General features: G+C 37.0%; 1 protein-coding gene across 1 annotated transcript; it reads right to left on the reverse strand.

Annotated features, from left to right (window-relative positions):
- Nucleotides 1-44,765: 44,765 nt before the first annotated feature.
- Nucleotides 44,766-121,315, reverse strand: Fgf10 (fibroblast growth factor 10). The gene is made up of 3 exons (XM_041646703.1): nucleotides 120,370-121,315; nucleotides 52,376-52,479; nucleotides 44,766-47,705 (listed from the first exon to the last, which is right to left on the reverse strand). The coding sequence occupies exons 1-3, from the start codon at nucleotides 120,719-120,721 to the stop codon at nucleotides 47,508-47,510; spliced, it is 654 nt and encodes a 217-aa protein (XP_041502637.1). The 5' UTR covers nucleotides 120,722-121,315; the 3' UTR covers nucleotides 44,766-47,507.
- Nucleotides 121,316-128,759: the final 7,444 nt, after the last annotated feature.

Genomic DNA, 128,759 nt, shown 5'->3' on the forward strand with positions numbered 1-128,759 from the left:
AATAAACCTTTTAAAAGAAAAAGACACAAATCCAGGACACAGTTATTTTTGCTGATAGTTAGTTAGGTAATCTAGAACACGTTATTTACACTGTTTGAAAGTCAGTTTCCTTAACTATGATTCTAAGGATGTCTGTCTCATGGTTTGTTACAATAATCTACAAAATTATTATTATTAAATTATTATTACCAAGAAATAAGAAACAGCTAGATGATAACACTCTTGTGTTGAACACAGACATAAACTATGTCAGTGTGAGCATCCTACTACTTTGTATTAAAGGGATTGGCATGTGTGTATCCGAAACTATTTATTGTTATTTTATTTTTCTGAATAACAGTGGGGATGTGTGTGGCTCAGAGGCAGAGGACCTTCACAATAATTCAAATCTAAAATAAGAGTAATCTCTAGGAGTTAAATGAAATAGCACAGAGAGACATGGATACATATGAAATACTTCCCTGAATATGTCATGTTTTCTAGGATGTTTTGGGGTTACTTAACTTTGCATAGTTAGGAAATAAAATTTTATTCTTGAAAGCATAACATAATTCGTTGACTTTTATATCAAACTTTTATGTAACTAAACAGATCAGAGTGATTTCATTAATCATGAAAACATATATTCACTGCATGTATCTAGTTGAATGTACTAAAAACAAAAGGATGCAATATACTTAAATTATTTTCAGCAATGTTATATTCATGGATGTTATTTTTAACAATGAATTTTTTTAGTAACAAGCCTAAAGTAATACTTTTCCAACTTTATGAAGGTATGATTCAGAAAGTCCGATGGATTGAAATGTACAATGTTATGAAGTGAAATACAAATTCATGTGAAATAATTGCCACAATCAGGACAGTAAACACTTGGACTGTTTTGTATAATTGATGTTTTATTTTGCTTCATTGTTTTGTGCAGTGTTAGAGATTGGTCTCTACATGCACACACACACACACACACACACACACACACACATACACACACACACACCTGAATTAGGAAATTAATTAGGAAAGATATCAATTCAAATAAAAATTGGGGAATATCTATTTTGCCTAGTATACACCCTGCCCTATGGACTGGGGAGTACTGTGTAAATCACACCTAGGGTAAGCCTAAGGAGATATAGCATTCTTGCCAGACATCTCTACAAGGTGATTTCAACCCTCATACTCTAGCTAAATATTTTATTAAGTGGTGAAAATTCTAGACTCTACCTCACTTGACTTAGTAACTGTGGATTACAGGACATGATGTTTATGAGGAGTTAAGGCTTGAGAAAAGCACACATCAGTGTCTGAAAATGCCCAGAAATGCCTAATTATTGCCTTTCTCTTATTTGAATAGGAGCTCTTTGAGGACAGGGACCAGGTGTTGTGTATCAGAGTTCTGTGTTCTCTGGGTATGTATGAATTGAATATGTACTTCCATTTGTTATTTCAAAAGGCATGATTTTGCTTCAAGAAATCATACAGTGCTTGTGGAAGAATTACACACAGAACTCCGGGAAGCCTGGGTCCTACCAATTGTGTCTCTTCTTCCTATCTGAATTCTGCTGGGAAAACACATTTTTTACTCATACTTGAGACTTTGGTAAAGGGTTTCTGTTGTGCTTACAAGGAGATTTAAATTAAAGGAAATTTAAGGGACTATTTTCCGAGAAGTGTAATAAGATAAAGAAAGAGAATTGCACTAAATATATCCCTGTAATTCTCAAGATAGGATTGTCCTTCTGTCTGAGCAATATTGAAAAAATGAGCAAACCACCGGGAGCATGTCATAGTGGTCTTTACTGACTTCTTAAATGTTTTATTTTAGATGTAAGGCAGGGTTTTCTTAAGAAATAAAATCTCAGACATTACCTGAGATTTATTATTTGTTTTCTGAGCTGTATTATGATCGATACTGTCTCATTATTTCCATTATAAATCCCTTCTACTCAAGAAGCTGTAACTGCCCCAATAAAAAGAATGGCTTCGGGCAAACACTAGAAGCAGTTGCTCGGAGCTTACGGGGATTTTTGTTTTTCCACCCCTTGAAAATAAAAATCTATTAAATTCTCTCAAAATTATAGGAGTGCCGAAGTGCAGCTTGAGAGAGAGACCTGCATGAATTACTGCTTTCATATGTGTTTTCTCACCTGAATTCTGATTTTTAAAGCAATTTTGTGGGCCTCTCTGCTCAATTAGCATCTACTGTAGTATCTGGATTAATTTAGCATTGCTCATCTCATGTATTTTATATTTTAGAGAGTCTTTTGGATATTTTGTACTCTGAAGGAGACTGGATATTTTAAAGAGAATGAACTTTTAAAGTGTTGAAATTTTTAAAGACTGTGGGACGTTTAGAACTTGGAATATTTGATTGTATTCTGGATATGAGATTTGGGGGATGAACAAGAAAGGAAAGGTTATGGTTTACCAGTGTTGTGATTTTGTGTCAGGTTAGCAAGGAGTTACTCGCCAGTTTTACATCAATTTGACACAAAGTAGAGTCATTTTGGAAAAGGAAACATCTGCTACAAAATGCCCCACTAGATTGTCCTGGAGGTAAAATTGTGGCATATTTTCTTGGTTTAATAATGGTGTGGAAGGGCCCAGACACTGTGGGTAGTGCCACCCATGGGCTGGTGGTCTTGGGTTCTTTAAGAAGGCTGGCTGAGCAAACCAGTAAGCAGTATTTCTCTGTGGCTTCTATGTCAGGTCCTGCTGCCATGTTTCTACCTTTCCTGACTTCCCTTGATGACGAACTATAATCTGGAATGTGATATAAGCCCTTTCCTCCTTTAGCTGCTTTTGTTTATGGTATTTGAACACAGCAATAGAAACACCCACTATGACATTATAAATATGACAGAATATTAATATCCAGAACATATATAAAAAAACTTAACAAACATAGAACAAATAAACAACGAGTCAAGGAAACAAATGACCAATTAAAAATTGGGCTAGTGGGGTTATGAATGGAAGAAATTAAAAACGGCTAAGCAATATCTCAAACAGTGTTCATTATTATCCCCCCTCATTTTTTAAAGGCCATTTAGAAATTAAAAAGCTTTCTTTTTATTTATTCTGTGTGTCTTTCACATCATACATCTCAATCCCGTTCACCTCTCTGTCCCTTCATATCTGCCCTCTGCCCTTGTAACTGCCCCGCTTCCACCCAGTAAAATAAAATTTAAGAGAAAAGAAGAACAAAGAGAGGAAAAAAAGAAAGAAAAATCTGTTGTAGAAGCTGTCGTGTGACACAATGAGTCACATAGTATACCTGTCAGTACATATCGCCATATTGCAAGTGTTCAGTGCAAAAACTCTGGTTTCTCTTACACTATAGATGCTGGGCCCTCACTGGGACTCTTCTGGGGTATCCAGTTCCTCCCCTGTGTTGTGGAGATCCTGCAGCTTTGGTTCTGCAGGACCTGTCCTTTTTACATGCTTCAGAAGACGACCGGCAGAGTGGATATTGGAGTGAGCCAACTCATAACCTGGGTTCTAGGCATGGGTCATTGTAGGGTTGGTCAGCCCGCCAACTCTCATCCTCACCACCAGAGTGAGCTCTTCATCATCGTCCTGGCTAGTCCTCTCTATGCTTTAAGGAGCAGGGCTGGGACCTGTTCTTCAGCTTTTATGCCCTCAGAACCTGCTCACCTGAACCTACTCTACCACGGCCCGCTCTACTGTGATGTCTAGGTGAATTGCAAAGGCCGCTTTCCCAAGTCCTCAAATGAGGGACAGGGCCAGCTCTCCCAGGTGCCACAGGTGGGGAGGGGTGAGGGTGAAGACATAGATCCCTTGCCCACACTACCATAAGGCAGATGAGAGGCAGTAACAGCTTTCCCACGCTCACTTTCTGGAGACCGGTTAACCCACACTCCAGTCAATAGAGTCAGCTCAATGTGCTGCCCAGGTGAGGTGCAGGACCCCCTATAGCTGGAAAGAGGGATGATCAGCTCCCTTGCCCCCTGCAGGTGGCAGAGAATAGTGGCTGAGGTGGGGGCACCTTTCACTAATCCTCACCACCACAGGCAGATGAGTGAAGCAGGGCCAGCTATCAAATTCTCATGCCCAGAGATTCCACAACTGCCCCTTGCTTCTGACCACCTGCGGCACAGCAGGGAGCTGACCTTCCTCTTCACCATCAATAGCACTCCGGAAAGTGGGCACTGCACCTCACCTCAGTAGGGGCAGGGACACAAGTGAGCAGGCCTTGATGGCATGAGAGTATTCATCGTTTGTAACAAGTAAGGGAATTCAAATTAAAGCAACTTTGAGATTTCATCATACGCCGGTCAAAATATCTAAGATAATGGCTACTGATAATGAAGGCTGCGGAGACTGCGGGAAAGAAGGCCCCTCATTCACTATTAGTGGGCGTGAACAGCAGCACAGTCACTCTGGAGATAAGCATGCAGAATCCTCAAAAAACTAAAAACAAACAAACAAACAAAAAAACCCAAAAAACCATATGACTCAGCTATGACACATTTTAATATGTGCCAAAACACTCCACAACCTAGTTCATAGATACTTACTCAGCAATGTTCACTGTGTTCTAGTCACACTAACCAGGAAATGCGAAAAGAAATCCAAATATCCTTCTACAGATGATTGCATAGTGAAAAATTGATACTTAATACAAAATGAAATACAATCCAGCTCTAAAGGAATTTTATGAAAAAATGGATGGACTTGGAAAAGATTATACTAAGTAAGGTCACCCAGATCCAGAAAGACAAAGGGAACATACTCTGTCTCATCTCTGGTTGCTAGCTCCAAATTGTCAGATATGAGTATATGCATGAAATAACCAGAGATACCAGGAAAGCAGAAAGGGGCTGTGGTAGGCACGGGGTAGGGGACTTGAGAGGGAAATAGGGAAGTCATGGGATAAGGGCGATACAAAGCAAAAAATAAAAAATCAGCGAGGAGAAATACAGATGGAGAAAGAGAAGAAGGGAGGAGAGATAAGTAACATGTGAGAGATAAGCCTCAAGGAATTATATTGCTTTATATTTACTTAAAATTATAAATGATACAAATAACTCTCTCTCTGTGTGTGTGTGTGAGTGTATCATAAAGAACTTTATGACACTTTTGCTGAGAGTAATCCTTACAAGAACAATAGGCTATGTATGTCCTCATTGTTCTCTAAGCTCTCTGGGATTGTGATTTGTGGGCTGGTTTTCTTTGCTTTATGTTTAAAACAATGAGGACCCTAAGAAAGACATGCATAGATCTAATCTACATGGGAATTAGAAAAAGACAAGATCTCCTGAGTAAATTGGGAGCATGGGGACTTTGGGGGAGGTTTGGAGGGGAGGGGAGAGGCAGGGAGGGGAGCAGAGAAAAATGTAGAGCTCAATAAAAATCAATTTTAAAAAAGGAAAAAAGAACAATGGGCTAACAGAAAACCCAGTAGCAGGCACAATTACGGTCCTTTGCAGTGGTTGGTCATAGCTCAAGTGACTCCCTAAATAATATAGATTATTGCTGCTGCCATTAATTGCCTGTCAGAGGTCAAAGGTAAATAAGCCTCCATTGCTGAAGACACTGCACATTTAGGACACAGGACTTGAATTATTCTGTCCACGATCTAACCTGACTGACTACCTCTTTCTTTGTGGTCTAGCTTCCACGATGCCAGAAAATGCTGTGTAAACTGCCAAGGTGAGGTAACATTTAAGAGTGCTGTCCAACTTCAACACCCATGAATGGTAACAATGACCATCATGGCAGGATAGCTGTAAAAGTACAATAAGTGCTCCTCACAAGCCGGTGGTGGCCAACAGTCCTGGATGAGGAAAATCATGCCTGGCACTAGCAATCTAGCTAACTTACTAGAACTAGTGAGGCCATGGATCTTTGGAGATGACCTAATACTATCACTTTCCTAGACCACCACAATTCTAACTCCATTCTAAACCTTGTCCTTAGAACCGGAAAGAAGTGTAGCTGCCACACCTCACTTAAGAAGTTTCTCTTTACAGACAATAAAGATCATCCAAAAAACCATAACTAGATAAAACACAAAAATCACTGGATCCCAGTCATAAAAGATACATCTATACGACAGTTCCTTTATCCATGGCTTAGGAAACACCACTGAAGAGGGGTGGAATGATCAAAAAATAAAAAAATAAAAAATAAAAACAGAATACCAGGAATATGTTTTGAAATGGTCTCTTCTATAAATAATGCCTAAACAAAACCTGAACAGTGACAATATTAGTAGGCATGTTACTCTCTGGCAGGGAGAAAACACAAAAGGTCACACCACTAGATAAAGAACTATAGGCAGCTAGTGACTACTGAAAGAGGGAGAAATCACTTCTTCGAAGGATGATACCCTTAATTATTTAATACATAGGTAGTCAGCTCTGAAACCGTACACACACAAACAACTAAAACAGACTTCACAGGTTGTGTTCATGCATTTGTACCTGCTTATACATGCATACGTATATATGCGTGTGTTATAACAATCCTAGTGAAAGAGATACTATCATTCTGAGAGTGTGGGAGTGGGGACACAGAGTTAGAGAGAGAGAACTTATACTGGAGAAATGAAAGGTAAGGGGAAAATGATGTGATTATATTTTAATTAAAAGGTGCAAAAGTAATAGAAATAGCTAAAAGGTATTAAGAAAAAATATCAAACAAAGAAACACAAAGCTTCAGGGTTGAAGGAGATATGGCTCAGTGGGTGTGGTGGTTTGAAGATTTCTGGGTTTGTTGGCCACTGTACCTAACTCTAGGTACAGTAAGAGACCCTGTCTCAAATGAGTAAGTTGGAGAGATATAAATCTGGACAACAGGATACCTGAGCTTTCCCTAGCCTCCCTGTGCACATATATCTATATGCACATGATAGAAACACACACACACACACACACACACACACACACACACACACACACAAAGTCTGATGTCTCAGAAGGCACCATTGTCGGACTGAACTGAGGATATCAGTTGATCTGCATCCTCTCTAGCAGTTATTCATTAATTCATCTCATGTGTTTTGAAATTTCCCATATGCCAGGCACTGTGCCAACACTGGGAAAGCATGATGAAAAGGTTTCAATCGTGCTCCTCTCCAAACATGTAATAGTCAATAGGTCAGACTAAGAAGTAAAAAGGCAATCATGATGCAATGTATGGCATATTATGGTAATTCATTTAATTAATACTCTCCATCATGACTCAAATTATATACAGAAATGACATTGACTATATTCCACCAGATAAAGTCAGCAGCTCAGAAAGTGAAACCTAAATGTTTTAATTTAGATTACCCAAATCCAACATATGTTATACAATATAATATTATAATATATGTAAACTTATAAACTTACAAGATTTTGCTTTACTATTTGGAATAGCAATTCTCAAACCATAATTGCCTAATTCTCTCCTGTCATACACATGCATCCTCCTTGCAACCAGAGATAATTATCCCCGAGTGCATGAACCTAAAATTTGGATTATGCTGGTCTAAAACCACTGTGGAAGTGCTGAAACCACAAAACAAGAAGAAATGAGCAGAGTGACAGTGTGGGCAGTTTAACATAAACATCCAGGTCCAAACAGAAACGGCAGAATCAGTAGTTCTCTCCAAGATCTGCCGTAGCTTTCCTAGAAATAGTCAAGCCTGTTAATCCTTTCAGTGTTCAAAAGAACAGTTTGAAGTTTCTATCTCTAAAGCTAGGCATCGGCAATGGAGAATAAAAGAGACATGTTATGTTTAATCTCCAGGAAGCTTGTTATCTGAGCCTGTAGCTATTTCTATGCCTACCATCTGCTTCACCAAAAACACATACAAGCTCAATTTAAAAGTAAAGGACAGCTTGAAACATTAGGTTGTCCACAATGGCTCTCAGGGATCATTATGAGAGCCGAGCAGGTTTTATTTAGAAATATATATATATATATATATATATATATATATATATATATATACTCTATGTGTATATATGTATAACAATAATTAATGTAAAAGAAGCCATGAAGTTTAAAGAGAGCAAGGAGCAGTTATACATGAGAGTTTGGAGGAAGGAAAGAGAAGTATAAAATGACATTAGTATATTATTAAGCTCAAGAATTAATAAGAAAAAATAGAAATTATCCATCCATTATTGGCTTCAGAAATGAAGCACAGTGCACCATTTGTAGAAAATACTATGAAGATGTATTAAGATATGTCTGAAAGTATGATTTTCCTACAATGTTGAATTTCAAAGCTTCATTGAGTAATAGAATTCCTTCTGTAAGTAAAATGTCACAAAGAAGCAAAACAGAGATTGTACAAGGGTATTCCAGTCGAAATCCTTAGACTGTCCTCAGACCTTTATTTGTTATGTCTATTCCCTGCTTTTTAGAACTATAGGCTCTAAGTGTTCCTTAGGGTGTCTTGCAAGTTGTCTTCTCACAGGGCTTCTCTTGTAGTTATTGCATGGAAAACCCACCCGATTCTGCCCACCCTGCCTCCTGGACGCTTCTGAAGTTCTCTTTTTAGCCCTAATGAAGATCTGTCTTTCAAGGTTTCTTGTTATCATAGGGCCCTAGCTCCTCTCCGTTTGCACACTGGCCAAGTGGGTACTCTGGCTTCCTCTGGTTTCGGTTTTTAGAGCTGCTGCAGCCATGCTAGAGTGTTCTTTCGAACTCTTCTTTACTACAGATGACTTTCTATATCAAATTTCTCACACTGTACTTCTCTTCTTGATTTTATTTTTATGCCTTGGCCCTGATTGATACTAAGCTGTGAATGACCTACAGCCATGCCTCTGATCCCCAAACTTCTTGGCATGCTATCATTACCCAGCTCTTCCAAGCCAAGACAGCACACTCCTTGCTCATAATGATACCTCCAAGATCTGCCATAGCTTTCCTAGAAATAGTCAAGCCTGTTAATCCTTTCAGTGTTTAAAAGAGCAGTTTGAAGGTTTTTTTTTTTTTTTTTTTTTTTTTTTTTTTTTTTTTTTTTGGTTTTTAGAGACAGTGTTTCTCTTCTGTGGCTTTGGAACCTGTCCTGGAACTAGCTCTGTAGACCAGGCTGGTCTCGAACTCACAGAGATCCGCCTGCCTCTGCCTCCCGAGTGCTGGGATTAAAGGCGTGCGCCACCACCGCCCGGCCATGGACCTCCCATTTATATGGAGCATGGTTTTTATGGTAAAGACTAAAACTATTTAAGAACAAGAAATAGGTATCAGAGTCTCATTCATTTACAATTTAGAGCATTGCTGTGCTCAACAGGCAGGAAGTTGTGGGGCTGTAAGTACATAAAATGAGTTGGAAATAGGCACCTAATGAGTACAACTGTTAGGTAATTCTTTCTAGTCCAGAAGACATTTTGAAAAAAGTTTCTATGACTCTAAGAACATCATCTACAGTTTTCTGTTGTGAGGATACTGACTGAGTGTTCCTTATTAAAGCAAAGTAGAAAGATGAGAAAGGCTTGCTGTGTAGGATTCAGGGTGAGCCAAAGTTAGTTTATTTACTCCAGTGTCGCTTATGGCCACATTATTTTCAGTGAAAAGTGTGGCTGTTGCTAACGTTCTCTGGGAAAAAGAAAAGTGTGGGCATCATTACTACTCTTAACCTGCCGTTCAGATCAGGAAGTGGAAAACCCAGTAGATAATTTGCTGGATTATCAAATCCCCACAAACCACTGCGAAATCAGCATGGCCCACTATCCCCAACACCTTTCTGTCGGGGAGGTTATCTCAGCCCTCCTCATGCATTCACTGGGCTGTTCACCTCTGCCATGGTGCTGCGGTCTACTTAACTGTCATTCTGGTGTTCTGAGTGTTTGTCTTCTTTCAAAGACTAACTCTTGAAACAATTTCTATATCTTGAACACTTCCCCTTATCTCTGTGTAGATGTTCCAAAGGTGTCTGTTAAGGGAAACTACACCTGACAATATATTCTTTAAGAAACGCAGATATCTAGAAAGATCAAAGACAACAGAGACTGAAGTTTGTGAGTGATGTTATTTTAAACAAATATGGGTGCAGCTGAGATCCCGTGACATTATGGAGTGTTACGTGTGATATTTTATACTTCAGGAATGACAGAAGAAAAAGTCTGAAAATCAAAGGATGAAGGACAGAAGTCTGAAAAAAATTTTAGTATTGTTTAATCGGTTCTCTTGTTGTAAGTTAGGGTGGAGTTAGAGTCGGAGCAACTTCAATGAAAAAACTCACATTTCGAAAACGTGCAATTTAAGTACGATAGCTTCTTAAAAGGCAAAACTGCATGGCTGTAGCTTTAAAATTAACACCTGAAGCTAAAGTCATAATCCAACTCATTTTAACCAAAATCACTCATAGAATTTTAAAATTAAAACTTCAGTTGTATATGAAGGACCATGTATTCTAGGGTGCTTAAATCCGTGTTTAAAAAAAAAAATCTGTGTACAGTTATTGACTTGGGATATTATAGAATTGGAACTTTAAGGGCTAGTTCCCTGGGAAGAGCACTTGCTGTGTAATCTTGAAAGCCTGTGTTCTTTTCCACGACACCCATGTATTTTAAAAAAAGCTGGGCATGGACACATGTGCATGTATTTGTCATGTTAACACCAAGTACGCTACGTGCACTTGTAGCATTAACACTAAGAGGCAAGGGAGACAGGAGGATTTTAAGGGATTTCTGGCCAGCCAGCTTAGTTAGTTTATGAACTCCAGGTTCAGGGAGAGGTATTTTCTCAACTAAATAAAGTGTAGAGTGACAGAGGGTAGCACCCAGAGACAACCTCTGACCTCCGCATGAATACACAAGGACATCCATACACATAAAAATGAAAATGACAAAAAAGGATTATATGTAATCTGCTTAAGAAATCATAAGCCAGGAACACTAAGATTGTTGGAAAGGCAGATGCTCACAGCCCTTGATGGGTCACAGCAGCCTGTATATAAAGTTCATGAGTATTCTGAGTAACTGGCAAGTTTCAAGAGCACAGTGGTCTCGGAGAGACAGATGCCCATTTGGAGACAAGCCATATCTCTGCTATCTTTCTGGTATTCCCACAAGTCTTGTGTCTTTGAGTCTGTTTCTCTGGAGAAATAGATACCGTACCCATCCAACTTATTTCAGGACAACTGCTTCAGGAGTAGAAGATGGATTGTGGGAAATATGTGGAAGTATTTTGAAAGATGAAAAGTGCCTGTTTATGTAAGCTGCCCTTCTAATGTGGTCACCACAACCACAGATTTGAAGAGCTGCTTGCCTCTCAGCTTATTCCACCTCTGCATTTGAACCACATCCTTGATTGCTGCTATTAACCCCTCACACATTCACGATCATTTACCTTCTGCCACGTATGCCCAGAGGTAGCACCAAGCTACTTTTTTTCTCTTGTAACTTTTAAGTTTCAGGAAAGTAAGACATAATAGTAAATTGGCAACTTAGAATATAAAGAGTACCTAGTAATAGACTACACATGCTAATATAACTTCTTATTTGGGTCTTTTAGGGTTTTAATAGTCATGACCTCATGGATCCCATATTGTCTGTCGTCTTGGCTTGTTAATATGCAGTTCGTGTTTTCTCAGTGAGCCAGTTTTCTGATGCTGAATGGGTCCGTGCTGCTAAGGTGAATTTAGTAACAGAGCTTTGCCATTAAGATGTGAAACACAAGTAAACTTGCAAGGTTATAATCTTTATAACTCATCTGCATTGTCTTCTTCCATGGTCTCAACTCCGTAGCTAACACTTGATGTTATTTGTTACTTCCTGTGTTACCTTTTATCTTCTACTCCCGTTAGAACTACCAAATTCTCCAGTGCTTGCCAAATCCCTTTCTGGAGAAGGATCATTCATCCTGATGAAATTCAGGATTCACTTTAGGCTCCATCGCCCACTTTTGACTCCTAGGCCAGCTGTAACCTCAAGAGTCTTTCTCCGTCCCTTCTGTGATGTCCAGGGTGTGGAGTGGAGTATGTCTCTTGCATTTAGTACTCTGTCACATGCTGCTCGGGTTTCTGCTACACTGAGCAGAATTGGAACGTAACTCTTTTCTGTTCTTTTGTTTCTTCTCCTATACTTTTGATCTTCTTTGCTTTCCTCTCACCTACAGTGTAATACATTTATTACTTTTTGCATTCATGCTGCATTTTCTTTCACCTTCCTTTGCTTCTCTTTTCAGCCTCTTATTTGTTTTTCAGTTTGTAACCTGGGTGGCTTAAATTCATTGTGTCTCCTTAAATCAAGTCTGTAACTTAAGACTCTGTATTCCTGGCTATCTAAGGATAGACCTTAGAAAAATAAAATATTTGGCCTCACTATTTCTTATATATTCTTATCTTTATGTCCTAGAGTTTGTAGAATATTGTTTAATTCAGTGAATAGCCATTCATAGGTTAGGTAGTCAGTGTGTGGGGGTGATTGACCATGTCTCTGCCTACTGTGTGCTGGGATTCTAGGTTGCTAGCCACACATGACATTTATGTCTGTTCTAGGGATTCAAGCCCAGATCCAGATCCTCACAAGTGTGGTGAGCCCTTTACTCGCTGAGCTGACATTCTGGACTTTTGGTCATTTTTTTTCTGAAAAAGAAGTCCTAAATAAATAATTCAATCATTTAGTAGGACTTAGAGAAACTACAAAGTCACCTTTTGCTTATAGGTCTTTATCATCTCTGTTACATGTAATGTGTATATTTGGTACCCATGGAAGAGGTTTCATTTCTATATAACTAAACTCAAATTATAGATTATCATTCTACCCCATTAAAAACCTACAGGTGAATAGCAACCAATGTTGGCTTAGAGTTTAAATGAAAGGAAATTATCATTTGTGCCACTTCACCTCTTTGTGTATTTAATGTGCATACATGTACATGCAAGTTTGCATACATGTGAGAGTGCACATATACAGGCATCCGCAAGTCTGTACATGTATGTTAAGGCCCAGAGTTCATATCAGGTATATATATTGGTTGCACTTCTACTGACTTATTGTGTTAGGGTCTCTCACTGGATGTAGAACTGGTCAGTTCTAGCTAGGTTAGGTAGTCAGTGTGTGGGGGTGGTTGACCATGTCTCTGCCTACTGTGTGCTGGGATTCTAGGTTGCTAGCCACACATGACATTTATGTCTGTTCTAGGGATTCAAGCCCAGATCCAGATCCTCACAAGTGTGGTGAGCCCTTTACTCGCTGAGCTGTCTCCTCTGCTCCAGTTTCGTTTTAATTTTTAGATGAGTTTGTGTGTGTGTGTGTGTGTGTGTGTGTGTGCGCGCACACACACATTGGCCAACAACTTTGGGTGTTTTCCCTCAGGTGCTATTCATCTTTTTCTTGAGAAATGACTTTTCACTGCTCTGGAGCTCATTGGTTGCTCTAGGCTGGCTGATAGTCAGAGAAATCTATTGACCTCTACTCTCCAGACTCGGGATTGTAAGCATCTGCCACTACATTCAGCTCCATCTGAGTACTGAGGCTCAAAATCAAGTCCTGATGCTTGTGCTAGAAATATTTATTCTTGTGTAGTGGTACACACCTTTAATCCCAACACTTGGGAGGCAGGCAGATCTCTGTGAGTTCGAGGCCAGCCTGGTCTACAAGAGCTAGTTCCAGGACTGACTACACCATAACCCCATCATCCATTTTCATCTGAAATCTGTGACAAAATTCCAGAAGGCTCATTTCACAGATTGTGTATTTGTCCTGTTTACAAGGAAACTTAATAATCAATGACGATAGAGGATCTATTATTGAAAGGTATCCAAGAAATTAACTGTAATAAAATACATGCAGAAGAGTAGATGTCCTTGTATCTCACTTAAATATGGTCATTTGCTTTGGGGCTGATTTGTGAAGTAAGAGGAGAGTATTATTTTTTTCAGCTGTGAGTTTGTATGACTTGATTTTAGAAGTGTCAGTCCATCAGGGAAGAGGGACATGACAGAGAAGGGGTCATTTCATGACAGGCAGGAAGCCTGGACAAAGTAAGTTACAAGACTAAACCAGCATGAAGGCCCCAAAGGTGTTCCTGAAGTGATCCATTTCTTCCAACTAGGTCTTACCTCTTCATAATACCCTTGTTCTCAAGCCATTAAAGGACTAATCCATTCAGCAGATGGATCTTTTAGGCTCTGGTGGCAGATACCACAGAGGTGTGGTTTTTCAATATTTTTAGCATTCTTTGACTCATTCAAGGTGACAAATTGTGTTTGACTAGTCTAAGCAATATTTCCCGAGAATATTTCAGTAGGAACAGAAATATGACTAGTCATACTCTATAATTCTTATTGTGCATGACCCTGCAGTGTCTTTCACAATCATTTGAATTCTTTCTGTCCTCATGTGCTATCCTTTTCAAGCTTAGACTGGATTATTGTAGATCATCTCAGTAGTCTCTTTCCTGATACATATTTACTTTGTCGTAGTTCTCTCGCATTCAGAAAGAGTGTGAGTGTGTGTGACCTATAGAACATTGTGGAAACCATGGAATGTAGCTTCAGGAACTGGGTGATTAAAATCACTGCAGCTTTCTTTCATTTTCTTAGATCACTGGGCTTAGGGGAAGCCAATCTTCACTGTGAAGACAATCAAAAAGCTGGGTAGAGAAATGTGTGTGGCAAGGGCTTCCTGAGAGGTAGGGACTGAAGTCTTGAGGTGAGGGGTGAGAGTTCTGGGGCCAGAACTGGTAGCCTAGACTAAAACAAACAAAACAAAACAAAACAAAACAAACAAACAAAAACCAAAAAGCCTACATCTCTATATGCCTTCTTGAAGTGCAGCCTGCAAGTGGACTTCAGCTAGAATTGTTGAGCAAGGTTCCCCACAGACTCTTGTCCCATAGAAACTGAGATGATATTTCTGTTTTCCGCAGCAGCTAGGTAAGGCTGTTTATGTATAGTTAATGCACTGGTGCACTCTAGCACCCACGGGCAGCTCTTGGATCTGAAACATATTAAACAAATAAAACTCCTAAATCAAACTACTAAGAAAATTAGGTTTACCCATGCTTAAGTTATTTTGTATTTATCTCAGATAAAAATCACTTTTCCTTTATTTTGCATTGGAAAACAGCTAGAGTTAAATATTTTAAAGGTAATTATATAAATGGAAGAGAAGAAGGAATTTCAATCATAGTTCACAAGTTATTATTTGAAGATCTTTAATACAGAAATTGCTATTTTTACTTCTCAACAACTATGTCCAATAATCATCCTCTCTAATCAGGTTGACAATTTCCAAGTTATTAGGAAAGAAACTAGGATCACACAATTATCAATGCTGCTTGTTGATATTTTCCAGTTCCGTATAAACTTAACTGAATGCATAAAACATATTTTCTCCTGCTGTTGATTTTTTATTGTTCTGAGGCTGTAGTAAACATGAGGCTGCTGTGCTTAAGGCTATAATTTTGTGCAGGAAACCACAGTTTGGTCTGGGAATAATTGCCACAAGGACTACGATTGAAAGATAAAGTTAGCAAAAATCTTGTGACATTCCTATTAAATTCTGTCCTCTGTAAGAAAAAATTCTAATTACTTCTTCAGCAATGAGCCCAGAATTGGAGAAAATGTTATAGATTTTATTTCTCTAACCAAACAGCATTCTTACCATTGTTTCTTTTCTCACTTTAGGTGAAAAATTAAAATAGCTTTAGTTCTTTTATTTGAGTTAAGCTATTTGACTTAAGAACAAAGTAGTTCTATCAACAATAGAGAAATTCTTTAAAAAAAAACTGCTTTGCTTTGGCTTTAACCATCTCTATCATGTTCACTATACCCACCTACAATATCCATCATTTTATCAACTGTCACTCCATTTTGATTTATGATATTATAAAAAGTAAAATAAACTTGGGACAGATTATGTGCTTTATTATTACAGAAATAGTCTAGTAGTTCCCTTGGATACCATATAGAAACTCTGAAAGTATGTTTGGGATGGTTTATCTCATCTTTTGCGCTGCAAATTGGAGTTCTTAAATTACTGTTGTTTAAAAGCTGTACTCAAAAGTGCTCCTTAGTCATCCACTTTAATATGTGCACCTTGTCTCCCATCTCTGCATCTTCACCCAGAGCTAATCCGGAGCTGAAGTGGAGGGATGCGCTTTGCATCTGTTTCTGAGAGCTTGTCTCTTTCTCATCAGGTGTTAAACATGGCTTTGCAACTGTTCACAACACCATAGGTACCTGGGGATATTAGTGAAGCGAGCTCACACAATTTAGACTCAGAAAAGACTCCAGTAGTAACCACTGCCCTGCCGAGACTTCTCCTGAGTATAGCAAAACTTACTGCTGGGGAAAAAAAATGGGCATGGAATCTTTGACTTCTCCCAAATGTTTATTGTGACATGGACATGTAGCTCATCCACATTCAGTGAAGATGCTTTCAAGGTTTATTTTAGTTTTTATTTATTCACTTTTTATTTTATTTTTATAGTGCACTTGGAAGAGTGTTCCATGTAGTTCAGTCATTGTCTTGTATCCTTTAGGAAGCTGAGAATGGCTTTGGATTTCTTGTCTTCTTAATTTCATCTTCTGAGTCCTGGAATCACATACAAACATTTCCAAGTCAGTTTTTATGGGGTCCTGTGAATCAAATTCATATACATAATACATACATATATATACAATTTCTAGAAGGCTATTATGCTATTAATAGTCAAATTCAATGACAAATCTCCAAATTGAGAGAATGTGTTAATTTATGCTAACTCCAGCATATGAATTCTTAGTTATTTGAATGTGACTGCAACTAAATGCTGATTTGTCCAGCCTTTTAAAAGTGTGCTTTCTTGTTCGGCATTTGTGTATAAAAACATTGGTATTAAACAGTAACTTCAATTGGTCCAAGTCCAAAGCTCTGTTTTCCACAGACACATAAAATTAGTTACGAATAGCCAGTATTCTAGCCTGTGGTGAGGTCTGGGTGTGCTTCCTCAGTCTCCATTACTACCTCCTGTCTGCAAACCAGGTGCACTCAAAGTTGCAAGGAAGTAAGGTCTAGTTACCAATAATTAATGGGGCTGTTTTAGTGAATGAAAGCCAAAGCAATGGCAATATATTCTCCTGGAGAGTGTTAGCCAAGGTTTCCTGAAGCTAAACAAGGACTTGCAAAAGGAAGCTTATAATTCTAGTCAACAAGGATATGTTTTACACTCATTAAACCTCAACGTCTAACCGTCAACCCCGACATAAAGAAATGAGGGAAACAATTTTTACAGAGTGAATAAAATGTTCCTTATTAAAAAAAAAAAAAAAAAAAAAAACAAGGCCAAGCTCGCCATGCTGATGAGCTGTGAAAATAATGACCCACTAAACATCTTCCTGTACTTCAGTGCTAAACCTAAGGCCACAACACAGTTTTACTCACTGAATGTACGTCCTATGAATAAGTTTGATGTATTGTATGATTGGTGATAGAATTTATATTTTCTACTCCGAGGTATTTGAAATAATTTTGTCTGAAAATAACTATGATTGAATGACATTTAAGGATAAATATGTAAACATTTATTTAGCATGGACAGAAATCTTTGAACCAGTACTTATTAAATTACCTGGTACATAAATTGAACTACTATGATTCAGTCATTTAACTGTCATTAAAAGGATTATATTAAAAACCAGCTATTGTTTAAAAGACTGTATACCCTTCCCATGTACCCTTTATCCCCCATGTCCCTGTTCTCTCACATTGGTAATCTCTTTCTCTTTATTATCTTTACACATACGCCCCCATACACATTTATATACAAGATTTTTAAAAGAATCATTTGGGCAACTTTTAAATGAAGATGGCTGGGCTAGAATACCAGAACTTTTGCAAAAAAAGAGTTTCAGATTTTTTTTTGTTCTGGACGGAGTTATCACAAAATGGTGAAATATCTATGTGAACTACCCAAGTCTTTCTTCAGTGTGGGGAGTTGTTGTAAGAGGCTGCTTGTTTGTTCCTGGCTGTTCAGCCTGGAAATAATCACACAGAAAATGTATTATTTGCAATACCATTTGGCCAATAGCTTAAGCATATTTCTGGCTAACTTACATCTTAAATTAACCCATCTCCATTAATCTATGTACCTCCGCAAGGCAGTGGCTTACCGGGTAAATTTCCAGCATCTGTCTCCAGCAGGGCTAAATGACTTTTCACTGACTCTGCCTTCTTTTTCCCAGCATTAGTTTTCCCTGCCTAGCTAAGTTCTGCCTTGCTATCGGCCAAAGCAGTTCCTTTATTCATTAATCAATAAAAGCAACACATAGACAGAAAAACCTCCCACACCAGGGAATAAGATGGTTTCTCTTCCAAAAGAGTTAATAAAATTATGAAGATACAGTAGCAATAACTGATAATAAATTTTCTTCTAACTCCAGATGGCTCCCTGGTTTTTCATATTAGAACCATAAACTAGCCATTAACATTCATTTAAACAAGTGTCACACGGCTTGGTAAGCCACTTTTTTAATTTCAATTTTTTATTAAAATTCTTAAGTTTATTTTATATACCAACCAGAGTTTCCCCTAACTCCTCTTCTCCCATTTCCTCCCAACACCTCCCTTCTACCTCCACCCACCATCCACTCCTCCTCCATCTCCATTCAGAAAGGGTAAGGTCTCCTAGGAGAATCAGCAGAGCATGGTATATCAAGCTGAGTCAGGACCAAACTCCTCCCCCTTGCATCAAGGCTGATTGAGGCATCCCACCATAGGGAATAAGTTCCAAAACACGGCTCATGCATCAGGGATGTGTTCTGGTGCAACTGATAGGGGCCCCACAAACAGACCAAACTACACAACTGTCACCCACATGCAGAGGGTCTAGGTCAGTCCCATGCACGCTCTCTACCTGTTGGTTTAGCTTCTAGCAGCTGTGTCAACTACTTTTCCCATAATGATCTTGACTTCCCCCTTGTTCATTTAATCCTTCCTCCATATCTTCAGCTGGACTTCTGAAGTTTGGCCCAGTGCTTGGCTGTGGGTATCTACATCTGCTTCCATTAGTTACCGACTGAAAGTTCTATGATAACAATTAGGGTATTCACAAATCTGATTACCTGAGAAGGCTAGTTCAGGTACCCTCTCCACTAATGCTAGGAGTCTTCTCTGGGGTCATCCTTGTGAATTCCTGGACATTTCCCTGGCACCAGGCTTCTCCCTAACCCCATAATGACTCTTTCTTTATATCAAGATATCTCTTTCATTGGTCCTCCTATCATCCCTCCCTCAACTCCACCATCCTACTCCCTCATTTTCCTATTCTCCATCATTTCCTTCTACACTTTCCCATCCCCAGTTTACCTGGGAGATCTCATCTCTATTTCCCTTTTCCAGGGTGATCCACGTGTCCCTCTTAAGGTTCTCCTTGTTACCTAGCCTCTCGGGGGCTGAGTATTATTGTCTGGTTATCCTTTTTTTACATCTAATATCCACTCGTGAGTGAGTATGTACCATGTTTGTCTTTCTGGGTCTGGGTTACCACACTCAGAATGATTTTTTTTAGTTCTAGTATTTAATATGTTATGGCAACAATCAGGAAAATTTAACATGAGAAAGGCTGGTTCACTGTTCAAAAATTAGTGTAATTCAAGAAGTCAGTAAAAGAGAAAATCTTTATTCTATCACTTCTAGACTCAAATATTTACTTGACAGAATTCAGTATTGATTCATGAATGTAAAAATAAGTATTTAAAAAAGCTTGACAAACAAGAAACAAGAAGAAACTTTTGGATGCAGAAAACTAAAAAAACAACACAAATAAACATACAAAAACCAGCCAGTATTTTAAAAGTAATTAGCATAATACATAATTGTGAAAAATCTGAATTATCTTCTCCTAAGAGCGGAAAAGAAGGATCACTTTTACCACCACCATTGACATTAAATTAAGGGTCCTATTCAGAGCAACACACTGAATAAAAATGTGGTGATTTTATTAATTCACATAGATTAATAAAAAGGGAGTCAGTAATCTCTAGAAATAAGTATAATTCCTAAACAATTATGAGGAATCTACAAATAAAGATTTTACAACTCCGAATTGAATTTAGTATAATCACAAAAACTATATAAAATATCAAAGCAGTTGTATTGTTGTATCCTAAGAACCTGCAAAGGAATGTAAGTATATACTGTCTACTCATTAATTCAATTAATTTAGTTTTTACTGAATGGGATATGATTAAGAAACTTGCTCAGAGTGTCACTTGGCTTTTCAATGATATTTAAAGAATATCACTTATTTATTAATATAATATATATAAAGATATTTAATAGTTTATATAGTAGGGCTTTTATTGAATTAGTTCATCCTCTTTCAATATCAATTCAGAGCTCACAATGCAGCCACCACAGTTCCCCAGTTACTGTATGCTACACTTTCAACAATGGGCTGAAAGAGCTTTGTTGTACTTAATAAAATAATTTATGGACAGAGAATGTATTTGATTTGCATCATAATATCTCATTACTCAATAACACATAGCTAATGGGTTACAAGGAAGACAAAGAATATCAAGGATGTTCGTAATAGTACTGTTGAGTGTGACAGTAAAGAAGACCTTCAGATTACTTAGCACCTAAAATGTCAACATTCATTTGACAGAAATACCTGTCTTCCTACATTATTTGTAAGGTATACTTATGAATAGATAATAACTTACAAGCCAAGTATTCAGTGGTCTGGATGTGATTCAACTTTTTTTTTTAGTTTTAACTAAAATATATATTTTAAACTATCAACTTGAAATATGGTAGATTGTCTCTTTAATATGTATGTATATTAATACAATATGATATTTATAATTCTTTATGAGTTCAGGCTATATTTTGCAAGGTGTTTTGGTATGACCACCCTTATTCATAAACTGCCAAGGTGTTTTCCACAAGATACCTTCATGGTAAATGTATCTCTCTCTATATCTCATATCTCTCTATCTCTCCTCCTCATCATCTTTGTTAGAACAATGAGACATTGAAATCATTTCTAGGCCCAAGTACTAAAGGATCTCAAAACAAGGAAGTAATTATTTTCAAATCACCACAGGGAGCTAAGTAAAAACATCCTCTACTTATGTACCCATTGTTATAGGAAAAAAAAAAACCCAATCACATTACAGACTATCTAGATGTTGTTAAATGGTCATTTTAATGGGACCATTATATAGTTTACAATGATATATCTAATTTTTTATAATTTTCCCTATATACATACATTATGCTATTAATCTCCTCAAATACATGTAGCTCTTTTTTTATTTCAAGCAGTGAACCAAGATAAGTATACAATTAGGAAGGAAAGTACTTGGCAATTGCAAAGAAATTTCTTCTAAGAAGTAGTCAACGTAGAAGAAAGTAAAGATTCAAAGCCATAGGTGATGAAGTACTTAGAATTCTCAGATTCATTTCTTGAATCTCCAATGAAGTTTACCTTATCTTTCTGCTATCTGCTGGAGATACAGTGGAAAACCACGTGCTACATGGCCCAAGATTATTGCAGTTCTATCATACAGGTTTGAATTTCATGCCCGATTTTATTTCTTCTTGATTCTAGAGGAAAATGACAAATCAAATTAATAAAACACTTGAAATATAAAATAGAACTAAGTAGATAAGAGGTAAAAAAAAGAACCTTTCTGTTCATTTTGTCAAAATAGCTTGAAATGATATGACTGAGGTGGAAGAGTTTGGCCTTGTACATTTCATGAGACTGTTCTATTGTGTTTTTTCCCCCCTAGAGAAGTTTCAGCTCAGACACAAAGAGAAAGGGGATTCAGTAGGCAAACTCTGAGAAGTTGTCAGCAATGGTTGGCATTCATGTCCTGGAATTCTGTTTACTCAAAGGAAATACAAGGTCAAATAACTCTGAAACCTTTCTTGGGCAGCTTGTGTAGTTCGCCAGCAGTTTATTTGCTGTGGTGGCTGCTCTTTTTAAGTAAAATCTCCTGTTTTTCCAGCCACAGTAGCCACACCATTGTTCAAGGAGTCTACTCTCAGTTTTACAATATTAATAAATAAAGGGTGAATGGTTACCACAAATGTTGAAAAGGGAAGAAAAAAAACAAAACAAACACATTTCTTTTATATGAATGATGCCATTGGAAAAAGAGTTTTACAGAATTCGGGGCAGGACAGTCCACATAAATGGCATCTATTAGGTTTTACAAGGTTGTTTTGAATTCACAGTTTACGCTTTGGGATCCTGTTAGCAGAGGACATTGTTGAAGGCCTGCAATCCAACCCAATGATCTCAATTCACATAAAGCAAAAAGAAATACATGTGAATTAATATGATTTTGGATATCTAAACTGTCCTGCTGTATGTGAAGAATGAAAGATCTCTTTAATGTTGTTAGGCAATAGTGAAGGCTCTTATGTGACCCACAAAGGGAGGTGTATTTAAACTCCAAGAAATCTTTCCTAGCCAGTAGAAAGACTATTTGAATTAGTTTGAGTTGTGTCCTAAACCTCTCACAATGCAAAAGGCATTCTTTATTTGTTAAAACACATGAGATCACAATATCAAATTGAAAATTTGACTGAATATAAGAAGAAATTTTGAGGATCTTAGAAAAATAATAAAAAACATCCCTGTGTATTATGCATTTCTGATTCCCAGAACTTGGAGGCAGAGGGAGCAAAATTGGCACTGACCGACTAGGTAGCACCTTCTGGTGCAATAGGACTAGTGGAGCTTGAGTTAAAAAACACATGATGCAATATAAGGTAATCAAACAATGAAGTGTGGCTTACAGCAGTACAAGTTCTTGCTCTAAGAAGATATACTGCCTCTATAAACACAGAATGATTACGTTTAAGGTGCTTATGAAATATACCATGCAAGATATGAAGAACAGTACCATATCACTTGATCCTCAGCTTGGGTTGCAGTAGGTCCCAGATATGATTTGTATAATGAAGTGTGGGTTCCAAAGGTTAACACACTGAAAGATTCATTTGTTGGTTTCTCAACTTTGTTGGAGAAAGGTCAGTAGCAGGGGAGTGGAGGAAGTTGGTCCTTCCTTGGATACACAGTATCCTTGCCACCCTTTCTTTCTGTCTCTGTTCTCTCTCTTCCCTCTCTATCTCTCTTTCTCTCTTCTCCATTTGCTTTCTGATATAAGTAGAATTTTCATTGATACAGCCTTCCGCGGCCATTGTGTTCTTCCTAAATGCCTTTCCCCAAAAATCTATGGCCTGAACCCTCTGAAAATGTAAACTCAAATAAACTCTTAAGTTTTCCATATCAACCACTTTGTTCACAGTGATAAAAAGTAAAAAGTAGCAACAATTTTCACAAAAGCATGCCCTTTATTTATTGCTTATCATGCAGTTATATTTCTGGCATCGAGAACTTTGCAGTCTTTGAAAAGTAAACTGATTTATTCATATTTATATTTCCAGCTCCTACCACATGACACATGATAATTGAGCTCAAATTAGTAAATGAGATTACCAGTATTGTTGGTGTATAGGAAGATTGTGATGAGAAATATTTCTTACCAATAAATATGCTGAAATCTTTTTAAACATAAGTAGCATTATTGCTATGCTAATGTTACTTCTGATTCTCTGTGAGATCGAACTAGGCCTTCTATATGTGAGAGACAGTAGTGAATCTGAATCTTGGACTATCTGAGGGGCCCTAGCAGTAGGACCAGGATCTATCCCTGGTGCATGAGCTAACTTGTTGAAGCCCACTCCCTGTGGTAGGATGCTATCCTTAGCCGAAATGCATGGGAGCCCTTAGCCATTGAGAGGAATGGATGGGGGGTGGGCTGATGGGGAGGTAAGGGAGGGCAGGAAGAGGGGTGGAAGAGAAAACTGTGATTGGAAAGTAAAATTAAATTAAAAAATAAATAAATAAAAATTAAAAAGAGTTAAAAGCACCAAAAAATTAAATTATAGATAAAGGAATATATACATAGAGGTAAATATTTTATTGATTGACAATTGATTTTGTTTTAGTGATGTACTTTCATGTTAAAAAAAAAACCCTAAAACTTTTTCAAATGTATTCTTTAAAGAAACAGCCTGAGTCTGTTTTCACAAGAGATGTACAAAACGTACTTAATTACCTAGATGTTAAAAAAAAGCACAAACATAAGCAGGATGGTATTATTTCAACAATATTTTACAATTTTGGTCTCTAAGTAAGCCACTATCATCTTTTAAATGAGGTTTTGATTTTGATAAAAATTTCTAGAAGTCCTTGTAAAAGTTGCATCACATTTAAAACTTTGAACTTGTTGAAAAAAGTAGTCTGAAGTCTCTGCATGGCTCAGGCCAAATTCTGCCCCAATGGCCCTGCAACTTGTTTCTTCCACAACGGAGAAAATGGCAAGTGAATTATCTTTCTGAGGAGCTGAGACACTGGCTGAGAGAGTAAGAGCACTGTGTGAGCAGGGGACTTAAACCCAAAGCCCCAGCAAACACCACTAAGAAGCTGCATGCCTGTAACTCCAGTACAGTGAGAGGCAGAGGTTTGCCCCAATATGGAGGAAAGTGGTGGCCAAGGACTCCCTCTTGCCTTTCTAATTGCCTCAAACTCACTTGCACACAAATACTGATCCCCATACAGAAACCACACAAACACCTCACACAGATGCACAGAGAAAAAATTTCTGAAGCAGGGTCTCACCGTGTAACCCTGGCTAGCATGAAACTCATGTAGAACAAGCTGGCCTCAAACTTCTAGGGACTTACCTGCCTCTGCTTCCTGAATGCTGAGATTGAGCGTCACCACTGTATATGCTGGAACCATAGAAGTATGTAATTTTATCTTTAACAATGAACTTTTAGATAAATTCACAGTTGATTCCTAATGACAAAAGAAAAGAAAAGAAAAGAAAAAGAATCAGAATTTAATATGAACTGAAGATTTGAGAGCCAGTAGTATTGTTGGGCAGAAAACTTTTTATACATAACAAAAATTCATTAGTTTCAGAAACTCTGAAAGAATCAATATTATGCTGCATGTTTGAGTCCTGCTTGTTCCTGGAAGTCCTCCTGATCTCTTACTGCCAAATGAGTGGTCTTTTTTAAATTGCTGTCATATGTACAATACATGTAATTACTGTCGTAAGTGAATGTCCAGTAGAAACAGATATTGTCACTATAATGCTTGAAGCTCTCTCCTAGCTGCGGGGGGGGGGGGCGGGGCTGGGAGGAGCAGAACAAGACAAACTCGGTCTCAATTTCTGTGGAACTTTGATTTTAGCTGAGAATTTAATTCTACTATGGAATCTGGTTGATACCTAGTTCTGTAGTGGTGTAGGAGGTCTTTCTGTCTATGTGTTGCATTCATTAATGAATAAAGAAACTGCTTTGGCCTGTTGATAGGGCAGACTTAGGTAGGTGGGAAGACAGAACTGAATGCTGGGAGAAGGAAATAGAGTCAGGGAGACACCATGGTTCCACCGCCGGAGATAGATGTGCTTTGCAGGTAAGCCACTGCCACATGACGATACATAGATTAATAGAAATGGGTTAAATTAAGATGTAAGAGTTAGCCAATAAGAAGCTAGAGCTAATGGGCCAAGCAGTTATTTAATTAATAAATCTTTGAGCGATTATTTCGGTTCTGGGCAACTGGGATGAACAAGAAAGCGGCTCTGAAACACTGTAACTTTCATATATAAATCTTGTCTTTGTGATTTCTCATCACACCAAGACAAATGGTTACACTGAAAAACAAAAAAATCCGGTTAGGAGACAGTTCAGTAGGTAAGGGCACTTACAATGAAAATAAAAAGACCTGAGGTAAAACCTCCAGCATGAATGTAAAAGCTGGGCATGGCCTTGTGTGCCCATCTCCCCACCATTGGGAAGACTGGTGAAGACAGGTGGGTCCTCAGCAGCTCCCTCACTTTCCAGCCTGAACCAAAAAGCTGAGTTTTATGTTCAGGGAGAGACCCTATAACAAAAAAGGTAGAGAGAGTGATACAGGTAGACTCCTGATGTGTGCAATAACCACAGAGAGACAGAGACAGACACACAGAGAGAAAATTATGTATTTCTTTCATGCAATTATCCCTTCTTAATATTTATAAAAATGAAAATAAAATAAATAAAACTGGTACCTGGGATAAAAATGTAGATTTTTCAGTTCATTATTTCAGCCTTAACACATTCCTGTTGGGCTACTCACACTGAGTTCAGGAAGCAGAAGTAGACCAGGTAACTATATTCATCCATAGGCGTGGCTGGGGAAGCTCTCAAGGGAGAAGTTGGCTAATAATAAGAATAAAATACAATATCACATACCCATAGCTTATTTCACATTTATATCCATCAAAATAGTGAGTTTGCTTAATTTTTTGATCATACTTGTCTCCACATACCATAATGTAAGAAAAAGGACACCACTGAACTGTAACTAGCCAATGGGATGGGTACAGAGAAACTTTAATACAAGTGTCCCTCATTATAACATTAGCTAATGAGAGGTAATTAAATTCTTTACCCTCAGATTCACTGGTTAACGTTATGATTATCTGATTCATAGTTGAAAGATTTTACATCCCCTGACCAGGCTATCAGTGCACAATAATTGATCCAAAATACATCTGATAATTGGAAAAGTTAGTTGGTGACCTAACAAAATAAAATTTGTAAAATTCCTTAACAGTATATAAAAACAAAATAAAATATGACAAAATAGTAAAACTCCAAGAAATAATTAAAACCCTTTATGAGTAAAACATATTAAAAAGAAATCATATTATTTAATATGAAGAAGATTAGGCTTTTTCTAAACAACAGTATTGATAAACAGTGATTTATATAAAGATCAAATGATCAGATAATATAACATATTTCCTAGTATCTTGTACTAATAGAATTATGACAAAATGATAAAATTCTTCAATAATTTTATCTGTAATTTAAAAAAGCAATATCAAGTAAAAAATTATGTGTCCAGTATTAATTAGCAGTGTTATGTCATTGTAAACAAACAGTGAACTTTAAAAATTGTAAATAGTGTCTTTAAATAAAGCATGCTAAGATTAGATCGAAACTATTGCTTCACTAAAATAAACCTGAAGCCAATTTCTGAGCACCATTTTTTTTCAGAATAGAAACTGGTTACCTTACATAATCTATCATCAAATTTCAGATTAAAGAGTTGTGTTTCTACTGAGTTTTATGGAGAGGAAGGGCTCAATTCCTGAGAAGATTTCTTTGGCTTCTGAAGGGACAATTCATTTGTTTGTGAAGACTGATGTAATCATAATTGGACTAGTAAAAATATTTAATTTGGTGTTGTAGAATTGTATTGACTTTATTTTTAAGTTCTTTTCTTGGAGTTGCTGTTTTCTTATACTACCTGCATTGAAACAGGACAGTAAAACCTAGTCTTCTCTTTAATATAAAAGAAACATATGTAGTATTATATAAAATTTCAGTAAAGTGAGCTTCCTTTAAAATAACAAAGATGTCCTGGCAAGAATATAACTCTTCTCAAATGTTAAAGGTGTCAAGAACAAACAAAAGATTTGAATGACTCCACTATTGGCTTGATTATAAAATGTCTTTAATTAGAAAACTATCCACTGATGTCCCAGACTTTGTAATAATGTTAAAATATGAAGATCATGTTTAAAATCGTAGTTTCAAAATGTAGTTTTGTATGAATTTAGTCTACCATAAGAATAATTAGGATCAGATGACAAAATAAAGTATGTTTTGGGGGAAAGGAAAGGGGATATCATTGTAATAGTCTACCTCTGTTTTTTAAAATCTATCTTGAAGTCTTGATATGTAGTGTTCACAAAAATCACAAGTCAAAACTATCTGGAAATTTGCATATTTAAAGAATTGCAGACAGCAAATGCACACTCAGAAACCTGGAAAAAATAAAATATGGTTGGTATGCAGATTTGACTTAATAAGACATTCATCATACTTTTCGAATGGATATAGAGTAGATAATTACAGCATACATGGTATAATTGTGAATATTCATGTGAATATATACCCCACCTTGATGATTAGTAAATTTAATGATAGTTTGCTTATTGAATAGTTTTTTAAAATTTAAAAGCAAGTCAATAATATTTTAGAGTTAGTCTAACTGAAAGCAAATATTTTTATAAATTCAGTTCAACTGATAAGAGTAAGATACCGTGCAAGCATTTTGTTTTAACTAAACTGATTGCCTCTAAATTTTTTTAACACCATCTTTTTCCTTATAAATTTGGTTTCCAAATATTTTTATGGTGATTTTATGAGAAATGATCGCCATAGGTTCATGTGTTTGAACATTTGGGCTCCAGTTGGCACTATTTGAAGAGATGATGGAATCTTTATGAGGTAGAACCTGGCTGGAAGAAGTACCTCAGTAGGGGCAGGTTTTGAGGTTTTCTGGATCAGTTCCTCTTCATGTTCTCTGTCTCCGGCTCCTGTATGTAGATGAAAATGAACTCAGCTATTTCCATGTCTCCCCACTCTCACACATTCTATCTTTCTAGAACCATAGGACAAAAAGAACTCTTTCCTCTCTAAGTTGGTTTTTGCCAGGGTGTTTTATAACAACAACAAAAAATAAAGCAGAAGATAAATTGGTACCAGGAGTGAGATACTCACGTGATAAAGTGACCATGTGTCCTTTATGTCCTTGGAGTATTTTGTGGAAAATTTTGGAAGTGTGAGTGGAAAAGCTATTGAATGTTGGAAACAGATTAATGGGCTTCTCTAATGGGAACTTGGAAGATAAGAAAACAGAGAGAAATGCAACAGTAGATGCGCAGCTCATGAAGTGTCAGAGGGGAGTAAGAACTTCAACTAGACTAGAATATTTTGATAAAGAATTTGACTGTATTCTGGTATTGTCCTTGAAATTTTAATGAAGTTAAATTTAAAAGTAATGAATAATTTCTTTGCTGGAAAAAATTGAGACAGTTAAATATTGAATTTATGGAATGCTTATTATTGATTACTCTAATGCATTGAAAAATAACAATAAATGAGACAGATTGAAATTTCAAAATGTGAAGTTTGAAAAGGAGTAGAACATTTATTTATTTATTTATTTATTTATTTATTTATTTATTTATTGGTTTTTTTGAGACAGGGTTTCCCTGTAGCTTTGGAGCCTGGCCTGGAACTAGCTCTTGTAGACCAGGCTGGTTTCGAACTCACAGAGATCTGCCTACCTCTGCCTCCCAAGTGCAAAAGCAGAACATTTAAAAAGCTGAAGACTGTTGGTAAGTCATATACTGAAAGGAGTATAGAGTTGCTAAAGATAATAGTATCAAATAGAAGCTTCTTATTGGTATTGGGAAAGGAAGAAATGTGTTCTGAGGGCAAAGGTTTACACTCTTGAAAATCCAATTCAAAAAAGGTTTAATAAATACTATTCTCCTAGAGAATAGAACATATTTTCATCAGTATCAGTATGCAGAAACTGCTGTAGGGTTAGTTCCTGGAGACAAACTTCATCCCAAGCTGACAGTTGAATTGTGTGGTGTTATCCACAAAATACTAGTTTTAGAGACATGAAATATGTAAGATTGAAAGGTCAGGATTTAGTCCTCTATATTTTCAGAAAACCAACAAGGGCAGGAAATATGTGGCAGTGTTGGGATTCTTGCAAGGAGGCCTTAAAAGGGCCCTTATGGGAGGCTATGATGGTGAAGCTTGGATTGTTTGGGGTCCACAAGATGTTGGAGAACCCAGAGCTGTGAGACATCTACCAATAAACTCTGCATAAACTGAGCAGAATCATCCTAAAAGACAGATGTATACTGTAGGCAGCAATGATGGAGGTATGGAGCCATTGTAGCCTCTTGAAACGAAAACCCAGGCAAAGGATATCAAGTTATAGGATTTGGTGGTTGCCTATTGGTAGTTCAATATTTCTTCACTATAGTTTCAAGTCTTCCTTTTTGAATAAGAGAGTATATTCTATGTCATTATATGATGGAGAAATGTGATTTGTTTATTGATGTTACATGAAGTCACAGTTAAGAAATTGCCTCGAGTTTTCAAATGATGGATTTTTGAACACTTTTGAGACTAATACTATGATGACTTTTAAAGTTTATTAAATGTGTTTTTTTATTTTGAAATGGTCATAAGTCTCTGATGTGAGGTAGAGAATATACTAGTTTGAATGAGAAGTATCACCTGAAGTTCATGTAATAGGAATACTTTACTTTGATGCAAATAATAATAGAATTTAATTGAATGGGCATCAGTGGAAAGATAACTGAGGATCCAGAATTTAAGACTACCAAACAATAGGATTTCTCCACATTAAGATAACCCATTTCTGTGATCTATTCATTTAACTCCATTTCTCCACCCTCCACTTTTTATGGCATGAAATAATTTTTTTTAGAATCCACAGATTTTAGTTATCATCTCACACACCGATGAATTATGTGAACAGAGACAAGAATTAGAAATTGTTTTGATGGACTTTTGATACAATAAGCAAATCATAATTAATATGTCAAACTAGATTTGAGTTTTTATGAAGTGATCTGTTTCATTGTTTCTAAAGTGAGTCTTTTGATCTAGTTGACCTCTGGGACCCCTTCCAATCTGACCATCATACAATGTATATATTTCTGGACATTTAAGGGGACATGTTAATTTTTCATTTAATGCAGAATCTGGTTTTTTTATAGCCTTTCAGATATGTCCTCTTAGTACAAGTTGCTTTGCATTTATCAGTCATTTTCTATATGCCTAGAATAGTGATGGATATAGTATGTACATGTTTCAGAGGTTTACAGAACCCTTTAAGAACAAATAATAATTATTTGTAATTAATTATTGTAAAATTATTATTATTAAATAAGAAGAATTTTACCATGTCAACTGAACTTCAACTTAGTTGTGAGATGACTGAGCTAGATTTGAATGCAGAAATACGGCCCCAATGTCTATATTTTCTTCATGACAAGATGACTTCTAATAGGCCTGTGAAATAAATTATGGAAATGTGTTGTATAACTTTAACTAGGGTACAGGACAATTATTCTAAAAGATAAATGAGGGCCACATGGCAAGTAACACCTAAAACATTTCCTATAAGTCTTTGACATTTTATTTGGGGGGGGTATTTAAAAACCTTTCTCTGTGTGTGTGTGTGTGTTTGTGTGTACACCATCATGTATATTTACTCTCAAGCCTGTCATTCTATCTAGGTGGCAATAAACATGTTACATATTTCATGCTCAATTAAAAAGAAATCTTACAAGATTCCCATGTATTATGGAAAGATCGCCATCTGTCCCCCTCTGTAATTAGGACCATCCTGATTATGTTAAACGTGTCCTGGCTCCCGTTAAAATTCTCTAAATACACATGAAGGAGAAATTGTTAAAAGTGAGTTGTCAGCAAGAAACAGGAGAGATTTAAACAAAGAAACCCCTAAAGAAAGTAAAACAAAGAAACTAGCTCAAACCTTGAGGCTTAGGTTGAATTGAGCAATAACCCTTCCCCTTCGCTTCTCATGACTAATCCATACCAAGACGCAAATGCAACTTGAAACGAATCATTCTGGAAGCTTCGGGACTTTGGTTAATTTTTCCTTCCTGTTCCTTTTTTGCTTGGAACACCTTTAGGCCTTGGGATCTGATTGGAGCCAGGAGGGGGAAATGCCGAAATCCTATAGGGAAAGCTTGCTCTTGAGGTAATTTAGACCTGATTTGGGGGGAACAAAATGTTTCTGTATGTTTTATGTTACAAGATTTCTGCTTGTGAAATTATGGCTGGGTTGAAAAGATAGAAGAATCTCAGATAACAAAGCAAGATCGAGATTGCTGTGGAGAAGCAGGCAATTGTGGAAACCTTTGCGGTGAAGGTACACAGTCAGCCTGGGGTCTCACCTTTATTTTGCGCTAAGCTATGTGGTTATTTTCAAATGTTCTTTCTGGACCTTTCTGTGTTAAAATGTATCACAGCTAGGTCTAGCTATGTCCAATCACTAGGGAAATGCAATCGTTTCATTATTATTTTTTCTTTCATCTACTCAGCTCATCCACTCAACAAATACTTGCTTGACAACAACCGTGCCAGGATATGTTCTGACCATAACAGTCAGCAAAGCATACCTGACTTTATGGATCTTATGTTTCAGGTGTAAACACAGACTGTGTTAGATTGTAAGTTATGAGCAGAAAAGTGAATCCATGTGAGAATTTGAAGTAAACTCATGACTGGCTTGCCTAAGATTAATATTTAGGATGTCCAGGGGACAGTGGCACAAGGCAGGATCAGGAGCTCCTGAAATGCCTTTCTGGTGAGAAAAGCCATGGACACTGTGTGACTGCTGGGAAATCAGCATGGACATGGCTTAAAACACACGTACAGGAGATGAGCAGGGACCAAACACCATTCCCAAACTTCTAACTTATGTCCATGTGTGAAGAAAATAGTACGAGCAAGTTCCCCCAAAGAACTGCCTTCTACCACAGTTGAAAAGTACAAACCACAAGGCCTGAGTTTACAATTTATTCTTCCCTTAATTCGTCAAGGCAATTGTTAGATATAACTTTAGAAACATACAATCCATGCATACAAGAAAAAGTTAAAGAGCTTATTTAAATGAAAGGAGATAATTTGAAAGAATTAACTCTTTAACTAATCTATGCATTTCAAACAAATCAATTAAAATCTCAAAAGGAGAATTCCTATGCCTTATTTCTACTTTCCTCATCTTGCCATGATCCCCCCCATTTTTTTTAATTGTTTTCCTTTCTTTCTTAACCCTTTTTCCTTTCTTTGTTTTATTCTCTTCTCCCTATAGGTTATATGCTGTACGATTTTATTTGCATAATATTTCTGAAATGACAAGACCATACAAGTAGATAAGAAATTAGCAGTTTCCAAGTGTAATGGGATGAGTTGGGCAGAAGTTCAGTTGGCTATGGCGTCAACATAAGGGATTTTTGTGACTATGAAGACATTTTATATCATGGTGATATTCTTACGTTCTTGGATGCCATAGCATAGCTTTTTAAGATGAGATAAATGGGACAAATCAGTTTAGGATACACAAGACCTCTCTGTTTTTTAAAACAGTATATAAATTTCAAAGTACATTAGAATAAGTGTTTGTTTTAAAATATTAAGTTGTCTTTGAGGATATAATTAAAAATCTGACCCCTTCTCTCTCAACCCACTTTAACTGTCCTCTCTCATCGATTAGGCATTTTTTACACCAAAAATTCTCGTACGTCTATTTGTATTCTAATTAAGCAATATTAACAACAATGTAACCTCACTGGTTTTCTCTTAAACAAGCAAACTCTGATGCTTTGATGAATGACCTTGGTGTTGTGAAGCTGATGAGTGTAGCCAGTTGAGAGTAAAGACCCAGGTGAACAGAAACAGTTTTCAGAGAGAAAAGATAAACTGAGCTCAAAACAAGTACATGATCATATCTGGAGGAAAGAAAAGGAAGAAGGAAAGTTGTATAATTCTATTTTAATTGAGATGTACTAAAATAAAAAGCTTATATAAGCGGGATCCTTTAGGATGCTTTTGGTGCTGAGGATGTGAAGTCGACCATAATTTAATAGTATTGTTTGTCAGTGTAATTGGAATCTGGAATAGACAATGGTACATGCCTCTAAGCAGGGCTGGGAAAATGATTCTTGGAAGGATTAACTGAAGGAGACATATCCTTCCCCTACAGGGGCTGGTGCCTTCTGGTCAGCCATGAGGAGATCTAAAAAGAGACAAGTGCTGCTTGCCATATGCCCGCCTTACTCTTGCTTTCAATTGTATCTATGCCGCTGCCGCTCCCATCCCTCACTGACATGGAAGATTTAATGGAAGAGACAAGAACATCAAAACACTGTTCTAAATGCACACATATTATGATTTAGGAAAAAACCCACTTGGTCCTCAGTTCCTGGGACAGTTCCTATTGCTTAAGAACAACTATTAACAATGTGTCCATTCAACATCAAAGGATTTGGGTTTGGTTGAAGAAATTCACATGTTATTTTATACATGGATGAAACAACATAGGAACACACGGGAATATCATCTTTTATATATACTCCAAGGAATAAAAATCAGTTCTATACTCTGCACCATGAAAAAATAAGTAAATTCTTTAGGAGTAGAAAATCTAAACGTGAAAATACCTTACAACAATAGTATGTGATTTTTTTTTTAACTTTTATTGGTTCTTTGTGGACTTCACATCATGCAGCCCATTCCCACTTAAGATGCAAACTTTTTATAATGACGTAATAACAGAAAGCATGGTAAAGATTAATATTTCTATTTTGAATGCACTTTGAAAATAAGTTTGATAACACAGAGAATATTTTAAGAGTTCAAATTCCAAAATTTATATTTAGTTGGACACTTAGTAGAGATTTTTACTTTGTTTCCCATGGCACTTGTGTAAGCTCTTTGTTTACCTTAGCACTCATACAATACTTAGGAACAGCCTTTATACATATCAGTCTGAGGGAGGAGAAGCAAATCTGTAACATTTTCATAAAATGTCATGTGTTAATTAATTAAATGAACCTTAAATAAAGTTGATACAGTCATAGGGAGGCAGACCTTTGCTGTTTTTTCTTCAATGTGACTTGTGGTCTGTTTTCTATGTTTTGTATACCAAAGGTGCTGAAGGCATATTCACATCTAATAAAAAATCTGGGGAGTGGAAAGGGGAGAAGCATAGATATTTTTATATTTTAAGGTATCTTGCCAAATTCAGAATTAAAAATAATATATTCTGTGCAATGACTTGAATCTGAAATGCCCCATGTAGGCTCAGGTGTTTAAACACATGTTCCCCAGCTGGCTGAACTGTTTGGGAATAATGGTTAATCCTTAAGAGATGGAGCCTTATGGGTCGATGATGGTCACCAGAGGCTGGCTGTGACAGCTTAAACCCATCTCCTTTCTGGTTCTGTACTTAGCTTCCTGGTGACTGTCATGATGTGGCAGTTGCTTCATGCTCTCTCCTCTCTGCCTTTCTTGACTGATGTCCCCTGAAATTGTCATCTAAAATATGTGCCTCAACATAAATTGCTACTATCAGCTATTTTACCACCACAAGGAAAGCATCTAATCTGTCCAGCTAGGATGCTGTATATTGTCATATCTTGAGCACTGAGTGTAGTCAGAGAAGAAAAACCCAAACATACTTTAGAATTTAAAACATTTGTAGTTGTCATTTTATTTATTCTACATTAAACCTATCCATGGTGCTTCACAAATTTACAAGTTTCCAGGAGCATGAAAACTTCTAGAAAAGAAAGATTACGCTTGTAATGGGGAAATGAAATATATTATTTTTAGTTTGCTGGGGTCAAACTATTACATACATTCCACAACCATCTCTAACACTTGTTTTATTCTGAATTTTCTTTTATTTCCAAAGAATATTTGCATTTTTGCTTCTATTTATGGGTTTCAGCTGCTGAAATACTTTCTCTGAATCATTAAACTAATAACTACCTTTATCTCAATGAAGCTAAGACATCTGCATTGAGCTTGAAAAATATTTCTGCTTTTCATCTTTTGTTTCATTCCTGGTCAGAACTTTACCATAGTGGTAAAGTGGATATTAAAAATGAAGGATGGATGCCTATCTGTTGGGATAAATGAGTCCTGACCTTCAGCTGCTCTTCCCTCCTAGAACCTTGTAATTGAAGTTACTAGAAGATGTGCCTAGTTAGAGGATCAGAGGATGGGATTATCACCTGTTGACCATTGACTGCAGTGTATTTAAGTCTACATGGTATTAATAAAGAGGGGATTTTTGGTTTCAGTGTCAAAAGGTCTGCGTGTCGGTCTGTCTCTGCGTCTGTATTCTCAACCTTCAGCCCCTTGCCCGAAGCTCACGAACTGGGTTCTAGCGCACAGAGCACAGACACAGGGGTGCCGTGCGTGGCATCTATCTTCTGATTCATTATTGACTCTCTCCAATTGGCTTTGTGATTTTGATGCTGAGGAATCCATTCATGAACTAAGACTCAGATCTGTGTCATAGACTCAGTAGGTTATATACATGTGTATGCATATATTGTTACATGTACATAAGTGTTATAATAATAATTTTAAAAGATATGGATTTGGGAAGAGGGTCAGAAGAACATGAGTGGGGAGAAACTTCTGGAAAAGATATAGATACAGTGTTCATGTATGAAATTCTCCAAACTAAAATTAAATTTAAAAACCAACAAACATAAAGCAAACCATATGTATCCATAGTTCTGAAGATGGTTGCCACTCTAGTTCCTTACTCTGTTTCTCTTTGGTTCTTTGAGTTGAACCTCCCTCATATTTCTGAGTTCTCCTCTTTGGTGTCCATTTGTCCATTCAACAGCTGGAAAAGTGGGTACTATGCAAGGAAGGATAGAACTGTGATACAAAAGGACTAAGACGTCCTCATTCTTTCTAGTTCATATTTTAATGAGGAGCTGGGTTTCATCGTGGATATAAGTTACCTCAGTGAGATCTTCTTATAATTTATTTATTATGCATTTGGTGGGTATCTGGCTATGTTTTAGTGACAGGACATTATCTTAGCTTATCCGAGGTTTTGGGTTCCATCCCCAAACTCTAAAAACTATTATGTTTGAAAGAAGCAATAGTATTTAACAATTTAGTCTTGGTTTCTCCAGAGGCGTTCAGGCTGTGTTCATTAGAACGGAAACTGGCAAATATTAACATACAAAATAACAACATGGAGTGCCACTTGAACCGTGAGATGTGCGGCACTTCATTTGTTTGACCGAGTTCTGCTGTGTGGTGACTGCTAGGGAGGCATCTGGTTAATGTCACATACTTTAGTATCCGATCTCATTGCATGACATTTTGTTCTGTAACATTTAGTTCCCACTTGGGACTTGGAGTTGGAAACCTAAAACTAAGTTCCATTCCTGGCTTCATAATAGGGGATTGTCTTCAATAATGATGTTTGGGGTTCTTGGTAAGACATTTCAACACAGCACATTGGAAAAAATAATAGGACATTGTTATCAGTGACTTTTGTTACAAAAATTGTGAGTACACAGACAAGCCTCAGCAACTATTTGGGGGATAAAAGGAGACTTTGGTCAGTTTGGGTAAAGCTACTCTTTGTGTTTCGTTTTTCTCATATGGAAGCTTATGCATCTCCTGCAGACCTCTCATTGTCCTTTTGTAGCACATATGTGTCTTGTAAGGCTATGCTGGAGAATGTGGTTTTTAAGAATGTTTGAGCATATATTTGGAAACTGGAGGTTTCTCCAACTCAACTGGGCTCATGACAGGTACTCTCTGACAGTTCCTCAATAAAATAAGGAAGCAAGGAACTTGGAGGACCCTTATTTTTCCTTTCCCTAATGTCAGCACATAAGCTCCAATACCCAGATGTCTCTAGTTCACTCCTGAAGCTAGCCTGGCAAGTCTGTTCACTCTTTATTCTTCTCTTGCTGCCTATTTCCAAATTAATCCTAAAAACTATCTGCCTTATCATTTGGCTCCAAGAAGGCATTGCATAGCTCCAGTAGACTTTATGTAAGTGAAAATGGAGAATGTCATTCAGATGAGAAGGTAACTAGTTTTTTTGCAATAATTATCTCTAACAGTCTTTGGTATAGTTTAAAATTTTCTATCTTAAATTCGTGTGTGAGAAATTTAATCCCCATCCCAACATTACTGTGAGGTTAGGTCGGATAAAAAGCATTTGTATCATGCAGGGTCTGCTTTCATTAAAAAATAAATAAAAAACTTAATTAAAATTATAATTAGTCTTGAGGTTGTGAGTTAAAACTCTTACTCTCTGATAGTCTCCTTTCTGCCTTTCATCAAGGAATGACAGAATAAGAAGGCTCTCACCTGGTACATGCCCTTGGCCTTGACCTTCCTACTCTCCTGAACAACACAATTGTTTTCTTTTCTCACAAATGACCTAGCTTTAGGTATGTTCTTGTAACTGCATGAAACAGGCTCATTCTCCATCTTAAAAACAAATAAACATTTCTTATAGGATGTCTCAGGGCTTTTTCCACAGGAAACTAATCGTGACAAAGCAGCACATATAGGAGCCCTGTGAGGAGTGCCCTTAAGAATGTGTGCTGAGAAGTATGGAAAGCTAATAATATGATATCAAGTGTCAGGAACTGTCTCAGCTGGTAACCCTGCTGAGTTATTCTCAGGTTTGCACACTTCAGAGGGAGCCTTCATTGGATGTGGCTGCTGTAGTGAATTCAAGATGTATTCAGCAGATTTGGGTGAATGGTCAGCCTTCTGGCAAGGGAACACACACATGTTTTCGCCAGATCCATTCATTGTTGCTCTGCATAGCCTTCACTTAAGGAAAAATTTAGGGGAGGATTCCTTTATTACTTTACCACGTCAGGAAAATTTTCATGAATGTTCTTACTTCAGATAAGGTGGTATCACACTCATCAGGGACTTTGGCTTAAGAAACCAAGACTATGGTGAGCTGCAGCATGTACTGGCCATCTACTGTGGGCCAGCTTTATACAAAACTCTTAGCAAATATATTATTTCATCCTATTACTGATCCAAGTCTTAGAAATTTTGCATTTGTAGGTATTCATGTATGTGAAGTTCCTTTCCCAAATGTACTGCTAGAAACAGCCAGAAGAGATATATATATATATATATATATATATATATATATATATATATATATACGTTTCTTTAATTCAAAAGCACATGTCATTGCTTACAAAACAGTGCCAACAAAGAAGTATGCTGTATGTTGTTAAAATGGAGTACATTGATTATCATTAAATTTGTACTTCTGAAAATTGGAAAGCAGAGTTATAAAAGACATAGTGCTTTTTCTATTATAGAATACACATATAAGGAGTAGAGAGAGGTTTTGGAGTTGGGAGACCTTCACTATCTAATAGTGAATTGTGAGATAGAAAACAAACCTTAACCTTTTCCATATAAGCAGTTTTTCTATTACAATTGGTGGGACATTGCTAACATTCAAACAGAATAATGCAAAACGCAATCCAGCATAATATTTTGAAAGTGTAGAGGCTAAAATTGCATTCCCCGAACAAAGTAATCGACAGAGAAAAGTCACTACTAAAAAAGATTGCCTTTGGAAAAAGTTGTACTTTGGAAAAAATCTGATTGTTTAGATTTTTAGTCAATATATTACATTTATTCTTTATGCCCTATAACTCTAAACAAGCTTTCAATAATTTAGTGTTTAATAAAGAGGATAGTGAACTAAAAAAGTCTGTGAAATAAGGAGTTACAGTTTTAAAACTACGGTATCATCTTTACATTTACATTGCAACTAGATTTTCAGTAACACAAAAGAAAAATTTCAGGATGGTATCTGAACTCATAGTTCTCCTGCCTCACCCTCTGTGGAATACTTTACTGGCATGTTGGCCAATTAGGTCACATAGAGCCCAGGAATTGTCCCTATTGGCAGCATTCATAACTATCCTTAAGAAGTAGATGACAAAACCATTTCCTGAATATATCATACACTTGAGTCATAAAACACGGAGAAATTAAGATGGAGCATTATTTCTATCACCTAACTTTCATGGTGCTAGAAGATTCTATGTACCCTGTTGGAGGTACTCCTCAGTCTTACGTGATTGAAAACCCTGCAACAACTGGCCTTCGGAGATATGGTGCAATTATGGTGCAAATGTTATAGGAGTAACCAACCACTTTCCCAGTAAATCTAAGGCCCACTCCATGATATTGAATCCATATATGGCTCTGTTAAAGACGCCAAGAACCTGTGATGAATAGGTAATGGGATCTAAGGGATGGCCCAATACTATTATTAAATGGACACAGTATTAAAAGGACTCCTAATGACTTATTGCTGTATCCATAGATAAGAGCATCTCTCAGCTGTCACCAGAGAAGCTTTTTCATGCAGTAAATGGCAACTAACACAGATATTCCCAACTGGGTCATGTGCATAGAATAAAAGACTGTGGAGTTCTCAGTCCTAAACGGGACATACCTATTATACTCCTTCCTACAGGGCTCAGGAATCTTCAAGGAAGAAGTAAAAAGATCATTAGTGTCAAGGGTTGTTGGTAACATCAGGGATATAGTATCTTCCAGACACTATAGGCCATTTGCACATATAAATTCAAATTGATTATGATAACATGCAAATGACCTGTGTAAAATCCAGTCAGAAAATACCCAGCATATGGGGAATACAATGAGTCCAAAATTCTATACTAGCTGATAAGCTGTTATCATTAGAAGGCTCTTGGGGGCGGATGAGTTAGCTATCTTTAATGAGCAATCCACGATAGGCTAAACAGATACAAGGGTGGGATTCGCTGCCCTGATAAGCTGAGCAACTAAAAATGAACTCAATGGGGAAAAGGTGCAAAAAAAAAGTTAAGTCTCAAAGTTTCATGGAAAGGTCTGAGAGGGTATAGAGGGATGTTATGGGAGGACTTTGAGAAGGGGATGAACATGCTCATTATACAAAATTCTATAATTATATAAAATTCTCAAAGAATTAATAAAAGTGTTGTTAAGAATAAATTAGCAAAGATGCTAAGCAGATATGACTGTTTTTTACAGAAGATCCCCCTGTTTGGGATATTACCACAAGTATTTGTTTCATACACTGTTGTCTCAAGACAGATTCACAAAACATTAGAAAACAAAGAATTATTATTAATATGTAAGTATAAAAGAGAAAGAAATTAGTTATATGATGATGAATTATTTAAAACTAAGGTGCTATCCCTGGTTCAAATAGCTATGCATATAATATGAAGTCACTTTTGAGAAGTGAAAATTTGATACCATGTGTTGCTTAATTGCCTCCTTCAAACAGAACATCCCCTCTCTAAGTGGAGTTCATGGGACTCTGGAAAGTGATTATGTACAAGTCTCAGGAAGCACCTGAAATTTACAGGCTTTACAAGGCTGGTCCGCACAGTTGTCTAAGTAGTGAGTGGTTGCTTAGAGACAGGAGATGCTCTGGTAGAACTGCTTACAGGTTGGATAGGGTGCTCTGGGGTTTAGTTTTCATGCTGAGGTAGGCTTCTCAGTGTCACTGTAGGATCTGAGACATCAGATCTTTTATAGACAACTCTAAACCACTCAATGATTCATCAACATAGATTTGGATAGAATGGCTTCTTGGTTTGTCATTAGTTTCCTATCCGGGGTGAATGGATGTTTCTTCTTCATCGTTCTCCAAGCAGTTACCCAACAGCATCTAATTCCTATGATGAAGTCTATTAATATAAACACAATCTTCTGATGCTGTATTTGAAATGGGTAATGTTCACTAGAATTTATAAACCTTACTAGGCAACTCTAGTTTATTGTCGTGTTCTTTTGAATATGTACTTCCAAATCTTTGCATGCAAAAATGATGATTAAAAGATGTGTTCTATTCACTTATTGATAAAATTCACACAGGTTGTGATGATTTGTTATAGCAGCCCAAAGAGACTAAAGGTGGTTTTGGTGTGTGTATGTCTGTGCTTAAATTTTTCCAATTCATATCCATGAATTGACCTTGTTTCTATATAGGAACACATTCTAGGGACTGCAGATTAAGAAATTAACCAATAATATAGTCCCTGTGTTTAAAATTTGTTTTAAGCCGGGCAATGGTGGCGCACACCTTTAACCCCAGCACTCGGGAGGCAGAGGCAGGCGGATGGATCTCTGTGAGTTCGAGACCAGCCTGGTCTACAGAGCTAGTTCCAGGACAGGCTCCAAAGCCACAGAGAAACCCTGTCGCGAAAAGCCAAAAAAATAAAATAAAATAAAATTTGTTTTACTTTACCATTAGTACTGAGTTAAAACTCAATTATGTAGATGATTAAAAACCATTATTTTAATAAGGTAAATAAATTAACAATAAGGAAAAATAAAAAAATAATTCAAGTTTATTATCCTAATTGCCACTAATAATTTCTACTTACAGCAATATAGAGTTACTGCTATTCATTGGAAGAAAGTGGGGTAGATTATTGGTTCCAATAAAAACCATCATTTTCTTGAGAGTCTTATAAGAAAAAACATGGTAGGAGGTTATTTAATATTATGTTGCATTAAAACAGGAGAAAAGTAGAAAGATAAATGAACTATTCCTGTAGAAATGAACTATTCTTATGGAAATAGGAGAGCTTAACAATTTTCTAAGTGAAGTAGGGGGTGAAACGTAGAGATTTTTCTGGATGAGATAAGGAGGAAGGACTGCAGACATCAGTCTGAATCTATCCTTTAGTTCCATTTGATTTCTACATGAGCATAAGCTTGAGAAATGAAAGGCATTTTGCATCCAGAACCCAATATCTGGAAAAGTCGGTGAGATAACCGTTTCCTTAAGATCCAGTGTGATCATCCTGCAGTGTTTGTCATTGGAAAACTTCATAATAATACATAGAGTTCTCATAGACGTTGACCTGGATACCATTAATGTCTGAACATATTGATTTGTGTCACACACAAAAAAGTATTTGTTAAGGATTCGGGTTTAAATACTATATGTTAAAATATTTTAATGTTGAATTGAATTAATAATTGACCCCTAACCCTAAGGCTTCCCATAACCATAAAACACGGTCCTTTCAAAATGTATAATACCTCATGGAAAACTGGTTTTAATTTACTTCTCCTTGAAAGACCTCTTTGAGGGTATTTGCATTGTCAGCAGCTTAAATTGACCACAGAAATGATAACTAAATAATTTAGAAAATTGTAAGATGATTTAGGCATTTAAGATGTGTATAAGGTAATTAAAACCAAACCTTAGGAGGGTTAAGGCCACACTGCAGTTGGTTATTCTGCAGCTGGGGTCATTGCCTACATTGTATAAAGGCATATGTTCAATTTACAGTTGTAATGAGGAACATGGGGTGTTTTGATTCTTCATTTGCTGTGCTCATCTCTAGAGGATGCAATTGCCTGCATTAAAAAAAATGCACATAGGCTCTTTTGTGGAGGGCAATAAAGTGTCAAATAATACATGTCACATGCATGTACCGTTGGCATATGGCTTTTTTCAGAGTTTGGAATTGTTGCCTTTAGCTGCTATCATGATGGAGACTCATGGAAATGTTCGTTATTATCCACTTAGAAATAAGACCAGCTTCTTTGATCCTGCTAGTTTGATCATGATTATTCCATTTTAACTAATGCATGGTGTTTATAAATGTGTTTCAGTAGATTGTTTACTTACAATCTGTTTTCCCCTAATCTACAAAAGGAAAGAGGAATGCAGGTTGTAAAGTTTTCCTTTGTCTCCTGTTGAGTGTATACATGAAACATTAAAAGATGCAACATTTTTTACATTTTTATTCTACAATGAAAACAATAAACGATATTGGGTATTCAACTCTTTTTTGTGCGCTGATTTCTCAAAAACATTTGCACATGTTCACGGGAGACATTTAAATAAGTGTCTCCAGCATCATTAGGATACAAGTTGGAGAATCAGCTTCTTTTCACTGTAAACCTGTAAGTCACTCCACTGATCACCCTGTAAGGTGTGCAAAACTACAGATAGCCTGGCTGTGGTCAGGACCTTTACGTCTTTCTCCTTTGGAAAAACAAATGGCAAATGATTGGAATTGATTAAAAATATAGCTTATTTTAAACACCCTTAACTTTGTACCTGCCTACCACTGAATTTGGTTACTTTTTCTTATTGTCCTTCCTCTTTTCCTCTTCAGTTTTGTGGCTAATTTTTCATGCTTGCCTCTGAACCTCAAACAACTCTGTCCTTTCTCTTTGTGGTCACATGAATGAAGATTGCTCCTTCACAGCGCCTCAATTCCTTGACATGCTAGTCCCCTGCACCTGAAGTGGATTGATAATTTCCCAAAACAGAGTGGTCAGAGTCATGCCTAGGCTGTTTCTATTTTTTGTCTTAAGAAGAGAAAATCTGGGGTTTTGGAGTTGGAAAGAAACAATTTGGAAGCAAGCCTCCGTAGCTAACTACCGCCAATCAGTTGAGAGAGGCTGAAGGAGGCGAACAAGTGAATAGAGCTTCATTTCCCAGTTCTGGAAGAGTTCTGATGTTGTCCCCAGCACCCTTCCAAGATAAATCGTTTTCATACCTTAGTTTGAACTGCAGAGATGTCATCTGTCGACGTAGACAGAGCTCTTGACACAGGATTTCTTTACATCCATGTGTGTTGTTTTAAAGTGCAGACCATTATCTCTTAAATAGTCTAACTTCCTGTACATATATCTTTATTTAAACAAACTTAGGGCTAGCAACTTCCTGATATGAAACATGTCGTTTACATTATTGACTACTCAAACCAAGAATTAGCAGCATTCTAAGCTTAGAAGTGTGCCACACAAAACTACTGCTCCAAACTGGAAATATGTCTACAAACTCACTTGGACCCTGGAATCAACTTGCATTATTATGTTTTTTTTTTTTATTCCTGCCTACTTTTCAAATCAAATGCATTGGTCTATTCTATCCCCTGGAAGTCTGATTTTGCAGCTCCTGGCTTTCCTCCAAAAGCCTTTCATTGCTGCACAAGCCATCCTGGTTTTCAATTCATCCTTCTTTATCCACTGTGTAAACTCGGTGGACCTGAATGGTTAGGAAAACTGAAAGCATTTGGTTGTTATTAGGGTAAGGATAGCCGGCTCACACATGTAAAACATTAAAGAAACCTTACAAATGTTTGAGTAATTTTTTTTTCTGTTGTTGTTGTTTGGAGCTGTGGGGCATTTAACCACATCCTGCCATGCACACAAGCCCGGAGATTCTCTCATTACCAGGTAGAGTGGAGGTTAATAAAAAGAAAAAAACCAAAAATCAAAACAAAACAAAAAAAACCAAGGACAGTATTTTTATTTTCTTTTCCCAGCATTTTATTGCCTTTATTTAAATGTAACATAATATACACTGTTCAGCCTTTTGGGGGGTGGGTAGAAGGAAGGAGTGATTCTCTATCAAGGAACCTTAGTGCCAGCACTGGCAGCTCACATGGCCTTGTGTCTGTGACTGACACCCTCTAAAGTGGTGGACCAGTGCCCACACTTCCCACGGAGGCACAGCTCCTAAAATTGTGATACTTTTTTTTTCTTTAACACACAACATTCAGGACTGAACTTCTTTTCTTTCAGTAGTTGTAAAAGGGACTACTATTATCAAACAAAGACCCAATATATTTTTTTTAATGCGGAAAAATCTTCACTCCTTATTGAATTGTTTCTGTATTTAACTCTGTTAACTTGTATACAGAGAATGGTGTAGCGTGGGGAAGGGGGAAAGATGTTTTCTATTTTTGGACTCTGCAAGCTTTGATACATTTTGCTAGAAGCTGTTTAATGTCTTGAGTACTATAATGATGACTGTTTACACGTAGTCTCTTTAGTAATCTAAATGGCAATGTGAAATAAGAATCCAACGTCTGCCCTATTTGCTGTTACTCTGGTCATTGAATACTATAGTTTGTCTCCCCAAACATTTAATTTTGGTTGTGGGTGGTCTGTGTTCATGTGTCAGGTATAATTATTATTTTAAAATAAAAGAAAAAGAGAGACACCTAGTTTTTCTAGGGATGCATTACATTAGAGCTCTCAGACCCAGTTACCAATTAAATGTTAACGTACAGAATCCAACCACAGAAAAGCATACATTTTAAAATCCCATTTGTCACAAAACAAGCTGAATGAAAAATACCATGAAATGCAGCTATACCCATAAACATAAGCACTGTGACTCTGTGCACTTCTCTTGAACTAACGCTTTACAAAGAAATCACAAAGTATGACTTTTGTGGAATTAGAACATTCTCAACAAAGTGGATTTTTAAATAACTGATTAGCTTTTAACTCAATATTTTAAGTAACTGATTTGCACTGGCAAAAGGTCCACAAATCACCAGCCGTTGTAAGGTTAAATTATTAGTAAAAAGAATGCTTGCTTAGTCTTTTGTTTGTACCAAAATACTGTATCCAGACAATAAAAAATGAACAGATCTTCCCAAAACAAGAAATAAGAAGATAAAACTGCAGCATCAATATAGACTTAGAATTATCCTTTAAAATATTTAGAACAAATAATGTTTTTTTACATTTTTAAATCATTACAGACACTGCAAATAAGGCTTATGTGTTTATTTAGTGAAATACAAAGTGACAGTGAGTCGTACACTTACGTACTGCTTTCTATACCTGCTCTAAGAAAATGAATTTTGATGTGGTTATATTATGGAATCTTCTAGAACACTTTAAATGTACAGAAAACAAGCTTTATTTGGTTTTGTAAAGACTAGATCATACAGCTTGAACAGGTTTTAGTATATGGTTACACATATACCAGGATATATTTGCTCAGTTTTAGCCCCTGGGAGAGTTGTACGTCATACCAAATTCCTGTTTGGTTCCTTTTGGGGAGAAGCATTCTGTGGGATTTACAAAGGGTTCATGCACATGAAGATAACCTTTCCGTCATTTGTGACTGTGACCTATAGTGAACCATCATCAGAAAAAAAAAAAAAGAATGAAAACAAAAAGCAAACAAACAAAAAAAAACAAGGTTAGGCTAAACTCTAATAATTCATTTCCTTTGCTTTAGTATATTTATGGAGATAAAATAAGGCAATGAAAGAGAATTTGCTTGGCCTTGTATGTTTTTAAGTGAGGAAGCCTCAGAACTGACACGTGTTGGCAAATGATGACAGGTATCTATTCCTCAAGCTACAGCAGAACTCTGCTATAGTCATCACTGATGGTTCTTACTGCAGAAGTGTAAATGAAGTCAACTGATAGCACATAGGGCCCTTGTGCTGCTCCCTTGATCTCATCTCCTATTTCTGAAGTGTTTACCAAGTTTTTAAAACACTTTATCATGATCATGCGTAGGGTGCCAAAATAAAAAAAAAAATGAGAAGGCACATCAGAGGGCAGCGCTGAGGATACTCTTTAAAACCCCAAAAGATATTTAACATCCTATTAAATAAATAACTTAGAAAGAAATAGTAAAGGATGAAGGCAGAATGCACAAGCATACCATACTATTTGTATTGTTAGAACAGTTTCACACTAATATGCTTATATTTGTAAATCTGATCCAATTCTTCCATGGTGCCACACCCAAAGCTCCTTTGGTTGTGCATATGATATGACCCAAGTGCTTTCCAGTAAATGCTTGCGTGTCTTTCTGCTCATTGAATCATCAGGCTTGAATGAGCAATGAAAGTCTTTGATATGTGTTCATATTCCATAAATAACTTTCCCAAAGATCATTCAACAGATTGTTCCATGTCCTTTAAGTTCTATCTCCGAAGTCCAAAAGCAAAAACTTAAACAAACAAACAAACAAACAAAACCCAGCCCACAGTGTTGTTCACTTGGGGATAACTTCCATTCCATTTGATTTGCCTCTACCATGGGTATAAGGCACGACACAGAGCTAATGGAAAGAACTTCATATGTCAGCAGTGAGTACCAAAGACTCCAAAGCTTTCCTTCCTTTAAGCAGGTTGAACTCTGTGATATGCCTTTGCCTTTTACTCTACAGTCTTCTGTGAGGATACCAACTCTAACTCTTCCTGGTCAAAGAGTCTTTGGTTGTACTGCATCCACCAATGGTGCCTTCTTCTATGAGTGGACCACCATTGGGAGGAAATGAGCAGAGGTGTTTTTCCTTCGTGTTTTTTGTCCTCTCCTGGGAGCTCCTTTTCCATTCAATGCTACATACATCTGCCTGCCATTGTGCTGCCAGTTAAAGGATGCATAGGTGTTGTATCCATTTTCCTCTATCCTCTCTTTCAGCTTACAGTCGTTGTTAAATTCTTTCTGCAAAGAAAAAACAGTTATTTATTGGTATGGTGTTGATACTTGACTCCATAGGATATAAACCATGTAATGAGTTACAGAGAATAGTCCTGTTTATAGCTGCCATTTTTACATAATGCTCAATTCTTATAAAATATCAACAACAGAAGAGTCAAAATTTCTAACAACAAAACAGATTCTGTGTTTGAAAACACATGACTCATCTTTGATTAATAACCACAGAACCACAGCCACATTTTCTGGCCCTTTAATAAAATGATGTGCTTTGACTATAGCATGGTTTAAGTGCCCAGAATGGTTATCAGAAAGTAGATACCACATCAACAATATTTATGAGGACAGTATTATAGTATTGTCTTTGCTAGTGTTCAATGTAGGACCTATGGGAAAAACAGAATCTCCAGAGATTTGGGTTTATCACATTTACAAACATTATCTATAAAGGTCAACCCAAAGAATGTTTTGAAGCTAAGATATAGAAAATGCTTTCTTTGGGGATTGGGAATGTGGCTCGCTTGGCAGAGTTCTTACACAGAATGCATGAGACTCTGGGTTCTATTGCTAGTACTCCATATACTAGACATGGTGGCCTATAACTATAATCCGAACACTAAGCATATAGAGCCAAGTGGATCAGAAGTAAAGCTACACAATGAGTTTCAGGCCAGCCTTAGCTATGCGAGATGCCTTGTTTTGCCATGTCAACGTAATTATGAACATAGTAATTGAAAATGCATTCAGATGCTCTCACTGGGATATGCATCTATGCCTACATTATTTTTACATTGTACCAAGGAAGTGTCCACGTGGTTTTAGGGAGTTTTAATGGGTCAAGAATTTTTTCTCATCTGCTTCCCAAATACAGTGTCTTATTCTGAAATTATTAACAGACATGAAAATCTAAAGAAATATCCCTGTGCTCTTGATACAAAATAGAGTAATAAAGAAACTAAGAACAAATAGTTTTCGGGTTCTAATCCCTTCATGTACCATAAAGGTCTTGTGGGTACATTTTGATGGAGGCTTCAATTGCATAATTTATTTCACCTCAGGAATTTTTGTGTTTTCTAATTTTTTTTTTGTTGGATTTTTCGAGACAGGGTTTCTCCGTAGTTTTTTGGTTCCTGTCCTGGAACTAGCTCTTGTAGACCAGGCTGGCCTCGAACTCACAGAGATCCGCCTATCTGTGCCTCCGTTTTCTAATTTTTGAAGAATTTATTAACTTTAAAATGTATGTATAGATATGTTAACCTGTATTAGTTTGAGTATACTATATTCCAGTCGGAGCCCACTTGGGTCAAATGAGGGCATCTGGTCTCCTGAAACTTGGGTTTGTGAACCTCCATGTGGGTGCTGGTAACTGAACCCTGGTCCTCTGCAAAAGTAGGAAGCAGTCTTATCACTGAGCCATTGATCCAGGCCCCAAGTTAAATTCTGGTTTATAAATTTTCATGTTTTAGTGGGGTAGGTAATAATTTAGAACATAATAATGAAACATTGCATATTTACATTGATATTATTCGTTTATTTTTCTGTTTCCTGGAATTAAGTAGTAGCACGTATTTCTCATCTGTAAAGTACTATTAAATGTAAAATTCACATGGTTATAGGATTGAAATGAAAAAAATAAATTATCAAAGATAATTCTTGCAACTAATGAAAAAGCATTCACTAGAAAATTAAATATTTTATGAACTTATTTAATTTTTATACTTATTCATCAGTCTAAAAATATGGATTTCAAGCAAATGGATCCTTTTGCACTTATTAAAAGGGTATGCAATTTAAAGAGTCAGGGACAAGGCCAATAACACAGTTCATTGCTGAAGACTCTTGCCTTGAAGACTAAGTGACCTGAGTTCCATCCCCAGGAACCATAAGGTGGAAAGAGAGAACCAACTTTCCAGTTGTCCTTTGACCTCTACACTTGTATTGGGGTATGTACCCGCCCTCTCATGTACACAGACAGACACACAGAGACTAAACAAATGTAACAACTCTGTTCAAAGGAAGACTGGGACTGTTTCAGGTAATTTCATTTGGAGATGCTTATTTTTTTTCTTGCCATAATGAATTTTAAGAAAACGTTTTTTTTTTTTTAAAGAAGTGTGCCTTAATATTTTTTTTTTAAATGAGTGTGTCTGAGTCAGCTTTTTCATCCCAGATATTTTGACCCTTGGGATGTAACTAAGCTGTGCCATAGCTATAATCTCTGAAGGATGGCCTAGACATTCATGAGATACAGGCAGAGCATGGCTACTAATGTTTAAGAAAAAGTTTGGACTAATGTGAACATTTCTCCCTGCTGGCTAGCCTTCACACTGAAAGGTATTACGCAGGCTGATGAGGAAAACCTATTAGTAGTCTCCTAGGTCTGTGAACCTTGGGAATTGCAGTAATGACTGGTGTGACAAGAAATGCCCTTTCGTGCAATCGTGGTACAAATATTATGGGAATAACCATCACTTTCTGATTAGATATAAAGCCCATCTCACAGTAGAAAACGCATGCCCTCTTGGGCATGGTTGGGGAGTTTACAGGCCCCAGGAGTGAACCTACTACTACCATTTTGCTAAATAGAGAGTATCAGACTGCCCCCCTAAATCTCTGTCTCTTGACTGGTAGATTAGCACACCTTTTAGAATTCTGGGATTCCTGAAGGCAGGATTGCCATTTCGGATTGAGGTCAAGGTAAGAGTCAGTAGTTGTCTGCTTTGCTTTTTCAGATCTTCAGGTTGAACCCAATTTCTGTTTCTGAGTTTTTAGTAATTGTGCACAGGAAAAGATAAAGAGGTAAACGTATATCTTGATGGAGATAGGGGAAGGATCGGATGATGAATATGCTAAAAATACATTGTATGAAATTCTTAAAGATTTAATAAATATATTTTAAAAGAAGTAGCCTGTGTGTTTTTCTGTCTACTTTTTGCATGCCTGGCAACTGAGGCAGAATATTATATTCCCTGAAACTGGAGTTACCTAAGGTTGTGAGGACCCATCACTTGGGTCCTCTTCAAGAGCGGCAACTTCTCTTAAATGCTGACCTATCATCTCTCCTTGCCTATGACATAATGTTTTTAAAAGAAAACTTATAAGCGATTAATTTTGTTTGGTGGTGGTGGTGGTGGTGATGGTGATTTTTTTTTATTTCTCTGTTTCCTTTTCTTTCTTTTTTAAATGTCTGTATGTGTGTATATATGTACATATTGGGTCACACATGTGGAAGCCAGAAAATGACTTGTGGGAGTCAACTCTCTCCAATCAGTTGAGTTCTGGAGATTGAGCCCAGGTTGTCAGATTTGCTGGACTATCTGGCAGGTCCTCAAACATGTTTAATGGGGAAAAAAAAAACCAAAAACAGAATTTTTGCAAAAGTGGTACAAATTTACAGCCCTAAATGGAGCTATTTTTAAAAATGTTCTGTTGCTTTTTAGGCTCCTTTTAGAATAATATGCAAAGAAGAAATTGAATTAAAATTCCTGTAGACCTCATACTTCACGTATTCATTCTGGTATGACTGGCTTGTCACTTAACAGTAGACCTGATATGAATAAAAGACCAAACTAGGCCATTTCTAGACTTCTGCTTCTCAATTCTCAGAATTGAACCAGAAGCATGGGCAGCGCTTGGCTCCACGTTGAATGTATAAATTCCTGGACCTTATCTTAGACTCTGAATCAGAGAGTCTAGGCCTGCCTTGGCCGCATTATTATGTCTTTTAACAATGCCTCACATTGATTTTGAGGCTGACTTAGGTATAAGAACCACCACCAACACTTATGTTAATCAAAAAAGTGAATTTATTTATATATTTAAAGTTAAATTCTTTTCGATGCTGTGAAAAAATGTAAAAGTGCACACTATCTGGCTAGAAATACATGAGATTATTTAAAAATAACTGTGTCAATTGTTTTATCTTGGCCCATTTATATTATATATATATCCTCAAAAAATGTAATTAAAATTTTATATAGCTATATTCCATATTTTCTTCTAGAGTGGAATTCAGAAAAATTTAAAATCATTTAGTATTTCTTTGGTAGAGTTTTAGGATTAAAACTACCAAACATAATCCATTATCATCAACTGTTCTTCTGGTGCTGTCCTTCAGATGGCAATTAAGTCTTCACATAATATCTATAATATTCATGCATAATTAGAATTAATGACTATTACCTAGGTAAGTGCAATTCTAGGGTTCATTGAATAACTTGGAAAAAATCATGAGTCTCTTGATATGTTTCTCCATTTATGATTTTAACAAAACCACGGAACATCTGTGCCCTAGTCTTTTCTTCAGCTGTGGTAGACACTCATAGTATATGAGGTTCCATTCCACCCAAGGTTTTTGATTTAAGCAATTCTTCTCCAAGTTGTCTCCAGTCCCCATGCTACTTCGTTCACTTGAGTGAAAGTCTGATTGACTTGCAGTTCTACACATTCACAAATGCCAGTAATAGACTCATGGGCCAAGAACTATGGGATTATTGAGGTGAACAAGATGCTTTGCTGGCCCGTGAGATGCTGGTGACCCAGCCCCTCTCACTGTGAATCTGGTTAGTAATGATGGAATGACCACAAGGACATTCATTGTCTCCTCCTGGAAACCATTCAAGTCTCTGGTGCTAACTTAGTGAAATGTGTTTTGAAAACGAAAGCCAGCTACTTACTGAGCCATAGAGTTTCCCCTTCTTGTTCATGGCTAAGTAATAGTTGCTGTTAATGGCTTTGACGGCAACAACTCCGATTTCCACTGATGTTATCTCTAGGATACCTAAAACACATAATTACAGAGGCAAGCTGTAAAGAGTCATCTGTGCTTAGGTGGGAGAAGGTAAAACAACCAAAAACAAATGAAAAGGTACATTTTGTATTATCGCAAAGCAAAAGGTAAATAGTGGGGTAGCCAAACTGAGCCAAAACTGTGTTGGTGTGGACAATTGTCTGTATTTTGTCAATTATGTTTTAAATAAATGCTGATTGGCCAGTAACCAGGCAGGAAGTATAGGCAGGACAACCAGACAGGAAGTAGAGGTGGGTCAATGAGAACAGGAGAATTCTGGGAAGAAGACACAGTACTAGCCCAGGCACAGAAGAAGCAAGATGTGACAGCCTCGATGAAAAAGGTACTGAGCCATGTGGCTAACATATACTAGAATAATATACTAGAATAATAGGCTAATATAAGTTATAAGAGTTAATAAGATGCCTAAGCTAATGTGCCAATCAGTTTACAAGTAATGTAGACCTCTGTGTGATTTCTTTGGGACTTAATGACTGCAGGAACAGGGCAGGACAGAAAACTCAGACAACACTGTGTGAATAGGGTGAAAACCCCAGTGAATACAGGAAGCCAGTAGTAAGACTTTGGGAGTTTCCTTTTCGTTTTCACTCTGAGCATATACAGGCAAATGTTGTTTTAATTAAAATGCTTCCTTTGCAACCTCTGCATTTTCAACCCCATAAATATTGAAACTCCTCTACTCATCTTAGCCTAGGTTTCACAAAAACTTATCAGAGCCCACATCTGTACTGTGGTATTAAATTAAATCCACAGCATATGTCAGTGATATGTCAGACTTACCTCAATCTGTAAAAACAATGGCAAACTATTTTTTTTTTGTAGCACATTTAGATAAACTAAATCCCTTGGCTGCGTTTAACTGATAAATTCATTTTTGACCAATGTGTTGACGTGCTGAGGCACAGGGAAACTTGCCTCAGCATCTGTACAACCTTACCATAGCAGATACAATGCTCCATATTAAGGGCTTTTTCTCTGTTTTGAGAAAGAAAGGAAAGCAGAGGGAAGCAGTGATTAACAAACAAGACCATTTCCTCCAGGAACAGGTGTTTGGTTTGGTTTATGTAAAGATGATATCCTCAGAAAAGTTTGTAAGCAGGTGTGGAAAAGGCATTTGATATAGAATGCAAAAAGCCCAGCCATTTCCACCAAAGATTACCTCAAACTCAAACTCATTTGATTATTTTTAACAGAGCTTTTTCAGGCTGGATGAACAGCACAGTGAGGAGAATGTGGTATCGGGAGTTAGGATCTACGTACTTGACTCCCAGCTCAGAATCTGTAGGAAAATGACCCCAGAAGATATTAAACCATTCTATGTCTCCCTGTCATTTGAAAATTGGGCAAGATAACAATATTTCTCTCAGAATCTTGCTGTGAAGGCAAACAAGATTATATGCACAAAGTTATTAGTATCTGCCTAAAGGTCAAAACTCAAGTTATTATGAGAGGCATTTTTCCCCTGAATTTTTAAACTTCTTCAAGAGACTACGGAACTTTTCCATAGATCAGACAAACTCCCCATTGTCTTAGCCAGTTGATGTGGAAGGAAATCATAATTACCATGCCTTGTGTATCACCTAAGATGACAAACACCATCTTCAATAAGTATATAAAGTGTGTTCTCAGATTTTGTCCCCTCTAAGGGACATGAATGGTTTCTCTCCTATTCTTTCCCAGCTTAGTCTGCCCAGAAGCTGGTCGTAATGCCAGACTTTTCTGACAGTGAAGCTGACATAAAAAGAGACTTCCACTGGATAACATGAAGCAAAACCTCTGTCGATGTGTCAAGGACGTGCTTGATTTCACACAGCATAATCTTCACTAACATAGCATCTCACTGTGCTTGCAAACCCAAACCAAGGACATCTATGAGGTCTGTTTGGGGCAAGGTTTATGTCATCAGTATGTCTTACTCTATGCTGGTTACTGCCCTTGGGGCATGCACCCACATATTCATTTGCTTATTTAAAAAAAGTATTCTCTTGCAGTTTGTTTCTTTAAGTTTTGTAACTGTTCCCCAAGGAGGTATTGTCATTCTTATTGTCAACTGTAGATTAGACTACGGAAGATAAAGTTACATAGCTCTCACACAGGTGATTTTTAGGTCCATCACGATGGTTATATACATCCAGTCCCATGGCTTTCACACTTCCTTTCCCCCACCTCTGAATATCTTCATTTCTCCATCTTTCCCTTTCCTAGAAGGGGATTCTGTAGGAACCATTTAGCAATATGATTCTTTAGAAACTCTTAGTAAATGACAACATGCTATTGTCACAACGATGTAGGTGTTCCACAATGGGAAAACTTCTGAGTTTTAGAGGGTGAAAAAAGTTAATAAACTTTGTGACAAGGAAAAAGATACCGACTAGACAGGAAGTGATATTCTGGTGGTATTTAAGCTGCTGTGCCTGCAGAAAGGGAGAATTTGTGGCATACAACAGGTTTACTAAGACACATTTAAATTCCTTGAGTTTTACCACAAATGAGAACTCAGTATTTAAAGGATTGATCAAGCATCTTTTTTTTTTTACTTTACAGCTAGTTTGAGTAAGAATGCATAATATTTACTTTTAAGTATTTTTCAATTGAGGCATTAAAATGCACATGTCTTAAGGGTCATCACAAGATGCTCTACCATGAATGTGTATTGCTCAGGGTTTGTATCAGAATAAGTCTATCCATCTCTACAAAAAAGGTCTACTATACTTTTAAAAATAGAAAAAGGAAAAAGAAACTTAGGTGATTTAATACCCCTTTGAGTTCTAAAAACAAGCTTTGGTTGTACCACAGTTACTAAATCATAATTTGGAAGCTTTGTAGGTCATAGGCAAGTGCTGGACTTATTTATTGCAAACATCATTGAATGTGGATACTTCTTTGTGAGGAACCAAGCCTGCAGGGCATCCCTGCTTCTTCACATGTAATTTCTGCCGTGTTTAGTATTTGGTGAAAATTATCAGGTTTTCTTATTCAAATTATTTTTGAAAAGAGACTCCATATATTTTTGTGGTTCATTAGATCAATAGTTATATGTGTCCACTTTGACATGAAATGCAATACCAGTTGGAAGACATAATGCTAAAGAATGAGTAAAGAGTATATGGCATCTCTCTGCATTTCTTCCATCTTATATAATGCTACAATTATCTCAAAAATTAAATGTTGCTAAAAAGCTTTTGAGAGCTAAAGTGATGATTCAGTGGTAAAGACATCTACTGTCAAGTCTGGGGACAATTGTAATATAATTTCAATCAATATGTTGAAATATAACATGGTCAGGATATTGGTATTAGAAATTAAACTTTTTAAGTTAAATCTCTCCCTTTCCCACATGAGTTGTAGATTCCTTAGCTGATCTATTGTATGCTAACATGGGAAAACATCTTGGGTAGCCATCACTTTTAAACTATATATATCAGGGCTTAGGTAACCCCACTCAGTATTGTGAGGCACTCTGCGTGGCTATGCACTTCATTTCCTAAGAATTACTAATTTGGGTCTCATATCTTTTATAATTCATCTTCTTTAAGGAATCATAATAACCACAGTTGTGCTTATTATATACACTTGATACATAGTCATTGAACGGCAAAAAAAAAAAGAATCAATGACTGTGCAAAGCAAAATTGGGCATTTCTGAAATCTCAAATTTTTGTTTGTTTTTGATCACAGTTATACTTGTGAAATCATGCATTAATATTTTCATTAAAATGAATATGAAAGTAAGGAAAACAAAATGAAGAAATGTTAATGAATTATAAGATGAATTTGATATCAGTTATAGGTAAATTATTATAAATGTGAAAGTTTTTGTTGCTTTTAAGTAATCTTCAACTATTGGTTTATATATAAGTAGAGAAGTTTTGAAGTGATATTGAAAGGTTATTTTTAATGTAGGAGCCATGATTTAAGCAATATTGATTTTGAGACAACAGAAGATAACAGAATAACATATCTAACTGTATTTATTCACTGAACCATCTCTCCAGCTCCTTTAAATTTAATAAAAACAATAATGTAGCAAGATAAGGCTGTAATAAAGGATCCTCTTGTGTCATCTACTTTTACATATGATGGAAATTTCCAATTAATCTAACAAGATATATCAGAGTTAAACATGTCTTTTACATACAAAAATAGTCTTGGAGAAATTACTAATTATAAGTTAGTGGACATTTATTATTTTGAGTATCACTGATTTGATGCTTGGATTTAAAGTTTCTCTGTTCTTTCTATATTGTTGGGCTTTACTAATAAGACTGTTATTTAGTAATATACCAAAGCCTTAGATAGAATCACAAGAGTGAGGTATATATGTATGTTGACATTCATGGCTACATAAACAGAGAGACCTGAACTAACTTGTTCTTCCTCATCATGTGATGCTGTCTGCCATATTGTTGCCACAAGAAAGGTTTACCAGATGTCCAGAACTTGATGATGAACTTTTGCTCATCTGGAACAGTGAGTTCAACAAACCTGTATTCTTTACATGGTACACAGTTGCATTTGTCTTAGATTTGAGCTCAGTTTGCTTCTTTCCTTACTGTGACAGTTAGAACATCTGAAGTCCGTATCCAGTGTTGCTTTCTTTCTACTTGTTTTTTATTTTCCCTTTGATAATCACATAATATTAAAAGGCCTCAGAGACTATAGAGTAAAAAAAATTACCAAAAACATGGATGTTACTTGTCAACAAAATATTCCATAAATATTTGATACAAAAAAAGATGAAAAATTACTAAAGGAGATCTACTTAAGGAGGGAGCAAGGTATGTTAGTGTCTATGAGTGTACAGCCAGTTTAAACCTGTCTGGGTTGTATTGAAAATAAAATACCATTTGTCTTGGAGTCATATCTGTAATACTAGGGTGTGGACACTCTAAAATGTGTCTCCCAACAATAACAATGAGAACACATTTTTGACCTGTCTGAAATAGTGCATGTGGTTAATTTGACAATTTAGCTTGGCTTCTTTTGAAAGAATGGCTAAGTAATTGTTATGATCAGTATAGCTAGAATAATATAATATTGGTTATGTTAATTGTATTTATTTATTTTTGATTATCTTCTTATTCCCTTAGTTAATTTTTCTTCTCATTATGTAGATTAAAGGGAATTTCAGGATCCCGTTTTTGGTCATGAAATTTGGAAAGGTGCTTAGTGTGGAGGAAGTGGATCTGTAGTAGTTGTGAAACAGTGGATGAGGTCGGCTTTCCATCTCTGATGCTGGGTAGTTATGGATGCAGGTAATCCCAGAGTCTTAGTATTATTTGTACATTGGAACTAACTGCCCATAGCTCACTAGGTTGTGTGGCGTTTTAGAGAGAGGGCCATTAAATCTGTGTCCTGTCAGCTCAGTCACAGAGTCACAGAGGTGTCAAGTTAACAAACCTACTCCAGTGGTTCCCAAACCCAAACCTGCCTAGCAACCATCTGGAAGACGCATTGAAATATGGGTTGGTTGGGTTTTTGTTTTTAGTTTTTTTTTCCTCATTAGGTCTAGGCTGGATCCCTGGAATTAGATTTTCCAGCATTTGATTTTCAGTCAGTTTTGGCTCCGCTAGCACAAGGACCACCCACTGCTCTATACATTACAACTCAGAGGCAGGCAGCCGCTTTGATGCATGAAAGTCATGGCAAAAACATGTGTAGAGAAGCAGACCCACAACAGGAAGAGACGCAAATGACGGCAGCAGTTAACGTCCCCTGCGAAAGCTTCAGATAGATGTGGACAGAAGAGGATTTTCTTCTGCATAACAGGTGTGGGATTCTTGACATTCACACAACTTTCAAAACATGAATTTGGAATATGTGTGCTGGATACATATCATTTCTTTTCTCAGCTTTTTAAAGATTTGAAATAATATTATTATCAAAGAGGCTAGAGAACAGCTCAGTGATTAAAAGCATGCACTGCTCTTGAAGAGGGCCAGAGGGACCAAATCCCTTCTTTTGGTCTCCATGGGCACCAGACACATACATGGTGTACATACATACATGCAGATGAAGTACACATTCACATAAAATAAAAATAAGTATTTTATTAAACATAATATTACCAGATTTTTTTTTCTTCTAAGACTGTAGAAATGTTAACGGAAACTCGGGAGACTTTAACAACTTTTATTGACATTCTGAAGTGATTATTTTTATTTACAGACAGGATTAAAGGCCTGTATGTTGCCCTTAAAGCTTTGCTTATGTCTGTGATGATGGTTCAGTGCAATGGGGATTCATTTTATCACCAGACTTTCAACCCAGGTTGAAGAAATATGCTTTTCCTAGAAAGATCTTATCTTTCAAAAGGGGACAGCACAGTAGGCTAGTGCTTAGTCTACGTCTGGGCTATCTGGCACAATTATAGACGTGGGTCTCCTGTTCAGCATAATACAGGACAGCTAATTAGTTTCCCTATTAGCTTGGAGACTCTTGACATTCACTTAGAATTAATCCTAAATGAGAAAATCTTTACCAGTATTCCATGAGGAGATATATATTTCTTAATTCAGTAAAAACCAAATGACCTTTAACATTTTCACTTAGTAATTTAAGGCATAGGATAAACTCAGCCATCAGCTTGATCTTATGCATGAGAATTAAAGCCAAGTCTAAAACAATCATAAATTTAAGACTAACTGGTAATTTAAAGAACAAGTGAAGCGTTTGGTCAGGGGATATAGTTCAGTGGTAAAGAGCTTAACTAGTATGCACAATGTCTTGTGTTTCACACCAAGCATCAAACACACACACACACACACACATACACACACAATTTTAAATAGTTAACCTATCGGCACTGAACTAACATTTCCTAATGTCAGAAATTTATGATGGGATTCAAACACAGTTTTTTAAAATTTTATTTACTTTTTAAATTCTGTCTAAGACCTTTCTTACTGTGTTTTATTACAAACAAAATGTGACTTCAGGTCCTTGATACTGATCAGTAGCCAATAAATACTTGGAGTTAGTGATCTAATGTGTGTTTTAGTTATGAGTTTGATACTTTCTGGCTGTTTTTTTCTCACTAACTGTTCTGATTTTTTTTCCCCGTGGCTGCCAATAGAAAGCAACTTTGGGGAAAAGTTTTTATTTGACCATAGGCTATGATTTCGGGGAAGTCAAGGCAGGGACTCAAGCAGATTGTCACAGCACACCACAGTCAGGAGCAAAGAACCTAAATAAATGCATCCATGTTTGCCTGTCTCATCCCACTCTCTCTTCTCTCTTCCTGTGCAGAACACTCTGTCTAGGGAATGGCGACATTCACAAGAGGACTGGGTCTTCAGACATCAGTTCTCAATCAAGACAATTTCCCGTATACTTGTTCGTAAGACAGCATGATCTAGGTGATTATTTATTAAGTCTCTCTCGAGTAAAGATAAAACCAAAACACAAATTAACCTTATCTGAATATGTTAGGAAACACAACTTATCAATTTTGCAAGTGTTCTGTTTTCTTTACTTTTATATTACTTTCTGTTAGCATATATTCCCAGTAAGACATAAATCGTGTTTTTCCGAGGGCTCTTCATAACCGTCTGAGTTTGTTCCAATATAAATTTGCCTCACAAAACAGGAGAGGATTTGATGGTAAAGTACATACTTGAACTTGCTTGTATATGATTGACGGCTGGTCCCAGTTTGAGACGGGATCACATGGGGTGTGGTGGGATACACAAAACACAGGTGTTTAGAGTGACAGGTACTTCCAAAAGGGCCCATTCAAATGGTGTCAATCAAAACTTTGAAAAAGGAGGTGAGTAATGTTTTTCCTAGATGAATTTGACCAGAATATATATTTGTATAAAGTCAAATACAGCTATTATTTCTCTCACTTTATTAGATAAATGACTCTTAAAATAATTCTACAAAATCAGAAATCTTGATTTAAAAAAAAAACAGGGTATCCTAGATACATTACACAAGTGACTATACCTCCTATTATTATATTTCACATTGTGAAAAAAAAAAGGCCTGAGTGATTTCATATGTAATGCAGGTCTTTACTGAACATTGAAGAAAGAAAAAGTCTGCTATTCTCAACAGGAAGTGCTTTCCTCACCAGCAACCACCATAACATTATTGCTTCCAGAGAAATCAATAAGTGATTTATGATCTCATAGCTGTGTTATGCATTAGTCGAAGCCAGAGGACTCCTTGAGTTAGATCTACTGCAGGAAAGTGTTGGCAAACATCAATTCTCATATATTTTTCACAACCTAAAATTAAGTTATAAATTATTTCATAAATCTGCATGCATTCAAAGCCTGTGATCAGTTTAATTGAAGAGACGAACTTCAGAGCTTCAAAATGAGTAAAACGCCACTAAATAATAGTAATTAAAAAGACTAGCTTTTTTCTTTTTTAAAGTGAGAAACATTGAGAGATTTTAAAACTTAAGGAAGGCTATGGTTTAGCACACTGTAAATTCAGAGAAGAGCTTGAAGAAATGTAGAGAATGTCTGCTTCATATCCCTTCTCTTCTACAAGAGATGACACCAGGGGATTCAGAGAGATTGGAGAGCTTATCCGAGCACCTGTAGAAAGGTCACTCAGGACAAGAAGTAAATCCCATGTCTATATTCTTCCTGGGCTCCCGTAAACATTTATAAACAGTTGGCAGCCAGGCAAAGACGTTATATCGACTTTATGTTTTATAGACTAATTCGTCTTGTTCATTACACAGAAACAATTCAGTCTATTTGACTCTAACCATTGCTTTTTATTTATAAATGAAGAAAAAAATTAAAGTTAACACAAAGGGTTAGATGAATTACTACATGAAATATTCTAATAAATTATCATTACGCTCTTTTAGATATTTATCTTAAATATAGCTCAATAAAAAGTCTACTCTATTTATTAATTTTTAAAGCAAATTTCTCTTGTGTACCTAATTCCAATGTAGTATTTTTCTTCTCAACTTAATAAAAAGGAAAATGAGTGATTGGAGCACACACTGATGTTATTGTTGTTCTTTGTCCACAAAAAAGTTTTATTTGATATGTTGAAGAGTTCATAAATTAGATAAACATGGATGGCTCTAAGTAGTAAAATACTTAATATGGAACAAGTTTTGGGGGTTTAAGGTATGGCTCAAACACATATGCTTGCAAGCCTGACAAATTCTCACAATAAAATAAATTAGCATTAAACTCTTTTCATGACTACTTAGAAATGTAAATTTTGATTTGACTGTGAAATTTCTTAACATGAAATTTTCAAATCATAACTAGAAATTGACAAACTATGTTTACTCATCTTTATAATTAAATGCTATATTTTGGTAAGTCATGGCAATTGACTATGAGAAATTGTTTCTAATACTTAGATTATGCTCCTTAGATTACAGCAAGAGTAAGTCAGACCAAGGGTAGAAGCGATATTCTCAAAGTCCCAGAAAATGCTCTGGATTTGCACACCTGGCCCAAGAGAGAAAACAGAACCAAGGATTTATTTCTGGCCATTTTCAAATATAGCCAGTAAATTAGGCTAGAGTGGGTACTTCATGTAAGTTAACATAAAGTGCTTGTTTGGCGCAATAGTTTGAATTGTGTAAAGACAAAAGTTAATGCATGGTGATGCAGATGTTCTAGTCTAGAAAGTAAACAGGTAGTACTGGGCTGGGAAACGTTCTAGGAGTAAACACTGCTTTTTTAACCACACAGGAAGAGGGAGACTGCTTCTTCAGCAAGAAGACGGGGTAGCAGAATACAAACTTGTGATTCAGTCCTGTAATTACATATGGGGCATAGAGTGTCAAGCAAAAGTGTCAAAGTTCCGATTGAACACACTTTTGTTGTCATTAAATCTTAGGTTAACAATCTGTAAAGGAATTCCCAGAAAGAGTGAATCCTATCTGACACCTTATGACCTCCTCATGTGGACAAAGAAAATAAATTATGTCAGTATCACAATTCCTCAGAAAACCGAAGCTGATACTGGTTGAAAACTGTATGTTCTTGATAAACAGACTTGCTTTTTCAGAAAAATACAAGATTTCAAATAAGAACCAAGGATAAGAGGAAGAGTTTATGACATGTTACAAATTATCAGTAGGAGTGCTTAGGAAGGATTTCAAAATGCAAAGAGGTAAATCATATCTCTACCTTGGGTATCCTTACACACACTTAAAGTCCACAATATTGCCATTTAAAGAAAAATTGCATGCATATATACAAACACATAAACACACACAGTGAGAGGGCTAGAGAGAGAGAGAGAAAGAGAGAGAGAGAGAGAGAGAGAGAGAAAGAGATTTATACTTGTAGGAAGTTTGAGCAACTTTATAAATAAAATGAGTTGAAAGCAATATTTAATAGTGCTTAGAACATTCACTTGGGATTACAATCTATTTCAGTTCTTGCACACATAAAGTGTCAGTATGGTGAAGAATCAGAGGGCAGAAGTGATTAACAGGAAATCAAATCCTAAAATTTAGCAGAACAAGGAGAAACATTATATACATCTGTATGCTAAATTTAAATACTTGCTTTTACTCAATTTGTAGCTTGTTCAAGAATGGCAAACTTGAAAACAATTAGAAAATTATACAGGGTAAAATTCTCTTAATTTCCTTTGGTTATATCTAACTCAGCTGTGTGTTTAATAATAACCTACAGCTTTGGCTTGAGCTATAGATGCATGCTTGAGTACCCATCTAGCATGTGCAAGCTCCTGGGTTCAATTGCCAGTATGTACATGCTCAAAGACATACATGTAAAGAATTTCAATATTAGAACATGAAAAAATGCTTTAATTTACATTTAGCTGTAAAGTTCCTAATGTCTTTATCTTTAGAAGACTTATTAATATTATTTACTGTTCATAGTACATTGTAATGAGGAAATTGGGTTGATTTGCTCAGTCTTGACTGAATGAGTTTTTGTCAGGCAGTTACAAATTCAATGAGAAGCATTAGTCTATTGTAATATGTGTGGTTAATAGTTCCATCACTAACTGAGAAGACCAAAAATGTTTTAAAATCTCATCAAATTCAATTAAATGACAACACACATTTCTAGGTAAAGCGCCTGGCTTTTTAGGCTAGGATTTAATTATTGAAAATATCCATAAAAAAGAATGGGTTTTTCCAAGAGCCATATGACTGCCACTGAAAATATATAAAGTAATAGCATATGGATTGAACAAATTAGATTTAGGAGTATATATATTTATATGCAATAATAATTGTTTTTTTAAAGAGGCCATGAAATAGAAAGAGAATGAGGAGGAATATATGGGAGGATTTGGAGGAAGAAAATAAAATAGAGAAATACTATAATTATATTATAATCTTGAAAATGCAAAAGAAAAGAATTAGCAAGCACCAGCAGTTCCATAATGCTCAAGTTCTGTTTCAATTGTCGCTGCTTCTCTTTCTAATTCTAGATCAGAATAGAAACTGATCTGCACCCTCTCAATTTAGTACCAACACTCCCGTATCTCAGTGAGGATTATTCTTGAATAAGAGTCAACGTAAGTGAATTTTCACATAAGGAGCTTACAAATGATATTTAGATGGATGAAAAGTGAGGGTCCTAATCTACATTTCAGAAGGAGATATATCTGTAATTTTTTTTTTTTTTTTAGAAAATAGGCTAAAAATTAGAGCACCAGCCGCACGGCTTTATTTCCACAGTTGCTGTCATTCAGTGGATGAATAGATAGGTTGAAAAATAGATGCATGCACATCTGTCTCACACAAAAGAACAGTTAGAAAACAACTTCAAATTAAATTACACAATGACATAGCGAAAACAGAATTGATCCAAAATAGAGCTGCCCTCTAGAAAGCTGTTGATAAGGAAATAGAAGGAACAATCAATTAAGGAATTTCTAGTATGAGTAGATTACAGCTATTGTGTAACTGAGCATCTTTCTTTTAGGCATTTACTGTTGTGGAGAAATGTTTAGTATGTAGGTTTAAAGCTAGTTTCAAATCTCTGATCTTTGACCGCACAGCAGAGGTGAGAGCTGTAATGAAGGAAGAAGATAGAGCGTTTGACCGAGGGGTAGAATGAGGTCTATCTTGTTCTGGAGAGAACAGTTCTTTTCTGTCTCCTTCTGTGCCTCCTTTGTCCCCCTTTCTTTATGCTGGACTAGCAGGGCAGGTTCATGGCAGATGCCCAAATATTAGCCATGGGAAAAATTAATCAATCTGAAAAACTCTTGTGGGCAATGGATCTGTTTGTGAGCCTTATTTTCTTTGGAAAGAAGAGCCGTAGGAGCTCTTGGTGTCTGTCCTTCATTTTTCAGTTTTGAAGTTCCATGGTGACACTAAGTGAAAAAGGAAGCCAGAATTTCCACCTGTAATTTTTGGCAACTCTAAGCATGGTACTCAACGAAGCTGAAATCAGAAAACCCACGTCTATTTTCTACACTCAACACAGTCCCTAGCCTATGGAACAAATCCTCACATGATTTTGGTTTTGTTTGTTTGTTTTGTTTTGTTTCTCGAGACAGGGTTTCTCTGTGCAACAGTCCTGGCTGTCCTAGAACTCACTTTGTAGACCAGACTGGCCTTGATCACATGATTTTATGTATGTGTATTTTACTCAAAAGCAACAAGCTGGTACCCTGAAGATCTGATGGCCCAGTGCAACTTTAAGAAAATGTGTTGACAGACTTTGATGTTTAGTGCTTAAGAGTCTTGTAGGAAACAAAAAAGCAACTGTCGACTCTGTGCTCTAGGAAAATAAAGGATAAAAAAATAACCTCAAGTCTAAATGAGAATTATTGTACTTAGGCTTCTCTTGCTAAATCTACTTCTTTCATTCACAGGAGCCAATGACCACTTCTCTCTTTTTTGTGGCATAGTGTGTAGTCATGGGAACTTTTATAAAAAGAAACTCTTAAAGAAGCCACTTAAGCACAGAAGGCCAGTGTCCCAGCCCTAACTCTGGATAGTCTTTGTCTAAGAAGCCAGGGATGTGAAGGTAAGGAGGTCTGGTGCAAAAATCCAAATATAAACAATTGTTTGTTGACTCTAAAACTCCAATGAGTGTTTTCATCTTGAGTGCTTAACAGCTTTCTGACATGTTGGCAGATCCTATCTTTCCTCCTCTAGCCGACAAACAGCCTCCTCATCCCTCTTTGCCTTCACAGTCATTCAACACTTTAACTCTGAAGAGGATGACAAACTCTTTCCTTTAGGTGGACTTAAAAGACACAGGAAAAAATAGAGCCATTTAACACCCCCTCTTCTTTCATTATCACCATATCCTCTTTTTATGGTTTCTTCAACTTGTCACAAGTCTACAAAGACAGCCGCTAATGATTACATTTGGGGTCCTGGGTTCTGTGATCTAAGTGCACAGGCTTCTGCCACATGTCTTGTCCAGTTACACTAACTTGATTTGCAGAAAGAGAGTTTGGGAGACATTTCCTTAGGCTCTTCCTACTCACTCTTCAATGATTGTGGATGCTCTACTGTTAGATTTGTTTTCACCTCCACCTAACCTTTTCCAAAAATACTGGCCTACACAGGGAGTGAGTGTCTTTGCTAGCTGACTACTCTGTAAGGCAAGCACACTGGAAAGTCAGGGATATACTGACACCAAATCATGCTAGCAAATTCTGCTGTCAAATTAATGGGAGCAAAAAAAAATATGAACATTTATTTTCTAGCATGATTAACTTCTCAAACAGATTTTATTTATTTCCCTTAGCTCTTACCATACTCCTGTTGGTGAGAGGCTAGCCCATACTGACAACCTTATCTATGTACATAAAATGCTTATAAAAGGAAGAAGAGGATGTCCCTGAGGAGAATTGTCCAAGAAGATTTTTATATAAAATAAATGTTTGACATATTTGAAAATGTATAGATGCAGACTTTGATCATCTCTTAGCAAAAAGAACCAAGCCATTGATTCCTTTTTGCTTTGTTCACTCAGGTTTTTATTGTATCTTTCAAAGAAGATTTATCTCTAATTTGATTGACATGTTTGATGCTAGCCTTTTAAGTTTGCACCATTGTTTTTCTACCTCAACCAAAACCCCTATTCATAGGACAATCTGAATGAAAATATCGCCAAATGAACACACTTCCAATACAAAAAAACATTTGCTTTAAAATTTATGGATCAGTCTTAAGTGCTTCAGTGAGATTTGCCAGTCTCCAATACAAAACAGCTGCTCTCAGTGGCATGCCAGGTAACAGTACCCAAGTCTTAAGAACGGCTAGACAGAAGATCATTGTTCCAATTCGTCTTTAGATCTACTGAACCTGTGAGTTGGCACAGTTTCTCTTCCTATAGTAGACAGCTTGGCTTTCCCCGGGACACAGTTTTCAGAATCATCACATGCCCAGAGGATGCTGTACTGCACAGCTAGTCCAGGATGAGTCCCATTGATAGAAGTTTCCTCCCATTGATAGTAGTCTGGTCTTTTATATGAATGAACTTATCCATGAGCTAAATCTTTTAAATGTAATTTGGCTATTTCACTCTTCATCTGGTAGTTGTTTCAGAACTATAAAATTGTTTAATGTGCCAGTAAACAACCATTCAGAATCTCTAAAGGGTGTTGCAGTTTCAAAAGTAAGTTAGTTAGAGAAGTAATTATAAGCAAAGTTATTAGGCGACACTGGCAGGCAATGGCTGCCTTTCTCTGCAGCGGGTTTATTTTACAACTAAGAAAGCCTCCTTCTTTTTATCTGTGTGGCTTCAGCTGCTCATAGGTCCTACTGTCTAATTAATCCTTACTTAAAATTCATCTAAGTAAGTTTAACATGGGTAGGAAGTTGGTTTTTGTTAGCTCTTCCACCTTTAACCCTACCGCACATCTGGGAAATATTCAGTTTGAGAACAGGTCCAAGCCTTTTGGCATTAACTACCTTAAAACATTAAGATATCACCAGGAATTTGCCTCTGTTTCAGAAAATGAAAAGCATATTTGAAATATAAACAGGAGTGTGCCACTAGCATTACTGGTAGTGGTTGCAAGCACATTCTTTTATTATAAGAGTGTCAGAGAAAAGAGACTCTTAGATGAAACCTGTGGGATCAGCCTAAATGGTTCGTTCTCCTAAAATATCTAAGTATGCATGTCTGCGAATTTTGCAAGGAACACACATTGAAAACTGCTGTTTGGCGTCAAGGTTATTGTACTTTTATTAAGAGAAAAACACACGCCTTATATAATGGCATAAAATCTTGTCTAGCTCTTGGGAAAATATCTAAATTATAACTTATAAACTGATAAAATTAAAAACAGGAATTATTAACTCAATTGATCAGACAGTTTTAATTCTCTGTAAGGTATTTTTATTAGTTTTTAAAAATCCTTATTTGGTCATTTTCTTCAGTCTCCAATCATCCCTAGTAATTAGATTTTACATTTCTGTTGTGGATAATTAAAAGTGAGCTTGAGCAAAACCACATTGCAAAACTGCTTATTGGTCACATTATGAGAGTTACAACTTCGTTCATACACCAGAATCATGACGAAGGAGAAATGGATAAATGGTGTTTGTACTGTTTGTTTGTTTGCTTAATTTGAAGAAATTAAATTTAAAGATTTATCTGGGAGTTGGATTTGCATTTTTGAGCAGACCTTGTCCCCTCATAAGGGCAGAAATTTAGGTAGACCAGATAGCCCTTCAGATTTTCAGGCACTTCTTTGAAGAGTTTATCTGTTGCCGGCACAACTCTGCAAAAACTTTTCTCTACTATAGTTTTCAGTTTAGAACCTTACTAAGAAATCTAGATCTTTAGAAACTTATAAAATTTATAAATTTTTAAAACTTCTAAAATTTCTACTAATGCCCAAGTGACTATGTTCATACATTTTACATAATTTAAATATTCATTGAAAAAAGAAAAGAAACAAGAGGAAGAAGACATTCTATGTGCTTTTAATCCAGTGTGATTGTTTCTTTCTCAGGCCATTTCCATTTTTGGTTCATTTATTTATTTTTTCTAAATAGCACTGACATTTAAAAAACATTCCTTTAAAAGGTCGCTCTGAAGACACATACGTTGTTCTGGGGGTGTTGCATGGGCAATTAGGGATTTCTTTTTTGTGAAGCCTTGCCAGTTTCTCAGATGAATGAATATCTACTCGCCCAGTTTTCAACACCTTTTGTATCTGTGGGCCTGACACAATGTTATTGATCCCATCTTGCTTGCAAAAACCATGTGGGACTCAGCATGAGAAGCCGTCACTAGCCAAGCTACACAGAACCAAGGACCACCAAGAATCACATTCAGGGTTCTTGCTGAAAAGAATGGAAAAGGGTGCCATAGTGTGGTTGCCCAATACTCAGTGACTGGTTGATATTCACTTCATGTGGAGACACGCAAGCTGTTCTGAATGTAGTGCAGATGAAAACAAGAAACTCAAGGAAGAAAAAAAGGAAAGAAATTACAAATTGGTCTTGCAGCTTCCCGTTCCTCGGAAACAGCTACTGGAGTCAGGCCGGTAACAGATGTCCACCCTAGGTGTGAACCACATTTTTCCAACAGAACAAAACAAAGAGGGGTTTAACGTGTTTACATCCTTCGCTTTCTTTTGATTGGAACCCGATTGACAACAGTTTCAGCTTTGTCTGATGAAACCATAAACTCTAGTTTTGGAAAAGCCGATTAACTTCTCAAGGTCCTTCTTCTCTGTAAAATAAGTAGGATACTCTCTTTTTAGTGCTGTGTTCTATGAACAAGAGCCAAAGTTACAATTTAGGATTTGACCCCCGATTTTATACTGCTAATGCCATGGTTCTTCTTGTTTCATTAACCTCCCTTGTTGATTTTCTCCTTGTTAGCCTAGTATGACTTCATTGTTTTTATTTTCAAGGAACTAAGCTTAAACTCCTTGACAACAATAGGTGATTTTTTTAGAAGAGTTTTTAACCCTACTTTGGAAACAAAGGCAGTACTGGGTGGTACATATGTCCTAGCGCCCTCTAGTGGATGAAACCATGTATTGCCTAGATTAGCCATGAGCTTCGTTGGGTAGTTCCTCTCAAACTTTTTCACAGATTATCAGAAATAAAGCCTCGATTTCTTCATCTCAAACTCCCATGTGTTTTAAAAATCATTCACCAAGAGTTGCTCAGGCATTCAGACATCCTGCCTTAATGATAAAAGCAAGGGCTACTCCCCGTCTCCCCCAAAATCCATGTAGACTGGAAAAGCCCTTTAGATTTTTCTACCAGATTAGGATTCAACTTTAGTCGTGTTTCCAGTCCTATTCAAAGTCAGAGTGTCCTACTTAGGACTAATATGAGAGCTGCATTCTAAAAAAGTCCTTTAAATAAGGATATTTTATGAATATCAAAGAAAATTCAAATTTAAGTCTTCCTGGGAATTGCATGAGCACCAAACTTCATGTCAACCATAATTATGTCATTCTAAAATGTTCATTGATTTATGACTGGAGCATTGTTAGTGAATATCAAAAATTTCCATCTGTTTGGGTAATCATTTTTCTATTATTTTTTTACTGCAAAAACCTTATCATGGAAAACAAGTCATTCCATTCTACAGTTATCTATAGTGTATATGTTTGCTTTTCTGCATTTAATTTGCTGTGTTTTCCCATCAGGTATATATGATATACCTGGTGATACATACATATATATGTATCACCAGATTGTGAAAGAAACTATTCTGTAACTAACTAGGTAGACTATGATATTTAATATTAGCATACTCATTGCAATAACCCTACAATTACTCAAACTCTTGAATATGTGAAAATCAGAATGTCATTTGTGACTGCTAATTATGAAAATGGCTTTATCAGAGATTGGGAAAACAAGAACTACTCTATGACTTCATATCTTACAGACTAGAAAATGCAAACAAGATGGAAAAATGTGCATCATTTCTCTGGATGGTAGATATGTTGTGGAAGACTTATCTTTTCATGTTAACTGTTCCCATATGCTTTCCAACATTTTTAAAAGCAGCTTTCTTTAGCATTTATTTCATTAGCGTTCTTGGAAAGCTGGGATCTCGTTGCTCCTGGTTATTATGTCTTGTGATTGAGAATTGAGTTCCTTATTCTTTCATTTATTATTTGTCTCTTATATGTGTGTACATATGCATATATACATGGATAATATGTGTATATATACATATGTATGTGTATATGTGTAGGTATATTATGTGTATTAATCCATACTCACGTTTAGTTTTAGTATCCTTCAAATACATTGTTCAAAGATTATTTTATATACTGTTCTTAGTATCCCTACGTTTTGCAGAATCCTGTCACTCAAAATACTTCTGGTATTATATTACTATCTGAGGGTTCATATTTTGCAGCACTTTATGTTCCTGGTGTTCACATTAGGCATGCTCAACTTATATTTTTTATTTCTTTGGATTCAATAATATTGAAAAATAGTCTAAAATACTTATTAAAATAAAAATGACACAAAGTACCAGATTCGTTCATTTGTTGTTAATCACATCACATCACTGTCTCCCCAGGGCCTCTCCCTCTAGAGAAAGGTAGTAGAGAATGTCCTGAGTTATGGAACTGAACGATGTTTATGAACTTAGAAAATTTCCAGTTAGTTGGATTAAATCCTGCTTTCCCCATGCACTTATTGTCTTTGTAACTTTGTGTGGATTGTGTAATCTTGATACACCTGGGTCATTCCACTATTATCTGAGATAATAATAGGATTTAGAACTCTGCTGAGAATAAAATGACAAGATACCTTGAAACCTTTTGGAATGATAATAATACTTATGTGGCAAAAAATGTTGTTAATCAATTTTACTTAATCCAGGAGACAAACCCTTCGAGTTATATCCCATCTAACCTGAAGTCCAGAGAGAAAAAGTGATATGGGGCAAAAACAAAGAAACACCAAACAAGGACAAAACAAAACAGGCGCTTCCCAACCTGCTTGTTGGGAAGAGGGCAAAGCAGGTGCGAACACTTGGAAAGCAATCAAGGTGACCAGATTTTCTCCCTTATTCCATTCCTCAGCACTTAAACAAGAAAAACGCCTGCCACAGATACGCTGTAGGTCCATCCTTAGGACCACGCCACTGCAAAAGCATTTTTAAAATTTTTACTAGTGATAGAATTATCTAGTTGTTTGGCTCATAAATGTTATTGAAGTTTCTAAAACTGGCAATTTTATGCTCTATCAGTGATCTCAACTTCAAAATTATTGCATAGTTGTTATACTGAAATATAATAAAGTTAATACTCAAAGAATAGTATTGTTGAATTCTAAATAAAAGAATAGTCAATTGAACTAAACAGAATTGTAGGGGATAATCATAAGAAGTAAGATTTAGGCTAAAAAGTTGCAACATAGTTTACAATAAGATAAGCCAGATCAGCTGACACAGAGGCTTTTGTTTTTTAACATTAAACAAAAGGACTGAACAAAGCAAGAGCAAAGAAAATTGTGGAGGGTCAGGACTAAGGAGAGGAAGCCACACTACTGTTAGCATGAGGCAATAGGACAACCCAACCAAATAGCCTAGAATAAAACTCCTGTTTAAAATAATTTGTACTGAACAAAACTCAAGAGCTCTTAATGATTTGAGTAGATAGGTTACTTTTGCTTGTGTGGCCCTATCACTTCAACAAGTTACCAAGGTAACCTATCTATTCAAATCATTAAGAGCTCTTGAGTTTTGTTCAGTACAAGTTATTTTAAGCCAAGAGTTTTATTCTGGGTGCCGAACACTGTTGGGGAGATAAAATGGTAGGAGACTAAAACCTAGAATTGCTTATTAAATAATGTCAAAATCATTATGAACGGTAATGACAAACTGAGGATCCAACTAAGGTCATGTGTTGGTTACATTGCTAGCCCAACATAAGATCAGTGCATTTTGACTCATGGTCACATAAATGGTAAGTATGGTAAATGGCATTGATGTCATAATTGCTCATATTGTACACTTTAAATATACTACTAGATATCAATAATCCTATAAAATATATAATCCAATTTATATGCTACATGTAGTTTTGAAATACTAGAGAGAGGAAAGGTGATCCAAAATAATAGTGACTCCTGTGAGAGATGATGTTATTTCTGCTTTAATTTATTCTTTGCATTACTCAGTATCTTCTAGAGCTGGCACTCATAACTTTCCCCCATAATACAAAATTTTTTCTGAGAAAAGAAGACTTGATCATCTAAGTTGACAAATATCAAAACAAAGAGAAACTATGCTCTGTGTTCGGAGTCCCTGTAGTGAGCAGCGCTCTTTTCTACTATTCATAGGAGATAAATGGTTGTCTACACTGAAAGATGCCTCCCAGCTGCCTTTTAGGCTAAGAAAAGCATCCTTCTGGCCTTGTGGGCTTTGCTGTGTTTTAAAGATCATCAGAGATTTTTCCTGATCTTCCTCTAGGCACACAAGTTCAAAGGGACTTTTCTTATGAAGGGGTGCAACTGTACCAAAAGCCTCTTCCTTGCTTTTACTTATGATGTAAAGTTTCTCCAAAACTTTATTAGAAATTCACCAATTATTAAAGTACTGTACTCTATCAGTTTTCATTGGTTGTTGCAATTAATGGCTTCTGCTTCTAGGAAACCAAGTAATATCCACATGAAGGTTATTCAACCAGGTACTTAAAAATGCATCTGAAGCATGTTAAAAATGTCAGCCAGAATGTGGATAGACGTTCCCGCAAAGCCAAAACAATGACTCTAATTTCCTGTTTATTTGGAATGAACTCTATTCAATTTAAAAACAAAAGAAACCCTTTCCTGTCAACTATTTTTCTTTCTTTTTTCTTTTTCTTTTTTATTGATTTTTAGTGAGCTCTACATTTTTCTTGCTCTCCTTCCTGCCTATCCCCTCCCCTTCAACCCTCTTCCAAGGTCCCCATGCTCCCAATTTACTCAAGAGATCTTGTCTTTTTCTACTCTAAAAGTGATCTAAGCACACAGAGAATAAGATTTAAAGAAAGTAAGCTAGGAAAACATTCAAAGTATTTAATCTCTCCAGAGAACATTTTAAAATGGATTTAATGATTCTTATTTGTATATCTTAGCTTCTCAGTGTTACAAAATGATCAGAATAAATTATTTTAGAATTCATAACACTACTTTTAAGCAGTATTAGCGTTTAACCTATTGATGAAAGATTGATATACCACTCAAAGATATTAACCATTTTATAATTTAATTTATTTTAGCTGTTAAGTGGACAATGATGTTGTTGATTTTTTAATACTACATTTGAATAGTTTTCAAGACTAGGAAGATTTAAACACACACACACACACACACACACACACACACACACACACACACACACACAAATTAAATCTTGATAGTAAGGCAGCCAGTCTACCAGGGAAATTTTCTCTGTTTGTGCCAGTCAGCTTTGTTCTGTTATGCGAAGACAATTTCATTGTGTGTTTGCAAATTATCTGAACCTCAATGACAACCTCCCACCAGCTCTCTGTATGTGAGAACAGTAACCTATTAGACCCATGCTGAGAACTAACCACTCACTTCTTTCTCCACTTGGGGATTCTTTGAATGGTGTCTCCTTATCTTACAGGTTTCCTCTGGACATTTGACCCCTCTCTGTAAAGTCAGGCTTCCTGCTTTCTGCTCTTCAGCTCCTCACCTTGCCACCTTGGGTTATAGTCTTCCCCCCTCCCCTCCCCTGTCAGGATCTTGTTATCTCAAACAAAGGGTCATCACTTTAGGCCATCTGCCTCCCTTCTTTTTATGTCCTATCAACACTAGTCTCTCACATAGGAAGACTTTGGTCTCTCTTCTTACACACTGCTTTCAAATGAACTGTTGTCTTGCACTTTTCTCTTGCCTTTCAATTACTTTCTCTACTCTTTGGTTAGTAGTCGGGGGAAGGGTAAGAATTCATAAGAAGTCAAGAAGGAGGATTTGGAGATGCAGATGTGTCTTTTGCTCTCACACTACTGTTTCATTTTCTATATCTGTGTATCAACAGTTGCGGAAGTCAGTAAAGGGTGGTGCCAAAGAAGAGAGGAACATGTAAAAAGGACATGACTGGGTGAGAAAAAAAAAAAAAACAGTGAGTGCGAACAGAAATGCAAATATTTGAATTAACACAATTTGGAAGGGGAAATAAACAAGAGTAATAATGTTTCTTGAGCTTGCTTCTTTTCCAGTCTCCAAGAATACAAGAGTTACCCAGGTGGGGTGGCACATAGCCTTAATCACTGTACCTCTCAGTATGAGGCAGGAGAATTCATGAATTCAAGGCCAATCTGGGCTATATGGTCACTTAGAAGTCCATCTTGGTTACCTAGTTATTACGAAGCCAATCTGGACTACAAAGTAAGACTTGTCTCAAAAAAAAAAAAAAGAAAGAAAGAAAAGAAAAGAAAGAAAAAAAAGAAAAAAGCAAGCCCAATGACTGTGAGCATTTAAACTCAGGTGAGAATCGAAACCTTTGTAACTACTCTGTATGCATAAGGCAACAACTCTTGGATCTTTGACGATTTATTTGAACTTTTTAAAACACTCAACATTGACTTAAGAGATATGCAACATAATGAAAGTATGGAAGTTTAAGAAGAGTATATAAACATGTATGTATTTCAACATTAAAACAAGGCTCAGCAAGATCAAAGTATAGTTCCAGGCTTTCTTGGTCATTACGTGAAATACTACTTTTCACTATTTTGCTAGTGTTGACACAATTAATCTATAGTTCATATCATTCACTTTGGACTACACAACACATACTAGTGTGGACTTCTAAAGGAAAATGCCTTTAAGGAATTTAGACTACAGTACAAAACAAACTCAATGGTATTTTTGAAGGATTTTTTCTCCTCATATTGCTTTGTTTGGGTATTTATTATGGTACTGGTCTTTTGTTTATGTTATGGTTTCTGATTTTGTGGTTTTATAGGTTTTAGATGTACGTATGTATTTCTTTGCTTCTTTGTTCTTACTTGTTAACTTTTGTTTCAGTCTGGCATTTTTGTCTTTTTGTTTGCCTATTGGTTTTCTAAAGAAAGAGAGATGGAAGTGTTGGAGTTGGAAGTGGGGAGAGATTGGTAGGATCTGGAAGGAAATGAGTTGGGGAAATCATGATCAGAATGTATTTGAATAAAAAAATAGTCTCAATAAAAAGAAAAAGAATTTAGGCTATATTGGGGTAGGTTTATTTTATTTTTTATTTTTCTGTCACAGATTTCTTTCTATAATTTAGAATCTGTGACCTGGGATAAAATCAGAAATATAGAGAAGAAAAGAAAAATGATATGTTCTTCTTTGCCTAAAAGGAAAATAATGTCAAAAAAGAAGAAAGTAAATATATATAAAATTATGTATGTACATCTGAGAAATTAATGTTAAATGTACTCTAAGAATTGGTTTATACATTGCCTTGAAATATATTGTCTAACTAATCAGAAAAACATTTTATTGTCTTCATTCGTTGTTGTGTTTTTAAGTCTCTGGGTGTATCTGATCTTAGGCTCTAAAATAAAAGTTTCCATCAGAGTGCAAAGAAAAATAAAGAGCTAGAGATGTGTGTTGATCAAGTAACTACCCTACCATAGCAGTCTGTCATGGATTTTGTTTCTACCATTTATGTTTTACAGTCTTAGTAACTACGTCTTCTTGGACATTTAATATATGAAACATTATTTAGTTTTATAAAATGCTTGAATTTAATGTTTAAAGGCTTAGCAAAAAGCAAGAATTAAAAATATAATTTTTTCATTGGGACATGCGATGAGATGTACTGAATACAGTGAAGGGTTAAGAGACTATGCTTCATTATTTTATATACTTGGGCAGATAGACAAAAACATGAACATGTAAATGGCCAGAGACGTCTCTGTTCCTGGTTTTCCATTATGGGGAAAATAACATAAAATTGAAAGTCTTCCAATAGAAAACAACTCACTCTTTAGGAAAGAACAATGGATGGTGTGAACTGTCCACATCTGGTCCATCCTCTTACATGGAAACTATGGTGGAGATTTCACAGCCATTATTGCAAGACCGGTGCCAGCTAGGAGACTGTCATGGCCACTCAACACTGCTCTCAGGATGAACTAGGAGAACAGAATATGATCTGAGGAGACGGAGAAAGAACCTTTGATTCTGGGATAATGGTGGAATTTTAAAACAGAATCCAGGTCTGACTTTAATGATATTGAATACCTGTAATGATATTGAATGACCCCCAACTGATAAAATATAAATGAAGAACAAGTTAATGTACAGAAAGTATTAAAAACAGATATTCTTATTTTCATATTTCACCTAATAGAGTAGGCGTTACCAGAATTGCACTTGGGTGTCATGGAAGACAGGCTGAAAGGTATTGTTATGTTTTAATAACTTTTTAAAAATTAGCTGTATATCTCTTAATAATTTATTGTAGTGAATATTTGGGCACATAAACTTATCTCAAAGTTATTGAGTGTATTTTCAGTTTCATCTGCCTCTTCCTGCATACTAAAAAAGCTAGTTGCTGCCTCTAAAATTTATACTATTTTATGTTAAATTTGATTTTAAAGCATCCAGGCATATCATTAACTATGGAACTGACAGCTGATGTAACTGTATGGCAACAATATCTAATGTCAGGTTTATATGCTTTTCACTATAGAAAACAAGGAAACAGCAAGTAAACCTTACCTCTAATTCTACCATTAAAAATTGCTAAATATTATGCATATACATTCTGTTAAGAGATAAAACAATTTTCAAAAAGTTAATAAATGCTCGACATTCTTAGATATCCAAACATCAATATAGATATCACAAATATGAACACGAATAAGTGTCAGTTTAGATGTTACAGATATATAAATATGAATTGCCAAATAACTTGAATAAATAGCAACTGGAATAGCAGTTCAAAGGAATTTTAGATAATGAAGTTTATAGAAGGCTCAGTGGAAACACCAGAATCCATTATTCAAAGTATTTACTGACTGTCAGTTATAGACCAAGCTCTACAATAAATCTCTCAGAAATTCTTACCATAATCAGTTGAAAACAGACAGGACACTCCTGTAGGTAAGTGAGGGGTTGCCATCAGGTCTCACACAGCCCAGGCTAGACTAGAACCCCTATGTATCTGATGATGACCCTTGATTTCCTGATCTTCCCATTTCTATCTCTCAAGGGATTGTCTTTTAGAACTTCACCATCACACCTGACTTCAGGCTATTTGCGACACTAAAGCTTACTACGAAAACATAAAAGTCATGACTCTGGAAGGGATTGGTAGGGGAAGAAAGGAGTTTTGTATGTTAGGAGATTTAAAAAATAGTTGCAATAGGAGCAACTAGAATACATTGTACATGTGTATGAAATTGTGAAATTTTAAAAATTAAAAGAAACCACAACTCATCAACTATATGCTTTGGGATTTTTCAGTAATTTAAGCAAAGGAGTTGAATAATAAATGTACAGATGTCAATTTCCCTTTTAATTACAAGATGGAATCTATAACACCAAAGAAGTAATAGTACAAGACTTTACCGAGTTTCCTACTAGCCTCATAGCATAGTCCTTCTTTATAAATTGCATCACAAAATTTGGTAAGATTTCCATTGGGTTTTATTATCTGTTTTTTTAAAAGATTTGCACACAAGAGTATTTCTATTTAAATCATTTCGACACCTCCTACCACGACTAACTTCTCCTACACTGCATCTCAAATTTAGGACCTCTTGCTTTATGATTATTATTCATACACACCTTCCCCCTGCACAAGGACATACATAGCCACTGGCCCCATTTAATATTGTGCTTAAGTACCTGTGCTTAGGACTGACCATTTGGCATAGTATAACTTACTAGGAGACACATCCCTGGAGAAGACTGAGTTTCTACTTATCAGCATCCTTATGACAATCTACTCATCATTCTGTCAGTTTCTGAATTGTATGTAGGGAAAAAATATCTCCAAGATGAATGCAGATTCATGTATATGTGTGCACACATGCCACATGCGTTAATGCATGCACACATGTATATGTGTAAATAAATGGTGAAGGGTGCATTTACACAGCGAAACTAATCTAATAATTATATGTAATATTATGATTATTCACTACTAGAAGATTTTGCTTTTCATTTAATGGCTCTCATTTACAATGAACTTTTCCTTTTAAAGCTTTCCTTGATATCTAAATTTAGCTTAAGGTATTAATTCTGTATAGAAAGAGTTTTGTCAATTGACAAGGTCAGGGAGAATCATTACAGTCATAACTTACACTGAATTTCAAAGTCTAAATGTCTTTCAAGCCTTGTACTAATGTTATACCTCAAAAGTAGAAAATGCGGTTAAAGACCATGAATCAGCCAACAGTATAGCTAGTTGTATTATTGCTTAGCACAAGCTGTCTGATAGTTCCATTCTTAATCACAATATACTAAAGTGTGACATGCCTAACATTCACATAACATGTTGAGCAAACATGTGGTACTTCTGGGGTGACACAGACATGACATGAATAGCACAGAGTCATACAATGACACACAGCTTTTCAGTTTTTGTGATATGTCAAGCAGAATCTCAGTTTAGTAACAATATCCTTAGGACCTCTGGAAAACATGTTTATATCTCTCATTTGATATGTGAAATCATTACTCCAAAACAGATTATTCTGCAAAACACACCACATAAGGGTGACTTAATATATAATTTTCTTCATATTATTTATTACTTTGGGTTTCTGTCAATAGTTAATTAGCCTTCCTTTATGAGAGAGATAGGAAAGATGATTTCTTTTCAAAGACATATTATGTTAGTACACACAACAAATCAATTTAAAGGGAGTATTTGGTAGGTAATAAGATAGAGGTCTAACAGACATGGCCAACTTTGTAACAGTACTATTTGAAACAGCTGTTGAAGAAGCAATGCTAATGGTGGCAGAACAACCCAGCAATGGAAAACTGACTGCTCTATACTGTCACACAACTAACAAGCCAGAGAGGAAGTTGGAGATGAAGCCTAACACAGAGATGGAGAGGGCAAACCATGCCGAATAGCCAGACGTCTGCTTATAAGAGTAAACACAATGTGTCCACAGTGACAACGAGCCAGTTGAAACTGAGCTAAAATGACGCACGTCAGCTTCAGTGAGGCTCACTCCATTCCCTAACCAAGTTTAAGGAATCCCATCACCATAGTTCAGTTTTAGGGAATAGTGAATCTCAACGTAACGCAGGGGTAAATTCAGGAGTATGATGAAACCAAGCTTGCTTAAGACAAGCAATCAGGATGACAATACTAATGTACTTGTACTTCTTCGTAGGTTACTGCCGACCCATGCAAAATATAATTTGCAAATGTTTTAAATATTACGTGAATGCTCAATTATATTTTGTAAATTTCAATCAGCAAAATTGCCAGTTTCTAGATGCGTTGTCATTTAGGAAAAGTTTTAAATTAGGTTTTTCTGTCTCCCCACCCCCTACCTCAGTCCAGCTGCCTGGCCCACTTCTGCTTTGAGGAACAAATACTTTATGTTTCCAGTACTCAAGATGGAGAGAGAGCTGTTCGCTTCAAGAGGATTTTCCGTGGCCTAATGCTAATAATAACAGTGTTTCAACATTGTTCTGATTTTATGGTATGTACTGGGTCAGTGGTTTCTATGGGTCAGGAAAGGAAAGGAAGTTTTTGGACTTTCAAAGGATTTCATTTGAAAAAATAACTCTGACTTTGGATAAAACTCATTTGTCTATTCCTAGTAACATCTCCAGTTTAGACAAACTATAACAGGCGTTTCTTCAGGTTTTGTTTTCTTTTTACTGTGCATGGACCATTGATCTTTGGCTTTGAGTGCCAAAAGTTTCAGCTAATTTAATTCATAGTTATACTATACATTGTCTAGCTTCAAAACAAGCATGTTGTATGTATATGCACCATTTTTCATCCAATGTGTTGTTCTTAGTCATGAAATAATAAAGCTATTTCAAAGCACAAAAACTAACTTTTCATCATGATTCAAATTTAATAATTCTAAGTATAGAGTGAAAAATAACTTCATGTTAAAAGATAGCTTTATTAAGCCCTGGCTGCCCGGCTAGCTTAGACCCAAAATAATCACACAGAAACTGAATTAATTAAATCACTGCTTGACCCATTAGCTCTAACTTCTTATTGGCTACTCTTACGTCTTAATTTAACTCATTTCTATTAATCTGTGTATTGCCACATAGCAGTGGCTTACTGGCAAAGTTTCAGCATATCTGACTGTGCCTGTGGCTCCATGGCATCTCTCTCTCTGCCTTCCTTTTCCCAGCATTCAGTCCAGTTTTCTCCACCTACCTAAGTTCTGCCCTATCAAAGGCCAAGGCAGTTTCTTTATTTATTAACCAACAAGAGCAACACATAGACAGACTTCCCACACCAGTGGCATGTGACTGTAGTCTCAGTACTTGGGAGGTGGAGACAGAGATCAGGAGTTCAAGTTTTGCTTCATTTCTTAGCGAGTTCCTAGCCTGACGCTATCTCAAAAAAGGATCTTCCAATGCTAAAAGCTGAGGGTTAATGATAATATTTTCATATTGTAAAATAATGAATTATAGAATGAGAAAATTGGGTGATCTGATTTGAGCAAATCCTGAAGGAAAATATAAGCTTTAAAACACGAAAATGCTATTGTTAAAATGTCTTAGATTCCATCAAATTTATATTCATCTGTTCAGAATAATTTTAATGTAATAAAAGTCTCCATTATGACCCAACTTTAAACCACTTCTGCCTGAGAAAATGCTTATTTCCACCATTCATATCTGTCTGTATGTGGGGCTGTTGCAGCAGCACATCTGTCTCCCTCTCAGGTTAAGAACGTCCTTTCTCTGACCCACCAAGGGTTTTCTGCATTTCTCTTCATTTTTGTTTCATGTTCCCTTTCTCAGGAAATCATGGGATTTTCTGTAGGTTATTACTTCACCATTTTACATTCCTTTCTCCTCATCAGCTTTGCTGGGTCCTCCCTTGCTCTCATCACTATCAATACTGGTACCTCCATTACTTCAAAGGTCTTATCTCAACCCTTCCATGGAAACAGTTTTCTCTGCTGTCATCTGTGATAACACCTTGACTATTGGGATATTCTTCAGCAGCGCTTCTTTCTCTCTCTCTATCTTTTCCAATTCTCTACTAATCATGGAAATTCTGTGTTGACTTTGGACTTAGGCCCAGATGCCCTATGTTGTTTCCACAGGGATCTGCTTCATGAGTTTAAATCCCAAACACATGGTAATGATGCCCAAACAGTCAGATTGAACTGTGACATCTTTTGTAAGTCCATAAACCTCTACTTAACAGCCCTTGAAATTTTAATGATGATCTTAATATCTCTGAAATTAACTGAGTGGTCCTCCTGAAGCTGTTCTTTGAACAAATGTCCTCAGGAACAGAAATTCACCCTTCACATGCCTGTACCTCCCACTCCCTGTTTGTAGTAAAACTGAAGCCTGATGTGTTCCACCTCCCATGTGTTTCTGGATACTGTTTCTTTCTTACAGCTCAACTGTTAGCTCTAAGGCCATGTTCTCATTTGCACAAGGCTTTCACTTTTCTAGTTTCTCTTTCACCTCTATTAATTTCCTCACTAACTTCCTGTTGTTTTTAATGCACCACATAATCATAATCTACTCCGTAACTTCATTTTTCCTTTTATAAGTTATCAGTCTCAATTTTTACTCTCGGTTTTTCTTAAACTAAATGATTTTATTTTTCGAGGCTTTTGAGAATCATTTCCCTGATATTGATACGGTATTGTATTTGTTTCTGTGTTGCTGTGATAAATATGCTGACCAAAACCAAATCCACGTGATCATATGCACACAAATAAATGAACTACTGAAAGCTAAAATGCTTATTGAGTTGGGTGGTACGTTAGAGCAAGTTTCAACTCTTGCTTAGGCTGGCACTAGCAGTATTTCCTTTGATGTTTGGGTGAGTTATCCTGATCCTTTATAAAGCAACTTAGAGGTCTGCTTTACATAATATTCTTTCTGCTGAGCCTTCGGTATCTTGAAAAGAATCATTTGGCTTCTGTGTGTAGAGACTTGTCATACCTTGGACACACATTGATTGTTATGTGAATAAATTACATCTAATACAGAGATAGTTACTTCTTTCAGGACCTTAGCCCAGATCAAAGCATTTGAATATAGCACATAGTAGATGCTGAATGGGTAGCTGTCCATTAAACATGGCTCCCATCCATATAGCAGGAGTCCACAGCACTAGAGGTTGTCACCTCATAACTCTGTCTTAAGGCTTGCACTATTACTATAGAAAAATAATTGTTTTATTTTTTTTGAGATAGACTCTCATATTGTAGCACAGGCTTGTCTACTACTCATTTCATAGTCCAGACTGACTTTGAATTCCTAACCATCCTATTGCCTCAGCCTTTCAAGAACTATGATTCCAGGCATCAACCAAAATGACTAATTTTTGTACTATAGGAAAAATATTTTTGTTATGGAAATATAATTTTATGTTTGGATAACAAAGATACATTTTTATTTAATTTAGAAGGCAATATATGATCATTCCAGAAAATCATTCTGCTGTGTAATGTTTTTCATAAGAATGTCATAATTGAGCATAAATATAGATAGAAAATGTTTGAATGAAAATTTTTGAAAAATACGAAACTGATCCAAGAAAGCCCCACAAAGACTCTGTCTGCCTTCTAGCTATACTATAGATGAAGTGGATAATGGTGTCAATGCATGAGGCATTTCTTTAAAAAGAGTTACGCACTTCACGGAAGGCTAACAGTGAATTCTTCAAAACGCATTTTTGAAACCACTCACAATAATAGAATAAAATAATCTATAGATATTAAACAAAGTTAATGCTAATAAAACTTACTAATGGAATCGTCTTGCCATAAATGGAAGCAGAACCAGGGACAGAAGAAAGGGCACTTGACTTGGGATCTGGATTTCATAATCATCCTGACACTAACTGTGGATACTTGTGCTCACTCCACCCTTGGAGCTGCAGCACAGTTCAGTGCAATTTCCCCCCACTCCCATTCCAGATAAGATGGAACCTGTGACCCTTCTCATTATCTCTTCTCAGGAGAAAGTTGCTGGGTGTAGTGAACAAAATGTGGACTACCCAGCTAAGGCTGAACTTTACGTAAACATCCTAGGAATTTTTACTTAGTGGATGGGGTATTCCATGCGATGTTATGTGCAAGTCTATTAACAGGAAAAGTCCATTGTTGTTTAACCCAACTCTTGGAATGGAACATTTCTTAAAGGAAAGGTGGTGACTGATGAAAATCTGGTAATTTGTGTGGGAAAGGTACATTTGTCACTGTATCCTTTCCAGTAAAATGTCACTCTGTTTTCAAATTTATTTCATTCCTTACACAGTGTGCCAGTGGCTTTGTCAAGCAGGCCTTATTTTCTGTAGAGTTTCCCACAAACTCCTTCAGGACAGTTGTGTATGGAGCTGACTTAGGCAAACTTCTGTGAGTAGGGATAGGCACATACGTTATGCCAATGTAAATAATAAAAGTAATAAATAATAAAAGGTCACTCCCACGCACGATGCTTCGCTTCTGCTCATTGTTCCTCCTGGTTCTATGATCAGTAAATATTTCATTGTTCGCTTGAATGGCTGGGTAAACTAAATACTGGTCAGAGTTTTTAAGGGAGTCAAACTAATCCACGGACATTTTTATGATAAGGAAAGTTATCCGTAAAGAAGTGTAATTATAACTACTGTTCAATGGACTGTGTACAGCTTAATATTACTCACTGTATCCACTTATTATGTAATTACATGATCACATGTAAGTGGAAGATACATTGAGATTCCATCTCTAATAAGAAAGGCCATCAGTAAGGAAACAAGAACAAGGGCTGTTGAGGACACAGGGAAAGGAGAATACTAACATATCAATGGGATTTGATCACTGTGGGAATCAGGAAGAAAATAACTCAAAGACTGGGAGTGGAACTACTATATAGTCAAGGTGGGCTATTCTTGGGAATATGCCCAAAGAGATCAAAGCCAGCATTCTACAGGGATCAGGCTCATCCATGTTTATTGTAGCTGTCATGAAAGCCAAGCTATGGAATCAGTTTAGGTGTCCGTCAACAGATGAATGGGTTATACATACACACAAGGAAGATGTGTTCAGTCATAAAGGGAGTAGAGGAAATAGAAGATTATTGTATTAAATAAAAATAAGTCAAACCCAGAAATGCAAGTAGGCAAATATTGCAGTAATCTCTCTCTCTCTCTCTCTTTCCCTCTCTCTCTCTCTCTCTCTCTCTCTCTCTCTCTCTCCACACACACACACACACACACACACACACACTTCTATAATATACATGTACTACATATGGCATGTAGTCAAGTGAGTGACTGGGGAAAGTAAGGAGACTAGTGGGTGCAGGGGATGGGAAATTAGATTTCTGTGAGGGTTTAATATGATCAAAGTACATGATATATTTGAATAAAATACCACTCTGAAGCTTTTAATTTTGTGCAATGAATATATGATAAATAAAAACTATTAATTACATAATCATAGACACAGAGTATAAAGTAGAGGGAAATTCAGCAAAATGCAAAAGCTGGCATCTCTGTGTAGCAGAATTATGACCAATTATTGTTGCAGCTCCTCTTTTATCTTACACACTTTCAATAAAGGACATGAATTAAAGTCATTAACATGAAAATAACGCTTATATGCATATACATAGGCATGCAAATGGCATCTACACCACCTATCTATAAATGTGTATACTATATGCTCTTCAGTTATGTAGAATATGTAATTCATGTGTAAAATGTAATATAAGAAATGTATCCAGTTTTAAAGTTCCATAGGCACTTTTGGAAATGAGTTTTTATTTTTTCTACAGTTTATTTCATGAAAAAAAATCATTATTTGATGTTAGCAACACCTTTATCAAATTACTGTGGTTCATTATTGGCTTGTGTATTTTCATAGCACCACAGCCTGGGTTTGTTTTGTGTTTTAAAATATGATTTTTAATAACTTTAGGTTGAGTTTCCAAGTTGAAAAACCCCACATTTTTATTTACATTATTTTGCTACCTTAGTAAATATGTCTTAACGAAAACCATTTCACTGTTATTATAATCATGTCTAAAAAGTTTAAAGAGTACCTAAAATTAACCCTCTAAGTCAATTTGCTCATTCTGTAAGTGTTAAGTGAACAAGATTAACTTATTCAATTCAGCCAACACTGAAACTTGGTTTTCATGGTTCTAAAAAAAATGCTTTTCTACTTTTCAAGGTAGAAGATGATCACACAAGATAAAAATTTCTATTTCTCTCACTCAAAGGGCATAATTAGCTCCATTAAATACGGTTCCATAATATGAGGGTCCTGCACATTTTGTCACAGAAGAGAAGGCCTTTATCATTCCATGATAGACAAGTAATTCTTAAATGTGTCAGAGATCTTTCTTAGAATCTTCCTAAAGATCTTATCCTAAGATGATTCCTAGTTGCTACACACCAGGCCACGTTTTCTGATGTGTGCTTTAGGAAAGGCTCTAACTTCATTTTTATCCGAAAAATTCCTGAGGATTTCAGAACTATACATGAAACTTTATTCCAATGACTTCTCTCCGGGGCTGGAGAAATGGCTCAGCAGTTACGAGCACTGGTTGCTCTCCCTGAGGACCTAGGTACAATTCTCAGCACCCCCATGGCAGCTCACACCTGTCTGTAACTCGAGTTGCAGGGCTTCTGACACCCTCACACATTCATACACACAGGCAAAACACCAGTGGAACATAAAATAAAACTGAATGTAAAATAAAACAAATGACTGCTCACAAACACTGTTTGCTTTGTTCAAATAAAGAGGCATCTACAGGAGGAACTTGTCCTCTGTAGGGCAGTTTCAGCATCAGCATTTCAATTCTGCAAGGGAGGAAGACTCCCAGGTTATCTATCACTAATTTCTGAGCTAACATTTCTTTTTCTGCTTACTCTGTTGCTGGTTTGACATCTGGAAGCACTATAACAAGTCATAGAAATTTCCATTTTTGCACAATAAAGTTGAAGAAATATAGTCCATCATGTGAGTTATGGTTATAATTTGGTTTATGAAACGTGCATCATATATGTTCCTTGCTTCAAGTTAAATACACACACACACAATCTAGAACTAAATATTTGTATTTATGATTGGAATTTCTATTTTAAAGTCTACATTTCTTTTACCAACTGGGAAATGTTTAAGTTGAATATATTAGTAAAAGTTACTAAGGAATAGAATCATAGAATAAATCAGCCATTCTGTTACTGGTAATTCCATCTCAGACCAAAGTGATCCAATGGCTGATTAGGAGCATAGTTCACAAAAGAGGGACACTTTGGGCATTATAAATAATATTGTCTTTCATGCAAGGTGGGAGAAAGTATACTTACAACTGCAAGTGATTTTTCAAGTCATAAAATGTGAAATAACCCACATAGAATTATTTAATATTACCTTGCATCTTCCCTGACCCCAGCTACTGCATAACAAAGGAAAATTTAATGCATTTTTAAGACAAATAATTAAATCAATGTTAAATGCATGCAGAGTTGATGTAGAGCCCAGTCCCAACTGATACATATGTAACACAATCCCTGCACCTAAGGCCTAAGCATCATTTGGGAATAGGAGTTCCAAAGACTGTAAGAGACAACAGAACAGGGAGTTTGACAGGATATTCTGTCTCCTATAAATGTTAGAGAAGCTATACTCATGAAGTCACATGGCTGCCCAAACTAGGTCTGAACAAGGACTAATGTGGAAAGGAGCTCATGAGGCCTCAACCTTACACAAAGAACTACAGGCAACTCAGAAATGTGGAGAGTAGGAGAAACAGTCTTCCTCAGGACAGAGCACAACAATTGGTTATCCAATACTAAATGGTCAGCCCTGATGACATGCTTACAGGCAACCTGATACTGACTAAACAGGTTATATTTAGAAATATATGTGCATATACATATATGCATGTAACAATAATTTACTAAAATAGAGACCATGAATTGAAAGAAAACAAGGAGAGGGTATATATGGGAGGGGTTGAGGTAGAAAAGGAAAGGGAGATGGTGTTATAATATTACAATTTCAAGAAATAGAAAATAATAAAAAAATAGTTGCTTGTGAAGACCTTGAAACTTTAAAGTTCTGTTTATGGCTACAGCACAGTTACAAATGTTATCTTTATGGATATGTTCAAATTTCCATCCTATGACAGACAATGTCACATAGGCATCAGTCCTCACACACGAGTTAAAAGTCTGAATGGGCCGTAATGTTAGGCTGCAGTCGCAGGTCATGTGTAGGAATTCGGTCCATTCGAAAGCTGTAATGCAGCTGGAGTTTCAATACTAAATCTGTGATGGATAAAACCCAGGGCTACCAGTTCAGCTACCGCCTGCCCTGAGTCACACTATCTCTCTCCAGAACATATGCAACATATTAACAGTCCGATAATTAGTGCGCATTCCTGCCTGCTCCTTAAAACCTCACGCCCAGATGCTATGCTGCCTTGGTGGGATGTTGGTTTTATTAGCTCGCATGATTCACTGCCATTCTCACACCAGTTTCTTCTCAGCTCGTTAGGCTTGCTACCCAACAGAGCGGTGCTGATGCATGCTCAGGCCTTGGCAAATCAGTCCTGTCCATGCTCTTTGCGTGAAACCAGTCTCTAAATGATATGTCCATACAATTAGATCTGGGATCGGAATGGCAATCAATGAGGAGGAGAACGTGAAAGAATCTTTAGTTTACTTGCATCTACAGTTAGAAAAACGGAGTAGGAAAACAAACAAACAATTCACGGAGCAAGGCCATTATCTCCTGGCCTACACAGAATGTGTAAAAGCTCCATCTGACCAAAGCCCTTTGAGACATGTGGCCCCATCTAACATTACAGAGGCTGTGCGAAATCCAAGTACATTATCTTTCTTCTATGGCATAATGTGCTTTTTGTAGACATGATAAGTGATAGCTAAAACCCAAAGAGAAAATTACTTATGAACTTCTGACATGAAGACTCAAAGACTATATATATATATATATATATATATATATATATATTCATTATATATATATTCATTATATATATATATTCATTATATATCTGCAACTTATTTTTAGTGTGATAGTGTTAACTAAGAAGACAGAGAATGAAAAATCAATCACCTCAGATTTCTTAATTAAAATAAAGGCAGACCAATCAGGTGTTAGTGTACATGAGTAAAAAAACAAGGAAAACAGAATGAATGGCCCATATTTTTCACAATACTTTTGCAAAACTAAATCATAACAACAAAAGCACACCACAGAATAGAAAGTTCAGCTATCTGACTGTTGGATAAGATGCATACTTTTACTTCAAGCATCATGATTCACTTCTCCTATTTTGTATTTGATAAGTAGCATAAAAAGAGATAAATTATCTTAAGTGGTACTTTGGGCCAAATATTTGAAGCACACATCCCTGCCTTTCCCGTGAGTATCGACTCATAGACCTCTGAGCATAAAACTCTCCATGTCAGGAAAGGGAGAGAGGAGAACTTGCTAAAACATTTCCCCTAGGAGATCAATAATGGGAATAGAAAGATTTAATATTATTAGCTCCGTTTCTAAACTTCAACCAACTCCATTGCAGCTCATGAGCCCACAGTCCGCCAAAAGGGACAATATAAGGGGGCTTTTTTTTCTTTTTCTCTTTCTTTCTTCCTTCCTTCCTTTCTTTCTTCCTTTCTTTCTTTCTTTCTTTCTTTTGTGTGTGCCAACTATGCTTTAACAAATTTGGGAATCAAGATCAATTAAGTGACCATTAGCAATACAGTTGATATTGGCCAACTTCTTTCACCGAAAGGGAGTGGTTCCCCTGGGCAGAATCTAGATAAAAGAGCACACTCCTTATTAACAACAAAATGTTGGGTATGTTTCAGTTTATCACAAAATCAACTCTCTTTGTCCCTGATGGTGAATTAAACCTAAGTTCAACTTAGATTGAAGTCCAAAATAAGTAATTTTATTAGCTGATCTACCTAACACTTTATTACACAATGAATTCAATGTCGTAAACATGCTTTTTGGCAATCTGTTACTTGAGCTCGGGAACGAACTTGGAAAACCCTGGACAACATTTGGATAATGACAATCTCATCTTGTCTGCTTTGGAGAGCAATAATGTAAACAAAATGAACTCTGTACCAGCAGCCAAATGCAATGGACTTTGCGTCTGTTTCTTCCTAATGTCGACGTTCCAGGCTCTTTCGTGAGTATGTTTCTGGAGGCAGGAAAGACTTCATGTCTGTAGTCAAGGCACGGATCTTATACTGCACTATCAACTCTTTGCTGCAGTGAGACATTTTCTATGAGGAGTGTTACGCAAGAAAGCCATCCATTTATCTGCTATTTTTAAAAGCAGTCCTAAAGTTCTCTGAAGCTTTAATGGAGGGAGTGTCCATGAAAAGGTGTCTAGGATGGTTTTAGTTGTTGGGAGGGGCAAGGCAGCCTTATCAAATTGATGCAGTATTACCCAACGGCCCTTCTGGAGGAACAGGAATGAGGTGAGAGAGAAAAGAATTATATACTTCAGTCTAACCGGGTGACCTTGTATCCCTTTTCCTACCAATATATTTTGCTCTAAGAAAAAAAAAATCTAATGTTTCACTTCTTCCTGTTTCAACTGCTAAAAACTGTTAGTAAAAAAGAGGTTGTTACACAAAAATATATGTCCGTGTAGGTAGCAGATGCCTGTTAGGTCACTGATACTACCTAAGTTTCCTGGGATTGTAAAAAAAAAAAAAAAAAAAAAAATCTGGAATCACGACAAGGTATTTTGGCATAGCCACAAAAAGCCCTAAAGCTGAAGAAATTGGATGTTGTACCCACAAGACGCCATGCAAGTAATCGCCCATCTCATTTTACAACGGAGGAGACTTGAACCCACAAAGTTCAGGGAATTGTGCAAAGCCACTGCTTGTTGGTTCTGGAATAATTTCAAAATGTGTTTAGCATACGTAGACTAACTGTGGAGTTGTTGTTAGAGAATTGAGTGGAACTGAGAATTCTCAGTTGGGATGTTGTTTAATACTGATGGATAAGGACCAGGTGCCCCTTATCCAGTCACTGTGGAACCCTGAGCAGGGTTCTACGGGGAATTTCCGTTTCACTCCGGGGTGGCAGGCGTGTGATATTTAGCTACTTACTTTATCATTGAAGGTGAAAGTTCATCATCAGCTCTGGAGTCCTTAGGTTCTAGTGTTCTAACACATATGCCAATTCATGCCAAGATTCTCCCGTGTTTTGTTTTCTCTTCAGCATTTCAGTGAATATAGTTTTTTTCTTTTTCTATATGATTAGTAAGTTCCTTATTGCGAAGATATTGGAACCCTAAATCTTCCTGAGTGCTTTTGCCCTGGAAGTCATAGGATACCTGCAGGGATTATATCTGCCTAGCCTCCCTAACATGAACCGTATTGAAGCCAGTGAAACAGAACATCCATGAAGAAAGCTAGACCTTGTATAACCCTGGTATTAATGACACCGTATTCAGAGGCTTGATGGAAGAAAAGGTCCTCCCAGACCATCCTAGATTGTCTAGCTTCAGTCTTTGTCTTTTATTGTTTAAGACAGAAAGAGTACTACAGGTAAGAAGAGCATACTTTGTGGAAAATAAGCAAGATTTTATATGGCAGAAAATATAATAGACATTCAAGAGACTAGGTCTTTAATCTAAGCTTATTGGGTAATTTCTTTATGTACTTTTTGCAGATTAGGCTGTTTTCCAATGTCGTACCACGTTTAGTTTGAAATTTGGGGTAAAAGATGCCATTTTTTTGAGGTGCAATGGGGGGCTCTTCTGGCACATACCATCTCAAACTAAGAACTGTTTCTACATTTGGATTGTTGAAATTCAAGATTTGATCTTATTTGCTATTAATTATTTGGTTTTATAAGCATCCATTTGATTAACTATACATTAAATGAAACGGAATGACTATTGGAGTCAGGATTCTGAAAAACAAAAGGACATTATAGAGCCCAGACAGCTAGCTGCTCTCTTGCTCTGCTAATAAAGGTCTCCGTGCAGACTGTTTATGTAGTATGCACAGAGTGTCAACTGATGTAGATTGTACTGGAAACTTTCAGACATAATTAACCTCAGTAGCCTTGTAATGCTGTTTCACCTATAATACGCAGCCCAGCTCAAACACAGAAGAATCTAACAGCTAACTCGCCCTCGGATTGCGACATTTCATGAAGAATCTGTGATTAAATCCAGACATATAGACAGTAAGGAACCATGTGGTGTGGATTATCTCCACACATCAGTTTTAATGGTACATGCTCTACCCATGACAACACTAAAAGTCAGCGTGTTGTATCTTAAATTGAGATTTCTATTTTAGAAGCCAAGAAAAAAATGAAAATCATATAATTAATAGGATTAGCCTCCCAAAATAAAAGTCACAGGATGACAGTTTGTAGGACCAGATCTGTTTCTGTGTCTGTGTTGTGTTCATTCCCTGTATGATGCAACACACACACACACACACACACACACACACACACACACACACACAAATCCTCATAAATACAAAGACTCAAGCCAGTCAGTAGTAGATAATGTACAGTCTTGTATCTCTCTGAGAGCTTCCTAGCAAGACTGTAAGTCCTGTAGGGCAGGGCACCATTTTGCACTTGTTTTTGAACCATTCGTAGCACCGTTGCAGAGGCCTAAATAATGATAATGAAAGCTTAAGAGTTTTCTTCTTGCTCTTAGGTATGTTCTGAACCCTCACCTTTTGGTATACAGGAGGTTTGTAAGAAAAAAAAATGATGCTAATACACACTGGCTGGATACAGTATGAGAAAGTTAATGATAGATAAAGATAGAAGTCTCTCACCGAGAATGCAGTTGCTAATTTCTCTACCGGCCTGTTGTCGCTGTGAGGTTTTTAAAGAGGGAATTAGTGTATCCTAAAACCATCCATATTACCTGGGAGATGCCTGAGATACATGCATCCTTCTCAGGTCAATCCTTCAGATTGAGTCAGAGAGACAGCATTACATTTTGGAGTTTTCAAAGAGACTGGGCTATCGGCTTACATTTATTAGTTTGAAGACTGCAGCAAACTAATGGAGCATCTTAAGGTCATAGATTTTCTGACTGCAAAGGAGTGATAATGACACTCTTTCCCCTGGCTGGTTTATTGTAGGAACACATACAATAGCATTTATAAATCATTTGCATATGAGAGATCCTTACTTTCCCCAATAGGTAGCTTTGTGCTGACTAGGTGGTTTGTGTAATTTGGTCTAGAGAGTTCAATTCCCTACTAAAAAATGTGATGAGGGACTTCATTATGCTTGTTGAGAACATATTTATTCCTTTCCTTGACTGAATTTTCCTACAGGATCTATAGTTTTTTTGTGATCCTTAGAACTGCCCTTTGCATGAATGCAGTCATCACTGTCCTGAAAAAAATAGTGCAAAGCAAATTGGCCAATTGACAAGTATCCCTTTAATACTTTCATGCATTGTGACATATCATGACTTCATGCGTGACTTTTGCCAAGATTCATTTGGATAATTTTGAAAGCCAAATGAGATCCAATCCAATAGCAGAGATCTTTAAATAAAACAGATAGTATTTAATTGCTTAAAATCTAGTCCATCAAGAAAAATCATTTTTAAAACCAAGACAATGTGCCAACTGAACTCTCCTATTTTTCCTATGTTTGCAACCTTATAAGAGCCTTTCATATGTCTATCAAAATATGAGTATACCAACTATCTCAAGCACTGTCTTCCCTAGTTTCGTTATTCCTTCAGTCCTATGCTTTGAATGCTTAATCCATGTACAAACTACCTTTCAAATTAGGACAAAGCTATTACTTTGAATTCCCTTCAGTCTCTCCTTTAGAAAGTATGCTTCCTTCAAAGAACATCTCTTGTGTTTCCACCTCCAAGACTTTATCATACCCGCCACTGTACTGATTACTTCATTTGCACTCAGAAATTATAGCTCTTTATAGATTCCATTATATTAACTTCCTTAAATTCTAAATTAGATGGTTGTAGGAGTTTGAAGTAGGGCTAGCGTCTTCTGTTTTCTTGTTATTATAAATACTGTTATTTTTGAGACAAGGCTTTTCTATGTAGGTTAAATTAGTCTGAAACTCATTATCCCCTTACCTCAGCATCTTAAATTAATTATTGGAGTTACAGGAACTGCCACAAGGCACCCAATAGGTTCTCAATGAATATCTGTATAATATGATGAAAGCCATTATTATTGCTCTATTAAAAGAAGCAAGATGGTTTTAGCAATACAATTGACAACTGAATTATTGTTAACAATATTAATGTCATTATGTTGTCAATAATATATTCTATCTCAATGGTATTTCAAGATTTGACTCTTTTAAGAAGGCTGATGTGGCTAAAAATCCGAGATAATTTCCTCATATTTTCCTAATTTAAACTTTTAACATTTGTGAATGAACGTTATTTTAACTATATTTTTAATATAATATAGAATATAAACAGAAGTGTCTAGCAATATCTACATTAAATGCTACTTTGGATCCTTAGAAGCAATAATAAGTTTTAATTCATTTGCAGAATCAACTCTATGTCAAGATCATTCTTCTGTGTTGCAGAAGCAACTCTATGTCAAGATCATTCTTCTGTGTTGAAATCTTGACTGGAATGGTGACAATCAGAGGGTTTGCTAGTTCTGCTGAAAACAGCTTCTGCTGCTCCACAGAAGCACCCTGAGTCTTCTTAGCTGGTAGTTTATTGCTTTCTGGGATAAAACATAAAACAAATTAAGTTGGAGAACTAACAGCTGAGATTTTTCAGACACTCATGGGAGCCTTCTCTGCAGAGACACGTGAAGGCCACCACATAAGGGGTAGTCATGTCTTTTCCCCAGCGGCAATGCCATTGATTTGAGAATCTGATGTTTTGATCTGTACGAACTCCTAGGCACATGGGATGACCCAATGTGTTAATTAGTAGAGCAAGCCTCAGTGTGTCACTCTGAAAACTCAATGGGGAGTGAGAGTTCCACTCCAGATGACTGATCATCAAGTAAGAATTTGGAAGGGGTCAGAACATCTGGAATTATCTCTCCAGATAAAAGCTCTGTTTAGGAGCTGAGCCAGGGAGGCAAGAGAAATTGCCTTGCATAGTCTTGGCTAGTCTTAGACACATTGGACTTCTACAGACTTCTTGTGCCTTACAAATCATTATTACATTGCACTTAATAAATCTGTATTTGATGTTGTATATAGGTTGCCTTGAGATTTTTTTTTACTAATTTTATTTTGTCTGATCAGCACTTTTATAGACACCATTTTCACAGTCCCTATATGTCATTACTTTGCCCTTTTGTCTGCATTTGTGAAGTCTCTTATACAAACACCGACATAAAGCCATTCTCCTCTCTCCCCATTGCTACTTTTTCTAGAAAGACGTCTTAGTTATTTTGCCAAACTGCATTCGCCACATTTCTTCTTTCTGCTTCAATCCTGAAGGTCTTTTTAAAAGACCATGAACTCTAAAAAGCCATACCAAACTCATAGAAATGAGATGATATTATGTAATGATTAGATTCTGGTAGACCGAACTTGGGACCATTGTTCTGCTAATTAGCTTTAGTTTTCCTGAAAATTGGAAATACCATTCCTCTCTACACAGTATTTTTGATTGAATTGATTAGGGCCTATAGACAGATTCTATAATCCAGCATATAGCACACAGATCTCTTTATCTTTCCCCTCATTTGACAGAACTAATATTCCTCACAGTGCTTCATGCTATGAGTTCATAGATGTACTTTGGAAGCCTACCATATACAGAGATCTCAGCCAATGATCTTTAAGAGGCGGGACCAGGTTAGGGCATGACTTTTGGGGTACCTGGAGAAAAACGCCAGGTGGCCCAGTGTTCTCTCTCTCTTTCTGTGGTTCCCTCAATACACAGTTGAAATTGGACTTCTCATTTCGTGAATTTGCCCTTTATAATAGAGAAAATATGATTGGTTTATCTTATAGTTAGCCTGGCATTTTTCTACCCCCGATAATTCAACACTCAGATAGTATAAGTAGATATTATTTGTTAAATTACAAACATTTAGATTTATGTTGCCCTACCATGACAAATTGTTTTAATTATTTTTGCTATAATATGTGCCATTATTATGTATTCACAATCTCCCTAATGCCTTGAAGATAGTTTATATATCTTTTATTCCCTGACAAAAAGAAGTCCTTCTTGGAGAAACTGGTATCATTCATCTCAAACAGTTTTTAACCTAAATATTTAGACCTTATTGGGGTTGCATTTTACTCTTCTTTGTTCTTGGCTTGTCTGTTATTCAGACGATTACTCTCCTGTGTGAATACATATGCTTTTTTCTGCTTCCAAGTTATAAGCAGCATATAAGAGATAACAATGATTGATTTTATTTTACCAAACTACTTCACAAAGGATGGAGTATAGCAAGTAATTAGTGTGTATTTGCCAAATGATGAATACACTTCTGAATGAGAGGCACTGTGACTTTTCCAATATTTCACATGATTTTTATTGCTAGTTTAATTTGGCATAAACAGAAGAGTCTAATTGACCTTAATTATATGTCATTTAAAAATGTGTCCTTACATAAGATCTCTAAAATTCCATTATTCAATACACTATCAATATAGTTTTCAACTTTCAGTTCAAAAAACAAACAAAAACCAAAACAAAACAACACTATCAGAGAAAATTAGCAGGTCAGGAACTGGTGAATCTCAAGTGATCCTCTCTTAATGACCATCTGTGAATGTCACCTGAGCATTTTGATAAACAGTAAAGAATTGGACATTTGAAAGCCTTATAAAAATATGATCATACTGGCATGCAATCAGCAAGACTCAGCTGTTGGATAGTCTTGAAGGCAACAGCAATTTAAAAGAGAAAAATTACAACATTCTCATGATGTTTGAATGTTGTAAGATTTCTGTGAATTTTTTTTTTGAATCAAAAAAGTGTCACAGTTTGTGATTTCAAGTGAGTTTACCTTACTAACCCCAAGGAAATAAGATAGACGTTGAATGTTGTCAAATACATGTTAAAAAGCGGAATCAAAGAATGAAATATTCAACCACTTTTAGTTGGATTCTTCATTTAGGTCATTGACAGCATTTTTCTCCATTGAAAGATTTTCTTTACCATGTAAGCAAAATGTTCTTAGCAATCTCATATTTGTATTGTGTCGTTAGGAAACTTATGTTTAAATTAGTGGACTACCACTGACCATATTCTGTTCTTTTTTTTTAATTTATTTATTTATTAAGGATTTCTGCCTCGTCCCCACAACCGCTTCCCATTTCCCTCCCCCTCCCCCGATCAAGTCCCCCCCCCCCCCCTCATCTGCTCGAAGAGCAATCAGGGTTCCCTGACCTGTGGGAAGCCCAAGGACTGCCCACCTCTATCCAGGTCTCGTAAGGTGAGCATTCAAACTGCCTAGGCTCCCACAAAGCCAGTATGTGCAGTAGGATCACTTATAGTTTGTTTTGTTTTGTTTTCAGTTTTTCAAGACAGGGCTTCTCTGTGTAACAACCATGACTGTCCAGGAACTAGCTCTTGCAGACCAGGCTGACCTCAAACTCACAGAGATCCACCTGTCTCCTCCTCTCAAGTGCTGGGATTAAAGACATCTGCCACCACCACCCGGCCATTTATAATTTTATATACATTTTCAGTCTATGGAAATCTTCAACCTTTCTTTTCTCAAGCTATTATTTACCCAAGACGCATTTTTTTCTTTAGACTTTATCTCTTATATAACATCAACTATGCAAATAAGATTACCTATGTAGTAAAGCATCAAACTAAAGTCTATAATAGCATGAGGTTTTACATTTAATGTGTATCATGTAATTCAAAATGTATTTCCGTAAGTTCCAGAAAGTATAGTAAAACTTTTAAATTCAGATCCTAGCTACAGACTGAGGCTTAGTGGCTAAGGGACTCTCAAAATCATCTAAATTATATATTTTCTTTTGCAATTTAATTTGTGTGCAAATTGGTGAGGCATGTATACAAGATCATGTATGTGCGTGTCTATGGTTGTACAAAGGTGTGCCTGTGCTCTGAAGACCAGTGTCTGACATTGGTTGTCCTCATTGATTACTTTCCACTTTGGATTTTGAGATAATGTCTATCACTGAACCTGGAGCTCTCCAATTCTGCTGGAATGGGTGGTCAGTGAGTTCAGAAGATCTGTCTGCCTCCACCCTGCCCACTCCATACCTAGCCTTTTTAGTACGGGTGCTGGAAATCTGAGTTCAGGTCCAGTCTGCATGCTTGTGGCAGACAAGCTCTTCGGTCACTTTACAAATTGAGCCATTATCCCAGTCTCCTCAAAGTACATTAGGAAAGAAACAATTTCTTACTGAGACTCATCATGTGCATGTGTTTGTGTGTGTGATTTGACATGAACTTCCTTATGTACCCCAAGAAGACAAAATGGGCATGCAGGTTGAAAATTGAAAATAGGTAGTGCAATATGTATGTGTGATGAATATATTCATTAATATGTATCTGTTCATATCCAAATATTTAACCATGCTAGACATGGCTATTAAAGAACACAAGAGAATCTCCAATTGTGATTATTATTGTTAAGAGTGGGGGGAAGATGTCTAGAATGATGGGTATGGTTTGCAGAAAGACTGGAGTGACCTAAATGACCTCTGGATGCTCCTCCCATACCTCAGAACCTCCATTCTGACTTTATACTACAAAATTAGCTGTCAACACACTTTAGGGGGTATCTTATAGGATTCCAGCATTGACACATTCTAAAATTCTTTAATCAATGTCTCTTCAGGTCTCTTCATACCCCATTCCCAATAGTCAACTCCATCCTCAAATCATTTGTCAACAACAACAACAACAAAACCTTTCTCTTTTATTGTTCCCTTCTTCCTAGATCCTGATTCTGTAATGTTATTTAAAAAATACATTTGGAAGGAAATTCAAAACCTTCTTGCACCTCCCCCTTCTTACTCCATAAAATCTCCACTCTGAGCCATGACTAACATGTACAGTATGCTTGCAATGAAAAAATTTCCCTCCTAAATGTCCTAACTCCAGATATTCACTCTTGTGACTCTAAGCTTTGATTAAGACATACATCAAAAGCACAAGTCTGTTTTCATCCCAGTTCCAGGTTTGTCCTTTTGTCATTAAGACACTTGTGAGGGTGATTGACTCAACTATGTTTAGTTGTCACAAATAGCTACTACTACTACTAAAAAGGAAAACCACACAAAGTCAGAAAGCACAGATCCAACTACAGACATAGTTAGCCACAAGTGTTAGAACATTTGACTTGTCTTTCAAAGTACAAAAGTAAAGTAAATATGAGAAGCATTCAAAATAATACAGCCTGGGCACAATACATGGAAGTTAGATAATATCTGAGTGCCAACAATAAAGATAAGTCATTTCCCTTCCTCCTTTTAGGATTATGCATATTATCATTTAATCTCTTGTAACCTCTTATTATTGTAGTTTCTAAAGTCCTGGATTTTAGCTAAGCTAAACTAAGTTTACTATCTCAGCTTTGCATTAATTAATTCCTATTTTGTGGAATTTTATTTTTCCCGCCCTCTGTCTGATGGAAACCAATTAGAATAATGAGGGCAAAAGGTTATATATACATCTGGCCCTGGTATTTAACATCCTGGTTTATCCTTTATGCTTTGCAGAGAACAATGGGGAAAGGTGGGCAGGGGACCCCGCTATTCCCTTTCGACGCTAGAAAAACATGAAACATTCTTTTTTTTTTCTTTTAACATATGTGACATCTGAAACGACTCAGGCATGACAACATTAAGGAGATTGTTGTGTCTTAATTCCGTGTTTAATTGTCAGAGCCAGGAAGGAGGAGGTGAAGAGAGAAGGCAGGACTTGCACAGGCTGGTGCTTTTGGAGGGGCTGGCCTGGAAAGGCATGGCTTTCATTATATGTAAGTGAATTAGTCTGTTTCCTTTAAACAGGGGAGATTAACAAGCCACCAAGGGCCTGCTGTGGGAGTCTGACACTTTTAGTGGCTTGTGACATATGATTTGTGAATATCAATTCTCCTTCAAAAGCAAAAAGCAAATCAATCATTAGCATGAAGTTTGCCAAAAGCTGATTTTGGGTTAGTTTGGTTGAAATTCATTAGAAAATCCATTTCCTAAAATAGGGGAATAAATCTCTCATTTGATCCAGTGATCTGATAATTTTTCAATTATCCTTTGGATTTAGGAATGGTTACATGTAGATGTGGGATTAAGTAAGGACAAATTATTTTTATAAAAAGAACGGTTGAGGTATTGAAGTAGAGAACTACGGAAGACTTAAGTTAGAGGAAAGGACTTCTTCAAAGTTTTTTTCTTTTCTTTTTTTCTGACATTGGGGCTCACTGTGCAGCTCTGGCTGCTGTGCTGGAACTCACTCTAGACCAGGTTGGCCTCACACACACAGAGATCTGTCTGCCTCTATCTCTCAAGTGCTTAGATTAAAGGTGTGGGCTACTACTTCTGGTCATAAAATTTTGCTTTTAAAGAATATGTCTTCAATCAGGCAGTCTATTATCAAGATAAAAATTTCTTAAAGTAAAATTAACAAAATAAATATTTACCCCATCGGTGAATATCAAAACAAACTTTGATATTAGAGGGATGACATAAAAAATTTCAAGCTGACAGGACTGATACAGGGAAAAATGACACTATAAAACCATCTTTTAAAATACCATATTTATCATGCCTTGAAAAGGGTATATGAGAGAAATGCATAGATTTTTTTTTCTGTTTCTTTTTTGGTACTATAAAGATTAAAAACAGGAGCCAGATTTTTGTAGCTGCAAGTAAAATTATCTAGACAACAAAAAGAGATATTCTGGGGTCTCCATATAGGAAAGATTTAATCAGAAAAATCAAGTACAACCAAAGTTTCATTAGCTATAGCATTTAATTTACAGATGTACCATCGGAGACTTATCTAACGTATGAATAAAGGGTTTTTTTTTTAAATGTATTAGTTGTATCTCATTGAGGATAGCATAGTGATTAAGTGGATAGGAACAAAAACTATGCCAACTGGGCTCAAATCTTACTTTGATCCCACTGATCAACTATTGACTTCAGTGATGTTAATCAGTGGTCATGAATGTTCCCATCTATAAGGTGGGATTTCCTGGTATCTACACCATTTAGTTGTTCTTTAAAAGATGAAATGAGTACAAGTGCAAAATATATGGAACTATGTATCAAATACCAAATACTTATTATTTCTGTTTTATCCAAGTCTATTAACAGCTGAAGGAATATTTAAAACTGGGGAATAGATAGGTATCAATATTCAAAATCCTCCGTCCAGTTTGCATCCATTTAGTGCTACCTAAGAAAAATCATATCCACATAAACTCTCAAAATTGACCTGCTTAACAAATTGATACTGCAAATATCCACGATAAAACGAAAAGTTACAATGACACATGAAGAATCCATCTGCTGATTAATATTGAGGTAACGATTAGAGCCTGCACATTGTTTCTCTACAGACTTAAGGAAACCATAATTTTCTGTCAACTCAAAGTGAACATAGGTATGCTACTGAGTTCTTCATTTGTTTTGACTGCAAAATAAGAATTTAGTAATCTAGTCCAAAATCTGTATTGATCTCTTATTCTACTTCATTAAAATGGTCATTATTTTCCCCACCACTAGGGAGGTAGAGGCAGGCAGATCTCTGTGAGTTTGAGGTCAGCCTGGTCTACAGAATGGGTTCTAGAACAGCCAGGGATACACAGTGGTACCCTGTCTCAAAAAAGAAAGTTATTTATTTATTATTGTGTGTGTTCAAGTGTGTAAGTGATGGGAAGGGTATAAGTGCCATGAAACATGTGTGTAGGTCAGAGGATAAGTTTGTGGAGTTGGTACTCTTCTGTCTTTACTTGATGAGCCATCTTACTGGCTGCCCCTCTGCAAATTTAACTTCATTAATTTAACATTATTATCGAGCAAGCTTGTGTGAGAGTGCGTGTGCATCCGTGGAGGTCAGAAAATAGAAGATAACTTTCAGAGGTAGATTTTTTTTCCTTTCGACCAGGAATCCCCGGCTTGAATACTTTTATATGTTGAAGCATATAAATATAAACATAGTTTTTATATGTTGAGGCATGTCTTCAGCCAAAGCATCAATATTACTCTTGAGGATTTAGTTCAACTGTTAGAGCAGTTTTCTAACATACATGAAGCTCTGGGTTTGATCCCTAATACTATATGCATTCAGCTTGGTAATATATACTTGTAATCCCAACACTTTTGGCCAAGCATCTTTTAAGACAGCACAATAAGCTAGCAAATAATGAATCCCCCAGTCTGTGGGGGTTGTGAAAAGTCTAAGCTTTCTCCTTTAGGTTTGTGAGACTAAGGAATTATGGTCAATGGTCAATGTCAGTAGCTATATAGCTCAGGTGAATAAATTTCAGTTATCCTTATTATATTACTTTATGGCCTATAGCACAGAGAAAAAATGTTTGCAAATACATAAAGGAAAACAAAGACATTGTATCCGAGATATGCTACATGTAGTTAGTTCTTTTTTTTAAAAGATTTATTTATTTATTATGTATACAACATTCTGCCTCCATGTATGCCCACACGCCAGAGGAGGGCGCCAGATCTCATTACAGATGGTTGTGAGCCACCAGGTGGTTGCTGGGAATTGAACTCATGACCTCTGGAAGAGCAGACGGTGCTCTAAACCACTGAGCCATCTCTCCAGCTCCCCTGTAATCAATTCTTTATTAGCACTCTTGGATTCATACTCTTTGTGACTTTACTTAAGTATGCCCATGAGGGACACAGGGTCTTAGTCTTGTATGAAGTCGACTTTGTCAGTATAAAAATTGCCATATATATTAGAAGTGAAGTTACCATGTGTATACTCTTGAAACACCCAAGGTGGGTAGATGAGCAGAGTAACCTCTTTTTTTTTTTTTAAACCACAGTGTCAATCCTATTTATTTGAGGAAAAAAATGTATACAGGAAGAAAAGTTCAATTCTCACAGTGAAAGGAATTCCTCACATCACAAAAACATTCTCCAAACAGTCTACAAGGCTAAGGAATGACTGAATTTAAAAGACAGCACACAGAGAAGCTGCAGCCTCTGGCTGCTAGCCTTTCTTAATACTTCTAGCTTTGGAAGTTGCACTTCAATCTCCAGCGGTCACTTGAAGAGCTAAGGTGCTGGAAGAAGTCTCAGGGTCAGAGGCACAAGATCAGAAATTCCTGTGGCTTCAAAGCTGAAGTAGGGAAAAGCCCCAAACCTCTAACGTTTGTTTACACAGTGTCATCTGCTGCAGTGACTCCAGTTCTCACTCATAAAGGGCAGTGGCGGAGCACGCTGACATGGCCAGGATACCGTTGGAGAAGAGGATCACATTTGCCTCTCCTCCTCCCAGCTCTAGCACACAGGCACTCAGACTAGCGGGAACTGAAAGCTGACCTAATCTCAGGTCTATCAGAAAACCTTTCGGTAAGCAAGGAGCAGCAGAAGGCGAGCATCTGTTTCAGCTTACGTTTAGAATTACCTCCCTTTTAGAGAACATACTGGCACTTTCTCTCTCTCTCCAGAATATATGTAAAAATGAAAAGGTTGCCAACATGGGACGTGTGCATGGAGATTTTTCTGCCATTTTTTCAGGTTGTCCTAAACTCAAAACAACTTAGCCACTCCTGGTATTCCCTTTCTTAAAGGCTGACTGGCATAATAAAATCAAGTGAAGCTGTTTGTCACAGTTCAGATTTACTGTGTGTGAATCTGCTTTATCCTCTACCCCACCTAGAAAAAAATGATCTCTAGATTAAGATTTATAATTTGCATCTGAATACTCATACTAATTCATTCTGCTCATGTGGTCTACTTTATAAACATAAGTTTGATAAATGCCAATTATTACCCATTATTATTACAACTTAGTTCCAATCTGACTTCCTTCTCTTACTTTAATACTCTTTTGTTAAAAGCTTATTAGAAGGAATTGTATATATTTTTAAGAGTAATGAGTAAGTTCTAGATCTCAATGAGAATACCCAACTGACCCTAGTAGCCATTTTACCGCTGAGAAAACTTAGGGAATGTCCTAGAGACTTGAACGACCTCCTGCTATATGACTGGTTTTAGAGCCTAAAATTGAAATGCTGTGTTAGAAGCAATGGCGGGTTGCATTTCTCACCCAGTTCATTTGTACCACAGTGTTGTTTGTAATTGGAGCCACCCTTCCAACTCTCTCTGCCACTATCTCTTTTCTCAAGTTCCTCTAGGAAAGCCTATTTAATAGGGAGTAGTAAAGAGGAAAGTAGGAGATGTGGCAGCCAGTCTCATCTTCGTGAAAGTTCTGTCATCTTAGGCTGGATAACAAAATGATTGCCGTCTGTCTGGGAACTCTATAGCTTCTACCATAATGAGAGAAACCAATTTCTACTAAAAAAAAAGGGGGGGGGGGATGTTGTAGACTCATACTGCTGTTCGAAACCCTGAAAGTTCAAACAATAGGAACATGTATGAGCCTCAGAGGAACTGTATGAAAGCCTCTTGAGAGAAGACAGGTTTGAATAGAGTCCATCATTTGAGTTTTATGCATTTTGGCATATGAGAGATAGAGATGATATAACTGATTTTAAAAAGAACAAATGCATAGTAGCTAACTGTTTTTAGCATGGAGGACATTCTCCAAAAAGTACTACCTACTGGCATTTTAATTACATTAATTGTGTACTTTAAAACTTTAAAAAAAAATATGTGAATGAGTGCTTTGTCTGCCTGTTTATCTAGGTACCTCATACATACCTGGTACATAGGAGGCTGTAAGGCAGCATCCAGTCCTCTGGAACTGGAGTGAACAAATGGTTGTGTGCCATCATGTGAGTGCTGGGCACCAAAGCCAGCTTCTTTAGGAGAGAAACAAGGGTTCTTAAGCACTAAGTCATTTCTCCAGTCCCAGTTACCTATATTTTTTATAATTTAGTCTTCAGGCACCTCCTGTTGTGGAATAATCTTTTTTTACACCGAGAAGGTTTGTCACTCACAATGGTTTAATAAAAAGCTGAACAGCCAATAGCAAGGCAGGATTTTCAGGGTGGAGAAGAGTCTGGGAAGAAATAGGGTGGAGATGCAGAGAGTCACCAGTCAGTCATGGAAGAAGCAAGAAAGCAGCTTGGACAGTACAGAGCAAACATAATAAAATGATGAGGCAGAAAGCAAATAAACAGAAATGTGTCAAGTTACAAAAGCTAGCAAAAAACAAGCCCATGCTATCAGGCAAGCTTTAATAATTAGTAAAAGTGTGTGCGGTTATTCAAGGGGACTTTTTCAATATGAAGTGTTTCCATGGAGTCAGCAAGCAACTCAAGAGAACTGATCTTGGAAGCATTCAAGGGAAACCCTTCAAACCAGTCAACCTGAGTTTATCTGGTTGCAGAAACAGACCACCTGGGTAGTCAAATTCTGCACTGAGCAAACAAAGCTTTTTAAAACTGTAGTAACATAAAGGCCACATAACATAAACATGCAAACAAAAAGAAACAAACAAAAAGCAGTATCTTAAACAATGTCTTAGGAACATGTCATCATTTAAACTTATCCTCTTATATGTAGGCAGATCTGAGGTGCCATTCTGAGCCCTGTGCTTTGCTAGTTTTTTTTTGCATATATTATTTCTTGAATCTCTATAGAAGGGCTGAGGAAGCAGAAATATCCCAGTATCTCTTTCATCCAGTTAAGAAGTAGTACTGCTATAATGTATATACATTTGACTCCATGCTTAGTTCTGTATACCATAAGAAGCAGCTTTGTTTTTGTTTGTTCTTAATTTGGTCCATATAAGGCTGCCGTAGTTGACTGTAACAAATGACCATATATTTGGCAGCTTAAAACAGCAGCAACTAGTTATCTCACAGTTTGGGGGACTGTAAATCTGGTATCAGAGTATAAATTTCCCTGGATTGAAATGAAGGCGTTGGCAGGCTACACCCCTGCTCCAAGCCCTCCAGAGAAGGTTCAACTCAATGTCTTTTGCAGCTTCTCGATCCACAATTATTTTTCCCTCCTGGCCCATCTGATGTATTCACCCCTCCAGAGTTTCAAATCAATTGTAGCCTAATGTCTTCAAACTCAAATACTAACAGTTCAAATACCTCCAGTTCCATACTTTACATAGCACGATCCATCCCTAGATGAAATTATTCTCTATCAATGTTTCTACAAAACTAGAATATAAGTAATTCATTCTCAAATGCAATGATAAAAAGGGCACGGAACAACAGTTATAGAAAGTACAGTTCCCCAAAGAGGGCAATGCAGGAACAAGGTGTCTTTTACTGTCCCAAGCAATTTCAGACCCAGCAGAGGATTTTTTTGTTTGTTTGTTTAGTTTGGAAACAATTCTCTTTGGCTTGCAGGTTCAGCTTCTGGTTCCATAGTGGGAAGATTTTTTAAACCTGTGTACTCAAACAGCTGAATTTGTTCCCAAGACTCTGTGATTACAGTGACCTTTCCTCTTGTTTTTAAGATAGCATGTGAAAAAGTTTTATACCCCTTCCTGTCCATAAAATCTGTGGGGCACTTGATAATCTTACTTCATCTTGCCTTTTTTTCTTTTAATCCCATCTTAATCCAAAGAGGCAGTCTCTGATGATTTAACATCCTCAAAATCATGGCGGGAATTTTACGTGAGTGGTGGAGAATCCTCATTAACAGAACTTGTTCAATCTCATTATTATTCCTAGCTGCTATTGAATTGACATCAATGTCACCTCTAAGCATATCCTAAGATTGTTCAGCAGCTCCTTGGACCTGCTCTTTCTAAGGGTCTCCTAGCTTAAAATATTTTACAGCCAAATAAATTGAGATTGTGCTTTCTCTCCTTAGCAAGTTTCTCTTAACTTTATCCTCTTTGTCTTGAATTTTCCTATTGCCACAGGAAAGCAGGCTGTCCTTCAGCATTAGCCTTGGGGATGCCCCAGATAATCGAGCTGACCACTTACAAACTGAACCACCCATCCTCCAGTTTCACTAACAGACTTTTCATTGGTTTTTCCATTGATAACACTCCTATTTTCACTAATAAAAGTTTACTAAGAGATGGGTATTCCCAGGTGATTTAGGCTTGACTGTGTGCTTGTCTTCCACATTTCAAACAGAATATCTTTAATGCCCATGTTTCTACCAGGCATCTGTTTCAGAAAAATCTAGACATTTTTAATACACGTCTGAAGATTCTTCCGTTTTATGCTCAGCGTTCAATTCCAAGTCATTCTTACATTTTTAGGCATTTCTTGTAGCAGCCTTCTATTTTGCCTGTCAAAAACCTATGGTTTCTGTAACAAAAGACCACAGAGATGGTTATTCCAGTGCAAATGTATTATTTCACTGCCCTGGAGAGCAGATGTCTGATATCAGTTTCAGTTTCAGAGGATCTGCATCAAGGGATCAGAGGGAGCAAGCTCTTTTGTGGCTTCTGGAAGGGAAGTCTGCTCTTCCCCAGTTTAGTTACAGGATCCTCTGCAGTTCCTCATTAGAATGTTGGTGACAGCATATAGGGTCCACATGGCTAAAAAGAGGTAATGCCCCATCTTTTTTTGTAAAATTTCTACTGAAACTTTACTGTATAAAGTTGCATCCACAGGGTTTGAGGATTAGGACCTGATGTTCATGAATGGCTACCATTTAACATGTTTATCTATTATTCTCCAATACAGGTAAGCTTCTGAAATTTGCTCCTTAATCCATGAGATGAGTGTACCCAGCTGAAATAGTTTAATGATGATTTAGCTCAATTCGGTGGCACTCATTTTATAGATAAGTCTCTGAGGTCAAGATAAAGAGAATGACCAGTTTAAGATCTCATGGTAAATGTTTTCACACAACCAAGACCACATGCCACATCCCTTTACTCTGCTGTTTGTAGAACATTCTTCCTTTCTTCCAAAGGAATTACTGAGAATTTCTCATTTCTTTATAGTCACCCATATGATCCGAGAATAAGAATAAATAACTTGAAATCAGAAACAACTCTCAGTAGCAGCAAGAATTTTAAGGGGGAGGAGATTCATTATTAATACCCATAGAATATAATCAAAAGATTTTATAAAACTGAGGATATATGAAAAATGCTTAATTTCATACTAATACAATTGTAATTCAGAGATTTGGATGAACTTAAGTTTTTCAGAGTCAAAAAGTAACAATTTTTCTATTTCTCAGAATTGGAAAATAAGAGCTGAATGGAAGGGTATGAGGTCACTTTACATCACTCCCTTCTCTGCAGAGTACAAAGTACAGAGAATATTAATCATACTTTCCATAACATATGACCGACCCCCAAAAAGTCTCAATGCCTTGACTAAGGCTATAAAGTTGGAATGATTGATTTGCTTAATAACAAATGTGGAGAAAACTGATTATATATGCCAGGTCCTGAATTAAGAGTTGATATCAGAGCCGGGCGGTGGTGGCACACACCTTTAATCCCAGCACTCGGGAGGCAGAGGCAGGCGGATCTCTGTGAGTTCGAGGCCAGCCTGGTCTACAAGAGCTAGTTCCAGGACAGGAACCAAAAGCTATGGAGAAACCCTGTCTTGAAAAATAAAAAAAGAGTTGATATCAAAGGTCAATGAGACATAGTGTGCACGCAGAGCGACTTTCTCATCAGAATGAAGCTACGCGTAAGCAGTGAACAATCAGATGAAAACTGTAATGGTGGAGTAGGGTTCTGTAGGCGTTGGAATGATCCAAAAGGCATCCTCGAGGGCTGGAGAGATGGCTCAGAGGTTAAGAGCATTGCCTGCTCTTCCAAAGGTCCTGAGTTCAATTCCCAGCAACCACATGGTGGCTCACAACCATCTGTAATGAGGTCCGGTGCCCTCTTCTGGCCTTCAGACATACACACTGAATATTGTATACATAATAAATAAATAAATATTTTTTTAAAAAAAAAACAAAAACAAAAGGCATCCTCGAGATGGCACCTGGATGAAATCTGGAAGGAAGGGGAGCTGGGAATGAGGGCAAGGACTCCACTCCAAGGGCATCTTATGCGGTCTTAAAGTGGGAACACAGAGATTGGGAATTACAGGATCAAAATCAACTGGAGATGTCTGTAATGAGGGCACAAGAATAAGTGGGACTGGGGGTGAGTGGGGAGAAAAGTGCGATCATTCTACATGAAATGCAAAGGACACTGGAAAAAAAAGTCTCATAGACAACTGACTTTGTGGATATTCACCTTCGAGAGCCAAAAACCGACAAAGATGGGAAGGATTCTGTAATAGACTAATTTGAAATAGAATTAGGTACTGTTGAAAAGTAGTCCAGAATAAAAGGTAGCTATTGTGACTATTTCATGAAAACCAATATTTTTTATGTAGGCTGCTCAACCCATGATCAGGCGAAGTTTGATACTGACTCATGCTAACTCCTGTATCTTCAGGGCTGGGCACAACTTTTATACTTAACTTTTATCATCCAACAATAGTGCAGGGTCACAAAGACTACCTTATTTTTATACTACTGTTTTGAGAATCAACTGGTGAAAACATTAAAATGTTTTGTAAACTGTAAAATAAAGTTGGACAGTGTAATATCAATATTATTCCTAATTTAAAAATATTAGCTAATCCAGGGATCTTCCTAGATAATGAATAATTAGTAACTATACAAGTTAGTCATCTTGTCAAATAGCGATAAAAGCTAACACCTCTGAGCTCTGCTCAAGGTCCTAGATGTAGAACTTATCATTCCAACCACAGTTGTAAATCTGTGAACATACCTTCAGATCAATAATGAGGCAGATTATTAGTAACATATTTTGCCTAGGTGCAGAAACAAAGCCTTGGGTAGTAACTTGGCCAAGATCACACTGCTGTGTAATTTCAGATTTCAGATTCTTTACCCAAAAGTCTGATTCTGAAGCATATGATTTCATTACTGGATGTCACTATATATAATGACCTCTTCTCCTTGTTTGCTTAAGAAATGCTAAAGTATTTAATTTGCCAGAGAATGAGCTGTAGCCTCATTTTGTTTCTTTCTCTGATGACTTAGATCAAATAAGTCTAAGAGTATTTGGGAGAAGAACAAATGCACAACCTGGCGGTGGACAGGAATATCCCAGTAGTTCTATTGTGGAACCTGCTGAGAAGTATACAGTCCCTTCCCAAAGGTCCACATATTAAGAATCTTTAAAGCTGCCCATATTTTAAATTTTAAGCTAATGGCCACCTGATATATCAAGAGTTGCTTCATATTTCAAGTTAAAAAAAATACTGTTCTGTGTTTTGTTTTAATACAACTAGAATTTTTTTTGCTACTAACTGTATTTTAATTATGCCAATTATAATACTACATAATGGCTTTTTCCCAAAGTTTCTCAGTTTTCTTTCCATGATTTTCTTTACTTCGCAAAGTCAATGAGAGGGCTGGAGAGATGACTTAGTGGTTAAGGGCACTTGTTGATCTTGCAGAGGACCTGGGTTCATTCAGTTCCTAGCACCCATATGGTGGCTCATCATAACTCCATTCTAAGAAGTCCAACACCTTTCTCTGATCTCTTTGGGCACCAGGAAAGCACAAGGTGTGAATGCATGCATGCAAGCAAGACACTCATATACATCAAATGAACCTAAACAAATCAAATTAAGGGCTGGAGAGATGGCTCAGAGGTTAAGAACACTGGCTGCTCTTCCAGAGGTCCTGAGTTCAATTCCCAGCAACCACATGGTGGCTCACAACCATCTGTAATGAGATCTGGTGCCCTCCTCTGGTGTGTGGGCATACATGAAGAGAGAATGTTGCATACATAATAAATAAATAAATAAATAAATAAATAAATAAATAAATCTTTTAAAAAATACACAAAAAACCCCCCAAATCAAATTAACTGGGGGCGATGTTAAAAATGAAGAAAGTTAGTTTTAAACCAAAACCATGTTCAAGTGATATTTTATCAGAAAAACTGAGACCCTAAAATGTAGGGTTATTTCACACTTGCTTCTCAACATGCCAGCAAGTTCCAATGTTTTCTGTTCCACGTAGTCTGTGCACCACTCACTCTGTTGCTGTGCCGTTTCCTGAAGACCCTATAGTTGTGAATGCGCATGCTCCAGCGTTGTCTTTTAGTGAATTCTACTCTTATTTATTCTTCCGTCATGACTTGTTGGATCTCTCTTTGACTTAGTATTTGCTACTCTAGTCATTCTTTACTGCTTCTCTGCTCTGAGAATAAATTGTGTTCTCTCATCTTGCAGCTCCCTGTGATGAGCTCTCGTCTCTGGAATGAAAACTTGTAAGGGAAGAGCCCAGCAGGTTGAAGTAGAGGGACAACAAGTGAAAGCCACAACACAGTATCTGTGGCAATCGTACACAAAACTGCATCACAGTGGCTGAAAATGTGTAATTCCAGAAGAAACTGTTACTTTTCTCTTTCTGCCTTCCATCCTATAATCTCTCTTCATTGCCCCATGCTACCTGTTTTGTGCCAATAGTTTTTCTTCTTTTGTAAAATTTGCTATAGCTTGAGTCCTTGAAGACTATTATTCTCTAACCCCCATTCTTCGTTCTCATCCTAAACCCATCTTTTATGTTCAAATAACTGTTAACAGTCTTTTTGAAAGCCTCTACTCTTTCCTCAAACTTCAGAACCCTATGAACATCAAAGTTCAAATCAAATTTTAGGAAGTTCTTATGGTGCCTCAATTATCTTTCTTCATTGTTAGGATTGTTAATTTCTACTATAACAAATAATAATTCGTTTTTTTTTCCCTGAAGAAGATGGAAGCATCATACTCATTTTTTTAAATACTATATCTGCTTGATGAAGACTTAATACATGCCATATAATAGCATGATGTGTCCATGTATCAACTCCCATTTCTGTGGCCTTTGGTCAAGCCCAGTCTCAGTGTCCCTTCTCCTAGTCCCCTGCACTTCCCTTAGCCCACCTCTCCAGGTCCCTTTCTCACCACTAGGATCAGAAGAGTTTCCCTGGTTTCTGGTCTGGTACCGATTTATCTCTTTTAGTGCTCACTGTAGCATTCTCAATGTCTTGACTTAGTTGTCTGCTTGACACTGTCAGTACGTTTTTAGCTCCATGAGAGCAGAACCATTACTCGACGTTCTCAAACATGGAACCTTGTCAGATCTTGACACAATATCAGACACAAAATAATTAGTTCATTTTTCTATGAAGTGAGTTAAATAATGAGGGGATTCTTTACTTTCATCTTCATCAGGTAGGAAAAAAGGACAATTAATACCTTACTTTACTGATGACACCTTGCACAGAGCTGCACACTCTTGTCTTGCACTTTGGACGCAAACCTGTGACTGCTGAGTCCACTCTCACCCTATATCCATATTTAATTGCTTTGAAATAAAGACCATGCTTTTCTCATTCCGTCATCAAGATATAGTTGCTTTAGCAAGACTTGGGTCTACGTTTTCTTTCTGCTGATACACAGACTATTGATGACCTCTGTGGGCTTCCTCTTAGGTCACAGGTTTTCCTTACAGTTAATTAAACATACAGTTGACGGCAGGAGTCGGGTTGTATTTTCTTGTCAGGTCAGCCCTTTTGCGGGGCAGTGCTGATCATTTGCCTGAGCTCTATCCTGGGAGTTAAAGCGCTTGTCCTCATCACTCTCGTGAATCTCCCTACCCCCTCCTTACACTCTGAGTCCTCTTTTCCTCTTGTCCTTTTCTTCCAGTTTCTAGAATTTTCCTTACACATTTTGCACTTTCTGGCAAAAGTTGGATGACTGCTTTATAAATTTAAAGCTCTCCTGTAGTTTTGTTCAACAGGCTCTTACATTGTAATCTGGTTATATTCTTCCTCACTCCCTCCACGTCTATGCAATTATATCATTCCAGAGATACGTCTAAAAATACCCATGAAATCTAATAAGTATTGTTACTAATATTGCTACAAAAGCTCTCCCTTTAGATGTAAATAGGTCATGTGTCACCACATTGGCCGTATTATAGATTATTAACTGTTCCTTTCATTACACTGATAAATTCATAGCTTCAAATTCGGAAACAATTAAAAAAGAAGCTCAATTTTTAGTTATTGTTATTGTAAGAGATAAATTTAATACAAATAAATAGCCAGATTCTGTTTATAAAACATATAACTCCAATTTAGCAGGTAGTCCCCAAAGGTGCTTTCTTGGAAAAAGAATATGAGTAGTATTACATATTTCTGGAGATCTTAACTACTGTCTGTGTTTCAAAATATTGCTAATAGAGATCTACATGTCTTTATTTGGTTAAGCAGAAATACAAATTGTGTGTGTGTGTGTGTGTGTGTGTGTGTGTATTCCCCTTCCCAATAATCAGAATTTAAAAAGGCATGGATTTTGTTTTAAAAGCTATATATACTTGCCAAAGCTATACAACGAAGTATGATAAACTTAGTAACATTCTGAAAGTTGGGATCATCAATTAGCTCTAAATCAGTATTTATCCTCTCTTATAATATAGGTGGAAAATATGTATTCTTAAATTATCATTGCTTTATCTTATACAAGTTTAGGAAAAGAAATGAAGGCACGAAAGGTATCAAAGAAGTTAGGGAGTTATACAAATGCAAACAGAGTTAAAAAATCATAGAACAAAACAGCAGAAATGGGTATGGGTTCAGAGTTTAAGATGAAAATCAAATATAGAATTACGTCCTTCTAGGGCTTTGCTCCCTTTGGTATAGGCAGAGCTTAAAAAACCTGGCCTGGAGGGTGGGGTACAAAAGGATTAGCTTTTGATTCAGTGTGGTGGGGTCCCGGTAGAGTGCGTCCAATTTAAAAGGATGAGGTTCTTGTGTGTTGAACATCCCAAACTGTCTGTCTGCACTTCTGGGCTTACGTATGAGGCCCCAGGGTGCTAAGTGATGATTTATTTGGCTTCAGGGATATGAAGTAGTTTTAAACATTTGGAAAAAAATAAATTAAAAACAAACAAAAACAGAAGAGAAAAATAATAGGAGAGGTGATAAACCAATTAGGGTTCACAATGTTTCTAAAATAGAGTTGCCATAGGGCATCTCAAAACAGAACTACCAGAATGTAATTGAGCCTTGACTTGAGTTGCAGTACTACAGATGGCAAGTTATTCTCAACATGAGAGGGAGACTTTAAGAAAGATTAAGAATAAAACAACAATTATTCTTATCAAGACAGTGAGTATTCTAAAAGGTACCTGAAAGAGACTAATAACTTATCTGAGGGATAATATGGCTGTTAAATGAGTCCTTCAGCTTTCTGTGAACCCAAACTGCAGAATTACGTCACAGTTATAGTGGAATTATTAGGTTTGTCTAGTTAATTTAATTATTTAGAGTTTTGGGTACGTGAGTTTACTCAAGACATTCCCTTCTATTAGGCTTAGTCGGGTAATAAATTAACATATTCATCACAGCATTCATTGCAGGAAGCATGCCAAGCATCTGAAAGTCCCTCATTATTGGTAATACACATACTGACAGGTTAGGCCTAGGTAAAGGTGGCCAGACTGCTGCAGAAGAATTATTAGGTGAACTATACAATGAGGTAATGCTGTACTGCCAGAACTATGAATCTCTCAAAGGGTAATTGGATGCACGTGTTCACAGCAGCATAAAGTCACTGTCCAGTTATCCACCTTACATGGGAATCTACTCCGAGTGTCTTCTTTGATTTATTGTTCTAATTAGAACACAGCGTTCAAAGAAAGAACACTAGCAGCCTGATTTAAAGGCAAAAAGCCTTGACGACCATTATTTTGTGGGTGACCTGGTAGATATTGTGAATGTTTCTATTAATAAAAATAATGTGTTACGATTAAGGTCTTACTTTAAAAATATCCTAGATAATAACATCAAAATTTTGTATCAATCAATCCAGTATCAGGTGTACCTGGTAGATCCTAGGCTTCAGCTCTATTTCTCTCCTCTAACTTGGGAGGCACCTTTATGCTGTTCTTTGGTGCACCCACTTACAGGTTACAGGTAAAAGTAATATTGGGAGAAAATATGCTGATAAGAAAGCATCAATATCTTACATCTGAAAAAAAAGGCAAATTGAAAAAGTTGTCAAGTGATTGACATATAAGTAATTGTGATATACCTTGTAGGGTTAAGATACATTTGTATAAAACTCTTGAAACAAAATTAAGATTTTTTTTATAGCCCTACCTTGTTGGAAAACTGTTTGAAAATTGCATGCACAGAGATCTATATTCGGTTTCACTGTAAAGCTACAAGAGGATTTCAACTTCTTCAGGGGAAATGCTAATATTTTACTTAAATTAAGCAAACATCAACTATTAATGTTGACAACTGTTGGACCAGTCACAGTAAAACTGTCATCTGGATAACTATTCATTGCAAAGTTCAGAGAATTAATGTTAAAGTAGATTAAAATCACTTTGAATCCACATGTATTCTCTTCCTTTGGAAGGATAATAAATATCATTTGCACTATAATTTTTGATAAGCATATGGACATTAAGGCTTGGGAAAGATGTAGAAAGATATCCATAAGGTAGCTCATAAATGTGAGGAACATTAGTTCCATCTTAAATGAGCTGTCAGCCCTTTTCCCAGGATTTTAGTTTGTGGAAAGGTAGACATTTGGGTAATAAATGGGGTTTGCCTCTGAACATTAAAGTAATTGTATAGGAATTTAAAGTATCTATTCATGTTCATTGCAAGTTATTTAATTTCTAAGGAAACACACTAGAGTAAGATTATGTTATAAGCTGTTAGTGACAATGTAGAAGAAAATGTGCAGACAATGGACTTTGATTTAATAGGACCCTTCTTTTTCAAAAATTGTAAGTTTAAATATTATTTTGGAAACACATGCTTTTAAGGAATGGTCTGTACCTTCAGGTACCAGGTTACTGACATTCCCAAGACCTAGAGTTTGGTGCCTGAATTCTCCTCCTCCACTACCAGCATGCGATTCCTGCCAACTGGTTTGTTGGGTTCTTCTAGTAGGTGGTTATAAATCAGGTTTATGAAGAGGAAACTCTCAAATTGTGCATTTTAATGGATTTATGATAAAGCCATCAAAGTGGAGGGTCCACATGGAAGAAATGCAGTAAAGGTAATAGGACAGTGTCATGTAAACATTAAATACAGTGCCTTCCACCTTCATAAATCCTCGACGCTGATGATTAAATGCTTCTGGTTATAAATTTTGCAAGCAAATTCTAGAAAGAACCACAATTGTAAATAAGACACCAGCGGAAGCCATAAATTGCCATAGAATTCCCTCACACTACAGAACACTCTTGAGTATTTATTATGAGACAGTACTCCTCAACAACTATTTATTTTAGCTTTTTTCAATAATAAACTGAATTTTGATTAAAAACAATAATGCCAATCTTTAGTTCTATGTCTAGCATTACAATCTATCTTTTTTATGTGGCAAAATATGTTTTTGATTTACGGATTCACTTTGCAAGCATTACTGTCTGCAAAGTTTTAGGTCTCTATAATGTCATTCTTTGTAGGGTCACCTGTTAGAAGTTCCTGCAACAGCCTAAGCTCCCACAGGTATTTCCAATCAAATTATTTTATTGCACGTGGGAACAATTAAGCACTTGGCCCTCAGCTGTAAACAATTACTATATACAATGACATTCATGGATTTTCCTAAATAGTCGTGTATTCCTAATGACCTCTGCTCACATAAGTGAGATTGATGTGTGTGTACTTTCTGTGTGTCCACAAGCAATTATATTCCCAAACATAATATCAAGAGAGAGGCTTGACCTGGATGATACACTGCCATTGTCTGATACCATGTGACCACCTGCACTGATTATCTCTAACATTTTATCTTCTTCCCACAGCCATTTTACTTCTCTTCCAATTAAGATTGAAATCTATTAGCGTTCACAGCAAAAGGCAACACGAGTTTTAAATGATTCGTTCTTAGGAGGGTGGGAGTGTCTTGGTCTAATAAACTTGGATTCTTGTTCAGTTTAGCAGAGCACTACAGCCTACAAGGAGAGATAACCAGCTAGGGTTAGATTTGCAATGTGCTTCTGTCACTTGCCAGTTGAGTGTTTGGAAACTTTACATCTTTCCACCTTAATTTAAACATTTTAAAATGCTCATAGTTAATCAAAGCTATGTTACTATGATGAGTACTAATTGGGACACATATTTCAAGAGATGGCTTGTGTGCTCTATACTCCCTGTGTTTCATAATCTTTTCTCAGAAAGGCCCATAAGCTCTGGGATGCTGTATTGGGAACATCCATTCAGTTGTCTCTCGTTTGGGGATACGTTTTCCTTTCACTAGATTATTCTTTTTCTTCAAGTGACAGCCATGGGAGAAGCTCACAGCTGTTTTCCTCATGTCCAGAAATAAGTCAACCAGTCCCATTTGCAGGGGGACCTAACAGCTGTATCCAGCCTTTCTAGGAGGTCAGAAGCAGAGCTGAGTGGTAATGTTTCAAGGGCAAAGCTCTAGATGTAAGGAATGATAAAACAAACCCTAAATGAGCCTGCGCATATCTAGTGACAGATATGCTATAGCCAGTCTCAATTATTCAAGCTTCCTCAGTCTTCATAATTCACCCCTACTCTCTTTATTCTACTTCCAGATAATAGCAAAGAGCAACACACACACACACACACACACACACACACACACACACCGCTACATCCCAGCTCTCCCCTTCTAAAGAAAAAAGCTTTAGTGATCACTTAATTTGAGAAGAATTTCTTTAGCACATGTCAGCCTTTCAGATCTATTCAAAACAAGGTGCTAACTTTGGAGGATGAAGTTTAAAAAAAACATCATTTTGCAATACTTATGAATGAGTTCCACTCTTCCCTTTTGTTAGCATTCTGCTGGCAATGAGCCAGTGAAACACTGTTTAATTATCCAAGGCATCAAAAATATATCACCTCTTAGGTAAGCGGTGATGGTATTCTAACAGCAATGATAACAAAGAAAAGTAGTCTTCAAATATGCAAATCTCAAAATAACATCTTTGTGCATTGATACTAAGTAATATCTTGTTTAGGACAATGGTCCCAAAATGTGGCTTTTGGACAAGGACCTGACACTCTTCAGAGGTTAGATAGTCTACTAGTTAACAGGCTAATATTTGGTGGGCTGACTGGTTGGCTACCCTGTGGGTGTGGCAAATGTTTCTTATGTGCAATTATGCAACACTTAAACAATATCTAAATGATACCATGTATTTTAGCTGAATCAGTCCAGCTGGAAATGATAGCCCCATTCTGATGACTGGGCCACATGTGAAATTAAGGCCTTTTCAATCTGTGCTTTTCACTTGCTATGTTTTGATACACATGTTCTTGGAAAGCTTAAATTAGTTATGGTTTGACAATATTTAGCAATATAACTACCATCCTCCTCCTTTAAACCGTTAATTAGAACAGTCTTCTTATACTGTATATTTAGCTTTTAATTTCAAAATGGACTATTAGTAATTACCATATTTTATTCCACAAAAGAGATAATGTCTATTTTTTTAATGTTAGGTTGGAAATTTGCTGTACTTGTTTGTGCAATAAAAGTTGCATAATTTTCTCATTTGGGATAGTTCATATTGTAAAAATAAAACTCAATGTGTTCCCTGGGAGTCATTTTACTAAGTAGTTCATGGCACAGGGATCATTATTTTACAAAATAGTCATCTGAGTATCATAAACTAAAATATCTTCAGGTTGATCATTACATCACATTTTAAAAAAACACTTAACACTGTAACAGCAAGACCTAGCTATTATCAAAATGTTAAGAAGAGGAAAGTAAGCTCAAAGTTAAAACTTGGACATTTTGCTCAGTATCTTCATGTTTTCCATATGAACAAAAGAAATTCGGGCCATGGGAATTATAAAAGAGAAAACAGTGCAGCCCAGTTTGGAGGCGGCTTCTTCCTTTAACTGAGCACCACTACTGAGTTTTATTTTAGAAGTAGGTATAGCTATTAGATTCGGATCAGCAGACCATAAAGACTGTTTATAGGATAGTATCTGTCACACTCAGGTGACAAGAGACTTTCAAGGAAGAGAAATTATCATTAAGGATACTATTTCAGCTACTTTCTTAGCATCAGAATGAAATATATTTGCATATATAATAATAAGGTATCTAATATTTTCAATACTAAACCTAACATAGATTACTCAAATGCTTCCGTAAAGGTATTACTTAAAAAGATATTGCTAATTTTAATGAGCAACTAGGATGAAAGCAACTGAAAAGGAACAAAAGAATGTTGGATCTTTGTGAGTCCCACAAGAAGAAAACAATTGAAGTCTCAACTCATTTAGTCTTTATTGAAAAATAAATACTGAATTCTGGTCACTTGTCATTTTTATGACGACCAAGTCAAAAAAAAATTCTGAAATTGGTTACTCACTTATTTCAGCGTGCTGGCCAGTATATGTTTGGAATTCCCAAAGAACTGACACAAAATGTTCCCTTTGAAAGGTGACTTGGAATTTACTGCAGAGATAAAGCCAAGTGGTCATTAAAGATGTTTAAATGTCATTGTCTACTGTCTTCATTGTGCCATTACATAGCCTTGGGAATCCTTTCAAAGAACTATCAATAGAATATGAATAAGTCTCAGCACATGAAAGCAACCAGAAAAGGAAGCCAACAGCATAATTTGGCTTGCCTGGGTTGGTTCAAGAAGAGACTTGGTATCCACCCCTTCCCTTCTCATTTTTCCTCCCCTTTTTCAGGCTCTCCCCTCCCCCAACGCAAGACAGACCAGGGAAAGAAAGGCCAGAGAGACAGGAAGAAGGAGAGAATGAGATCCAAGGATCCCCTGCCGAATGTGTGCTGGGGAGACAAACCTCGCCCTATGGGATACAGCCTTGGAAACAGACTTAGGCTTTTGCTTTGAAAATAAAAGAATGACAATGAAATTTGTGTGAGGTCTGTGTGAATCCAGTCCCAGATGTTTACAATGCTGTAGTACTATGCCTCTGCAATATGAGAGGGTTCAGAAGAAACAGTACAACAAGACTCCACAAAGCAGCGCATATGCTATTGACAATGCAGACATGAGCATCATGTTACCAAGAGAGAAGGCAGGCAAGAGACAAACAGCCGTGGTGCTGCCCGAAACGCTAACTTCACGGACTGCAAGCACTCAAACCAGAATGAGGGACCCAAAATGGGGGGGGGGGGGAGTTCAAAACTAGGGGGAAAAACCCTTTTGGCTTCTATCTAGAAGTGGTGGAGCAAAAGATGGGGGCCGGTAGACTGTGGAAGTGACTCTTCTTCCCTAAAGGTCATATAGAGCCCTTATAATTGACAGAGGATAATTATTTTCAGCTTTAGGAGTCTGTCCCAAAACTCTTAAGGTTGCCAGCGAAAAGAAACAAAATGTGTTTACTTGAGCCATTTCCAGGAAGGAGGGAAAGGAGACCTTTGGATGAGATTGGGCGGGGGGGGGGGGGGGGGGGGGGGGGAGTTGGAGACAGAATGGGGAATCTCCTAGCAGCAACAACTCTAGGGTACCGGGAGTGGCCCTGTGAGTGACAAGCTAGAGAGACCCAGAATAGGGTGGCGATAGGTAGAGGAGGCTTGTGTGCTGGAGGGAATCCTGCGGCACAATGTATACTCGGGAGGGGGTTGATTTAGTGTGAAAGTATTCCACTTCATCATTTTACAGGGGTTGGGGACATAAATATTTAGCTGGCCACATCTGGAACAGATTCTGCCCCCCCCCCCCCCCGCGTGGGGTGGGGGTGGATAATTGGAAAGAGAGGAGCACGCATTTGTAACTTACTGTACGGACAGTTTTCCTTCTTGGTACCGCTGACCTTTCCGTTCTTCTCAATCTTGAGAAAGTACTTGGTGAAGGAGAACAGCTTTCTCCAGCGGACATCTCCTTGGAGGTGATTGTAGCTCCGCACATGCCTCCCCGCACTGGAAGGAGAGGACAAGGAGGAGGACGAGGAGGAGGAGGAAGAGGAGGAGGAGGAAGAGGAGTTGGTGGCCTCCGGTGACACCATGTCCTGACCAGGAGCTTGGCAGGTGACAGGGACGGAAGACACCAAGAAGAGCAACAAGAAGCAGCAACAGCAGCTCGGCAGGTGGGGAAAGGCTGAGGCACAATGTGTCAGTATCCATTTCCACATTGTACTGAAACTCTCGGCACTGAAAATTGTCTCATCAGAAGGAACATACTGGAAGGGTAAGACCTGGTGCGAGGCAAAGAGACAGCTGGAGGTGGTGGCTACTGGTTAGCTCCCTCCGGGTACGGATCTGGCCAGAAGCGAATACACCAACATCCATAACTCCTCAGAAGGGCCGGCTGCCTGTCCTCGCTCCGTTCTCAGATCCGCTGCTTGTATCTCTCCAGTCTCCGGGTGAACAGTGGACGTGGGTGGCCGCAGCAGTAGGAACTGGTGGTGTCGGTCACCAGCGCTCTCCGCTCCCCACTCAGGGGTTACTTTGTTCTCTTCTTCACTCCTTTCTTCACCATGTTAGATGCAAAAGAGGTCTGAAAAACAGATGACAGCACGGTGAACAAAACCCAAAGTGGGTGGGGTGGGGGTGCAGGAAGACATCTGCGCCCCTCTGCGGTTGGCACCTTCTGGTCCTTCCCTGCAGAGTCCCAGCCTGCTGGCCAACTTAAAAAGTGTGTCTCTTTGGAGTTGTCAGAACTGGAGGCAGCTGCCCAGGCGCTGTTGTTTTCTTCTCCTTCCTTTCTCTTTTTGGTGGTGCCTGTTGATGTGAAGTCTCCCGAAAGCCACTTCTAGTTTGGGGGGCGGCTGGCGGCTGGTGTTTTGTTTGGCTCTACCCTCCACCTCCAAGGCCCTTGGAAAGCCGCTTGTAAACAGGTTGAAGCCTGCAGCCTAAATGTCAGTGCTTTTCAGCCAGAGGTGGGCTCTAACTCTGCTGGTCAAACCTCATTTGCAGGGGTGGAGAAGGCGGGGGAGGGGGGTCAAACGGCGGTGGGACATCTGAAACCCTAAGCTGCTGGGAACGCCAGGGAAAAGGGAGGGGGTGGAGAAGGGGCCGGGTTGGGGGGGGGGGAGCCTGGCGAGAGGAGTGCGCGATGTCTTTGCTCTGAGCTGGGGGCTGCGGGTCCTTTCCTCACAGCCTCCGTGGGCGCAGCCGCTCCGCAGCCTGCAACTCCAGCTAATTGCTGCTCCAGCGTCCTGTGCTAGCTGCGCTGGCCACCAGCGCGAGCTGTCCGCGTGCTTTCCGAATTTTGCTGCCCTCCGGCGGGAACCACTCCCCTCCTGGGAGCCCCATGCTCACTTGTTTTCCAGTGTAGTTTTTTTTTTCTTTTTCTTTCTTTCTTTCCCCCCCACCCCCCATTGGCCGTGAAAATAGAATTTGGAGCCTGGCTTTTGTGCGTTTCTCCCCTCCAGGTTCCAGAAGCAGGGAAGAAGGCTGGGGAGAGAGCACAAGGGCGGGGGGGGGGGGGGATGCTCAGGGCAAACTCTCCCCAAGATTAGCAGATAATAAACTGATAGGAGCTAGAGTCGGAAAGGGAGACCTAACGAGCTGCTTCGTTTCCTCCTTTCCTGCCAGCTTCCAAGGAGGTCTCGGGTTTTAATGAATCATTGATTTCTCGCTTCCGTTGCAGAAGTAAAAAGTTCACACTTTGGCCCTCTCTGACTTTTTAAGCTCAGGGAGATTTATCGTCACCCTTAAACATCGCCTCTCTCTTGGCGTAAATGAAATCAGGGACCCGAGTTACTGATTTCTAATTGCTAACATGAGTCCTTTACAGAATCACGCATGAACTTCAAAGTCTAAGTACTTTCCTGCGATCGCAGATGTTATCACACAATTTGACCAAATCCCCTGCTGCCTGTTTTCTTCCCTATGTAATTTCCTTTGCATTTTACCGTCTAAAGAGGAGGAAAAGTAATGTTTGAAGGGCTGTATTTTACAATGCAGCCTCACTACCTACAAACCGTCCACTCACACCCCAGGCACACGCCAACCCGTAACTCTACCACAGCTAGCACAAACCAGCTCTTAACCCAGATGCAGACAGAAGTCAGGAGCCGCCCAGGAAGCCGTTGCCCAGAATCAAAAGGCACACACACAGAAGGAAATACTGTGCTAACCCATTCCTACCTGAGTGTGATACAATTCTGACTCCCAGAGGATCACTTCTTCAGGAAAATATCTAAGCTAGGGAACCAGTGGCTGGAGAGAACGCATGAACATAGATTACTCTGTTGTGAGAGGCAGTTAGCCATCTGTGTTCTGTCTAAGCCAAACAAATTGTCAATATCTTAGAGCTTTCCATTTAGGAAAGTGGCAATTTCACATAGCTCAACCTAAGAGGCGGCATAAGATCCAGACATTTCAAGGTGAACTGGACAGACAACCGCAACAATGATTCAGGAAAAAAAAAATTACAAAAGGAACTTGCACACAAGCTAGAAACCTTGTCATGAGCATTCGGTTTCAGTCTTCCTGGATAACTGGAGAAAGAAAATTAAAATTTAAAAGTTCTAGAGATAGGCATTGTTAATGATTGCCCAAATACATTTTAGGGACTTCAAGAATGGCTTTGAATGCATATTCTTATATTTTTCTGTGTGTTCAGCGCCTTTGAAATAGAACTATTTAGTAGCAGAATCGGGATTTTAATTGCATTATTTATAACTCATTGCAATGCTTATTCAAAAGATTTCAACAATGTGACGAACATCACAGCAGATTTCTAACTTTAATATAATTAGCTGATTTCTGTAGCTATTAATTGAAAAGTTAAGCAAATAAAGAGCATGCGTCAAAGAAGTCTTGCTTCTTTAATTAAAGTATGGATATTGAAAAATGAGGCCACAGTGCTAATTTCAATTTCCTATTTCACAGTTTTATACCTGAACAGACAAATGACAGAGAGAGCAGACAATTTCTTAGGGAATTTAAGTTGCATCCTCATAGAAAGAAGAATTCAAATGTTTGAATTGACAACTAATTGAAACTATATTTAAAAATATGTTTGATGGAAACATACAATGAAGATTCTTTTGTGAAAAATTATGAAACACAGGAAGTAATTAGTTTGGGGTTTCTTTACACTGGGCACCAACACTATTGATGCCAACTTGAGTGGTTTTTCTTTTTTTAATTCACACCAGACACACATTCAGTCCAACACCTCTCTCTCTCTCTCTCTCTCTCTCTCTTTTTCTCTCTCTCTCTGTGTGTGTGTGTGTGTCTCCTACACACACACACACACTACCTTTTTGTTCCAGAGAAGCTTATTCAGATCCTCTAGCTAAAAGTTTTACTTTAATTCTATCTAAAATGAGGAAAGAGCCATTCTCGAAGCTTCCATATTAAAACTGGCCACAGCAGGTGCGGTGTCTGAGCAGTCTGAGGTCCTCTCGCCTCTCCTCTGTACAGTGTTGATGACAGGGAGGGCATTTACCAAACTGCCCAATGGAGAAGCTGACATGGCTTTTTAGATTATATCTCCGTCTTCTTTTTCCTTTCTGTGCTGCCTTTCTTTCCCAGCACAGTCCGATCCCTAAATCCCCCACCACTTTGTATTGTAAAGTCACCTCTCAGGGTAGCCCCAGAAAGCCTGAGAAAAGTTCCACGGGAGAGATGCACTATTTAACGGAATCCAATCTCTCCCAATAGATTTGAATCACTAACATAAATGTATGAATGTAGATTATATCTCGGTAATGAGGCCTGAATCATTCTCAGTTACTTCAAAGGGCTGAAATTCTACCTTCCTTTTCTAGCTGCAATAATCAGGTCTTAATGGGTCCCTTTATTAATTGTTTCTCTGTCCAGATTGAAAGGACAGTACAAGCTTCAGATTAGAGTGGTACTCACTATTCTAAAAGGCTGTCTGTCTCTTTCATCCAACCTTTGGAAGGCAAGCTCTGTTTCTATGGCTTAAGCATATCCAGTGATATTCGACTAAATCTTTATTGATAGAAAGGTAGGCAAACTTTTGTTACATGGGATGACTTGAAAAATTACAGACTTTTCGTGAGAAGAAAGCATTAAAGACTCCGAAACTGTGACACAGCCGTGTAAGGAGGCTCTGTGAGGGCCCTTCTTCCAGACCCTTCAGTAGCAAGTATCTTGGAGCAGTTTACATTTGAAACATGTATTTCCTGTATTCTTTATGCTGCTGCGCAGTGTCTGTGGTTCAGTTACAAGATGTGTGCTCTATTGTGTGAGATGTTATTGGCAGTGTCAGTAAGCTGCTTCAAATAATTCTAAATCAGGTCAAAAGTCAGCCAGGCTGTTTGACAATTACAACATGTGCAGGCCTCATTTTTTTTTTTAAGCCCATCATGCAGCCAATAGGAGCACGAGCCTGTTTTCTTATTTACATATAGGAAATGCTGGAAGGAAGGCTTTTATTTTTCTTGCTTTTTTTTTTTCCTCCAAAGCTACAGCTAGAAATGATGGCCACAACAGTGATGTTAGAACAGAAGAGATAGTTTATAACTGTTGATTTCAAGGTGGAAGGAAAAAGCATGCTTACCTGACAGAGTAGGCGTGCAACACTTCAACGTCAGCAGGAAAGCATGGCAGGGGGCGCTGAGCATGCCTCATTGAAGTGAACAAGGGTGGAAGGCCTTTGGGATTCAGATTTGCTGAATGGTTTTTCACATTTGCATATATACTGAGTGGTAATTTACAGGCTGAATGTAAGTCCAGTAGTGAAATTCCTGTTTCAAGCACGCTTCATAGAGATGTGCTAAAGGTAAGTTCATTTGCTATCTTAGGGAATTGTGGCGGTGGCTCAGTGGATAACAGCACTTGACATGTAAGCATGAGGACCAGAGTTTGGAACCCTGGCGCCTGTACACACAAGAAAAGATAGGTATTGCTCTGGTGCTTGCTGGCCAAGGGAATAAGGTAGATAGAGCATGGTATAACAGCACAAACTCCCCTGACCTGTGCACAGCTCACTCTATATTACGGGCACACAACCCATTCACATATTCATACACAAGAATACACAGACCACTTTATTTATTTATTTATTTATTATTTTAATTGTGTGTCTGCTTTGATTGCAACATAGATTTGGAGGTCAGATATGGAATTTTCTTTTTGTGGTATCATGGTGATCCTCACAAAGTTTGTATGATTGAAATTTCTGTTTGAACTTTTGGTTTTTGAGGACTCTTGCATTATAAAATGATTGAAGTCGCTCAGCAATAGGATAGGAGTGCCAGCAACAGACCTCACCTGAGACCCTAGGTTTCGCCACACCTTCTACCTGTTTTCTTTCCCTTCCTCCTTTCTCTGTTTTTCTCCTTATCAACCCTACTTACCCTAATATGACTGAGTTGCCAGAATGGGAAGAGATAAGAAAACTTAGAAGGCTTTAGTTATGGAAAACCAGCATATCTTTGATGCCATTGATTAGCCAGAGAAAAGCAATAAATAGCCCAGTGTTGAATTATTAACTATTAGTTGATTAGACAAAATAAAATAAGTGTTTTTGTGGTTTGGGTAAAGCAGACTCTTAAATGCAATGAACACATTTAAATGTGACTTACTCTACACATTTTCAGGATATTCACAAGGTATTTGGAATTTAATAAGCATTTTTAAGTTGCTTCCCCCAAGCAACTAATATCATTTAGAAAAGTAATCTATTAAGTTCTTTATGCCATCCTGTTAAATTTTCCTGAAACAGTATGCTATTTTAGGGCATAGACATTCATATAAACTTTTTTTTCTAATGTCTGAAAGTTAGATGAATTTTCTGTTGACTTATTTTTGAATATCCAATGATCTCCTACTGAAAATGTGTAAGGATAAGATCGAAATCTGAAGGATCTTTCGAAAGAGAAATATCTATATTTGGCATGTTTGAAGTATTCTCACAATAAGTCAGCACAATTCCAGAAAGCTGAACTCTGCAACTTGAAAGCAAACACAGTGAACATATTTCCACAGAGCTGCTGTTTGTCCCTGCACCCCACTGGCAGACAGAGCCTCCCTTGACAATGTTGTGAAGTCTCCCAAGAGCTGGGTTTGGAGCTTCCAGCTGTCCCAGTGCAGATCTGTGTCTCTTGCCAAGCCAAGCTCTCTAGATTGCTTAGTTGTGTGACGCTTGTCGATGTTTTGTTTGGAAATTACAGTATTTTCCTTATAATTTCAATTGATCAACACGGACATTTTTACAGCCAATTTTTTTCATACATTTTCTGAGTTTTTTAAACTCAAGTGATATTTACTGAGTACCAACTACGTGCTAGTAGTCCATTGTTAGTGTTTTGGCTCTAACAAAGAAGATAGGGCAATTCAACTCTTAAAGAGTTTGCACGTATGTACATAGGCATGAACCTGTATTTTTTGCCTTTGTCATCAGGGATAGGAAAATAGGAAAGCTAAAATGACCTAGAAAGCATTTGAAGAGATTTGGATCCTGACAATTAGTTATGTTGTCCTTCTCTACAAAAGAACCAAGAAAAACAGTGGCTTCTACTCACTGGCTCCATGAAGGATTCAGGTTTGACCATCTCCTCTGTGGTTATGGCTCAACCCTTTGCTCTAGATTTCCCCTACAGTCTTAGGATGTGAATAAAACCTCCACCAGCTAACCCTGATGTTCTCACCTTGGTTTCTTTTTCCAGAATCGTGGATGGATAGTATATGTGTTCTAAATGATTAAGTTAACCATTTTCTGATAAAAAAAAAATTCCCTAAACCGTCTTCTGTACTTTCTAATTTTTGGTCAGATTTATTTATCACTCTTTATTGATGTGTGTTGCATGAGAGAGTGCCTGCTTTGAGTATACATGTGCTGCAATGGAGGCCAAAAGCGTATGCCCTGGAAATGGAGTTACAGGCAGTTGTGAGCAGCCATCAGAGTTCTGGAAACTGACCCAAATCCTCTGTAAAAGCAATAGGTGTTACAAACTACTGAGCCGTCTCCCCAGCCCCATGAGCTTACTATTAAAACATACAGCATATCAAATTCAATTTGACCAACACCCTAGCACCCATTATAAATTTGACAAGTTGTTCCCTTATTCCATAGAATTAGACACAGATAATGTGCATTCTGTGAATTAGTGATAACCAAAAAGTTGTTGTGTTGTAGTAAATGCGATCTTTGTTGTGCTAAGCTTTCTTGTATTATCTCTGGGAATCCATTCTCTTCCCTTCTCTGGCTACATCTAGACTGACAGCCGTACTTCTCCAGTGTTCCTTTGACAGGTGACTTGCATATGGTTTTGTCAGTTGGTAGATAAGCAACTGCGTGAAATCTCATGGTATTTCTTCCTATATTCCATTTTGTTTCAGTGTCCTGATTTCCACCGAAGGTGCATCCTTCCAGATTTACACTTCTCTTCAAAGAACCCTTCCTCCAAGTCTCTAGCTCTTCATGGAGTCCTTAGGATAATATTTTCTTCTCTTGCTATTTAAGCTCAAGGAGTTGCTTTATTCTTTGTTTCTGGCTTGCCAGCATCACCCCTTGTCGCTCCTTCAATTGTGCTACACCTCTGTGAGTAAACTAAGCTCGGTTTAAAAGTCTCTTCCTGTGAGTTGTCTGAGTTCACTTTTGTCTTTGTTGGGACAGAACAGACAGACTCTGGACTGGAATACACATCTTCCACAGCAAGTAATCAGTCTGGGATAATGTGTTTTTGTTTTTTTATACGAGATTATAAGGAAGTTCAATTTAACACAAAGCCCATTGTAAAACAGCTAGTGTTTGCTTGGGGATGTGGTGAATTCTGTGTAGAAAAAGATAATGATACATGACATTTCCCCTACTGAAATAAATAGTATGGAGTCACATTTAGATTGAGGACTACCAAGCTTTTTATTTAGCTAATGAATTTTTAGGTTCAAAGAATCTATTATTTGATTGCTACAGGTTTGATAAAATACTTTCATATAAATGAAAGAAGCTTAGTAAAGTTGAAATTACATCTGTAAACAAAATGCATTTCTGTGCAGAAAACTGTGGTTAAAAACTTCACATTAAAAATTATTTTTTCTATGGTAATAGGGGTGAAAAGAATTAAAACTTAGCCTATACCTGTATGTTAAAGAATAAAAAAATTAAAAACTAGTTCCCTTTCCAGTTAACTATGAAAATGCTAAATCTTTCTTAGCTTGAATCTTAACAAATACTTAAAATAATTATATTTTCAATTAAAATATTTTAATAACAAATAGTTATAGATTATTATAGAAAATAAG

Source organism: Microtus oregoni, unplaced genomic scaffold (assembly GCF_018167655.1).
Source record: "Microtus oregoni isolate MIOR12 unplaced genomic scaffold, Mior012 000141F_ref0000236, whole genome shotgun sequence".
NCBI lineage: Eukaryota > Metazoa > Chordata > Mammalia > Rodentia > Cricetidae > Microtus > Microtus oregoni.

What these genes read in the sequence shown, in the direction of transcription:
- Fgf10 (XM_041646703.1), bottom strand. Translation starts at nt 120,721, where the DNA reads ATGTGGAAATGGATACTGACACATTGTGCCTCAGCCTTTCCCCACCTG. An exon ending in GAAGGAAAACTGTCCGTACA is followed by an intron (nt 52,480 to 120,369) that starts GTAAGTTACAAA and finishes TATGTGTTTTAG; the next exon opens with GTATCCTAGAGATAACATCA. An exon ending in AGGGGAAACTCTATGGCTCA is followed by an intron (nt 47,706 to 52,375) that starts GTAAGTAGCTGG and finishes TTTTCTTTGCAG; the next exon opens with AAAGAATTTAACAACGACTG.